This window comes from Podarcis pityusensis, assembly GCF_964106645.2.
Source record: "Podarcis pityusensis genome assembly, chromosome: 6".
Lineage (NCBI taxonomy): Eukaryota > Metazoa > Chordata > Lepidosauria > Squamata > Lacertidae > Podarcis > Podarcis pityusensis.
In genome coordinates, this window is record NC_138030.1 from 19,791,409 (window position 1) to 19,893,980 (window position 102,572).

The following is a 102,572-nucleotide window of genomic DNA, read 5'->3' on the forward strand; positions in this document are numbered from 1 at the left end:
CAACCAGAAACCCCGGGACTCCCGGCGGCAGCCGCGCCTGAGGACGCGTGGAGGGAGGTAGTGGGGCCCCGCGCAGCGGGGAATGCGAGGCATGTGAGCTGGGAGGAAACAATTCCTGTCGGGTCCCCCAGGTTGGCCCTCGCGGGAGGTCCCAGGTGGACATGCTTGTTTTTCTTTCTCAGCTGAGAAGACCAGTGAAGGGCAACGAGGCTTTGCTTACGGAGAATTGCACCCTGTGTTCCGTTCCTCTTAAAGATAGCGGGTGCAACGACCTGAATGAACTGTTTTCGGAGTCTGGAGTAGATTTAGGACGAAGAAGGAAACAAAGGTGACAGTCCAGCATTGTAAAATTTTGGTATCTGTTATTTCGCGGTTAAGTTTTGGACGAATGAAGAACCTGGATGGCAGGACTCCTTAATAAACAACCATTATTTGAGATAGGAATTATTTCTCTGGAATCCCAGTTTTGCTCTAAGCAGCACCGACGTCCTCCTTTTATTGAATTCTTAAGGCACCAACCAACAGGTCCGCAGATACGTATTGTGCTTCTTTGCATAAAGCAGGCGTGGGGACCCGGTGCCCCCCTCTCCCAGACGTTGTTGACCCATAACTCCTTTCATCCCTGATCTTTGGCCACGCTGGCTGGGGCTGATGGGAGCTGGAGTCCAAGAATACCTAGAGGGGCGGCGCTTTACCATCTCAGGCTTAAAGATTGCTTCATTCCGCGTACTCTTCCTGAATCATAAAAGTGAATACATTGCAGCGCCATAAAATCCTCTCCTTTTTGAAACTGTGGCCTGAATCATCAGATTTGACCTCCAGATCAGTAAGAGATCACTTTCGCTCTGGGAACGCAAGATTCCGGGTGGGGGGAGATAATTTTCTAATTAATTTTCTAATTAAGCTAGATCAAAAACTCTCGCACCACTCTTTCAAGCAATACAGAGTTTGCAATTGCAGCCTTATCTATGGAACGGACTGGAAGATTACAGCATTCGCTGCATGTGTTTTCTGACTCCTAGGGGTTTGTAGTGCCTCCTTTCCGTCAAGCTCCGACTAAAACTTGAGAAAGTACGTAACTGTGGGTGCTGGGTATTGTAGTCTTTTACGCAGTAGTACTGGAAGCCGCTGAGCCAAGCATGCTGCTCTATTTAAAGCAAGTCGGCCCCCCCAAGGAGCTTCCGCAAAGTGCTTATGTGGCAAATGAGTGGGCGAGAGCTTACAGGCTGCGCGCTGCCGCATGTCCTAATAGTGTTAGCTGAGAACATGATTGGCGATAGAGACTGCCGCAAAACCTGCCCCACGCATTCTAGCTGTGTTATTTCAGACATTCCTTTAAGCAGAACGGACTTTTTAGCACTGTACAGGAGTGGGAGAACTTCAGGCTTGTCAAATCTACTTTGCTGCTTTTCTCCTGGAACCCCGACCAGTCAAAACCAGGCACAAAAGACACACATTGGAATTAAAGAAGAGAGTTGCCTCTGAGCCTAGCCTAGGGATTTGTTTTTAGTACCAGAACCAACCTGAATTCAAAAGTCCTTACACACACACACACACACACACACACAGTCCACTTTCTTAGTTTTCATTTCAGCAACCTAACCTTATATAATTACTCATGTTCTTAACATTTGGTGGGAGGGGGTTCCACAGGATGGGTGCCACTACCAAGAAGGCTCTCTGCCTGGTTCCCTGTAGCTTCACTTCTCACAGTGTGGGAACCTCCAGAAGGCTCTTGGAGCTGGATCTCTGGGCTGAACGATGGGGGTGTAGACGCTCCTTCAGGTATACGAGCCCAGGCCATTTAGGGCTTTAAAGGTCAGCACCAACACTTCGAATTGTGCTCGGAAACATACTGGGAGCTAATGTAGGTCTATCAGGACCAGTGTTATATGGTCTTGGCGGCTGCTTCCAGTCACCAGTCTAGAACACCCTGCTCACAGTCTAAAATACGGCTGAATGGATACGTTTTCCTACCTAAGGTGGGGTAGCAAATGGCACCCCCCTCCCGGCCAAAAAGAGTCACAAAATTGGCTTAAAAGGAAAATTTCATATCAATAAGTATAGCAAACATCAAGACTACTTTTGCACCTGTCTTCTTTTCCCATAGGACTAAAGATTTGGCTGCCCCAAAGTACTGAGATAGAGCCAGAGAATTATATAGTTTAAGGTATATGTCCCATGGACCGCCAACATTGTTCCTTTAAGGTCTTCTCCTAGCATCCATTAAGCCTCTGACCCCCTGACTGCACTTCCTGCTCTCTTGGTCATGAAGCTGGTTACCTTTTCCTTCCCGTGAATAGAGATGGAGGAGGAAGTTCAAAGAGACACTTTTTCTGGTTTCCTCTTTCAGTTCTATCTACTTTTCCAGGCTGATTAACTATACTGGATCTGACTTGGGAAAGCAAAAGATGTGCATCCAGTCTTTCAATGGGATGGACTGATCCTCAGAGGGGGGGGGGGAGAGATGTTCAGAGTGGGGACGGGACCCAAAACTACCCCCCCAAAAAAACAACCCTAAAAAAGGTTGGTGACTATATCCTATGAACAGGCACACTGTGTTCTTCCTTCTTTTTTTGGGGGGGGGGGCGTACATTTATTAATGAATAAATTACATGTGCAACCTGATCCTATCTAGGCTCAAAAGGAAGAGTTACTGCTGTTGCCACCATCCCCAGCATCTGCTGCCTCCCCCTTTTCAAAAAATCTTTTTATTTAGTTTTAACAGTACAAAATTATATTAAAAAAATCAATTACATATCCATATGATTCCTCCGAATCTCAGGACTTCCCCCCACCCCTTCACTGGAGTCCCATTTTAATCATTTAAAACTGCATCTTCTCCAAACTCTTATTATTTCAATCCATATTTTCCATGGTAATTGTTACACTACAAATGAAATCAAAGCATCTGCTGCCTTAGGCAGGTGCCTTAGCCTAATGGTAGAGCCAGCCCTGAAAACTAAACAATGAAGATTTTTTTAAAAGGTGTAATATATTTTGCTTATGAAAGATGAGTCCCTGAAGTAGAGCTGCAGTTTAATCAACTGAAGGCTTTCCCTCTTCCTATCACTGTAGAAAAGTTATTTTCCCCCTTCTCTCTCCACATTTCAAGGTTGGTACCTGCCATCCTTTGTTCTTGGGCAGCGGAACAGGGACAGATGTTCAAAAGGTATCCCATGTGCTTGGAGGCATTGCTGCTCTGTATTGAGGAGGTGGCTTGGCGAGGAAAAAGGACAATCAGCACATGGAATATCTCCATATAAGCTGCAATTCTGCAACACTGCTTGGTTGTAAAGCCCCACTGAAATTAGTAAGCCCTCCTCAGTAGCCTGATCCAGAAACTATTAATTTCATGCTTATGCAAGTTTAATCAACCAGCATTTATTTAATCAAGTGACAGCCCTAATAAAGCAGCACATGGGCAGAGTTAGCATTACATGCAAGTGTATATTACATATGAAACCTAAAAGGTGATCTCTCTGCCTCTTATAGCATGATAACTTTGTGGACGGTTTTTGCTTAGAACCGGAGCTTGGGGCAAATAATTGGGAAATCCCTGCTTGTCATTTTGACTCAATTCTTTGCCCCCTTTGGGCTGCTAGGTTAAATGGTACAACAAAACAAATGACTGACTTCCTATCAGTCTCATGTCTGCATCTACCGCCTCCTACCTTGCCCTCCAGAACCAACACTGCCTGCCCTGCTTTCCCCTTCTGGTAGAGCAGAGCCCCAGTTCTACTTTCTCCTTGGCTTGCTTTCTTCAGCACCATGGGGTTCCATCCAATGTTATCCCTGGGGTGATGAGTAAAGGCTTCCATCAGCAGAACAGAGAGGGTAGGCTGTACCCCATTGCCTCTAGCGGTAGCATGAAGGAAAAGGCAATGAATGATGGCACCAACCAGGAACCATCTAGAGGATGAGTTAGCTGCAGGGAACTCTCGCTTCTCTTCTTGCTGCCTGAAAGAACACTCAGCTCCAGTTGACTGTTACACCCCAAGACTGCAAATGCAAGGAGAAAGAACACCCTGGCCCCATCCATCAGTCAAAGGAACAAAAACCACCAATTGCTTATTAAGAATGATCACTAGCAAAGGAAGATCAGCCTGGCCTGAACTGGATATAAACACCCTCTTAAACCTCATCACTTTGTTCTGACCTTGAATAACTTGATCTCCTTCCTCGATGTTTTCCTAGTCTGTTGTTTTTTCATGTTGTAAGCCTGATGTCAAGGGTTTCTCATTACTTACTTATTTGAGCCACTTGGGAACTACAAGTGTTTGAAAATTGTGACTGAAATACAGTAAATAGATGCTTTTGTGCAAACTTATCCTAAGTTTAAAATAGAAGGTTCTTTAGACATTGGTACATGAAAACTTATTTAAAGGCCCATTGCTACTGTCTGTGTTGCATCAGGATTCCTGGAGTTACACACACACACACACACACACACACACACACACGTCATGAGTCCATACTAAAAAAGGAAATCAGAATACATTTGACTGTCAACTTGCTTTTTAATTGGCTCGTGTCCTATTCTTGCTGCAGAAAATGGTTTGTACTTGGTTCTTAGGTAGTCACACACTCATGCAGTACTGAGGCCCAGACCTTCAGCAGTAGAACTGCATCATGTGCCTTCAAGACTGTTTTCTGGGCCTGGTGGTTAGAATATTCAAGTTGCATAGTAATTATTTTTAAGGGAGTTCAAGCTGTATACAATTGTGAAGATCACTCCTATTTATATAGCACTAAATTTGTAAAGGTCATTTCAGTCTTGTTAAACATCTGAGATAAGAGTAAGAGATAATAAATTGCCTCTTTTTATTTTCTTTATTTCTGAATATCTGTAACCTTAAGCCTCCTAGGTACTCATACCACATATTAACAGCAGTGATTACACAACCCTAGACAAAATTTCAGCAAGATGCAGTTCCTCCAGAATCATTTGTTACCTTTCACTAACCAATATTAAGACTCAGCATTTCAGTGTTTAAAATATGAAATTGAAGAATACCAGCAAGTCCCAAATGCAGCTGAACACAACTGCTTAACAAGAAGCACCTGCATGGATTAAATCTGAGACATTTATTTTCCACTATATTTCATAGCAATGCATTTCCTGAAAGATGGGTGGGATGTTCAAGTATGACTGAGACACTAAAGAGTCAGAATGCTGTGAAGGTGCCTCTCCAAATACAATTTTAATGTTTGTCATGAATAGTGTTAAGGTAAAGCTCAGGTGGAAAAGCAAATTAAGAAGTGCTGGGTATTGCTGGGACTAAGTGACAGTTTCTTTGCAGACAACTACAATTTATTCTACCATAGTAAGATATATATTGCTAGACAAATACTTTAAACAAGAGCTTATTTATTCACAATTCAGATAAATTTTTTGAGACACAAAAGAAATACAAATGACAATAAACTGGAAAAAATAAGTGACAACTTGAGTTTGCATCCAGTACTCTATACATTTTAAAATGGTACCCAAACACTGCAGATGTGGAACTTCAATCAATCCCAAATGATAAACTCCTATTACTATTCCCTTTGAAAGCAAACTGGGAATGGGAAAGTCACTTGCTTCTTTACCTATGATCACATGAACAAAGTATCATTCAGCTTCTGTATCAAGCAGTAATTCAGTGATGTGTTTTTCGAAGTAGCAACTCGTTTCACCTTGTCCGAGCTTTGTTTAGAACAGTCAATATCAGCGTTCCTTGATGCAACTTTGAAATTCTCCCATTCAAAATAAAGAGGTCAGAGCAATGTTACACTTGCAGCCTGTAAGTATCCTTGAAGAAATTTCAAAGCTTCTGCATTCAGGCTAGTACTCAGCATCGAGGGAACCTTTAAACACAAGATAGAGTGGCACTATTAATATGCATCTAAATTACAGTACTTTAACATACCAGCATGCAGGCATTCAGTAGTGTTTTAACATTTTAGTTTCTCCAAATCCTAAAGCGCTAATTGACTTGTGTGCATCTCAGCGTATGCTTTCATATTATAGCTTCGTCTTGCAGCCAGCACTTAAGCTATTGCCTGCATCTACACACTTTGGTATCGTCGCTGCAAACAATGCGCAGAGCTAGCACAGCCTGAATCTGTTTCTAGTCAATAAGGACCAAGGGCACTTGTAAAACTCCCTAGTCCCTCAAACCACGGGGGCGGGGGCAGTACCATGCTGCCAGGACTGTGGGAGGTTAACTTTGGATGCAAGGAAAGGGAAAAAGATGGAATCATGTATGTGGTTATCCAGTTAGTCCAACCAGCATGAAGCTAGGTGGAAAGTTATGAACACACCTCTTCACCTTCTACCTGGTGAGTTGGTGCTTGGAGCAATGCCACAACCAAGTAACCATCCAGTTGCTGACTAGTTTGACAAATTAAGCCATATCAGAACCAGATAATCTGAAAGTGAAGCACGCTATAGAAATCGCTCTTGCAGAAGACAGGCACCCCAGTCCCCAACACATCTACAAAATCAGCACAACTGATTTCAACAGAGTGCGATTATGAGCACGTTCATTCAAGATAGCAGTCAAAAAAGGAATCTTCCAATTTTGACACACTGCGTTTTCTAGGATAAGAGAACAGACTCAGGAGAGAGAAACGATTCCCCACATTCATAACACACACACTAGATTACAGCCACGCAATCTTACTCTGCCTGGACACGCAGTTGATAATTTGTGAAGAGACTGTGCAAGATGGATTTTAGGATTGTTCACAATTTGGCCCACTGGATCGTGTTCTTTTTTCCCAGCAAAGGCAAGCTGGGAGAATGCAGTTTGGTACCCTGGCGTGTCTTCTATATCAATGAAGTGTTCTTCGTCAGGAAGGGTATCATCTTCAGGCAACTCAAAGAGACCAATGAGGGCCTGAAGAAGGGGTGTCCTATGGAGAAAACCTTTTATTTAATGGACTTATTCGTTGCTCGCTGCAAAAGAATCTAAGCAACTTACAAAAATTAAAATCTTAAAGGCGTAGCACAAAAACAATATGTTACAGCAAACCATTTCAAACCACCACAGAAAACAGCCAATTTTCAGCAGCAGAATATTCTTTAGGCAGAGGACTACCTGGATCTAGTTATCAGAGCCAGAGCAGAAACTGGCAATGGAATGGCACAAGCATTCAGAAAAACTGGAAAAAGCCTGTCCATACTCTGGCTGTTCTTCTATTTTGGACGGTGTCCAAGGAAAACAATGTACTTGCTCTTGTTTCCATTATGCTCCATACATTTATTTGTTTTCCTTATAATTCATATTTCCTCTACAATATAACCACTGCCTTGGTATAAATGCCCCTGGAACTGTTCCTGCCAAATTCATTGATATTGTTATAATTTGGCTATTATTGGAGGAATATTGGAAAACTAATAACAACTTATTTGGAACGGTTCCTGCCGGGAACACTTCTTATTGACAGCTGCACTCCAGCTCACCTTCTGCTCACACAAGCATTCAAGCTCTAGTCACTCCTGCTCCTGACTTGGCAATGTGGATTTTATTATTATTATTGTTGTTGTTATTTGTCTTAATCTAGAACAGGAGAACTTATATCTTATTAATACTTTTGCTCCCTGACTGAGGTGCATGGGAAAACCACTTTCAAAAGAGGAATATACAACCAAACCTATTGCTTCTCAAGTGCTAGGTGGGGACAGTGAATGGTGGACACAAAACCAGCAGAGGGCTTAACTGCTGAGGTCTTCTCCACTGATACTGACCAGAAGCCCATATTAACAACACATAATGCGGTAACATATTCTGGTTACATATCATTAGTAAACTTCATTACTCTGAACTATGCTAAATTGCATGTGCTTCCTGACCTCACACACACATATTCTGCAAGATTTGTATCCTGAAAACACTGTCCCTAAACTGATCCCCTAAATTCTTTCAGACACAGCAAGATTGAATTCTCACCCCCAAGTTGGAACTCTTATCCCTAACAGCACAGCATATTTTGGCCAGCATATTTTCAAATCTTTTTTGAAATAGGAATGGAAGCAATGGAGGGAGGGAGAGGCCAACAGAGAGATTCCTTCCTTTGGCAAATATCTCTGTTGCAACTGTTTAAGCAAAAACTAGCATATTCCCTGGGTAAGATAGAAATCTTTTTTTTTAAGAGAGGAATTTCTTCTTCATCCTTAGAAGTTCTACCTTTCAATAATAAACTTTATCAAAGAAGTAACTGCACTTACCACAGCTTTGTGTATTCTGTGTCCATCATAGGAGGGCATTCTGTGAGTATTTTTGTGATACCAACGGCACAGATTTTCTTTTCTACTTGCCCAGATACTTTCTGTATTTCTGGTATTATGATTTTCTCTAAAACCATTCCAAACATCCTGTTAAGTGCCAAAAGAAACCCATTTAATCTTGCAGTATCCACCTAATGCATTTATTGGGTCAAGTACAGATAATTAGGGAGGCTAGAGATCCATTGACTCAGAAATCCGAACACAAATCAGGCAGACCACTGAGCATTACCAAGGAAATGGTGTGTTATGAGTTCCTGGCTTAATCAGTATACCATGAGAGAAGAGCATTAAGAGGACTCAACATTTCTGACTGAACAGTGACAGAGAAAAGGTGCCAAATCCAAAAAGTACCAAATTATGAGGGCATACTTAAGAGTTTGCTCCTGAGCCTTCCTTTGCCATCTTGAATTAAAGCTGCAAGTGCAAACAAAGAATCTTCCTTTGCAGCCAAAGTAGTTATATTATTATTAATTAAATTTGTATGCCACCCTATACCCGTAGATCTAAGGACAGCCTAAACAACTTTTCAAAAGGGTGTTTGCTCCTGGTTCTTCCTCTACAGTTTGCCACCTTGAATTAAAGCACATAACTGTCAGGCCTTTATTGCAAGATGACACCAAATTAATTATGAAGTCTAGCCACTTGTGAGGGGATCAGTTGATTTTGCTGCCCTAGGCTTTGCTGGGAGGAACGGTGGGATATGAATTTAATAAATAAACAAATAATATATTTTCATATTCACTTTCAGCTCCGCTGCCTTCTTCCTGGGAAACAGAATGATACCTGAAAATACAGCTATCAGTTATCCCTAGTATAGCCTGGTGCAGTCAGTGTGGTACAGTGGCTGCAGAGCTGGATTAGACCCCTGGAATACCAGGGTTCAAATCCCCATTTGGCCATGAGGCTCACTGGGAGCCAGTGTGGTGTAGTGGTTAAGAGCGGTAGTCACGTAATCTGGGGAACCGGGTTCGCGTCTCCGCTCCTCCACATGCAGCTGCTGGGTGACCTTGGGCCAGTCACACTTCTTTGAAGTCTCTCAGCCCCACTCACCTCACAGAGTGTTTGTTGTGGGGGAGGAAGGGAAAGGAGATTGTTAGCCGCTTTGAGACTCCTTAGGGTAGTGATAAAGCGGGATATCAAATCCAAACTCTTCTTCTTCTTCTTCTGGGTGGCCTTGGGCCATTCACCCCCTCCCAGCCTAACCTACTTCACAGGGTTGTTGTGAGAATAAAATGAGGAGCAGGAGAACTGAGATGAAAGGCAGGATAGAATTGTAATAGTAAGAAATAGAAAGAAAACTAAAAAAGAAAAAGATACTAACTTTGGCTGTATACTGTCAAATATTTCTTGAAGTGCTATTGCTCCGTATCTTACACAATACAAGTTGATAAAGACTAAGAAACCTATTAAAAGAAGAAGAATGAATCAGAAGCTGTAAAAGAGCACGTATAACAGTATTAATATGTGTCTCTCTCTTCTATAAAATCACAGTGAATAAGCATCTGTATCTTTCCGGCTATCTGTCGACAAAACTTCTTTGCTGGTTTCACAGGGTCTCTAGGACCCACCTGGCAAAGCTGTTATGCAGAGGGACCAACTCCATCACAAATCCCCACCAACCCAGCTCTTATACTAGGTAGGCACAAAGTTCAAGCTTCAATGAATATTCCTCTCTTTGCCTCCAAATCCTGTTACTCTGACCAATATGCCCTTTACAGTGGTACCTTCAGTTATGAATGGGATCCGTTCCGGAGTCCCGGCTGTATCCCGAAAATGTCATAACCAGAGGACCGCTTGTGCGCACGTGCGAGCGGCAAACCCACTTCTGGGTTTGCCACGGCCTTAACCTGAACGTTACGCAACACAAGGTACCACTGTATTGCCATCTTTGAAATCAAATCAAAAGACAAGTGATGATTGTTCTGATCCAAAGCATACTAAGCCCCTCAGGGCAGAGTTCTTCCCCAAATCTATCAGCCATAAAACAAATAGCTTACTTTTGATAAATTTTGTTGTTTTGGAATTCTGAAGTCTTTGGAATAACAGGATGAATATTTGTTTCCTGTACTGATCAATGGATTCACTAGAAAGACAAAAATACGTTGAAACCGGTTAATCAATCCAGTATGCCCTTTGAGTGTACTATTTCTTAACTTTCTTTTGGCATATTTTGAGTACATCCGATGGGAGATCTACAATAATGCAAGCTAATAGCAGCAAAATTACTTGAATTTGGTATGTTCATACTCACGGGGGCATATGTTCTATAATACTGTTGAGAAGGTAGAATCCTTGATGGTCATTAAGTTTAGAGGCAATAAGTTTCTGGAACACACCCAAAAGTCCAGGCTGTAAATTAAGGAAAACACAAAGTTTTGCATCGGCCTCCACAGTCACAGCAGGCACTGCAACGTTCCAACAGCTTGACCTCACCTCCAAAGGTGCACTCCTCTGTTGTCTCCCAAGACAGACAGATGCCAGCAAATTATTAACAGTAAAATGATCTGGCAGCTACAAAATCTACCCAGAATGGAATTATGATGTAACTGACTACCAGAGGAGAACAGCCAATGAGTCTGGGAACTGATTTAACTCTGCCTAGTTAAACTTGCCTAGCAATGGGGTAAAAAACTGAGTTAAGATTATTCAGGAATTTCAGATCATAGCTGGGTATTCAGCAGTGCTAGGATAGATTGAATGCACTACTGAAAAGTATTGCTTTCATGGGAAAGAAGTATCTAGCTCATCTAATAATTTTATGGCTTATGTAACTAGCTTGCATGGCTTGGAAACAACAGGGAAAATATATAGCCATTCATTCTCTGTAAGTGACAAATGCCTAGCATCAAGTGCAGATTAAGAATTTAAGTCCTGCAGGATCAGACCTAACTAGTTCCACATTCTGTTCCCTGATTGGCTACCCAGACCCCTATGGGAAGCCCATAAGAGGACATGAGCAAACCAGCACTCTCCAACAGACTGGAAGGGCTGCTTTTGGGGGCTGGCATCTTTATGAGAATTCTAAACGGAAACCCAGCCAGTAATCTCTTCAGTCTGCAAAAATCTGAAGTCAGTAAGACTTCCATTCCCAAACATAATGAAAGTGGCTCTGGGGGCTGTAGGGGAGCCTCAGGTGGATCTCATTTCCTTCTCTGAATGAAAGCAGCATTTCCATTTGTGGAGGGGCAAATCTGAATCCATTCCAACATGAAAAGAAACTTGCTCAAGATAATACATTCAAAATGTGTCATTTTCTACAATGAAGCATATGCATAGCATCTTTGAATTCTGCCTTCTAGGATCGCAGTCTGGTGCAGACTTTTCCCTTAGTGATAGCCATTAGAGTCTAATAAAGTTTTGTAACTTCACAAGCTAACTTGAATTAACAGCTTGGATTTCCAGGGTGAGTAAAAGATAATTCATTCTTTCTGATATCTACTAACACAGGAGAGGGTCTCCAACCTCTTTTTTTATGAAACACACACACACACACACACACACACACACACACTCTTTTAGAAATCAAGCAATGCAATCAGTGTATACATACAATTTTGTCAGCTGCGGCATTTGCTATCGTGCTGGCACCTCTCTCCAAGTAGGCTTGAAGGAGTCTCACCAAAGGGGGGATGTTTCCTGACCTCTCCCACAAGACTGGCTGAAGCAGGTGTGGAAATAAGGCCATATACGACGATGGGATGTCATTTTTATGCATTTCCAGAAGCAGAGACATCACTTGAAACACATATGGAATGAATTCTGTTGAAAGGGGAAGACAGTTTATAAGCGACAGGAGGGTGTATTCATGTGTGCAAATACTGATACCTACAGTATAATCCAAAGGAGCATTTTGTGATTTTGAGCTGGTTGTGAACTCTCAGTCTAACCTACCTCCTCAGAGAATGAGAAACCACCATTTATAGCACCCTGAGGTTATTGGAGTAAGGGTGGGCTAATAACATAAATAAATGAATATAGCCACACAAACTAAGATTTTTCTTCTTTTGGTTTACATAAAGATAAGAAGATATGGGTGGTCATATGTACATCTGCCAAATATAAAAAGGTGTAAATAGGTATATTTTCAATTAGATAAATAAATAATGGCTACTTGAACTGCAGACACTGCTTATACCATATTTCAAAGAAGCCAGATCATGTTTTATTTTTACCTTGCACGTCATTCTGCAGAATCTCTGTGAACACCATAAACAAAGCATCTTCAAAGCTTCCAATAGCAGTGGGGTTTGCTTTGCAAGTTATCCTTATTGACAAGCAAATTGATTCAAACATGTAATGATTAAAGTGAGGCTTGCTTGGATTCTAAAAAGGAAAAGGAAAAAAGGAAGACGTGAACACCACAAAATCACTGATAAGATTCTTACTTAAACTAAAAAGCAAGAAGTTGCTTTCAGTGCAACTATCATTACCTAAAACATGATAATTCTAGTCACACCATAGGAAAGCAAACAGTTAACCTCTGACATGAGCCTCCTCCAATCTCCAATCAGGTCAAAATCTGAAAATGGCCATATTTAGCTTGTATCTGGCTAGAATCTCCTCTTGAATTCCCAAGGCCGCCTTAGATGAATATCAACACGCTTCTGACTACCAAGTTACTTTTCACCATATAGATTAAAAGTTACAACAATTATAGGTGGACGTACAACTATATATTAAGAAAAATCACATGACAAGCTTAAATGCTTCCATGCAAGTTCCAATCACAATTTTTACTATAACTTACTAGATCCTCATTTAACTCGCATGGAAATTACATGAAAACACAGTGAAAAAATATTTTGATGTTTATTAACTATTAATTTTATTCAGCAGACACACTTGGGGGTTTTTTGGCTATGCTTTTATATGTACATTTGTTCTGTAGTATTCAGTGGAATCTCCTGATGTGCCTCTACAAAAATTCAATAGAATTCTTTTAAAAAGCGGATACAGTGATATAAGTAAGAGAAAACCTAAGGTTAAAATAAAGTTGTATTCAATAGCTCTTGTCCATAAACACAAGCCCAGAGCAGCACTGTGTGCGCAGATCCACTGTGTGCCCAGTGGATCTTGGGATCATGGTGAGTACCTCCCCCCCCCCAATAATTTGGTTCCCTAACAAGGATTCAAGCAAGCTTTATTTTTTAAATTGGCGAGGAATTACATCAACACAAGTGACAAAAAGTGAACCTCTAAATCAGGTTGAGAAAAGGGGAACAGAAGAAAGCAATAGTATCTTCTTTTTTACCTTACTGACAGCAAGCAGTTTCTGTGTGAGTTGAGTGATGAGAGAAGGGATGTAGGGAATTATGGCTTCCTGAAGTAGGGAAAAGCTTCTCATGATAGCTGGAAATTCAGAGATTTATATTACTGAATGCAGAAACAACAGCAACATTAAGCTTAACATTACCTTTTTTCCCTTGCATAAAAATACTAGATCTTGTAGGTTGCATCCAAGATAAGAACTTGTTTATTAAGTTTTATATAGGCACGTAGCACTGCATTCAAAAATACTAATGGGAGAACCTCTAAGATAGAAAAAGTGGTTTAAATTTGAGGGTAACTATTTGGACTAATAAATGTAGCCTCTTACCTTTCATAATATACTCATTTTCTGATGACCCTGGAAGTGTCAGTGCTTTGAAAAGGTTTGTTAGCAGCATTTCTGTATATGGTGCCATCTCTGCAGCCGTAATCCTGTAGAGGAAAAGAGTGTTTGATTATCACCAATGTTTTTCCAATGACTCATCAAGATCCTCTACTTTGGAGAGTCTTACCAATCCTGAATGGACACCAGAGGGAATGCAAGAACATATGAAATCCTAGAGTATGACAGTGCAAGGGACAGAGAGATGGAGAAGGCCAACTCATTTTCAAGTGCCTCTGCAGCACAGTCAACTTGGAAATCAGCTAAAAACTCTGGTTTTAGAAAATGAAAGAACTAGCATAATAAATACACATGTGTGGTTTTATCAATTTAGGATTCTACATATACAGTGAGGGATATAGCCAGAGCGGCAAGAAATCAATGAATAGATGAGTGTAACATATATATACCTGAACATAAACTTACAGTGTAGTGTTGTTAGCTCCTTTCATTGTAAATAACCTTTCAAGAGCATGGGCTGCGTAAGTATGAACTACAATGCTTTCTGCTTGAAGATGATTGATTAGGAGAGGAATAGACACCAATAGTTGTTCTTTGGGTACCTACAAAATAGACACAAGTAAAAATGCTTTAGAAGCAAGTACCAAGCAGTTTTGGAAGAATTAGGTCAGAAACAATGGACTGAAACATTCCATCTGTTATTACAATGTTTTGGTCATTGCAACTGTTATATAAGCAGACCACTGTAACTTTCCTGCATGAGGTATATATACATTGTGCAGCCATACCTGTATTAAGCTTTTTTAAAAATTACTGTGCATATTCTATTAAACCAAGGTCATGGGTCAAGTAAGAGTTCCTAGCCACAGCAATTCAATGTGGGTGGGGAAATCTGTGGGGGAAGAACTGACAGCAGCAACTGCAGACACCGTGTGTGTTGGGTGTGGGGGAGGAAAAACAAGCACAGCAGCTCTAGAGCCAGCAATTTCCCCCTCCCTTGCTGGGGAAGCAAGAGATCTTTGGAGCCTATGGACCCCAAGCCTCTCTTTCATGTGCCCCTTACATGTCCCTTTTTACCTCCTTACTGCCAAATCACTGATAGTAGAGGGACAGCCTTGGAGGCTGCTGCAGCCACAACAAAGAGGTTTCCAGGAGGCCACAGAAACTGAGGCTCATGAAATCCTATGGTCCCCAGGATGCTGTCCCATGGACCTTTGGAATGTTTTGCATATTAGAAGATTGCATAGCTGAAGATTTTAAAAGATATCACACACACGAAAACAGGAGCACTTTCTGTACCTGTTCTAAGAAACATAAAGTATGAAATTAGAGAATCTTCCCCAAATCAATTATGATCTGTTCACTGGATTCCAGGGAAAGGGTTTTGTCATCTGTATACTGTAACTTTTTCAGAATTGGAGGTTTTAAAATGGGGGGTGGGGTACCCTAAAATAATTTATGTTATTTTCCAGAAGTACTGATACCACATTGTGAAACAATTAGTACAGTTCTAGGTACACCATTTGCAGTATTTTTCCCACACAAAAAATAGTCTATCATACAATTTCAGCTGGATGTTAAGAACTCTGAATGATGATACAACTTACTTGGTTCCTGAAAATCATGATGTACTTGATACCGTCAGCCTTAAGCACAGGAAACTCATTCACTGCCAAAAAGTTAATACTAGTTACTTATGCGGTTACCATATGGACAAAATTAGATATATAATAGAAGTTCAAAGTCCCTCAAATTTCACAGCATATTCCCACAATTTATCAACAGAATAAAGATTCCCACTGACAGTCTCAAGCTTAAGGAGAGACAAGATTGCAGAATGACACACACACAAAAATGCTCTTCACTTGGCTCTCCTTTGTTCTGTCCCCATACCCATTACCCCACCCAACTTCAAAAAAATAACTCCAGCCACCCTCAATTTCTGGACCCACATTAAAAACACAGGAAGCCGTCTTCTACTATGTCAGAACACTGGTCTACCTTGACAAATATCGTCAACTCAAACAGTGGGGAACATAAGGTCCTGGCACTGTACACAAGCCACACCCCCTCCCCAACTTTTCCCTCTCCCCCTGGTTGGAATGTGCCCATGAACTCCGATAATGGCTCTTGCTTGCCTACACAGAGGACAGAGAGGAGTGTGAGACATGCATACAAACTAGTTTATTGTATAAAGGCAAAATCTGCATTCATTGCTCTGCCCACTTTTGTCGTTGGCCCTGCCCACCACTTGCATGTGGCCCCTGAAAGGTTGCTTTGATAATCTTCAGCCGATAAGGGTTCCGCACCCCAGGCCACTCTGAGTGGCAGAGGCTTTCCAGGATCTTGGACAGTTTGCCCACCGATACCAGGTGTGCATCTACAAAAATACAATATACAAGGCAATCCACTAAAACCTGGTAAGAAATTAAAGAGATCTTATGACTGTTTTAGTTATCTATGCCCATGTCTTCCCTGCATGACACAACAACACAGATCCAAAATTATTCCCATGTTTGTTTACATTTATTGGTGTTACAGATGTTTAATATAGAATTATAAGCATACCATTAGGAGACTTCAGGTCTGGTAGAATGTGATTCACAAAGAATTCCGTCAGGTTTACAAGTTCATTGGCTTGTGTTATTCCATGCTAGGATGAAGCAAGTGTGATAAAAGAATCATAAACAATATTAATTGCTGGACTGGTTTATAGAAGCTCCCATTTACACACTAATGAAGTTTGCATGTGAATGATATCTGGCAGTTTCTGTAAGTATTCATTGTATATACTTTGGCTTCAAGCATTGGATTGTGAATGGGAGAAGGAATGAGTACTCTTATATTCTACTTATAGGATACTAGGTTAGCCTATTTCAGATATCTAATATAGTTATGAAAGGTGCAAGTGAAAGGTAGGTTAACCACAATACATTTTATGCCATGTCTTCTAAAATGTAAAAAACACAACTTTGATAGAAACAGCCTATATTGCAAACATAATAATAGTCCTGAAAAAAAGCTAATTCTCCATATGCTCATGACTGTTATGTCAATTTAGGTTTTTATTGTAGAGGTGCTCTAAATCTGTGAAGTAATGTAATCAGTACTTCTAATTTCAATTGTTGGTAAAATGGAAATTCCCATTCGAGATAACAGAGCAGCACATGGCTATCCCCAAAGCACCAAAAATTATAAAGCTGGGCCACTGTTCTGAAACTTTATTTTCCATATGTCCCACCTCTTATATTTACATCAAGTGCTGAAGTCCCCACCCCAACATTCTGCCAAGCATAGAAGAGATTGTTAAACCATAGCAATCCAATCCTTGAACACTTACATTAGCATACTTCCAAGAAGGCATGCATGGGAATGCAACAAAATTGGAAGCAGTGACTGCAGAGGTTGGTCCCAGGGCAAATACCAAATTTTGCTCATGGGTTGACCTACTCTATCTAAACTATTCCAAAGTCAATTTTATATATCTAAAAGTCTGTGGGTCATAAACATGTCATTACTGTGAAGAAAGCTCTTCCACGGAGTGCTTACTATTAAATAATGGTTCTTCTCCCCAAGGAAATGGGTCTGGATGGGTATTCAACTTATGTACCCTGTGATGCAAACAAGTACCTTTTGTGTCTGAGCTTTCGATGCCAAAGATGTTACAAGGTAAATAGCAGCATCTTTATGCTTCCAGTTGACAGATGGATTCTTTGCATACTCTTGCAGCATAGAGTTAACGTAACCAGAAAAGATCCCAGTAACAGGTCCTTCAAAAAACTTGCACAACCCTCTCACAAGATCACAGGCTGCTCTGCGTCTGGTATCAATATCTGCAAGGCAGAGATAAAAACAAGATGCATTATGGGTTATATTAAAACAACGTTTCTTCATTTTGAAGCTCTGCTTGCAAAACGGCTAAATTGGATTCGCCCTGCTGTGCTTCAGGGACAGAGCAATTTGCTAAAATAGGCTTCTCTATTATTATTCATATAAATCATGCTAGTGGTATTAAGGAATGCAGAATTACAAAATCTGCCAAAATATTGATTCTCATGAATATAAATGAAAGCAAAAACTGCAGGGCCATAGCATCAAAACACAAGTAAAATAACATTCAGAAGAATTTTGGGACTATTTAAAGGATAGTTTAGGATACTATAAAACTTATCCTGACACAGTCAGCAATTTAAGATCACAAGGGGAACAAATGGTTCACTAAGAATGACTGCTCCCTGCAACATGTGCCCCTCAAAGGCTCAGAAGAAACTCTCAGTCCCAGAGTTCAATGGGTTTTAAATTCCAAGTGTGCACATATATAACTGAGACTTTTGAGTAAGAAGTATGTAAAGCACTCAACCCAAATGCATCTGCTTCTTTGGTACTCCATAGAAACAGACTATACATTAGAAGAGAGGGTGTGAAAAGCTACAAGAAGAAAATTCTGGCTGATGTAAAGAAGAACTTCATAGAGATCTGTTTGGAGTAACTCAGGAGTGGAGGCTGAGCTTTCAGTAGGAGAAGGCTGTAGGCACTCGATAAATAAAGTGCAACAACCATTTAATCTGATGTAGTGCTAGGCCTTCTAGTGTTGCAGTAATACACCAGCAACTTCTAAAAAGCAAGACAAAAACAAGTAACCCTTAAAGCAAGCAAAATTGCCTTAAGGCTTGTCAGATGAACCCCCACCCCCAATAGCCAACAAATGTGCTCATCCATGGAATCACAGGAAAAGCGCAAAAACCCACACCATTACATATTTGAATCCCAAAGGGAAGAAGTATTACGACTGCATGCCTATTCAAGGGAAGACAATTAATGCATGTACATGTCAACACTTCAGAAAACTGCATCAGTTCTCAAATGCCATTATACACCCAGTATAGAACTGCTTACCAGATCCTTCCAAATCTCTTCTGATATATTCTTCAGAATTATCTTCAAAGGCTTCTTCATCAGCAGCTGCAGAAAAGCAGTCCACAAACATGTAAAGGATCAGCCATGATATACAAACTGCATTTATTTTAATATAACATATGCTTGTAAATAAATTTAAATCACCTATTATTGGGCTCTATTTTATGAAGGTACCATGATCAAGGCAATGGGAGTTCGTGAACCATCAGTATTTTAAATGAGAGTAGTAAATAAAGTTCTCATCTAGAATACTCAGGCCAGGGTCCAAATTACATTGTGGAACTATTTTTGTAACGCCATGCACGGTGTTTACTCCTCCTTTAAATAGCAACCCTGCACCATACTGCACAGCAAATTAGTTTTGAAACAGAGAGATTTCCAGAAGCAGCAGCTTATGGTATAGCATTAGTCTTCAAAGGCAAAAAGTAAAAGATTCCATTGGCATGAGATGCTCTTTAGATCCTGATCACAACCAATGTATATCTCTGTATGACAAAATATTGAGGATAGCTTGGAGTAGCTGGGGATTTTCACCATTGGGCTGCTTCAGACATAAAGCCAAATCTTTAACAACAAACTTTGAAGCAGCCGCTTCTTAGACATGATGATTCCCTAACTTCTTTCATCATCTGAGGCAAACTATGATTTACCATTTCATCTGAACTGCCAAAATTATAGCTTGTACTTGGCCCAGCAAACTAAGACTGGAAATCAGTTTGAGATACTGAAAGATTCATTTCAGTACAAAAACTTTCTTTGGCATTACGTATGAACAACTTCATGACAGAGACAGCGGAAAATCCAATTAATGTAAAAGCAGTGTACTACACTCAGATTAAACTGAGCTAGAAACACTGGTGGAAGAGGAACTCAACTCTTCCAAACTGGTGAGTTACTTCAGTCACTCATGATGGGATGGGATACCTGTACCCCTCTGGATACTGCTGGAATCCCAACTCCCATCAGCCCCGCCCAGCGTGACCGATGGTCAGAAATAGTGGGAGTTGCAGTCCAACAACAGCTGGAGTGACAGAAGTTCCCCAACTCTGACGGACATACATATTACATATATATTAAAGGGAAGTGCAGTTCTGAGAGTGCAGAACAGAAAATGCCTCGCAAAACCATGCTGCAAACCTCTTGAACGCAAATGGCCACAAATACAGTCCATTACTTGGCTACTGTGCCAGTTCTAAAGCCCTCATTGTTAAAAACTCAATTTTTGCTTTCCTGGAAAATTTTAATCAAGATTTTAAAGAAAGGAACTATTTACCTCTAAATTCCATGTTGGGAACAATGACTTTTTCACAAATACTTGTCAGTGTATTCTGGTCTTCAAACAGGTGCTTATAATGGGGCCTCTCACAAACCGAAGCTAGAAACTGGATTGCATTACTTACCAACTGCGGGGGGGAAAACACAAAATGAGCATAATCTGAAGAAGACCTAAAAAAAGGTTCATTTATTTCAAGCTGGATGGAAGAGAGTCACTTACCAAATCATATTTAACTTCTTGCCCTGTTGTGACTAATAAATTCCAGATTGCTGTGACAAAACGGGGCAGGTAAGGCTGAAATTCTTCATCATATTTTTGGGCGTACAAAGCTGCATTGTCACAAATTTGGGATTTCAAAAGCTCTAGCAGACCAGCTTCTTCTTCATCCTAGCAACAAAAAAGAAGCACCACCAACGTATTTGGAAAATGTAGTCTCCTAGTACCCCTGACATCTGCCAAAGCAGCAAGTAAAGTAAATGAAAGGAGGGGATTTGGAGGCAGGAGGAGGGCAGGATGGTCAGGAGGCTCAGGGGATGAAAACGGGACAATAACACATGCCTAAGGGCATCATCTAGGGTAAAAGTCCCAACTGGGTTCCAAAATCAGCCAAGCTATTCCCCATGTCTTGAAAAAGTAGTTTGTGTTGCCCAAAGCCAAAATCCTAGTCTGGCTGGAGAAATGTTCCCAAACACTAACAGAAAGTGAGGTCAGATTAACTAGATGCTCATCCGAGGGCAGGCTTGGTAGCATTTCCCTCTTCCAAAGCCAATTTCTCATTGCCCAGTCATCACATATGACCATGACAAGAGAATTACTACTATCAACTTATGGACCCAGTGCTATGGTATGTTATACAAAGGGACGCAATTTTTTATTTGAGAAAATTACCATCTACCTTTAATTTTTCCTATACTGGCTCCACAATTTCCCTCCAAGAAAATGACAAAAATCAGAATTACTTGAGCTACTGCAATTTCAGTGTCCTGTTCAGAACCCAGGAAAGCTTCTTTTTTGCAGCTCAAGTGGAGTGTTGAATTCCCTTTCCCATTACACAGAAATTTTCCAAAAGATTTTATGCCAGAGAAGAGGAAACTGTGACCCTCCAAATTTTGTTGACTCCATCAAATTAAGTCAGCATAACCAACAATCAGGGATGATGAGTTTTAGTCTAGCAACATCTGGAGAGCGACAGCTTCTCTATCCCACTTTTATGTTGCTACTTACATCTGTCTGTAAGAGTTTGTTATCCAAAGTTAGAAGATTATGGAAATTCATCATCCAGGTTTCCATGTTATCTTCAAAAAATTCAGGAAGATCCTACAAAATAGAGAAGTAGATCCACATCCGTAGTTATTTTTCTATTAGGTAACTGCTTATTTAAGAAGCATACTTTCCTGTCTATTTTGGCATGCAACCTGCTCAAAGAAATACAGAATCACCACATTACTTTTTTTTAAAAAAGAGAAGGTATGAAACATAATTTTCAACTGCTAAAGGAAATCCAAAGCCCAAGAGACACAAACCAAGTCAATTTCTCTGTAGCTTTTAACGTGTGTAGCTCATCAACCTTCTCCTCAGTTTTCAATCAGCATAGCAGGAGCTGTGTAACAACCAGCTTGCTTTACGGCTTGACAGTGCTTCAAGGCAATGGAACTGCAGCCTATTGTGTCAGATCCGTTTTGCTCACCCAGGGTTCCCAGAATTAAGGGTCATTGTGGACCACATTAGTCTTATTAACAGATGCATGTAAGCCCTGCTTCTTTATTTACTGGCCTACCATTATGCCTATGAAGAGTAAAAAACAAGCACCCCCCACCTTTCCTTTGACTTAATTAAACTTAAGTAGGTTTATTACCCCTAAATTTGAGAGGTTCTGTCTGTCAACAGCTATCATTCCCTCTGTTCTTTTGTCTCCTGACACAACCTTTGATCAAATCCAGTCTTACCAAAAATAATAAGCGCTGAATCCAAATCTGAAAGCCAAGCTTCTTATACTAAAAGGTTACATGCACATTACTTTAGATTTGTTAAAGCTCTAACAAACAACTTATCCTAGCACACTTATGGAGCACTGACATTTGGCCAGATACTTGCGTTTTTAAACACTCTAGCATCTCCAAAACCCATCAAGAATTTTGGCTAGCAGCACCGAGGTTTTTAATCACGCAGTTATCCATCAGTGAAATTGCTCCTATACAGAAAGTTGCTTGCAGGATCAGAACTATCCACTAGAAGAGCATGTAAAAGATGGCTTACCTGAAAATTTAAACTGTAGAACAGCTTAGCAATCAGAATCAGAGATGAGAAGAGTACTTTCAAAGCACTGACATCATTTGCATGAGTACTACAAAGCTCAATTGTGGCCTGGAAAAGAGCAATTTTAATAGCAATCACCAACAAAATCTATTCAGACACTTGCCAATGCTGTTCCACTTCTTTGAAAGCTCACTGATGCCACAAATTCATGCCTCTCATCCAAATTCAACTAAATGTAATTTCTCTTTTCTATTAAAAGCACAATATATGTACAAAACCAGATAAGCTAAAACATCAATAAAATATAAAAGCAACAAAACAAAAAGGCACAGCCTAAAAAACAGAGGTCTGAACACCACTAGCATTGTTTTAATAAAAACATCTTAATTTAGCATCAATTATTGCAGTTATTAATAAACAGCATATTATAAGGTGCTAACACATCCTCTTTAAGAACAGACAGAGTAAGCATGGAAGATTTTAGTTCAAACTTTATCTTCTTCACCTTATATATCTGACTATCGCAGCAGCTAGGACAAAAGTAGGAACTTCATAATAGTCAACATAAAATGCTTTATGTTGGCTGTGAAGTTAAAAAAATACATTACACAGAAGGTATATAAATCAATTCCAGATTTCAAATACAACACTGTACCTTAAAGAGATTTGTCAAGGGAAGTGCGAAAGCATCAAGAACAAGTTTGATCTCTGTCCACAGTTCATTTGATTTAAACTCATGACGATACCTGACAAATGAAGGAAATCAGAGCTATTTAATTTGCGTGATCATTTTCTATGAATTTGAAAACTTGAGCCAAGCAAAAGAAAGAAGTTAGCAGTTGAAAGGCATTATTGCTAGAACAGAGTGCTTTTACTTTCAAAACAGAACTTGGAAATTCATGGCCTTCACCCACTACCTTTTGAATAAAGAATGTGCTGTACGAAGAACTCCATTAATAACATGGAAGTCTCCACTCTGAAAGCGATTCACCATCTCCGTTAGCAGATCAGGCCATTTCTGAGGGAAGTCTTCTCTACCAATTATGCTGATAGCATCACTTAACTAGGACAGAGAGAGACAGAAACGTTATGTAGATATTTGCATGGAGATAAACAACCACCTTACAGTTAACTCAAGACAGGCTTTCTACATGTTAAGTATGCAACTGCCAGTGACAAAAGCAGGTGCATGTGTACCTCCCTGATCCTCTCTGCAGTATCTAGCAGATCTTATTCATGACACCACAACTTTCCCCCCTTCCCCACCCCACTGTCAGTGGCAGCATGATGGGACAGTGGACCATGTGAAATCATGACAGTGGTACACGATACTATGGAGGGCGAATTGCATGTACAGCTACCATTTTCAGTGGCAGACTCACATTCGGTGTCCTGGCTCATTTTGCCTTAAGAATATGCCACTTTTACTCTATCCAACTAAATAGATCCACTAGGGCAAGGACCTTTGGCTGTTCAAATGAATTTCTTCTCCTTCTCTTCTCCCTGACCCCCCAACCCTTCAAATCTTTTATGGGGGTTCCCTTGACCATCTACAGCAAACTGGGGAGGTGCATGGGGGGCAAGGAGAGAGAAGTTTCAGCGCTCAAGCAGAAATTATTGCACTAGTGGGCCTATTTAGTTTTCCCCACTCACCCTGGATATCAAACTAGAACAAGACACTGCATATGGCATACTGGGGTAGTTTCACACACTGCCTAACTATTTCGTGGGTTTTAAAATCTGTCCAAATGTTATCATAGGATTCCCACCCATGGCTTCAATGGCACATCTGTAAACACATGTTTTATCTTCACCATATCAGCTACGTTTGCTACAACTGAGAAGGGAAAAACCCAACACTTCTGAAATGTTAATGCAGGTTTCATCTTATTTCCATTAAAAAACTTAATAGCAGCTTCCCTTCTTTACGTATAAGATACATATAATATGAATAGTAGGAATACATATTAATAATACCAATACAAATCGGAGCAAACTTATCCTTCAGATTTCACACTTCCCTGAATTTTGTAATACAATTCTCAACTCAAAACCAAACAACATACCAAAATGCACAAAAATCACTTATTTTAGGGTAAGATATTTAAAAACCAATTTTCATACTGATTTTTTTTTCAGGTTATAGACAGATTTGTGAACCAACATGCGTGAAATTGACACAAACCAGAAACAAAGCAACTCATCCGCCCTTAGATGTATCTATTGCTTCTCACTTTAAAACAAAATTTCATATATTAACACAATCAGTTTCCCAGCACAAAACAATTCCCTGTTGAAATAAGCAGAATTCTGTTTGTTTTCTTCACTGTCACCTCACCTGTTTTTGAATTTGTTCTGGACTGCTAAGCATTAGATGTACTATGTTGGCTTTGATGGCTATCCTGTCGGCTTCACATATTTTGTTTGGTTCATCTTCAATCTAGGAACAAAATGTTAGTTGAGCTAGTATCATAACATCTCGAGATACTTGCATTTTTGCAGCAAGTGCATTGGCTGAGTTGTAAGCTTTCAGGAAAAAGCAAACGCTACACATTTATTCTGAAATATGTTGGGCCCAATCAGACAGACAATAGACCACAACCAGTTGCATCACAACAGCTCAGCTGTAAACACTACATACTGGCATGTGGATGCATCAGGCGAGATGGGTGGAATTTGCTGACACCAGGAAGCAGAGTTCCATTTTGTGCTCTGTTTCCACTTCCATCTGAAATAAACTGGTCACTGCATCAGTGTTCTCCATCATCAAACTAAACAGCAACTGCAGGGGTTGCCATGGTGCAGCATCCACTGCCGGCTTATAGCCTCCCCACTCCACCCCCGCTGCTTCAGTTATCATCTTCACAGGTTCAAATGCTCCATGAGAAAGGAGCTACCTTCCCAATTCCTGTTTCTGTGCCAATAACTGCAGCTGTAAAAATGATACTTCTCCAAAGTTATGATTTAACTATTTATATGATGTTATTTTTCAACGTTTTAAACCCATTGCTGAGAAAGCACCTGAAGAGTAACCGAGTACAATCCCTTAAAGCAGATTCTGGAACATCCTCAAAATAATAAATATTAACCTCAAAGTGGACCATTTGATTCAGTTATGATTAAGTGTCCTAATTTCCTGTTGCAATGAATTAGTATCAATAGTTGGAAGATCTGAAGCAGATACAGTTCAAAGTTATAAAAATTAAAACACCAATTCTAATGAAAGTAACCAAATCAGAAAAGTTATAAAAATTAAAACACCAATTCTAATGAAAGTAACCAAATCAGAAAAGGGTAACATGGTAGGAAGTATAATAAATTCATTCAACAGTTCACCAGTGAGAACTATTTCTCATCTATCAAGATCACTGTACTGTCTCAAAAATCCTGACTGTGAGAGAGAAAAAATTCTTCTTTTTCTTTCCTCTACTTCTCATTTTTCTTTCCACATCTCATTTGCAGAAGATAGTAACAACAAGGCATTTGTAATGTTTTCTGCAAAAGCCAAGTTCAAGCACCATCATCCGTACCTTTCTCAAGTTATTTGTAGGTGCCACAGAACTTGGGGAAGGGAGGAGACAATGAAGGACACCAATAAAGGATTGGCTAGTAAAGCAAGTCCAAATGTGTGGATCCTTGCAACTAGCAAAGCAACCAAGGAAACTATTAACCTGGGATTTCAGATACAAAATCACTATTACCTTCAGTAAATAAGTGTACTAATAGTATGTTGTTCTGGAAGAATAGATACCTGTTTCTAAAGGCAGCCTTATGGGTAAAAGGTAAAGGTACCCCTGACCATTAGGTCCAGTCGCGGATGACTTTGGGGTTGTGGCGCTCATCTTGCTCTATAGGCCGAGGGAGCTGGCATACAGCTTCCGGGTCATGTGGCCAGCATGACTAAGCCGCTTCTGGCGAACCAGAGCAGCGCATGGAAACACCGTTTACCTTCCCACTGGAGCGGTACCCATTTATCTACTTGCACTTGACGTGCTTTCGAACTGCTAGGTGGGCAGGAGCTGGGACCGAACAACTGGAGCTCACCCCGTCGTGGGGATTCGAACCACCAACCTTCTGATCAGCAAGCCCTAGGCTCTGTGGTTTAGACCACAGCACCACCCACGTCCCTGGTATTCCCTTCAGTAGCTTACCATAATACCAAATCTGATGTCTATAATCATCCTGCAACATCTTAGTTCACAAGTGTTCCCATTACTTTATTCATAACCACTTACTTTACAAGGAAACACACTATCATAGTACAATTGTAATAAATAAAATACCTACAATTCTCCAGTTCCTTTTAATGTAATTCTTGAATGTGACAGAGGCACAGACTTTGATGACATTATCTTGGGACTTCTCCAGTAGAGTTAAAAGTAGCAGTGGGTAATTCTGGTTTCCTTCAACCGACTCAAGGAATTTTTCCGCTATAAAACATTTAAATATAATGAATTTAGCAAAAAGGTTAGCTATTCCACAGTCTAAACTCCAAACATTTAACACCATTTAATACAATACCAAGTTGGTGTTTAGAATGATACAGTGAAGAAATGGCTATTAATGGATGGTATCCTACTAAGCCACACTTAGGGTAGATCCACTGAAATCAATTTACTTTATTCACAACCAACTTGTTCAACACCGCTACTGTTACTTGACCTACACAGAGTATGACTTAGTTGGATATCACCTAATATTTCTATGACAGTACTTGCAACCCCACAATTATTAAACAGCTGCAATATGGCAACTGCAAATCATTTTTGATGCAGATCAGGAAGCTGCTCTTAAATTCTGTATCTTCACAATTTCTGAAAAGGTAGCCCAGTTTGGACTGTCATCTTAACCTAAATGTTATGACCGTGAATAACAAAGAGACAAAAAATATTAAGCCTCTCCTCTTCATTTTACTGAAAAACTTTGACTCATATAGTATTTTGAAAGTTTTCCAGAAATGCAGAATGCACAGCAAGAATTAGTACTGGAAGACCCAATTTAACTGATGGGAAGTAATTTAATGAAATAGTTCCGTATTTTGTAAAATTTAACAGTTGAACACCAATATTATACATATTTACTTATTTATATTTTGCAGTGTTAATGAACTGTTTCGGATTCAAAGAACCACATAACTAGTTCCACACAGCCAACAGATGTTTAGACTTAATGTTTCTTGTACAGAAGCTCTCCATGCTGCATGACAAGCCTGTTGTGAGAGCAGTTTCATAAGCTGTGTGAGATTTGGCCTGATCTGCTGTTAAAAGCGGGAGGGGGGAGTCAACAATTCCACTAGGCAAAAACAGCACCTCCAGTAGTGACTCTTTCTAAGAGGTCAGCACCGTGTGGACCTGACCTTCAATGCAATTCAACAGATATTTATTCAGAAGCAAATCCCAGTATATTCAATGAGGCTTACTCAAATATAAGCATGCAGAGATCACTAATTTATCTGAACAGCTAATAAATAGAGATGTGCAAAATACACATTTGCCCCTCCTCTAGTCTTTTTGAAATTAGTTTGGTTTTTCTTGAGATTTCCACAGTTACTTTGCCTAAGCAGGACCCCCTGAATTCACATTTACTATCCTGAGTGAGACTGTGGGTACAATCAAGATAAGTAAGGCATGCCTAATGAAGCTGAAGGGACATGAAGTGCTTAAACAGTTCACTTCAACTTCAAATCTGATTTCAGATTTCAATGCAACCTACTCTCTTTGCATCATGCCCAATCACCTCAAAGGCAGATTTCAGAATGGAACCATGGACAGTTAATATGACTCAGAAAGTATTCACTGATCAGTCATGCAGTTTTGACCGCAGGAAGATTAAAGACAACTTGCATTTAATAATCAGTAACGTGACTGCAATTCAAAAAGCATACAGATGGACCTTCTAAAGGTTTTTTTAAAAGAATGTATGTCCAACTGTCACATGAGGTTTCCAGGGGTCAGCCATCCCACCCACACAACTGATCTGCATTTAAAGTGACAGAAAGTAAAAAGAGGTCTCATTTTGACAAATACTGATTTCAGTCAGCCTGCTCCTTCAGATAAGAACATATTGAAAAAAATCAAGCAGTTTTCTTTTTCATTAATGAATGTTGTTCCAACAGTTTGAAAAACCATGTTCTGGGCCGTTACCATTGATTCTGAAAAACCCAGAAAATGACTAAACAGATCTTATAATGTTTTGGGTCAAACTATCACTAGACACCATTCAATGGAGGCTCAAATTTCATATTTTTAAACTGTTTACCAGGACGCCTTATGGCAGGATCAGGATCAAGTGTCTTCTTTAAGTATTCTGTCAAAGTCTGCAAATTGGCATCACTCAGTTCCATAACTGCAGAACCTAAAAATTTAACAAAAATTTCTATAAAAATCAGAAACAAGAACAAGAGTCATAAGCAAAGTTTCTGTATATTGCTACATGTTTTTGAACCACCTGTTATACTTGTTTCCATTGCCTTCTGAAAAATCTCTCTGGAAAGTCAAGGAACCCTTGGGAACAACCACTAGAAGAAAAAACCCTACAGGCATGTATGAAAACCTCTAGGTGCACACATGCAGTTCGAGAGCCAGTGTGGAGTAGTGGTTAAGAGCAGTAGACTTGTAATCTGGTGAACCAGGTTCGCTTCACCACTCCTCCACATGCAGCTGCTGGGTGACCTTGGGCCAGTCACACTTCTTTGAAGTCTCTCAGCCCCACTTACCTCACAAAGTGTTTGTTGTGGGGGAGGAAGGGAAAGGAGAATGTTAGCTGCTTTGAGACTCCTTAGGGTAATGATAAAGCGGGATATCAAATCCAAACTCCTCCTCTTCTTTAGTTTTAGATAAGTTACATACAACATACTTGACCATCACACAAAATCAGGAACCAAAGTGATCATTCACACACATGTACACACAGACAATTATTGACAACTGATTATAATACTGAGAGGCTTCTGGAAACAACAAGAATTTCCTCTCCTGCGCAACTGGGCAAGAGAAAGGTCACTATACTCTCATTCCTCTTCTGAAACTGACAGCCCCAGTTGGAACACTGAACTCTCCTCCTGAATTCTAGGCTGATCACTGATCTACTGAGAGCCATGGGACCAAGGATAAACAGTTGAGCAAAGAGGAGGGCACATCATGTGTGAATGTATGGATCTGATGGATAATGCAAGAAATTATAAACATGGCTAATTCAATACATGGCCTGTTAGAGGCATGAGGCGGTTAATAAGGCAACAAAGGGTGACCCTCCAGCTTCTCTTCCACAGATCACGCTTCTTGGTTTACTGACAAGCTTGAACACTAGTGGTAAAAAACATAGAATTTTCCGTATGGTGCAGGGGCTGTTAGACTCCACTCACTGTAACAGTTAAATTTTGCTGAAAAAGCTACTAAGGTACTGTCCAACTGGTCATAATTAGATACTGCCTATAGTAAGTAAAGGTAAAGGGACCCTTGACCATTAGTTCCAGTCGTTACTGACTCTGGGGTTGCGGCGCTCATCTTGCTTTACTGACCGAGGGAGCCGGCGTACAGCTTCCGGGTCATGTGGCCAGCATGACTAAGCCGCTTCTGGCAAACCAGAGCAGCACATGGAAATACCGTTTACCTTTCCTATAGAGGAAGTGTCAAAAGCATCCACTTGTTGCAGTTGCATGGCTCACGTTTGACCTAGTTTCCACACAGGTTGTTTGATACTGTGAAGGCCATGATGTGTGTTTTCACCCCAGACCCACCATGACAGATGAAAACTTCTAGCTACAATTACAAACATTTTCCTGGAGAAGGTCCACCCACTGTTTAAGAAACCATTGTTGTATGAGGAGGATCCAGCCGCTGTTAACCCAGTTTCACTGCTACAAAATGCTACTGCACATCTCCTAAATAATACTGAGAGATATAAACATATTCTATTTCATACCATTTACCGGTATGTCGATTACCTGTGCTGTGAGTTCAGGAAGTGGCCATTATTTTTTCTCAGCTCCTAGTTTGCAATGTGGAAATAATATGCCATGCAAAATTACCACAAACGTTTATGGAAATCCTTTGAAATGTAACGTTCCATGCAAGCACCTAAGAATCACCTCTGAACACGTGCAGAGTGGCTTTCCCTCGCCACTGAACACCCGCAAGTCTCTTCCAAGTCAGGTTAGGAAACACCCTATTTCCGCATAAGCCTAGACCCATCACATCTTTCTGGAGCTACTAGCAGCGTAGTCACTGACATGCATGCTTACTCTTAAGTCAGCCCAGCTCTATTCAGTGGGGCTCATGCCCAGGAAAAGTACGCACAGGATTGCAGCCTAAGCCTTGCTTTGCACCCGCTCATTACACCCAGGGAACCAGGAGCTACAAATCCCGCTCCCTCCGCAGCATGTGGCAGTCCCGTGGCCTCCGGGCTGAGTCCGCGAGGAGAGAGGCTTGGCCTTAATACTACGAAGGGGGAAATCGCAACGGAGAGACAGTGATTGAAAGTATATTCGGATCACACCACCTCGTTATTTCGCCCACCGGAGTGGCAGCTGCGGTGGCCAATCAACAGGGCGCTTTCGTCACGAGCTAGGCTCAAGGACCAACGGGGGGCGCGCGCAGCCCCGAAGGGGCGGGCCGAGGCAGACGCAGCATGCTCAGGTGCGCCCCCTCCCTCGGCTGGGCCCACAAGCCGAGAGCCACCCGAGGGCCGGGGAAGGCGGACCGCGGCCGCCTCCCTTCGGGGCTCCGCCGTCTCCCCCCCTGCCCGACTCAGGGCTCCGGACCCCCCCCCGCTCAGGCGCCCGGCCTCACCTGACGGACCCCTTGAGAGACCACGACTAGCAGCGACGGCGGCGACAGCAACTCCTCCGCTTCACATTCAAACCTCGGCGAGAGGGCGCGGCGGCGACGTAGTGACCGAATTACGCAGGGCGCCGAGCGGCCTCTTCCCCTCTCCCCCCCGCCGAGCACCAATCAGCGGCCGCCTTCTCGAAAGGCCCCAGCCAATCCCGAGCGCGAGCCTGCCCAGTCCGGGCGGGCCAATGGGCTTCGCCCTGCTCAGCGGTTTCCCACAAGGCAACGCGGCTTGGCTCAAGCCTGGCCCGGGAGGGTGAGAGCAGAAGGGCGGCGGCGCGCCCGGAAGCTGGATGACGGCGCTGCTGCTGTCCTTTGGCTTCGTTCTGCTGGTGCGCATCGGTCCACCCAGGCTAACCCAGGGGTGGGTGGAAGGCAGAGCGGGACGTACGGGGACACCTTGGAAAGGTTTATGATGATGTCGTCATCACATTTTGAACTTCTGCCCCTGCTCTGTACATGAATAGGGAAGCTTTTAAATGTTTTTATATATAAAACCCAGTCAGGTGGTCGGAGTACAAATAAACTAATATTATTATTTGTGTACCTTCGGCCAGGGTTGCCACCTGTCCTGTATAATACAGGATTGTCTCGCATTTCAGTATAAAAAGCGACGTCCTGTATTGATACAGTTTTGTCCTATATTTCAGGTCTTCTCTCTGCCAAGTTAGGGATCATCTCGCAACTGCATGTGTTTGAAAGGATGTGTGAAAAAGGTCATGTATTTAAGCTCTGCGTAGCCAAGCACAGACAGATTTACAAGTTCATGTATGTGCGGGGGTGGGGGTGGGTTATGTGTGTGACAGATTCCAGCTTCCTGTTAGGCTGCAATAGATGGTAATGGATTGCTTTGAAGTCACTTCAGTACCAGATCTTTTTTTTTAAAAAAAAAATGCCCTCAACCGCCCTCCCTGTACGTTGCCAGAATAAAGTTGGCAACTCTGCTTCAGACACACACATAATAGGAGCTTTTGAACGTGGATGAGGAAAGGAGATAAGTGGGAGGCTGTCGTGGGAGCGCACACGATTGACCATGACATCTAGCTCGTGTTTCCATCTGTGCTAGAAAAGCTTTGGTGTCTGTGTATCACTGCTGCCAGCTGCTGAGCGTAACTGGTATAGCACCTTCCACCCTTTCCATAGGGACCCCTCCATTCAATCCATTCAATGCACATGATTTCTGCTCATGATGCTATTGCGGCAGTTATATGCAATCCCACTTTCAATACTTCTTGTGCCAGCAGAAGTTTTGGGGTAGTCATACTGCTTCGTTTCTAGTCCCTGCATATCCTGCTGAAATAATGTAACTTCATACTGTAAATGTGTTGCGTTTTTTATTTTATTTTTTTGGTCCCACGTTAGTTGCCCTGGAGCCCCTCTGGACAGCAGTAATGTGGTAGTATTGGGGAAGCATCACAGAGTAACTAATAAAGCAGAATAAATCCACCACTAAGGCATTATTATCATTATTAGCAGTATACACCTGCAGGAAAACACCAGACCAGGATGGGCTTTTCTTTACAATGAAGCTTTCAGAAAGCTGCAATAAAGCTTTCAGAAATAGGACAATTGTACACCAATTGCTGGCCCTGGGTGGCTACTGGGTACTAGCAAAGCAAAATATTCACTATGCTTATATTCCATTCTCTTGGAAAGCTCTGAGTGCTTTATATGGATGGGGCAACCAGGGTTCTGACCAGATACTGCTCATGTGCACAAACAGCAGCTTAACTTCAACAATGCTGCAGGCGTCACATGGTCACTTTGCAGTGCTGTAGTCAGCAGACACTTTGAAAACAGGACTGAAATATTTAACTTCCGGCTACCTGCTGCACGTTGCTCCAAATTTTATACATACAAAAAGGGCACATGAACATGACATGTAGTTGCATGCAACTATTGGCCCTGGTTTATATTTATTTATTCATTCATTCATTTGATATATATATATATATATATTTAAAAACTACAGCAGCAGAGGTTGCAATCTTCCTTGGAAGAGCAGCAGCAGGGGACTGAATGGTTCTGAAAATCACAACTACTTTTTCTCTTGAAAAGGAAAAAGATGGTAGAACTGGTGCACTTTTGTCCATGGGCAAAACAGTTTACAATAAAATTATGTAAACGTAATTGTACATGTTTATACCAGGGGTATCCCTTTACAGCAGGTGTAACCAATGTGGGGTCTTCCAGATGTTGTTGAACTCCAACTCCCACCAGCCCCAGCCACCACTGGGGACATTAGGGGAGTCTGACACACTGCAAGGTGCTGGATAAGTAGATCCTTGTGTTGCAACTACTGACACCACACATAGGGAAGATCCTTGAATAGAAATCATTGCTATGAACGTATCATTCTTGACTGGATTGGGTGACGCATAGCAAGTTGTTCCATCGATCTGACGGTATTGATACACACTTTGGCTGGTTCCAGACAAGGTGTTTATTGTGGAATGAGTGGGTCTCATTCACTCAAAATTTTACAAGGGGAAGTGGACCAGACGGTATCAGGCATGTTATACCTCTGTTTTCCTCTATGGTATCACCCCATCCGACTGGATACAAATAGTTGATGTAAGCTTGAAATCATTACATTTGAAAAAGAAAGTTCATTTTTAAACTTTTATTTACCACCTGATTAAAGCATGGAATACAACAGTATTATACATAATATTTTTATGTAAAAAACTTTACATAGCTTTTCATAATTATATAATTATTCTGCTATTCTCTCAAAAATGTATACATCCATCGGGCAAGGAATGCTTTTCATTAACTTAATGATATTAAATGCACTTCATAATAGAAGATCTCTTAAGAAAAAAAGTAGCTTGTAACTAATTTTAGGCATTTATATAGGTAAAACATTTTGCACAAAGTATATTTTATTTAAAGTTGCAAAGAGATATTCTGGACAAAATGTCAAGACATTTAGGAACTGCACCTCTCACAAATTGTTTCAAGCCAAAGATCATATCATCTGATTAAATGTTAAAATAAAATTTGGGGGCAAATTTCACTGGCCATTTTACACTGGCTTACGTTATCTTCAAACACGATTGTGCTAGTGGTAAGCAAACTATCCTTATAAAATGCAACACACAAAGATTTAAGCAAACTTTATTCCATCAATTTTGCTCAAAAAATAAACCAGCTTGTGTGCAAATATGCAGGCTTAAGACATTTGAGCCTCAGTTTGAATTTATACTACAGACCTTTAACATACAGGAGCTGTACTGGACTTTTGTTCTATCTCTGGTTTAGAATTTAAATAAATAAACTTAACTTTCAGAAATGGGTGCAAAAATAATAATAATAAAGCTCCATAAGACAACCCTCGAACCCTTCAGGACATCTGTCTATGTTAACCGTTTTTCCTCACCTGTTTACTGTAGAGTGCGTCTTCCAAATATTGACTACATGTAGATTTGTACATCTTGTCAGACTGTATTCTACACATTTTACTGTGGCATAACTTACTTTCATCAGTTTAAATGTCTCCAATTGTAAGAGTGCTCTGTGGGCTACTGTAGATACAATGCTGGACAGCCACAGTTTAAAAAGAATATGAGCAGGCTTTGTGTGTTCTTATCTCCCTTCTCCAGTTCCTATTCCTGCTGCCCCATTTCCCAATTCATAGTTTAACAATGTGTCTGCATCAGGAATAACCAGGGTTAATGCTAACCAGAGCTTACATCTTAAAACTGTTTGAGAAGCAGGTCTGCAACCTCTGGTTTAAGAGGAAACCTGATGACTGTTAACCACGAATGCAGACAGTATAGTGGTAAAGCTAAACCATGGTTAATGCTGATAAGGACAGAGGGTAGGAATTCATACTAGAAATGGGAGGAAGGGGCCTGTGTTTTGCATGTGTCCATGGGTCACTCCTGATCTCTAAGTTATGGTTAACAGATGGGCAGAAATATGTACATAGGACCTTACACAAACCTCTAATCCTACATTGGATCCAAGACACAGAATTCTGCTGCTGACCTGTACCAGCTGAATCAAATTTCATGTGGATCGAAGGAAGTCTATAGGAGGTACTGTGTTTAGTCTGCAGAATCTGCTCCATGACCTGCACTCAAATGAATTGCTGTGAAAGCAGCCAGAGAGAATTCCTATCACTGTTACGATTGTCTGTGGAGTTTGGTGCTGACAAAATGGAAAGGTACACTGAAGCCCATAGCCACTGCAAGAACACATCCAGACATTACATGTACGATATCAATCTCCACAGATCTAGTACACACACACTTTCAGGAACATCTGGAGTAAGGCTATTATGGAGTCTCTCTCTCTCTCTCTCTACACACACACACACACACACACACACACACACACACACACAGATCATATGGTAATCTAGATCCCCGCCTCCGCCCCTCCAAGTGTCATTAAATTAAAGTTCAGCAATTTGAAAATGTAACTGTTGACTGCTAACAGCTTACTGAAGGAAACGAAGTCATTTAACACTAAGGCTTTAAAAGGTTCTAAGTTGTATGATCAGAATATTATCTATAAGCTAAGATCTCACATATAAAGCTTCTTCGTATTATTTTACATTGCAAAGTTCTGGAAGATACTATTACAGTCCCAAGGGTATTGCACTTCTCTTTCAGATTCTGAAGCAGCTGTAATGTTGCCATGCTCTCTTAATAAAAGACAAACAGCTACAACTTTGAACAGGTAACACTTGACAAAACGGGGTGGAGGCCAAGCTGCATTCATACAATGTATTAATAGCAGAACCATAGCAGTGGAAAAAATAAACAGCTCAATTAAAGAATATGTCCAATTAAAGAATATGTGGATGTAAATTTATATATTTATATATAAACAATAAATGACTTGGTACACAGTGAAATACATATCTATGCTGCAAACTTAAAAGTTGAAATTTCTTTCAGTTTTGAAGAAAGTCAGACTATTGTTTTTTTCACTGTGGCAAAATGCCACCACAATCTTTTAAAATAAATTACTCACATTTCTGTCAACGTACTTCATATGAGACAAATGCTGCAGCTCTTATGCAAAAAAATTCTTTGGTAGAGAAATTAAACGTCAGAAACTGTTCTTACTTATATTAATGACCAAACACAAATATAAAACGAAATTAACTTGAGATAGAGAAAGAGAGCACCAGTATTTAATAAAACAAATCCAGCCGTCAATTCTGGTTCTCCAAAAACCGCAACAACTTTGGTTGAGCTAAACAGCCAAACTCAATTTACAAAGCAAAAAGTTCCAAACACACTGAACCCCAATCACATTTCAACTCGGGCGTTATAATTTTCAATGGAACTTCAGGAACGCTTGCTTAGGATTGAAGCCAACCAACTACCATTTCCCCACCCCCAATTAAGTTAATACTTTTACCATTCTTATTTGCAGATATGGGTAAGTACAAAATATGCTTAATAATACTCTTGCGCTTGCATTTTTTAATATATATACACATTTGGACGGAAACAATTCCCTTCCTGCCCTCTTATGCAAATCTTACACTCATATCAGAGAGTTGAAATACAACTAAACAGGTTCTAGCCTGCTATACCTTACAAAACTATTTCTTCTACTAGGCCAAGAATACTAAGACATGGTCTTACAAATAAGCAAAACAACTCTACCCCGCCCCCGACCCAAAGTCAGTAGAGCCAATAGAACTGCACTGATAAAACTGCAAGTTTGCTTCCTATTGCCCCTAACAAACAGGATTTCGTCACAAGTACATGTGCACTTATATTAATAAATCAAGTGGTCCCAATAGGAACCAGACTCTTCGCCCTCATACAACTATTGACAATAAAGTACTAACCAAGCCATTAAAAACAACCGCAACTCACAATTCTGCAATAAAAATAGAAATATCTTAATGCACATTAAAGATAGACTGCTTCTACCAAAATGTTAATCTATATATTATTCAAAAGGGGAAGGGCTTGACCAACTGCTATACATTTTAATTCATTCAATGTGCAATTCAAATATTAATTCGAAAGTTTCATTTTGCCATTTCCTCCATACGAGTCAAGAATCAGAAGAATTTTCAAAGATATCAAGCTTCGTGGTGCATTCAAGGCATGAGAGATTTAGTAATGGGATTAAGAGGCTCATGTGTAATGGTTTTCTCCTGCTACATTTCTCCTGCGGGGGGTAGTATTTCCTTTGCAATACTGTATACTGCAAATTATTTTCTTGATACAGATCTAGTATCAAGGGTATTTACTTATGATGAAAAACAATGAAGGTCCAGGCCAACACGATATGCCGCAGTTCTGGGAATGATTTACCACACACATTCTGCAACATGTAAGTTGGCAGGGAGGGTGATGAAGATCAATATCTCTTTGGATTCTTGCTAGGTTGTTGGTTATACTACCGCCCAACTGCCATCTTGCTATGACGTTGCAGAATAGACAGCACCAAATCATTAAAACAAAAAAGCACCCTGTATTCACACAGAGGTTGAATCCACCCAAATGGGGGCGTGGGAGACCAGATATCCCAGCATGATTTTCGGATGAATTTATGCCCTCTCTTAAATATTTATTAATACATTTGCTAACATTACAGGCCTATATGAATATATTCGGTATTATCTCATTTTCCATTCATTCATCATTTCCAACAGATTATGGGCAATTAGCTGAAAGGCATTAAGAAGGAGCCATTGCAAACAACAGATTTGAAGACACAAGCTTTGTGATAAGAGTGACTTGACATTTACTGCATTAAATTGCAAAATGCTCAACAGCTATTCTTATAGGGAAGCCAGATTTTTTTTTTTAAAGGAGACAGTTTTCCTTTAGAAATGCTATTATTTTGATCTGTTCCAGTGGTTGTTTCATCTTCTTTGAGTACAATCTCCCTCTCTCTGCATCCATTCTTTGAACTTAGCACAACTCAAGCTTTGGGAAAGAGCAGTGATGGAGCTACCATGCAAGCGAGTGGGTCCCCGTCGTCCGCAACTGTCCTTCAGGAATCCAGATTTTGAATACTACACCTATGCGCAGGAAAAATTTCCGCAGTACCGCTCGGAGCTCTGGGATAAGGTCAAACTGCATTATCTCACACAAGTAGGGGTAATATGTTGAAGCATGTGCTTTGAACTTGGAAGACAAAAAAAGGGGGGGAGTAAGATTGTTTTTTTAAAAAGCAAATAATAATAATAATAGAAGGAACCGAGTTCTCATAGTCAGACTATGGCAGGCATCCCCAAACTCAGCCCTCCAGATGTTTTGGGACTACAATTCCCATCATCCCTGACCACTGCTCCTGTTAACTAGGGATGATGGGAGTTGTAGTCCCAAAACATCTGGAGGGCCAAGTTTGGGGATGCCTGGACTATGGGGTAAGCAACATCTAGGTTTGGAAACTGCATGCCTCTTGAGGCCGCCAGTTTCTTACCTAACCAGAACAGCCAGTCCAAGCAATTTTCTTGACTGAGTCAAAGCAGAAAATGCCACTGCCCTTCAAGTTAAGGTTTGTCTTAACTTAAGGCCAGTCAAGTTATCCCATAAGCAACTTTCCCCTGCTCCCTGGGATTTAAAATAGTATATATTAAACAGTTACCTATTCTGCTATCCCTTCATAGCTTTAGAAATCAGCTGCCTGAGGTGGCTATCTCCACTCTGCCTAATGGTAAGGCTGGCCCTCCAGCAACCAGAAATTCCCCCAGGGATCAATTTATTATAGAGGTGGCCAGTGAGCAGTGTTTCCTAAACTTGAGTCTCTAACTGTTTTTGGACTACAACTCCCATTATCCCTACCTACCAAGAACATTGGTCAGGGATGATGGGAATTGTAGTCCAAAAGCAGCTGGAGACCCAAATTTGGGAAACCCTGCTTTTCTCATTCTATGTCAACATGTAGCAATATTAATAATTTTAAAAAAATCTTCAAGTTTTAGGCTGCAATGCACTAAGCACATAACACTGAGAAAGTCCATCTAAGCCATGGGTGGCTAACCTGTGGTCCTACCTGATGTGGTTGAATTCCAGCTCCCACCAGCCCCATGCATTCTGCAACCCCAATCGCAGAGTTCCAAAACAGACACAGCCTCTTCTTTTACAGATATCCATGCCTGAGTTGGAGAAGGGCTAGCACCACCACCACATGACCTTGGGGTGTGTGGCCAGAGGCACATCCCTGAAGCCACAATTTAATTGTGATGCCCTTTCATACAATGTGTGTGTGAGAGAGAAAAGGGATACAGTTTCATGTTAAAGTGTGAAAATAATGTGCATGAAACCAAGGTGATAATCTTTTCTTACCTTTTCATCACTGACTTTTAGTGTTTTTGTTAGAAGTAACAACAGGAGATTGGTCCAGGCCTCTCGGTGGCTTTCTGAGTTCACGGTGATAAAATAGGCCAATGCCTCACTGCACACACTAGAGAAAGATTATGTACCCACTCAATACATAGAAAAAGGAATCGTAAGCAAATGGAATCAACAGGTGTTGCGGTCTACCCTCAAGCCTAGCAGTAAACGTGGAATCTTGATAGGTTTCACTTCAAATGGGAAGAGGAAAGTGACAAAACATTCAGTGGGCAGGATTCAACTAACGCAAGACGGGGCTTTTCCCTCCTCTGCTGCCACTGCACATACACCTAACCCTTGAAACTGACTTGGAGAATCACAGAGTGGCAGAAGAGGAAATGGGGAATTGTTCCATCTGCAAGCAGAAACGCTTCTACTAATTGGACCATTATCACAGTGCTATACTGAATTCCTCTCAATGTCTTTTTATTTCATTATTTGACCTTTGTGTTTTCTATTTAAAATCACCCGGCTGAAGCTGCAAGTGGGCTTGGAAGTATTGCAGTTCAATGTACAGATGGGTGATTTTCTTTATCTGGTATCCACACAGGCTGTCCAATGTCATTTATGAATAGGATTATCTTTTCACTCTCTGAACAATTTCACCTAACTAACTAGAAGCAACACTTTGCAAAAAGCACACTGAAGCCAGAGTCAAAAGCTCTTTTATCAAATGGTGTGGAAGGGAAGAATGGCCTGCTCCAGGTATCAGGTTACTTTCACAGACACATTCCAGGATGGTCTTAATGGAAGGCCCAGATTTGAACACCCATCACTTTTTATTACCTTGACTGAAATTAATAGGAAGATTAGGGGGAGGCATTCCATACAGAAACTGGAATCCTGCAGCCAAAAGCAGTCAATTGACTGGGCAGCCTAGTAACATCTTTAAAGGGTAGAAATAATGCTTACTTCAGGAGTCTCTCTTGTATAGCTTCCCAGGAGTCTCTGCGATTTTCATCAACGTACATTCGGAAGAGGATTCTCAGACAGCAAGCCAAACTGCTGGTTTCTTGTTTTAAAAGATTAGGCTTGGATTTACCCTTGAACCCTAGAAATCAAGGACAGCGATATAGCTAGATAACTATATCTGCATGTCTGCTCCAACTCCAACAGATATGCATACATACAACTTTTCTAAACTGTGAGGTCCTAAACACACATTTGGCAAGACATGTATGCCTTTGAAACCACATGCAGGTAAACACTATTGAAGGCAGAGCCATTTGGAGAAAGGAAATGTGCAGCATCACTTAAACCCTGAGACTTCTTAATGCCTCACTTGGAGCCTGACTCCACATTACACTTAAATGCCCATAGTTACCACCCAATCACTTTTAAAAGTGGGGGAAAAAATACAATTTTAGGAGTAAGTGATTAGAATAGAAAAGGGAAAGGGGTACTTAACCCTTCTATATGTATAAGGTTTACAACAACCCAAAATATGACATGCTCCCTCTGTACCATAAGGACAAAATAAATGCCATTCGCTTTGGCTTCATTTCACTGAATCTGAGCCTATCTTCTGGAATCAAATTTATGGAACTCCTACATGATGAACGGATATGAACAGCTATTGCATACTGTGATCTTCATACGAGGCAGGGATGGGAAACCTGTTGCCTTCCAGAAGTTATTAGGCTACAACTTCCATCACTCCTTTACCACTGGTATGCTGCTCGGGGCTGATGGAAGTTGTTGATTCCCCATCTTGATATAAGATCACTAGCAAGGTAGATTTCTTAATTGGATTATAATATTCCAAGTTATGCTTTTAACCTCAAAATCAAAATAATAAAATTCCATGTTATTAGATCAGGTATGGTGAATCTGTGGCCCTCTAAATATTGCTGGATTGCAGCTACCATAAGCTCCAGATAGCATGACCAAATGGCATGGATGATGGGAGTTGAAGTCTAGCAACATCTGGGGAGCCACCAGTTCCCTGAACTGGATTCATGTACTAGACCTGCAATTTTTTGCTTACACTGCTTTGAGTATATTTTTTAAAAAACCCTTTGTGCACCACACACTTGGTGTTTACCTGCTCTCCACAGGACAGTTCTTTGTTCGTAATTTGAGTTAAAAGCTTTTGAAAATGAATGGGACTCCTGCAAACAGTCCAGCAACTTGAACAGGTGTTGGGAAGACATGTATTTGTACATTCCTTGGTCTTCAGTATCAATGTGGATGTCTGTTTCTAGTGTGTCCCTCTAAAATGGAAAATCAAGTTACAAGAAACATTGACTGAAGGAATAGGTGTAATCATAATTTTTTTTTAAATCAGAGTATATCACAATTTCCAAGCGCAATAGACCAATTTTGGTATCAGTCCAGTGCACCTGGATGCATCAGTTGCTATCCCACCCCACCCCCCGCCACAGCAGAGGGCACATGCCACAGTTTCTGGTATTGGTGAAAGAAGTGTCATTATTCTATGCAGAATCACCATGAATTGATGATGCCTCCCAGTTTGTGGGAGGCAAAACCAACAAAATCACAGATGCACAGGTAGAATATGTGCCAGTTGCTCCTGGATGCAATTAGGAAATAAATGTAGTTCTGTTACTGGAAATGTAATCTAAATTTCTCTCTGGTTCACAGCAACATTTGTCCCAGTTAGTCGGCACATCGGGTCTTCTGGAGAAAAACAGGGTAGTATCAGTTTCAGGGGTATCCTTCATTTTCACTGATGACTTTGACCTATCTACAATTGTTCAGTAGCAACACTTTGTTTGCTCACTTCATGCTCTTGTCAGACAGAGGAGAATGCTAAGCCTCTTCAGCTAAATTTAAGGCACTGTTATAGCGGGACCTCGCATACAGGGCAAAAGACTGTCAGGGCACAGTTCACTCCCCGTCTTCCATACTAGCTGATAAATGTTAAACAAATGGGAAAGTCAAGATGTGACTCTGGAGAAGGATGTGAGGTTTCTTACCTGAGCGGCAGCCATATGCTCAGCATCTTCCTTCTTGCTCGTTGCTGGGTAAAATACTATGTTATCAATGGTCTGTATCAATTCGAGCTGCACAACACACTTAATAAGGAGGCTGGCAAAGAGTTTCTGGTCTAAGAGAATATCAATATGATAGGTCTTAGTTTCAAAGTAATTTGGCTGTATGCACTAAAAACTGGTGTAGCCAAATATAGGTACCCTGATGTCATTTTCCCCTGGTCCCCATCATCCAACAAGATTCCTTTCCAAGCAATATTCTGTGCAATATTCTCTAGCAACAGGGAACCATGGATTTCATGAGCTACCGTGGTGCCAGTGAAGATTACTATCATCCCTAGACTAGCACCATGCCATTGATAAAATAATACTTTAGGACTGCCCTGAGACTTCCGGGTACAGTGGTGCCCCGCAAGACGAATGCCTCGCAAGACGAAAAACTCGCTAGACGAAAGGGTTTTCCGTTTTTTGAGTCGTTCCGCAAGACGAATTTCCCTATGGGCTTGCTTCGCAAGATGAAACGTCTTGCGAGTTCTTGCGAGTTTGTTTCCTTTTTCTTAAAGCCGCTAAGCCGTTAATAGCCGCTAAGCCGCTAATAGCCGTGCTTCGCAAGACGAAAAAACCGCAAGACGAAGAGACTCGCGGAATGGATTAATTTCGTCTTGCGAGGCACCACTGTATAGGGCAGTATATAAATTCAATAAATAACATCAACAACAGAATACATTTTCCTGTGTAAGTAAGATAGCAGACTTTTGTGTCACTGCTACATGAATGCTCCTTAAATTGAGATTAACCAACCAGCATAATTTGACCTGGAAAATGGGACTGTAAACCTCTCAGAGGTTATAGATGATTATTTGGCATATGAATCCTGTTAAGAAAATGTCAAGAATCTATGAATCCCATCGACCCAAGCTCTTAAAAAACAACAACCAGCAATAGGCTGTCAATGGATGTGGGGTGCCATTTCCAAGGCTCTTGCACAATGCTACAAATCTGGAAACAAATTTGTACACAAGTTGGCAGCAACACTGTAGTTGAGGCTAAGAACTAATAATGCCTGTATGCAGATGGTGCTGAAAGCAGAAAGGAAAATCTCAGCAGCCCTTCAGCACAATGGGGTGGTGTTGCTTGCAAGGGGACTTGGCTGAGGAGTGGATAGCCTTCAAAGACAGATGATAGATAGATGAAGAGGAGATTGAAGTGCAGACTTACTTGAATAAGGGCCACCTTTCCAGCTTTCATCTGTAGGATTTGAAAACTGGCTCTGCCCCCTTTCTGAAGCATTTTTATCTATGCTGCTTAATGACTGGCGATCTAGATCCATATCCTAGAAGTAAACAGGAGCAATTCAATAATAAATAATAAATAATATATTAATAATAATAATAATAGTTTAAAACACACCCAAAGATACACATTGCTGCTACTAATATTTTTATTTGTTAATAAATTTGAGTCTAATGAATGTTCTTGCAGAAAACTCCTGTTTCCACATTAAATGTCTATAAACATGAAGCCGTCACATACATCATTTTGCGCACATTTTTTTCAGCTAAGGAATGGGTAATCAGAGCACTTACCAAGTGCTTTTCAGATGAATCATCTTCCATTCCTGCTGGTCTCCATGTCAGCAAGCTTCAAGGAAGAAAAAAAATTGATCAGAAACGTAACCTACCATATTTTCCGCCCCATAGGACGCACCGGCCCATAGGACGCACCAAGTTTTTTGGGGGGGAAATAAAGAAAAAAAAAATTATTTCCCCCCCAGGTGCTTGTGGGGCCGGCAGCGGGGAGAAGCACTCTTCTCCCCGCCGCCCGCCTGCAGACCAGGTCCGGGGACAGCGGGAAGACGCACTGCGCCTCCCAGCTGTCCCCGGAGCTTGCGGGGCAGGCAGCGGGGAGAAGCGCTCTTCTCCCCGCCGCCCGCCTGCAGACCAGGTCCGGGGACAGCGGGAAGACGCGCTGCGCCTCCCAGCTGTCCCCGGAGCTTGCGGGGCTGGCGGCAGGGAGTAGCACACGTCTCCCCGCCGTCAGCCTCCAAACCACATCGGGAGACAGCGGGATGGCGGCGTTCCGCCTCCCCGCTGTCCCCCGACCTTGTGGGGCTGGCGCTGCGGCTCTCCTGAAGCCTGGAGAGCGAGGGGGGTCGGTGCGCACCGACCCCTCTTGCTTTCCAGGCTTCAGCGAAAGCCTGCATTCGCCCCATAGGACGCACACACATTTTCCCTTCATTTTTGGAGGGGAAAAAGTACGTCCTATAGGGCGAAAAATACGGTAATTTGAAACCGCTTTAAATATTCTGCATTTAGAATTATACTCACACATGAGGAATTGTAGTTTTGAAGATCTCTAGCATACAATTGCAAGTTTGGTCCCAGACTTCGTGACTGAATTTCTGCCCATTTAATATTACCAGGCTTTCTAGGCAGTTGGTACCCGATCGAGCCAGCTGTTCATTATCTGCAGAAAATGAAGAACCAGCTTAAAAAAACAACAACAATTCTCATCTACGCAAAATTAAAGAACATTCACAGTGACTACAGACACACAGTGTCAGAGATCAATGGTATTTATAAACCACCTAACAAGAATGACTTGCAGTCGTTTAGCGCTTATTCTTACTGGGAAGTAGTAAGTCAAGGCAACACTGCAAAATGAGACAATGAGATGGAGCAAATGTAACATTATACGTATATTGTATTCTTTTCTTATCTTCCCCTCCCCAGAATATTTCCTCCCCACCCATGATTCCCTCCTATATGCAGTGATGTAAAACCATGGTTAACATTAATCATGACTCTTAAAAACCAAAGCTTGAAGGCTATTTTAAACCACAGTTTTAACGCCTGGTAAAAAGGTAAAGGCACCCCTGACCATTAGGTCCAGTCGTGGCTGACTCTGGGGTTGCCGCGCTCATCTCGTTTTATTGGCCAAGGGAGCCGGCGTACAGCTTCCGAGTCATGTGGCCAGCATGACTAAGCCGCTTCTGGCGAACCAGAGCAGCACACGGAAACACCGTTTACCTTCCCACCGGAGCGGTACTTATTTATCTACTTGCACTTTGACATGCTTTCGAACTGCTAGGTTGGCAGGAGCAGGGACAGCGGATAGCTGCCTGAAGCCCCCGGAGCACAGCGGGAGTTCCCTGCGCCCCGGGGGCTTCAGGCGGCTTCAGTGAAAGCAACGCGAAGCCTCCGGAGTGCGGGGGGGAGCTCTCCCTCTGCGCTTCGGAGGCTTTGCGTTGCTATCGCTGAAGCCAAGGAGCCTGCATTCGCTCCATAGGACGCACACACATTTCCCCTTCATTTTTGGAGGGGAAAAAGTGCTTCCTATAGAGCGAAAAATATGGTACCTATTCAGGTTGACTAATTTAATATCTTAAGTAATGATATAATAAGAATAGGAAAGGAAGTGAAATGCAAAAAAGTAAAATTTAATTTTGTAAACCATTAGGAGGGAGGGAGGGAAGTCGTTTAGGCTCGGTTGAGCCAAGAGACTTAATAAGAGGACACGATGTTACGTATTGTGATTATATGTAAAATTAATAAAAATTATTTTAAAAAAACAAAAATGAATTTTACTAGGTAAAAACTGCAAGCTGATGCTTAAGTGGGACAAACTGAATTTAGAAGATTTGAAAAATTAGAAATTGAGAGAATGTGACCAATTCATCCACCCAGAGAATAAAGTGACATGTATGTAAATAAGCTACCTTGTTTTACACACCAGTGTAACTGTGCAAATATGTCAGCAAGAAGAATCTCATTCAAAGCTTCATAGAACTGAGTGAATACATCACAGATTGCATAAAGTGCATGATTACATGTAGTAGTCATCCATTCAGATTTCTGTCAAGAGAAAAAGCAGGCCTTGTATTTTTTTGGGAAAATACTGCTAACTGGGAAAAGTTCTGATTGAATATTGAAAAGCACAATAAAGCTTATAAATTTAAAGGCTGCCTCCATGTGTTCCCTCTTTCTCATTGTAAAAAGGTAAGACTGCAAGCTCCTAAGGATAGTAACTTGCCATTTTTTGTTTATGCTAACCCAAGAAGCACCATATACTGTACGTAGCAAGAACTAGACTGCCTACTGAAGCACAGAGTGGCCCAATGTTCTTGCTCAACTTGGGCAAGGCACAAGGACAACATGGAACATAAACCTTTGCCCTTGTAGCATGCTACCTCAGGTAGAAAAGCCTCAGGCTCTACAATTCCAATCCCCCCCCCCAAAAAAGGAATAACAACATCCCACTAGATCAAACTTTGACTTCAATTTCTGTTTTTAATATTGTTTGCTTCTATAAAATGGCTTCCAGTACCTCTGTCTGCTGCTCTGGAAGCTTCATGTTATCAAATATCCTAAACACAATTCGAAACAGATCTTGCCACCAGTGTTGTTCAAAGGTATGGCCATAGCTCTTCATGATTTCAAACATAACCGTTAGGCCTCTACAACATGGAAGGGAAAGCAGTAATAAGACAATACAAGTTAACAGGGAAAAACATTAATAACTGGGCAGAACAAAACAAAAAAAAAGATGTTTCATTACCTCGTCCGCACATCTAGCTTGCACCGATTGATGATACAAGAAAGTTCAAATAAAATGGGGAACCAGCCTCTAACCCAAACTCTGTCCCCAGGGGCCACATTCATGTCGTCACTTGTGTACTCTCTCAAAACCTGTGAATAGACAAGAGCTGGTAGCTCAGTACAAACACTTAAGCCACTCAATCAGGTCTTGTTAAAGAATAGAGAAATGCAAAGAAAAATAGCAAGACAAAACACACTTTAAAAATGTTTCGCGCACAAGCAAATCGCTCCGTAACCTCACAAAAAAAATAATATCCCTCCTAGTGGGACATTTTTCTGCCCAAGCCACTAGGCAAAAATGGTAGATTCCCCATTCATATTTAATTTGAGATGTGGGAGGAGGAAGGAACTAAGATTTGATAGAGAGAGTTGCTGGAATATAATGGGTGCCATCCAACAAAATCATTCTCAGAGTAGGTCTGTTAAAATCAATAGGCTGATGTCAATCATAATGTTATTCTGAGTATGATTTAGGAAGCTGCTACCCAATCATAACCAGTGCAGGCTTAATTTAAAGCAGGTCTGTGGTATGTTTGTTATTACTAAAATCATTTATAAAATCATTTGATACAAATTGGTCTTTCAGTTGTTTTTAAAAAAACAACTACAAAATTGGAACACTTTGTAAAATCAATAAAATCCAATAGCACAAAACGGTAAAAAAGAATCAAACAGTGGTCATAAAAAAGCAGTCAGCATATCCAAAAGGCTTGCTGGAATAGGGTCGCCTTGCCTTGTTGCCTAATGGTCTTTAGGGAATGAGGAAGGTAGACATGCCTGGGAGTGAGTTCCTACTGAAAATGTTTTTAGGCCTCTGAAAAAGCACAGAAATACAAATGAGAGGAGGAAAGTACCTGAGGTCTTTCTGAAACGTATTTTGCACAGTAACGAATAAGTCTAATTGCTTCCATACTGGTGTCTGGAAAGGCAGCATTACAGGCAAACTCTGATAAACATTTTACGGCATCCTGGAATGAATCTATTGCTGCAGGAAAATGCTGTTGAAAAATATTGGCTGTGGAGGGAAATGTGAAATAAAAACAAATCACTATTTTTGTATTTCTGCTCTGCTTTAGAATACAATTGGTATACAAGTACATAAGCAGACCAGGTCAACAGGGCTTGGAGTTACATTGCGATACAAACATTTGCCCTTCTATATAATAAATGCTGATTGCAAGATGGTTGCAATTCTAGGAGGTGACCCATCGCACCAGGCCTGCACAACTTGCATGAGTTATAGCCCATCACAAAGTCCAGCAGCTATTTATGGTGGTCCAGTGAGGTAAGAAGGTGTGTTGAAATTTATTGCAATTGCAGCGGATTTCTTTTGTCAGCAACCTTCCACTGCTAATCCAATCAGTCTTAAAAGGGAGGAAAGCCATCCAGCAGAGCCCAGGAACCCATACAAATCTGTGGGCAAGGCAGGGATTTCACCTAAGGGTAAGCGGAGATTTATAGCAAGCCTCGCTGTACCAGAGCTGGTGTCACACAATGTGGGCAGTTTCTGAAAGTGAACTTGTTTGACACAACTACATCATACAATGCTTTCAGTGAGCCTACAGCTGCAGAAATTTCAAAGTTGTGGGCTGCTGGATTCTTTGTTCTCATAAAGAGCTTTTCAATCCCTTCTTAAAATGTGTTTTCCTTAACAGCAAAATCAAGGAGCACCCCCCACCCAGCATTTTCTAGAAGGTAAAGAGAGGGAGAAATATTATTTGAAGTACATGTGAGAAATAGAAATACTACAAGTCATTGTTTCAAAATTTTGAGGTTGGTCTCTACCATCATCATTTGGCACATTAGTCTTGCTGAAATTTACTTACTAACTATATGTCCCGTTGACTGGAATGCCAGCTCCACAATATTCCCATCATGATCAGAAGCCGCTTGATGAAATACTGCGAAGATATTTTTCCACCCTGAGCGAATATTAGCAGCTTGAGAATTTACCATCTGAGCAATGCAGCGTATTACCATATCTCGAATTGTAGGAGACCTGAATAAAAAAATAATTACTGACTTATTTGTGGTATCGTGTATGATGAGGCCAGAGGAATCTGCACTGGCATAAAAGAACACATTTACATTTCAAGTTATTAGGACGAACCTGTTTTTCTTCATGATATGCTCAAATGGCCTCAGAAAGTCTTTCTGAAATCGAAAGTTGGCTAACTCTCCCTTCTCAAGGAACTTCATTGACAGCTGTCTCAATGAATCAACCGCAAAGATGGCCACGTCTTCATTAGGATTGCAACCAACCTATTAAAAAGAGAAATGGGCATTCTGTCAGAAGAAGTGCATATCCAGTGAAAATTGGACTACAGTGGTACCTCAGGTTAAGTACTTAAATCATTCTGGAGGTCTGTTCTTAATCTGAAACTGTTCTTAACCTTAAGCACCACTTTAGCTAATGGAGCCTCTTGCTGCCACCGCTGCACGATTTCTGTTCTCATCCTGAAGCAAAGTTCTTAACCCGAGGTAATATTTCTGGGTTAGCGGAGTCTGTAACCTGAAACGTATGTAACCTGAAGCGAATGTAACCTGGGGTACCACTGTATACAAATACAGCCCTGCAACCTGATTGGTCCATAGAACAACGACTGGCATGATGCCGCTAACAAGACAGTCAGAAACAGCCTGGGGCAGGACTGGGGAACCTCAGGCCCTCTGGGTCTCTCTATTCAGCCACTGGAACTCTTCCTAAGCTATGCCACACTTCCCAGGCAACCTCTCCTTCACAGACCATCCCTACTCAGTGGCCCTGCTCTAGACCCTCCTTGAGTACTTTTGCCAGGATGGAATGCAACCCACTACGAAAAGGTGTAACTCATGCCCACTGCCCCAGCCCCTTTTGCCTCTGCCCATAGCTGGCATGTGCCCCCTAAAGATTGGCCGTGGGCAGAAACAGGCCCCCCACTCCCACCCCGATCAAGGTATTCTCAAAATACATCAGTCCCAAATCTTTGCAGAGTATCAAAATGAGCTTGGCAGTAAATATCATCAATCGGAATAGTGTTTGTTTCCCTGTAATTTTGTTTATGATCAAGACATAAATCCAGAAACTTTGAGCACAATTATGACAAGCCAGTCATTAAGGAAAGACACGTGGTAATATAAAAGGCTATATATTTTAAAAAGAAGGAAAAAAGAAATGCAGACTCTGTATCGCACCCAGCCTGTTTGCGCTGACAAGGAGCAGTAAGGGAGAAAGCTAACTGTCCATGCTTGAAAACAGGAAGTCCAACCACACCCTAAAGGGCTTTCAACTTCTTAAACTTCTTGTTTCTTCTTACAGGCTTAACACATTTTCTTAACACTGTTCCAATTTCATATTTGGGATCATCTAAATTCCAAGGCTGTGTGACTCATGAGGTCTGGCCAAGAAATAAGTCATGTCCAACATAAATTGGTGTCTATGCTAAAAATGGTCTGTAGTTTTGCCCAAGTGCTGCACGTCACCTCCAGGCCCCTTGGAGCTTCCTAATAACAAAGGGTGTGCCTTTGCAGAATTGCAGTTTTGCCAGTCAAGCTTTATATAGGACCTGCCAGCAATATTTTTCTACCTAGTAGTGTGGGCAGAATGGATTCCAAGTCCATCTTGTTCAATCTAAGTCTATATTTCATTTTATGCCATCAGAGATTGCCATGTAAATTTGATGGGTCTTGAAATGAAGCAGTTGTGTGCATGCTAACCTTGGTGTTTGAACCAGAAAGGGAAACAGGTTTCAAATGCTGAAATACCTTATTGAAATGATCTCCAATGACGTGCCATATCCTGGACCACTGCAGCCTAATTCTGTTCATGTTGTAATAGGAGATCTCAACAATCTTCTGCAAGCTGAACATGCGTGGATGGTGAGGGGAAGCTAACTCATCCATGGAAACAGCACACAACCACCGAACGAAGTCCACTGAAAATTTTGAGACCAAACATGTCAATAAGCCTGAAATGGTACAAAGCAATTATTATTTGCCTTAGGGTATTCCCCCCCCCCCCAACATACATACCTATTGCATTTCCATCCAGTCTGGTTGAACCTGTAAATATTCTATGGGATAAATTGAGATATAGAGTTAATTTTCAAGATGCAGAACATTTGGGAAAGCCCATTACTGTACATATTATCGTAAATTTATGTGATGCTAGAATGAAGAAACTGTTTTTCCTGATGGGGCTCAAGGCAGCATACAGAAAAAATAGGAACTGTTAAAAGCATAGAAGAAACAATAATTAAAAACAATTAAACATTGATAGAATTTAAAACTATATGTATATGTGTAAATGTATATATGTGTGTATATAAAAATCATTCCAATAACTGCAATAGGAAAGTCTTCACTTCATGCAACTCCAAACTAATTATGGAAGGGAAAAATGTGCCGTGCTGTTTTTAAGAGGGGCAGGCCAGGAGCATCCAACAATAGCAAAGGCAATTTCTCTGCTCTCAAGTCCCAACTTCTGATCCCCATTCAATCCCTTTCTTTCATATCTTTAACTACTCTGCATCAGAGACCAGGAAACTGCTAATTTTATAAGCTTGAGTTAAAATTATGGTTTTATCTAAAAACCTGTGCCACAGCCTGTTGTGATAATAGTGATAGTAAGCCTTTCAATATTTCTTTTTTTTTTTAAAGGTCACTGTAATACCTGTCTACTGCCACCACCACACTTTGCGAACTGGTTTCTCCCACAGATTCCTGAATACTGGCTATTTGCCTTCTATCAACACCTCCGCCAACGAAGTTACCTAGTTAGAAAGAAACCAACAATAATTGTTAAATCTAACATGAAATATATTACCAATACCAGCTGAATTATAGACTATAAAAGCAAAGGAACAGGCTCAAAGAATAACAGCATCTAGCGGTCTGAGAATTCACCCACCAAAGTGGTCCTCTTATAAAATACTGTATTGTATGTGATACAATAGTTAAGGAAAGCTTTATTTCCTGTTCTCAAAATGACATGAATATATATATCACCCCGCATGAGCTATATATGACTAATCATCTACCTTTGTTTCTTATTTCCAAACCAGCAATTCAATAAGCCACTGTCATTAATTACTTTAAACAGGGGGTCTTGAAGTTTAAAGCAGTCTGAAATCAAGAAACAGGTAATTTGTTATGATGACAAATGCCTTTATTTCATTAACCTGGATCCTTAGGCATGAGAACAGACAGAGTCAAGGCTAATCTTCTCACCTAGTCCAAGACCCATGAACTCTTCTCCTCCAGATGTGAAGCCTTTGAGGCTCCCTTCTCTTTCGCGCCCAGATCCAGACAGGTAGCGTGTTTTAACCCCAGTCCCTATGAGCTGTGCTAGTTCCAGCTGGCTGATACATTTCAAGATCTAATGAAAACAAATGCGCATTTCAGTAATGAAGTCAGCAACTACAGATTGCAGAACCAAGAAAATACCTCCAATGCAAATGCCACACTCCACATCGTCAGACACATCCCATTCACTTCTAATGCTAAGGAATTGCTGTGCATGCACTTCCACTGCTCCACTTCAAAAACTGCAGTTCTGACATATGTATGCAATCCAGGCGAGATTGTCCAATAAGCCAATTCCTGTCTACTATGGATGGCTGCAGCTCTTTGGGTTCTCAGCCAAAGGAGTTTCCTACCCGATCATTTTAATTGGAAATCCCTTCTTCCCCAAAGCCACAATCCCTTCTTCCCCAAAATATAGCTCTTGGCACATTGGCCCAATAAAGTCATGGGGCAGCAGGATTAAATTTGCAATGCTATTTCAGGACCAGGTAGATTAAACCCATGGAATTACAATCCACCTAATATATAGTTGGGCAGGTAGAGAGGATTTGATACTTCATTGTGGGTCCTCTGTCTAGCAGACAGAGCCAATTAGCACTTTAAGGAAACAGATAAGCCACTTTGAAAAGTGGAAGGCAGTTATGGAGAAATAAATGTTTGGTTTCTTTTGACAAGCCTATCTCAAGGAACCTCAAACCCCCATATCCCAGAAAAGTTGATGCTGTCTTGAAATTCACTTTTCCTAGGCTTGGCAATGAGAAGGGCATGTTCACAGAATTGCTTTGTGTATTTTAGCAGTGGAGAACGTCTAGCTCTCCTTAGGCCCAGCGAGACTGTTTTCCCCAAGCCACGCCCACCCCATACATGTTGTCATACATTATGTCAAGTGTGCGGCAGAGAAAGACACAGCTTCAAAGGAACCATCTAGAATATCAGAATGCAATTCCAATTGCTCTTTGGCAAGCAGGACTCTTATTTGGCACTGTTAAAATTTGGTGCCAAATGCAAGCCCCACTGGGATTGGTTCCTCATATAAATGCAATGAGAGGTTTTCTGCATCAATTCTGAGACTACAGAAATGCATGAATACGTAGAACCTGTATCAGCAGATCAGTCAGATACAGCAACACTTCTTCAAAATTGACAGCACACAGCAAAGGCGCACGTGCTTTCTTACCTCATGCCAGGAATTTCCAAGGTAGTTGCCATCAGTGTGGGCCACTGTAATGAGGGTCTTAATTGTATCTATGTTTTTCTGCTTCATTTCTGTGATGCTGGAGCTGGCAGTCAACAAGGAAAAGCGGGCAAGTGCCTGCACATAAGCATCTCGTTCAAGCTAAAATGTAAGAAGGAAAATTCAGAAGCAGAAATAAACCATGGTAAAAGACAGGCATGTTGCATTCCTCACCCCCACTAAAAACATGTATCTCAGGAAATAAGCACATGGAGTGAAGATGGCATGTTACTCAGTGATGGCATGTGACTAACTTGGATATGGCTCCAGACAAGAAAGAGTTCTGTGGATGGAATAATCTTTTAAAGCAGGTGAAAAGGGAATAGGGTGGATATTCTGCAGTGTTTTCTAAACATCAAAATCTCTGAAGCACCCTGAAGATTTCTAGTTCAGTGCATTTTGGAGAGATCTTGCTTTGGCTCAAACAAGCCCCAAATCTGACAGAAGGCTTTGGTTCCTGGGTTGAGGATTCATACAGCTCTTTTTGCACACCCCTACTACATACAGCAGGGACGCGGGTGGCGCTGTGGGTTAAACCACAGAGCCTAGGACTTGCCGATCAGAAGGTCGGTGGTTCAAATCCCCGCGATGGGGTGAGCTCCCATTGCTCGGTCCCTGCTCCTGCCAACCTAGCAGTTTGAAAGCACATCAAAGTGCAAGTAGATAAATAGGTACCACTCTGGTGGGAAGGTAAATGGCGTTTCTGTGCGCTGCTCTGGTTCACCAGAAGCGGCTTAGTCATGCTGGCCACATGACCCAGAAGCTGTACGCCGGCTCCCTCGGCCAATAAAGCGAGATGAGCACTGCAACCCCAGAGTCGGCCATGACTGGACCCAATGGTCAGAGGTCCCTTTACCTTTACTACATACAGCAAGCCTACTCTATACCAACCTGCATGCCAAAAATGCAGGCTATTCGGATGGCACAGCGTATTCCTTCCAAGCATAATGATGCAACTTCAGTGTCATCACAGTTCTGAAGACCCACGCTATAAGCAGCCAGTAATGGAGTCCACACAAGCTATTAAAAAACGGATGGGGAGAGGAAGAAGGGGGAGGCTTTAGTCAATTTGGCTTTTTTAACCCAACTATATTTTGCCCCAGAAAGTTATTTAATGTAGACATAACTCAAGTAAAAAAGGAACTGTTGTACATCATGTGACATAGACCAGGAACATTACAATATTTTCGACATTCTTGACTATCTTCTGACTGTACCTTCTCCCCTCTGTTATTTCACACATGTTAAGTCTATCACTGCACAGCCCCGCAAACCCGCTGTTTCTTAAATGAATGCTGTGCAAATATGGTCCCAAGACAGAAGGATGCTTAGGAAGTCTGACTTCTGGTCTCCATAACTTCAGTTCCATACTCACTTTGAACATGGGCCTGACATGATCCAGGTGAGTTGCACTAGTAAAAGGTGCCTTTGCATGGCTCACTGCCTCCATTAGAGCTTTAGCTGTCTTTGCCATTTGCTCCATCTCCAGGTTGTACAACAACCTTCGCTGCTTCTCACTGGCTACATCTAAAAAAAACAAAACCCAAACCCCCCACAAAGCTGCGTTAAGTATCTTTTGGCACACCTACGCCACATTCCAGACAAATCAAGAGTATGTAGTCTTTAAAAAACAAATCCTTCTTCCCATATTAAATACTAAGGATATAATAAATCCATTTTCATTATTATACCGAGGATATAATAAATTCATTTTCATTAAGTTTCTGCTTCACTTCCCAGAAAAGACCAATCTAAATCATACATTTCATACTCAGACCGTATCATTCCTTCAGAACCTCTCAGTTTCAGTTAAACATTTTAACAATTATACTGTTACTCCTTGATGAAGTCATGATGTTTACCAGTGCTGATTCAACCTTATCTGCCATTTTAGAAGTGGCAAATGACCCACTATTCAAGTTGTGTTACTCTGGCTGGCCCCAAGCAGGTGTAGCAAGAAAAGAAGGCTTTTGGTGCTGCTTCATTTTGACCTTTTTTACCCTGTTGCAGAAGTGGGGAAAAGAACTGACACAATTGCTTTGTTCCCTCAGGTAAATGTGAAGAAATCCTGCAGGGTTTGAGTGAGCAACGGTTGCTGTCAGTGTTGTTCTGCTGCCACAGCTCCCAGTACAGCTTTTTGAAGGAGGTAACAGAGGACTGTTACCAATGTTCACTTAGACCCAGCCATACGTAATATGCTTTACTGTTACTACCATTACTGCTTTATCTGGGTCGTGATGGGAGGAGGGGGTGCAGAAAAAGACATCCCCAAGGGAACGGAGACACTTGATGGGGTATTTTGTGGAAAGTTTTGTTGGGAGTTTTTGCCTTTATTGTTATTTTTTGTATCTTAATTTTTATGTGGAAATTGTTCAGTTTGGTTATGTAGTTTTGATGTGTTTTATTTATTTTTATGACTATTTTGCTATGTTTGTAACTATGTAAATCTTTTCATATTTTAGCCGCCTTGAGCATTGTTTTAACTGTGGAAAGGCGGCATACAAATAAAATGATGATGATGATGATGATGATGTGGGAAGAATGACCACTCGGTGACTACAGTTTTCTTAAGCCCAGCCCTTAGGAATCACTTCACCCAGCAGGGTGGGCAGCTTAACATGCCAGTGAAGCTTTCCTCTGAGGCAGCCACAAGAATCTCATTCCCCTCATCTGAGCCTCCTCAACTGAGCTTTGCATTAAGAAGAGATCATCTGTTTTAAGCAGCTATATTCCTGTACTTTCTCTTTCCTGTGGCAGTGGTTTGACTTTTAGGCTGCAATCCTACATACATGCACCTGGGAGCAAGTCCTCTTGGACTCAGTGGGACTTACTACTGAGTAGATAAGTACAGGAGCATGCTGTTTATCTCATTTCAATCTTCTACAGACAGCATGAAGTAAAAGGACTTTATATGTCAGCTTGAAACAATCTCCCACCTAACTCCACCAGGTAAACAGAGGTGTGCTGGGGAACATTCAGCGAACACAGAATCATAGGCCTGGAACAAGCCTGGTGTCCTCCAGATGTTTGGAACAACAACTGCAACCAGCCCCAGTCAGGATGGTCAATAGGCATGGTGGGATGATGGGAGTTGTAGTCCAAAATTTTTGAAGGGGAATTTGGGGCAGGAAAGGAAGCCTGCAAAGTCTAAAGAACCTGCTCCAATGCAAGGTCAGCCAGACCAGCAACAGACTATTTCCCTCTTGTTTCCACAACATCTGGAACCAGCTCCTCCTCCAAGAAGCCCAGACTGGCAGCATATGAGTTAAGACTATTTCACCCTCACAACAACTTTCTGAGGCAGCTGTGGCTAAAAGATACACTGGCCCAAAGTGAGCTGAGTGATGACAGAGCAAGGATCTGAAACCAGGCTTCCTTAGGCCATATCCTCTGTCCACCATACCGCCTTGGTTATTCTAAGTATCTTCTGCGCCAACAATAGGAAGTTAGCAAGTTGAACAATGAAAACATACTAAACCAAAAGCCTAGGATTATTGAGGGTTCAGGGTTAAAACATCATACTTGGCTTAGTAGATTTTGGTGTGATTGCATATTCTTTCGCGTCCTTCATTGCAATTTTCTTCCCTTCTATTTCATCATAGATAGTAGATAAATACTCTTCTGGAAGGTCTTTGCTGTCATTGATTCCACGATTCATTTTTATATATTGCTCTTTTGTCATCTTATTCTTCACCTGTTATGGCAAAACAGTCAAAAGCTGGTAAAGAAGTTTTGAGTTACGTAGAAGCCCATTTGCAACCATTCTGTATCATTATATAGATACACACATACCTGGGGACTGTGCAAGTCTGTTGTCAACATTATAATAGAATATGCTAGAACGTAAGCTGTGTCGGCACTAGCAAACAGAATTTGACTGGAAAAGAAAGAAAATCAGGTTTTTAGAATCCTAGGGTATTGTTATTATCATCTCTTCATGTGTGCATTTTCAAAACACCATTAGAAACTCTATTATAGCATTTCCTACTGAAATGTAGACGCTGTTCATTGAGCTGTGACTATAGACTGCTCTGGAGTCCATAACAATTTGGCAAAATATCAACAGGGAACTGCCAAGTAGGACAATTATCACTATGTTCATCCAGAAAATAGCTATGCTTGCAGAATATCTAGCACTGGGAACCAGCAGCCAGATTCTTCCTGAGCTCTTCCAAATCCACTGCCTCCCCAGTGATCAAGGGTCAAACCAGATGTAGTGCCATTAAGGCAATTACTGATTGTATGAATGGCTTTTTTTAAAAAAGAAGATAATTCAGGTGCGGTACCCCTTACCAGTTTTCCATCAGAAAAAATGGTCATTGTCCTGACCTTACAGAAATGAGAGCAAGGAACATGATTTGTCTGTCTCTGAATTTTGTGTTTCAGCATTCTCTGTGCACCCTTGCCCTGTCTGAGGCCTAATCACTGACCTTGATTGTTCTGAAACACTGGAAATAATGTCAGTCAGGAAAAAATGAGTACCTTGAGGCGAGGCAGGCAGAAAAGAAACAATTAGTTTTAAATTTATTTTTAGGCCTAGAGTTTTGAGGATGGAGAAAAAAATGCTTTGTTTTTATGATATTCAATTATCTTATTGCACAAATTCCCAGTAAGAGTGTGGGAATCGGAGAAAATGCTTTAAATCTACTATATTTTTCTACTGTTTTTAATATCATTTTTTACTGGAACTGAAACATAATGTTCATGATGTAAGTGTATGTGTGTAAATAATAAAGAGCCTTAAACATTCCTACTGGATACGTGACTTAAGCTATGTCAGGAAGAAGTGAACTTATTCTGTGTAAGGTGGTCCTGTCTGAAGTATTCATCAAATCCGGCTTCCGGTTGGTTTCTTTCAAAGTTGCTGCCAAGTTCTAATTGATTGGGGAGGGGGGAAATTCTCATATATAATAAAAACAAGGTGTTGAGGATGCTAAAAGTTAGGAGTCCCCCAAGCCCCGATGCAATGCCTGGAATATACGGCCACTAACCCCAGAATAGCAACATCAGCTTATGAATCAGTTCTCCCTTAGGTACAGATACACTTCCCTAATTTTTTTAGGATTCTATGGTCTGGCAACAGAAAGGTTTTGCTTTTATAATATGTCAGCCATATCCTATTTTTTAATAATATGGTATTCTATGCATGGTATTCTACAAATTGCTTTTGCTTGATGAGCTGGATGAGTAAGGCTACCTGGCTCGTCTTACTAAACTATATCTTCTCCCAACCGCTGCTTCCAAAAATGCACTCATTTCTATTATGATTTGCCAATATCTTTCAAGTTACCCTTGGTTGCATTCAATATATCTAGCAGCAAACTTTTCCATTAGTCTATCAATCTTCTGAGCTTCACCAGGTAACCGAAATCCTTCCAGAAATATGCGTAAAGCAGAGACAAAGTCTTTTCCGCAGAAATCAAGTAGGTCTACGTAGGCGTACATCACCTCCTTGTTAAACTTGTTACTGTCCCCCAGAAAGTCTCCCACCTGGCTCTAACAGAAAACAAAGCAAAGAAAGAAAGAAAGAAAGAAAGAAAGAAAGAAAGAAAGAAAGAAAGAAAGAGAAATGTATGAAATATTGTAAAGGTGGCGACTTTGATAATTTCCCCTCTTACAATCCAAATATATTACATTACAAAATCATCATGTTTCACCATCACGTTCACTTTATGTTGTGAACTGCCCTGTGATCTCTGAATGAAAGGCATATACAAATTTAATTAATTATAATGAAGTGATTAAGGACATTTGTCACTCTATTAAGTAGCATTAGCTGTCAATCTGCTTATCAATGCCTGGTCCCGAAACGCCGCCAAAAGCCTCATTAGTGTGATATTTACACACTCACGTCCCCACACGGAAACAGCTGTGAAAAGCATGTATGTGTATAGCATTAACAAAAGCGTGTAATTTTTGAACAATGTAATATTCAGCCTTACAGAACTCAGGCGCTCTTCTTGGTGCAGAAACTGTGCTATGTCTTCTGCTGTTACTCCAAGCATTCCCTGTTCCTGCAAATACTGCAGTCCTCTCTTGGACTTTTTATTAAACCTATAGTTTAGAGACAGGACAAGGAGGAAAAGGATATATCAATCTGATGCAGAAAAACAGCCTCCTGGACTCTCAAACACTGACAGAAAATATCAGAAAACAATTAGGTTTAGCATAATTGTTATTAGTTTTATTATATTTTGACTTCCCTTGCAGCCCTAGCAGGCCCCTTTCTAAAATGTACAGTTAAAAACTTATGAACTACAAACCAGAGTTAAACCTGAACTGGCAATCCCAGAACTTCATACAGAAATATACTGACAGCACTGTATAATTTTAAGGGATATTAATGGCTAATGTAGCCACAAAAAACCAGAAAGCAGGTGTTCCTTTTAAAGGGAGTTTTACAAGTTGTAAGAATGGACAAAACAATTGGGAAGGAGTTACTGATTTTAACATATTGCTCAGTTGGATGGAATTGGCTCAGTAGGCACAGAAGTGTTAAATCAACCAAACAGAAATGTTTAACAATCTTTGTTGAACATTTATATATTTCCTAAAATGTATGCACTGCTTCATTTTGTAAGCCGCTCCAGGGTTTTTTCAAATATAAAATCATAAAATCTGGAAAAAAATTACAGTACATTAAAAGATACAAGAAGTTAAAATACTAAAACGGATTAAAATTCACATTTGCATTCTTACGTATTCTGAAAAATGGGAAATTTACTGAATGAACACAAATGCCAAACACTCAATGCAATAAATTATTTGGCATCAATCTGAAGTTCAACTCTTGTCGATTGCTTGGTACCAGCTTACTTTTAATATGCACAGCAAATAAAGCAGTAAAAAGTTAAAAAGTTCAATTAGAAAAGCCATTTTAAAGCTATTTTAGCAATGGGTTCAACTCACAGTTCAATCCCGTGCTCAATTATCTCTTTTTGTTGCTTGATCACCTCAAATTGTTCAGGATCATCAGGGACAGCAGTCTGGGTGCCAACACTTCCAACTCCAGAGGAGACTGTTGAATCTAAGGAGCTTGCACTACTTCTTCTTCCCCCAATATCTAAACATTTGACTTCCCCCATTTCATGTTCTGAAGGCTTGTCTGGACCTGCATGTAAGAAAAGGGACGTAAACACATATTCCAAAATAATGCGTAAGTAAAAGCAAATGGACGGACACTCACACCAGCCTTGTGGTCTTAGACACAGCTCAAGAGGTCAGCCAATACACCCAGCCACTATCTTCCAAGTTTCCTACCAGTTCAGAAGTTGTCTTCCTGCAGGGAGTATTGAGGTACTCTGAATCTGACCCAGAGACCATTCTGGGCAAAGCATGCCCACCTGTCAGTCAGCTGACGTCATATGACATCATGCATGGACACCTGTGATCTCCAATCCAAGCATTACGTGCCAAGACTGGAGATAAGTGATCTCAATCCTAGGCACCACAGTGCAAAGATTGGAGATAAAACACAGTAGCCCCACGGCACTAGGATCAGATATAGACCTCTACCAGTTGCCAGGGGCTGAGATTCGTACTACCTGAAGTTGTATGATTGACATGGGTTGCCATGCCCATCTGTCAAAAATGGCCCACAGGGGGCAGGCCAGTTTCCCACCTCTGATCTAGATAAAGAGCCACAGTTGCTCAAGCACAAAGGGATCTTTCATCTTGATAATCCATGAGAGCAAGTGGGGAGGGTGCTATTGCGTTCAGGGCTGCTTGTGGGCTTCCAATAAGCAGCTGGTGGGAATGGGATGCTGGATTTTGGCCTGATCAAGGAGGGCTCTTCTTATGTTCTTAATTATTCACTGGCAATCCCCCGATATTAAAAAGTCACAAAACTTGCACCAGCAAATTCTAATTCTCTGATAATACAAGGTCTAAAATAAGAAGCCGGCTTTAGGTAACATGTACGAAGCCACAAATCATTTCACTCCGGCTTCCAGCTATTTTAAGTAGGGTTTTGGATACAGAAAAGGATTGATTTCTCACCAACGCTGGCCTGATGGTTGGGGTTCACATATAGGTCTTTGCTCCATTCTACCATGCACTTTAATATAGAGACCAAACATTCAAGACCTTTCTTCCGTAGGCTTAGTTCCTGTGCGCAAAATATGTGGAGAAAGAACAATTACGATGTAAACAGGTCGAGATCTTTGGAACCTCAGAATATTAAAAACAAAAAACAAAAAAAAGCCATAGCCTTTCAGCTATTTGGGGCCTAAGTTGTTTTTGCCTTTAAATGCTACTGCAAAGACTTGGAATTTGGTTTGGGAACCAACCAATAACTCAGGCTTCCTCAAACTCGGCCCTCCAGATGTTTTGAGACTACAATTCCCATCATCCCTGACCACTGGCCCTGCTAGCTAGGGATCATGGGAGTTGTAGGCCAAAAACATCTGGAGGGCCGAGTTAGAGGAAGCTTGCGATAACCGATGCAGCTTTTTAAAAATTGAGATTATGCGAGCTCTAAATGGAAACCCAACCAGTAATCTGGCTGCTGCATTTTGGACCAGTTTCTGAGTTATCTTCAAGGGCATTGCTTTACACTTCTACTCAAGTTTGGCTCCATGTTCGATTGTCATGAAACTAAGTGCACTCCTAAACTCTTTGCGAGCAAATGGACAAGTGGATGGAATACATACAAGATACTAATACAAGGCTGCCAATATACTTAACTGAACACAGTGGGAATTGCACGGATGGGTCTTACCTGCAGCGGTGTCATGCCTAACTCATGTCCACTCCTTCCCTGGGCAATTTTAGATAAGTCATTTACTAGCCGTTCAAAAATATTAGCAGCATTCAAATCACAGTCATAGTTCACATATATGTCCACCACACACTGAGCATCTAAAACAAAACAAAACAAAAATTAGATTATGAAAATTGAGTTGTCTGGGAAGAATGTATGCAGACAACAGACTATTGTGACAGGATTCCCCCCCCCCCCCATTTAATACCTATGAAACGAACTGGGGAAAAGGGTGAGGAAGGGATAATGCAAGCCATTGTTTGCATTATTATATCAGAACTGGATTACATTTTCTGAACTATTTCCCCCACATCAAAAAAGGCCCGCACTAGTAGCAAAAAGCAAGACTAGGGCTGTGCATATGCACTGGTGGGAGAGCCAGGCTTGCTCCGATGGTGCATCGGTGCAACTCTGACCTTGTCACACAATGCCCCATGCCTGCCACATCCAGCAATTTTGGAGTCAGGAAGGAAGCTCCACCCCACCCCACCAGCCACTGCTGGAAGGCAGGAAATACTCAGTTGGCATCCAAACCCCTTGAAGACCCCTTTTTCCACCACTTCTTTGTCTCTATATTCCAAACGTCTCCAGTGTCTGCCCTTTGGCTAAACTGGACATGAGAGAGTCCCTGCATAGCCAGAAAGCACAGTGGATTGATTACCTTGAACCAGTCACCACCAGTGTTTAGCAGACTTCCCACTAGTTACGGGGATAAATACTGCAAAACACTTAGCACAGTGAAAGACACTACATTAGCTGCTTTTATTCCCTCCTGCTCCACCTGACATTTTCACAGGGCTACTGTACTTCTCATTCCCTCTTGTTTCTCCTGGGCTCCACCAACCTCATAGTGTCTTAGCAACTACGTTTGTGAAATACTTCAGGTACACACTCTGGGGTCACATTCCAACGATTCCAACAAAAAAGTGCCCAGACTAATATTTTTAGTGTGTATGGTGTTTGTGGATGTGTTGCCTCATGGCACTCTAGATATATTTATTTTGTTATTACTTCTATACAGTATGCCTATACTTACTTCTTCTATTCATTCTTGATATTCTAAACAAGCAGAAAAGGAAAATTTCTTGATGATGTTATAAAATTACCTGCAGAAATTCTAGTCAAGGTCTGAATTACCATCCATTTGTGCTCAAAGGAACTGGAAGAGGTTTCTAAAATGTTCAAGAAGATCTCTTTGAAAAATACCTGTTGAATACAAATAGGAAAAGTAGGAGCAAGGTCTGTAACCCAGGCGTACATTCAAGGATATCGTTAAAAATTCTGAACACACACCCACACATTCAAATACAGAACATACCGGGTTGATTCGTGATCCATATACAAGACAGTTTCATATTACTACTGAACTGAACTTAAGGAGAGTATCAAGCATTTGAAGCAAGAGGAAAAAACAAAACCTTCTTACCTCAATCTGCATTTTCAAATGGGTCTTAAAGTTTGAGAGAAGGGTGAGGAAGATGGCAAGGGAGAGCTCGAAGACGTCAGGAACGGAGGATACTCCATTTTTAGATAATGCTACACAGAGGTATTGCTTGATTGCATTTATAAACATTTCATGTGTCCTGAAGACCGGACCAGCATTTTGCAAAACTGAAAGCAACAGCTGGAGAGACACTATTTTAGAGCGTAGTTCATGGGATCTAAAAATAGTAAGCAGAAGAACAGAGTCAAAACAATATCTTGTTATAAGCTCTTCGTATGTTATAAGAGTAAAAGTTGCCCTACATGATGTCCTCCAGATCTCACGGACTCCAATTCCAGTCAGACCTAACCAACATAGCCAAGGGTCAGGAGTGATGTTAGTGGCAGTGCATAGAATCGGGCCGGGTGTATGTGTGTAGAGGATGCAACATTGACTATAGAGCTTGTCTGATGTACTAAAACATTTGATTGTCTTTCAATGTTCACGAGAGAGTAGTTTTAAGATGATTTCACCACACTTAACAAAGAAGCTAACCTTTAACCTTTCCTTTCCTTTGTAATAAAACACACACTCACACACCCTGGACAGCATTGCATGCTAACAATGCTTGAGGGTCACTTAGTTCCACTAAAGGCATCAAACTTTATCATGCCCTTTACAGATCCTGAATCCCTTTGAACCTTCATTCATTTCCCAGCAGAAGAAATACAGCAATTTCTGTCAGCCAGAATCATATCACAGCCCTGAGCCTTCTGGCATCTCTACAACTTACATTTCACTCTCTCTCTCAGACACACACAAATCTTAATTGACAGCAAATGTACAAATCAAGTAGTGAACCTATACCAAAGTTAGTATCCCCCTGCTGCAGAGGAGAGAATAATATGTTTTGTGTCTCTTTGAAGTCAAGGCATGCAGCTGTTCCCTTGGGCATGTCTCAGAATTCAGACGTGGTCCAGCAATCATGGATCACTTTAGAAAAACATGACTTAGCAGTTTCATAAATGAGGAAGGTTTACACCCAAGATAAGTAATGCTACAATATACTATACACCAAAGCAACCATACATGCAGCTTGATAGCTAATTAAATTATGAATGCATTTTGAACTGTGTTACTTCAGGTCTCATTCTGGATAGTGTACAAATCAATAAATGTAATATTTTCTTTTTTACTTGGGATCTGGAGGCCCATCACCAAGCGGTTTCATCGAAAGCTTGCACAATGACCGAAACACAAGGAAGGCATCCTTCTGAAGGATATGGGAGAATCTGGCAGCTGCCTGAGGTCCAGGTACATCAGTTTCCTAGACAAAGAAACAAAAGAATTAGTTTTGATTCAGCCACAAACACATATGAACAAGTAGCATTTGAATTACACTTATGTTTTGTTGAGATCAATTTTAAAAAGGAAATAAAAGTCTTGCTCAGATGTAATGCTGCACCATGATTATGGGATCAAGCCTGTGTAAGCCTTGGGCTTGTGCACTCCCCTCTGGCATGGGTGCAAGTCTTGAGTTCTGAGGCATGCACTTCAAATTAAGCACAGCTTATTATGATGTCTGGACTCAGACAAACACTGATAAATCTTAATTATGGTTTCTTGAAACACAGCTACCTTCAAACCATAGTTTATGAAGCTGTTTCCCCCCAACTATTAACTAACTCTTCTAAAAAGAAGAAGCAGATGCTTCTGATCGTATTGCCATGCCAAAAGAGGAAAGAGGTGCATAAGTCCATGGCTCACGCAGGCTCAGTCTCATAATATTCAACCAAGGTCTAGCGTTACATTCAAATGCAGTTGTTCGAATAGAAGGAAAACTGTGTATAATGTCAGATTTGGTTACATTCAGCACAACAGCCCCCTGCAAAATAAACTGCACGTAGAAAACAATTAAGCCTTTACCATTCCACTACAGAAGGGCTACAGCTCAGTAGAACACATGGTCTGCTTGCAGAAGGTCGTATGTTCAACCCCTGGCTTCTCCAGATAGGCCTGGAAAGTTGCTATTTGTCACTGCACATAAAACTGAGGTAGATTGACTAAAGGTCCTACTTTGTCTCAAGCAGCTTTTTTTTATTTTGCAGCCCTGTTATAAAGTAAGGCTTTGCTTTCAAGAACAAGACTGAATAAGGATTGTCATATAAGTGTCATATTATATTAAGCTTCATACTATACTTAATGATGATATGTACCCAAATCACATTTCTATGGAAAATCTATTAAAGTACAGTGGTACCTCGGGTTACATACGCTTCAGGTTACATACGCTTCAGGTTACAGACTCCGCTAACCCAGAAATATTGCTTCAGGTTAAGAACTTTGCTTCAGGATGAGAACAGAAATTGTGCTCTGGCGGCGTGGCAGCAGCAGGAGGCCCCATTAGCTAAAGTGGTGCTTCAGGTTAAGAACAGTTTCAGGTTAAGTACGGACCTCCGGAACGAATTAAGTACTTAACCCGAGGTACCACTGTAGTGGGGATATGTCCTTTCACACATTTTGGTATGTGAGTATCCTGTGGTCCAACTGATCTCCTACCAAATACTCTCAGAATGTTAGGAGCTTTGCATTACGTTTACTGTACACTTAAATCTCTTACCAGATTATCCGTGGAGGAGACAGACTGTCTATCATCGGGAATTCCATTTGCTTGTGTGTTTTCATTAATACCACCAGGAGAGGCAGGAACTGCACTTGCCAAGTCAGATAAAATCCTAACCGATTCAGGAAGAGACGGCTTTTTCATTTCTTCTTCTAAAGAAGCTGCAGGAGGGGAGGAAATGCAGTATTTTTTTTATAAACAGCATCCTCGATATATAATCTCATTCACACCAGCTAAAAGAAAGGGGGGAAAGTATTGCTAAATGATTAGATAGTACTTATCCTATCTTATATATGGGAGATTAGTAGATATAGAATCCTATCGGTGGCAAGTCACTAACGCTACTCCTGCACAGAACTCTAATATACTTTTCTCGGGATTTGTAGTCTTGGAGGAAAGGTTTTAAGAATGAGTCAATCTCTTAGTGAAGGGATGAAGAAAGACAGAGACTTCCCCAAAGAAATTTTACCTCTAACTGCAGATGTCACCACATCCTCCAAGATTCCTTTAACAATTTCTTTGCCTTCATCAGTTTCTTCTTCTGATAAAACATATATCAATAAGTCATTTGAAAAATGTTGCGATTTAGCCTTCTCTTTTAAAAGATGGTTTCAACAATTTACATAAGATCAGAGATTAGGTTTAGTGTGTGTGTGTGTGTGTGTGTGTGTGTGTACACATACACACACAGAGAGCACAAGCCCTGGTTAGGAAAAGCTGATTAGAGATATTTAGACTTATTTCACACAGGAGCCTAAAGCTGTTTGACATTTACAGCAAGCTTGCTATGGGAACGTATGGACAGAACTATAGAGTTTCCAATGGGAAACTCTACACAGCAGCCGATTCCAGCAGGTCTGTTGTCACCACCAATTAACTGATTGGCACTGACAGCAAGCTTGACTTGCCAAGGAACTATCAAAAGCATTTTAAGGCTTCCAAATGTTCCTTGCAAATGCATCTTCACCTGGACACAGGACATCAGGTGGCTGTGGGGAAAACTGCCTCATGGGCCAAACTGAGACCTGAGCCAGGCCTTGACAGAGCCTCTCTACATAGCAGGAAGTCAGTTCACTAGATAAGCATGTTATATTTTGAGCTAGATCTTAGGGGGAAATTGATTCTGCTCTGTGCTCCTCTTTTAAGGATGGCTAAGCTCCAGTGGTTCTTAGCTATTATGGAAGTCACCTGAAAAACCATTTTGATCAAGCTGTTCACAAGGCTGAAGAATCAAGTAACACAGTATGGTAACATTGCTATGTTAGAGAATGCTTTGTGGAACACCAAGGCACTTGGACTCACCTGGTGTCAGTTTCAAAGGCTAAAACTGTGTTTGTATCAGTAAAATAGGGCTACAATGGCTATTAAACAAGTCCCACCACTGTAGAATTTTTACTTCCCAATGAAAGACACATGGGAACAAATATTTGGGATTCAGAGTACTTACTTCAGTCATCCTAGAAAAAAATATCAGTTTTGGTGCAGTCAATTATTAAATTGGGCCAATATGTCAATCATTTCCTAGAATATCTGTCAAATGGATGATATCTGAAAGAACTTATATTTGATGCCAAACACAATACTTTCTGCTATATACACTTTTTAAAATAAATGTTGGCAATTAGAATCCAATAAAAAAAGAGATAACGTTCAAGATTTTGAGCTAGGAAGTGAGATCTATTAGCAGATGACAAACTACTTATTATACTTCAGCCAACAAGAAATAGGAATCAAAATAGAAGATTTTACATTTTAATAGAGAGATTATCAGGATTAATATTACCGATATGTGAAAATATTGTTTTTATCTTAACACAATTAGCTTGGTCTCATAATTAACATTTATTCTCTCTCTTTTTTCTGATGCTGCAATCTGTAGAGTAGTCTTCAACAAATAGAGTCCTATTTAGGAACAGTACTTGAGGTTCAGCATCTGGATGGCCACAAGTCAGCCACACCTGCCCTATAGCTACACAAATGCTTTTAGCTATCTTGACAAATCATGGCATCCAATAAGCTGGAAAATCTAGCAGTTGTTTATTGTGATTGATTCTTTTTTTAAAAAAATGCCTTGCATGGTTTTTTGTCAACCATTCACCTATCCAACATACTTTTTAACGATGCCCAATTCCATTAGACTAACATTTGGCACAAAAAGCTGCAATTTGATAGAGATACCTACAGATAAATTACACTGCTCAGAGCTGCAAGGCTTTGAGAAATAGCCAGCCTGCTGCTGAAAGCTTTGATGAAGCAACAAGTACTACAGTTTGAGATCAGAGGCAATTTGAATCATTTTTTGGCAAGTGTAAAGGTAAAGGGACCCCTGACTGTTAGGTCCAGTCGCGGACGACTCTGGGGTTGCGGGGCTCATCTCGCTTTACTGGCCAAGGGAACCGGTGTTTGTCCGCAGACAGCTTCCGGCTCATGTGGCCAGCATGACTAAGCCGCTTCTGGTGAACCAGAGCAGCACACGGAAATGCCGTTTACCTTCCCGCCAGAGCGGTACCTATTTATCTACTTGCATTTTGATGTGTTTTCGAACTGCTAACTTGGCAGGAGCAGGGACCAAGCAACAGGAGCTAACACCGTTGGGGGGATTCAAACCGCCGACCTTCTGATCGGCAAGTCCTAGGCTCTGTGGTTTAACCCATAGCGCCACCCACGCAAGTGATAAAGGCAATAAAAGGAAAGTGACTGCATAACCATTTTAAAAGGAAATATCATAAAATGGGGCAAGACTCATGATCCCATCAGCGCTAACCCAAATGGTCGATGGTAAGAGAATACAGATGTTAGGATCCAACAACGTCTAAAGGACCCATAGCTTCCCCATCCCTGCTGTAACAGCTCTCAGTTATATGTGAGTATCTTAAGAGGAAGTGTAAATCAGCATTATCCTTGTAGACAAATCACTTTACTTTGTAAAGCCTTGGAAGATTGTTTGAATGCTGCCAAACCATAGCTCCCCTATCTTCCCATCCCATCCCAGATTCAACAGAAAAGCCCTGCCTTGCATTAAGCTGGAGCTCTCTGCTGCATCTGAACCAGAGAACCCAGGCTCAGTGCCAGATCCTGACTTATTTTCCTGATCCGTTACCTAATATTATGCCAGAGTTCCCTGGATGTAACGCAACGGTCCAGCTTAAGCTAAACCAGGATCTTTGTGCTGAAACTGGCACATAACAAACTTGGGCACGACTTCATAAAACTATGGCTGATAACCTAAGTCAGCCCCAATACAGGAAGTTTTCTTACCGAATACAGGTGGTGTCAAACTGTCCTCTGGTTTCTGGTCTCCATTTTCTTTTCTTTCAGGCTCGCCATTAGTCAAGTCTGTTTTGACAGGAGTCGAGGGTCTGCTTCCATGCTGGCTGTATTTCAATCGGCCAAATTTGGGAGACCCTGAAGCACTATGAATCATCGGAGACTGGGGTTTTTGTTGATTTGATTTTTCCAGGTCTCTTCCCTCTTGTACCTAAACAACCAAGATAGAAACATACTGTATTCATCAGGTATATAACAAAGTAATAGTCAATAGGGGGCAGAACCAAATAATGCAGCATGCTTCAAAAACCACACACCTTCCTATTGCATCAGCTCAATTCAGGGGCCTTCAGTTTTAACATTTAGGTAAGACAGTAAGGGTTATTTTCCAAGATGACTTTGGAGTTCCATCATACAGAAAATTTAAGTCTACAAGGTACAGACTATAAATATTTAATTAAAACAGATTTTAAGGAATCCAAGTTGTCTTTGCTAGCAAAGTTCCTTATATTTGGAGAGGAATCACAGCACAGCAAAACCACAGTACAGCAAAGAAGTAGTTGGGCACATATAATGTTCATGATAAAAGATCACCTGTGAGCTCACAACACAGCAGAGGCCTTATTCTCTAAGCCAAGGATGGGAAAAGAGTAGTTCTCCAAATGTTGTTGGACGACATCATCCCTGACCACTGGCCATACTGGCTGGGGTGTTGGGAGTCCAACAACATTTAGAGGACCACAGGTTCTCCATCCCTACTCTAAATCACAGCTTGGAGGAGCAGAATGTAACATCAAAATTGAGAAAGAGTCCTTCCTCTTCTTTCTGATTTGCTTTTTCCTTTGATGTCTGAACAAGGTCTAGTATGGTTAGCACAAATTAGGAATTGCCTCCAAATTATGGATGTGAAATCATGGCTTGAAGTGAGTTTTGCAAACCATGGTTTAGCAGGAATTCCTGGTTGATGCTAACTATGGTCTACCTGATTGAGACGTCATGGTGAACTATGGTTAAGACAAACCAGAAAAGAGAGGAGATAACTGGCATGCAAGTGGGGAAGAGGGAGCTTGTAAGCCTGCAACATGCTTACAAATATGAATCAGATGACAATAGCTCAGAGGAGAAGGAGCAGTAATATAACAATTAAATGATGTACATAAAAGTCAGATTGATAAACATTTACTACATACAGCTTGGTTTTCCATCCGGGTGAAAATGACATTCAGCATCTGAGTGAGAGTAGCCTTGGCAGTTGTTTGATTAATGAGATTTTTACTGGCTAGATAAATGTTGTAACAAGTTCTAACAGTCTGAAGGATTGTTCCTTCGTGAATTTCAATATACGGGGATGTGACAGCAGTGAGAAGAGCCTGGAGGGGGAAACACAACATACACTACAATAAAGACATCTAAGCAAATGGGAACAAAACTTATTTAAATATAGTGCTCTGAACAACAACAAGTCATAAGGTCAGCATGGCTCTTGCCTTCCCATAGTCCCATAAGTTAAAATTAATAAAATGTGTTATAGTAGCAGTACTGGCAATTTATAGCACTACTGAGAAAAAACAATCTTTGACCAAAGTTTAAGGGAAACATTCACAATGTTTTTGGCAACAAATGAACCCCACATCCTCCTTTCTAAAAGTATGAGGATCAGGAGAGGGGGACACTATGGGCAGGCATGACCTCTTGCTAGGGATAGCACAAGTTTCTACTCAAAAACTATTTTAGGCTGTATTTTTGTCAAAGATGACATACTGTTACTTTGCTTTGGAGTTCATGATGCTTACAAGCAGAAGACACAACCTTCACATTTTCCTCTTCAAATGTTCTGCTTCTTTAAGCCCCCAAGTAGATTTCAAAACACACTACCGACATGTAGTTCAACTTCCATATTTGTTGTTCAAAACTGAACCCCACTGTTTTGCTTTTATTGTCTGAGAATGTCTCCTCTGCACAACTCCTAAAACCTGCTTTCCCCTGCATTCTAAGATGGCACCTTACACACCTGACAACATCAGGAAGAACCTTCTGACAGTAAGAGCTGTTTGACAGTGGAACAGACTCCCTTGGGAGGTTAGGAAGAGAGTTTGGAGGTTTTAAAGCAGAGGCTGGATGGCCATCTGTCATGGATGCTTTAGCTGAGATTCCTGCATTGCAGCGGGTTGGACTAGATGATGCGTGAGATCCCTTCCAACTCTAGAATTCCATGATTTACCTGGGAGTAATTCTCATTGCATTCAAAAGTGACTGTATAGACATGCATATCCTTGTGCTGTAAGAATCTCTTTGCTAATAGTTGTTACAGAATCTGGAAGTTTACACACGAGCCCAAGGAATATCCAAGATGCCAGAACATGTGACACACAGTCATGTGTATGTCTCATTCATGAGGAGTTTCTCTCTTTTAAATCAAAAGCAGCTGCAGAAGAATGAATGTGATAGAACAGGAGGGGGAGCTGTTTGCTCCTGCTCCAGCCATTTTTCCTCTTAGCGCTCCCAGGTGTTTTCCTCACACATAAAAATGCATACAACTGCATGTTATATCTAGTTCAGGCCTCATGTGTTAAGTGTTTAAAACTAATTTTTACTGCAGTACATCATCCTGGCAATTTAAAAGACAGAGGGATTTGAAATCAATTGACTTTTTACTGTAAAAACTTTTATTGTCAATAAGTTTTGGAGAGACCTCACATTGCTACAATCAGCAAAAAGAATGTTTGCAAAATGTAAGTGCTGTATCCTATGCTGTAGGCCCTATACACCTGAAGGAGAACCAGCACTCCCATCATTCAGCCTGGTCACTGAAGCCCAGTTCCAAGGACCTTCTGGTGGTTCCCTCACTGCAAGACGTGAAGTTACAGGGAACCACATAGAGGGCCTTCTCTGTAGTTGTGCCCACCCTGTGCGACGCCCTCCCATTAGATGTCAAAGAGATAAACAATCATATAACTTTTCATAGACATCTGAAGGCAGCCCGGTTTTGGGAAGCTTTTAATCTTTGATGTTTTGCTGTGTTTCACTATATTTTGTTGAAAGCCACCCATAGTGGCTGAGTTAACCCAGTCAGATGGGAGGGGTACAATGAATGAATGAATGAATGAATGAATGAATGAATATTTGCTGCTGCTGCCACTACTAGTACAATCAAATGCAATACAAATTTACTTACAAACTAAGCCCTGTCAGTCAATAGCCATGAGTTATTAAGAAAATTAGATCTCAAATGAGAAATAAGGTACTGGAGCTTCAGAAAATAATCTTTAGCTAGTACACAACATGCAATTTGCAGAAAGCTAAGTCGGGTGAAGGAGAGGGAGAAATGGGCAGCATATGGCAGAAAAACATTTCAAATCCATTAACAGAGCTCTGTGGTCTAGGAAGAAATGGCTACTTAAATAAGATATGAGTTCGTATTTACCAAGAGGTAGTTAATTTAATTTTCATAGTATGGTGCAGGAAGGGGTAAATTGTACAGCCTTTTAAAATTAGATTTGGGGATTCTCTAACTGGAAGATAAAAGGAAGAGCCTCCTCCATTTAGAAAGCATAGACTAAGCAAAAGTCTTATTAGCAAACAGCCTTTCTAAAATATAAATCAAAATAAAATACCTTTATAATTTGTAACTGCACTCCCTCGTCAGTCTGAGGACCCTGAAAGCAATTGCAGATTGTTTCAACAATGCGGTCAATCAGGCGTTTTCCAGGAGCTCCACTGTCTGGAGCATTGCCAGTGATATGTCCATATGCAATAAGTTTCTACAGAGAGAGAGAAAAAAATGTATTATAATCACTTTCACACATGAAACACTTTCCATGTCATTTAGAGGATTCAAAATGCAGGACAGCTTCATTAGCAGGTTCCAAAGAGGCTGATGGTGTGTGTATGTGTGTAAGTGTAAGGAATGTCTTAAAATATGTCAAAGCTGAGGGAAGGGTGAGCGTGGAACAATTACTAATAAAACCTGTAACAGATGTTTTAAAGAACTTTGGAGGCAGGGAAAGGAAGACAAAATAAAGAAAGTAGCTTCTCAATTCTGTTTGCGGTCTAACAATATATACATACATGCACCTGCTTCAACATAAAATTTAGAGGACACTGTCAAACACAGCCAAGGTTGATAAATACTGAATTTAAAAAGGATACCTGCAAGCAGTCCAATGAGGTGCTGACAATCCGTGGGGACTTCGACTGGCAGGCCAACTCAAATGGGAGGAAATATTTATCGGCTTCAATGAAGTTTGCTTTTGGAGTGGTTTCATTGCCTTGGCTAGTTGGAAAAATTGAAAACAACAAAATCACTCAGTGTTATGAACTGAGCAATGTGTTTCGTATTAATTTCCTATCCACGTAGAACATACAACATAAAAGCCATTGATACATTCCTTTCTAAGGCATGGAAAGCAATGCAGGTCCTATCTCCAAACATATATAACTATTTCCAACTCAGAGTAGTTGGCCTTGCTGCACACCTCTTACAACAAGATGACAAGGGCTAATATCCACCATACCTAACTGGCAGCAAGTTTGTCAGCAAGCACGTGAAGTATTGAAATCTAGGACCACAGTCTCCAATGTCCATGCTTGTCAAAAATCAGCACACAATTATCTACATGCAGACACGCTCTCTCTATAGTCTCACTGTTAACAGCAACTTGGTTTAACTCCTCCCTCAAGTACAAAACCACTTTATTTTTCGGTTGATGAAAGACTATTGAGGAAGTCATTCTTGCATGCATGTACTTCAAGATCACAGCCTAAAGAATTGGAAAAACAACATCCAATTGCACTGCATGAATGGATGTGTCAAGAAGTAGAAGCTAATAAAATTAAGTACGGTACCAGTGTGGAAATTTTTGAGCATGAGTTGTTTTCTCATGGATTCATTCCCTTTTGGCTTAAAAGTTAAAATGAAGGAAGGGAGATAAAAACAAGAACAATTTGAAAGATTATGGTCTCCTTTTATGACCTAAATGGAGCAAAATTAAAAGATTCAATAATTTAATGCTTTTTCAGCACCAAGATAAAATATAGCTTATAAGGAATGAAATTTAATCTGTAATAGGACATATGTAACATAGGTATGACATATTTGTATGTATGTTTTTGTATAATTTTTTTTATAAAAAAATGTGTATAAAAAGTTAAGATAGCTTTATATTTAAGTATTTTTAACGACTGGGTTCAAGATTATTAAGTTTCAAGAGGCAGAAAATGTCAATGTATCCTGCTACTACAAGGCCAACCATCAAAACTTGCTAAGAGCTACTTCTCACAGTATGTTTAAGAAGCACTGGAATATTCCCACATAGCATGCAGTGTCTAAGCTTCTTTTGAAACATAAGGAGGGAATGGTTAGCACACATATCTACCTAGAGAAATATAGTGAAAATGCTTATTAATGTTTTTCTGCAGAATAAAAGATGATGAAAGTCATGTCAAGCTACCTCCAAAAACAGTACAGTGGTACCTCAGTTTGCAAACTTAATCCATTCTGGAAGTCCGTTCTTAAACCGAAACTGTTCTTAAACCGAGGTGCACTTTCCCTAATGAGGCCTCCCACCACCAGTGCCCTTCCACCTTTCAGATTTCATTCTTAGACCAAGGTAAAGTTCTCAAACCGGGACACTATTTCCAGTTTTGCGTGGTTAGTAAATGGAATCATTCTTAAACAGGGTTGTTCTTAAACCGAGGTACCAGTGTAACTACTTCCTTTGGCGACAGGTACATGACTCAACATTGAATTTCCAGATTGTGTTGGGGTAAGATAAACAGAAGCCCCCACCCCAGCCTATATCACAACACAAATCCAAGTGTGGAAAATGACCAACAGTGGCTTGGAAAACCAACACAGAACAATAGAAGAAAATCATTAGGATTCTTCTCAAAGTATAATGAACTTGTGTTTGCACCAGGCACAGCATGCCACTGAAGAAACAGAGATCAAGAAAACAGAACTACAGTAATTTTCTAATCCGATAACATCAGAGAGACAGCTGAACACCAACAGATTAGAGCTGGGTTTCATTAATCATGCAGATTGGTATCTCTGACCAAGCTAATTACACGCATACATTATGGAACATATGCAAAAGAGATCTAAAGAGAGGAAGTGGAGGTTCTGTTAGCAGAGAACTGCCATGTCATAAGCAATGAAAGAAAAATCCAGTTGAGAAGAAAGGAAGTGGTAAAAACATATCTTTGGGAAGTCGTTACTTGCAACTGAAATACAATTAATTCTACTTAGGCCACTCATAGCCACAGGGAGTACCTAAACTTGTTCATTTTCTTCCAAATTCCCCATTTTTTTCCTAGAGACACAGTTGCAAATAACTGTACTGAGGGCAGCTTCAGAAGGTCTTACCACATCCAAAGCCACTTATTTTTTTGTCCATGCCACTCAACTCCTGCCTAGAAGCGAGCCTGAAACATGTTCATCCAAAAGAAAATGTTCTACTGCTAGAGGGACATTTGTTGTGTTGCTGTGATGTGTTACCTTAAAGACTGTTACCTGAAGCACTTCAGCCAGATAAATTATACATACACCTGCATATTAGGTGTTTTTATATTGTACGTGTTGTCACCAGCACTTACTCACCTTTGCTTTTCTAATTCTGCTTTTATTTCATCTGGGGAGAAAAACAGAACAAATGGTTTATGTTGCAGACTTATACCATACACAGATGCCAATATAAGACAAAAGCCAATAACTTGGTAAAAAAGTGGATGATATCACCAATGATATATGTATTACCAATCTATCTCAAAACACATTTTAATGTCATGTATAATACAGTGGTGCCTCACAAGACAAAATTAATCCGTTGCGCGAGTCTCTTCGTCTTGCGGTTTTCTCGTCTTGCGAAGCACGGCTATTAGCGCCTTAGCGGCTTAGCAGCTATTAACAGCTTAGCGGCTTTAAGAAAAAGGAAACAAACTCGCAAGAACTCGCAAGACGTTTCGTCTTGCGAAGCAAGCCCATAGGGAAATTCGTCTTGCGGAACGACTCAAAAAACGGAAAACTCTTTCGTCTAGCGAGTTTTTCGTCTTGCGGGGCACCACTGTAGACAATTTTTGCCAGATGCACTTTTGAGAATCAATAACAAAGTACTATTTATACTAAACGGATATCTGACTTTACTTCTCTCATTAACTTTGCCAATGCGGAGAGCCAATGTGGTGGTCTCCAGATGTTGCAGACTATAACAGCCATCAGCCCCAGCCAGCATGGCCCAATGCTCAGGCATAATGGGAGTTGTAGTCCAAAATATGTGGAGAGAGCCAAGTTTACTAGCACTTATCCTGCCACACTGCCCTTATATTCCTTATGGCAAAACTAATGACAGTTACTGCAGAAACAGCGAGTTAAAAAACTAAATGTTTTGTATTTTCCTCTTGAAACAAAATATTGGTTAGAATAGTATCTGCTCCAAATACATTTTATTTTTTATAAACCACTTATGTCACTTAAATGAAAGCTTAGCAAATATTCCCCTACTGTTGTGATTCAGTGCCCATGTTTACCCAAAATAATTTTCCTTTCCAATTTATGTTGTAATTTAAATACTGTTCCAGACATGCAGATAACACAACCCAAAAACTATTTAATTGTTGGGAATTTCAAAACTTTATTTGCAAAAGTTTTCTTAAACAAGTAGTACTGCTGGCTACATCAACTTTTACTGAATTTTTCTGCTGTTGTTCACCTCAAAAATGATATAGTAGTGCTAATTGTCACCCTCCAGAACTGAACTCTGGATGATTAATTGTAGGTACAGAGGAGGCACATGATTGCTGACCAGTATATTTAAATGTTTCGTTCACCCAAGACTTTATAGACCCTTTATACTCAATAATCACAAAAGTCACGGGTGGAGAATACTGTACTTCTATTTTTACATATCTTTATTGTTCTGCAAAGGGAATCGTATGCATTAGTACTTTATTATCCCTTTGGAGCTGTGTTGTATCTTTGTACTTTTGTCCTTCCAGGTTGCAATGCTTTACAAAAATGGACTTTGTTTTCTTTCTTTTTGTTAAGCTTGCACCTTTTTTTTTTTTGCTAACAAATCAATAAAATATAATTTTGATGAGGGGCAGGGGAAGACTACATTGAAAGTCCAGTATGAAATCTCTGAGCAAACTACAGTACTTTGCAAGAGATAACACAGTAACATTTAAGTCAGAACTGAAGCTAAGAAACCTGAGATATCAGCAGCTTGGGGAAAAACGTATCTGCCATAATGGGGAAAGCATTGCACAAGATTCCCTTTACTAAATGTTTGTTTCCTCCAGGCTTCAACAGTTTTATTCACACACGCTCACACTCCATCCAGTTGTGCAAGGTAGTTAATATTAATGCAGACAAGAAACTACAAACGCCTTGTCTTCTCCTGCTAGTTTCTACTCCCACAAGAAAAAAGTTATAAATTATATCAAAATCCCTCCTCTAACAGACAGGCCAGTTTAGCAGGTCAGACTGCTCTCCAAACTTTTAACTTGTGGAGAGGTCAATTTGTTTGGAACAGCTGGGCGTGATTTAATTACTTCCCTCCTTTTTCCTGATCAAAACCCCATACACATGCCCCAATTTATCAAAGCCCCAATGAAGGAAATCCTACAACAAAAGAAGGGGAAGAAAGAAAATTCAGAAACATTTTTCTTCCACCTGTTTTCTATTCCGCTCAATGCCCACATGTCATGGTATTATTAGACGCTCACAATTAAGTGTTATCAGAAACAACCCCTTTTAGACATACAACTTGGCTATGAAGAAGAGATTGCTATAGCCCACTTCTATATGCAGCCGTTTTATTAAATACCATGTGATATTTGCAAGGAAAGGATGGGAGACGAAAAGGAAGAAAAACTGTGGAGATCTATAGGAAGCAGTTGGGAATCTTTTTTCAGACTGAGGCCTCCTTGACAACTTCCTGGGGAATACCTGCTGCTGGTGGGCAGAGTCAAGAGTAGGAGGAGAGGCAGATGAGACTGTACAGGAGGGTATTCCAGACATGCAAAACTCAGCAGTTTCTACACACTGACCTGCGTCTCTTCATCCTCCATAGAGGGAAGCAAGGGGCATTAGCATCACTCAAGGGCACAATCCAACCCAGGAAAAGCACTCAGGCAGAGTGTAGAGCAGAACTAGTGAGGGATATGACTTGAAGGGCTGAATGGCCCCCAGGTCTGATATTCCCCAGCCCTGTTACAGGGAAAGGAACAGGAAGCTAATTATACATTGTCAAACGCTTGTAAATTTACTAGGTTGGGTTACAGGCCACAATAAACAGGCCTTTGCAGAAATAATTATTATATCCAGTAGCAACTGTTAATTGGCAAAATTAGAGGTTCTACATAATGACTGCTTCTAAATGAGAGCAAAACCTCCTGTTCCTTATGAAATAAAGATCTGTGAGGCAACTGACAAATTTTAAAAATAAGACACAAACTTTTTTTGTGGCCCCGGGTCCAATAGTTCTAAATCAGGATTTACTTCGGGACAAGCATTTTTATCCCTTCCTGCCCCTGATTCAATTCCAGTTGCTACTGGGAAACTGTGGAGCTTCTACAGTGTACAGTGGTACCTCGGGTTACATACGCTTCAGGTTACAGACTCCACTAACCCAGAAATAGTACCTCAAGTTAAGAACTTTGCTTCAGGATGAGAACAGAAATTGTGCGGTGGCAGTGGGAGGCCACATTAGCTAAAGTGGTGCTTCAGGTTAAGAACAGTTTCAGGTTAAGAATGGACCTCCGGAAAGAATTAAGTACTTAACCAGAGATACCAGTGTAAGAAGAATGAATACACAGAAAAGTATTTCATGAGGAAAGAATGATGAACTGCAAAGAAGGAAAAAGTTACTACAACAACAAACTTAAGCAAAACTCCCTAAAATCTTCCTTCCCTGAATCTGCGGAACTGTATATAAGAAAATTGCAATCTCAGCTACAACTAATTCCTTAGCCAGGAGTGATCTGCCATAGCCATAGTACAGGATAACATTACGTGGCAGTGTTTGGGGTAAGCAATTTTAAATACAGCATATGCCGTCAAAACAAATTGTAAAGAGCAATTCTTTTCAAGGAACACCCATAGCCAAGTAAGGAGTTAATTGCACAATTTGTTATTTGAAAAACCTATAACAATTACAGCGGTAATCCCTAGTAGCTATATCCTTTAACATAATAAAATAAAAAGTTTAAAGTGGCTATGACTGAAAGCTATATGTTATATGAAAATGCCATTCAGTGACTGTGAACTAGCTAGCATTTTTTGGTACATTTTAAAAGACATTTTAAAGGTTCCAGTAAAGGTTCCAGTAAGTAAAAACAAATATTTAGGAAAAATATGTTGAAATATGTAACTGTGTGCTTTTGCAATATTTTGTTTAAGTTGTATATTGTTGCTTCAGTTTTTGTATATCATTTATATATTAAGCAGTACAAAATAAAATCAATAATAAATCAACCTACAGCATAAAGTGTACAGTGCAGCTAATGTGGGAAACTTTATGACTGACTTCTTAAATGTTGGTGATAATTATTTACTGGAAATGAGTCTTGCCCTGCTACATATTCTGGACAATCAGTATACTATTCTTCAGTGTAATGAGCAGAGGTTATTAACATATAAAGTTGTTATGCTCCCTTTCTTTATATAATAGGCTAGATATTAGAGTATCTTTAAACTTATATTAATTTAAAATGATTCAGTGGTCAGTTTTCTGTCCCTCCCAGTAGCTTTCTGCCAAGACCTTGATGGCTTCCAGGCTGTACAAAATACTTCTACTTTTGGCTTAATTCTAAGTCACTATAAATTAATTTTTGTATGTATTCAATAAACCTGAAACAAATACCTATCAAAAAGGCACCTGCCCGTATCTAGTCACCTCCTCATCAGTGTAAAAAAATAAAAATAAAAATGGACTGCTGTATCACAACCATGCAAATAACCCTTCAGATGTTTTCTTATTAATTTCCTGGCAAATACATGTATGTTTCAGGTCAGACAAACCAGTTGATCAGGTCGAACGGGGGTAGACAGACAGGCTTGTTGGATCCACTTTGTTTTTTTACTAGAACCAACCAGAAGGTTGTGAAATAAGCATAGAGTTAGAATTAAAGAACATGATGCTCTGAGCATTCTGAGTCCACAACATTGTTTTCAGTAAGAGAATGGAACTGACTCCACAGTACTTTAGCACCAAAGTCCACACCTGGTTAGCTTTCTTCATTTCATCTTAATTTAGGTGGCAAGAGTCATTCTGTTGCTGCTATTTTTAAACAATTAGAGCTTGGAAACACTTGCCAAGCTACTGCAAAATGTGCACAAATCTGCCAGTAGATACTGACCTATCTTTTGCCCACACCCCAATGCAGAATTTGTATTCAGTCACTCTTATACCCTTAAACTTTTATAATCCACATCTTTCTCCCTTCCTGCACTAAACCAGAGTTTAAGCCTCTTGTCACTAGTATCTTAGAATGTTCTACTAAATTGTGCCCCAGCAACTTTCTTGCCTCTTACGATACCTATTTTGCCAATATGTTAAATGTTAGACCTTCACTATGGTGATTTTATGCCTTATTTTGTTCTGCCTCTTACCCACAGTGAAATCTGCCTGGGCTTACAGATCCATTTTCAGCTCAGGTCTCATTTTCACCCCCTTACGACAAAATTCTACTATCAGGTCAATAGAGGGCTCTGTCAGTTAAGTTTGTTTATAACGTTCCTGTATGGTACCGGTATATCCCAGTCTATATATCATCACAATGAATATAAGCTCTGTATAGCAGAGGCTTTCAATTAAAAATGTACAAGGAACATTGAGGAGGCTACAGTAAACAACAGAAGCATGCTGTGCTGTGGTACATACATTCCTGCCATTATCATATTCATTTCCCCTTTCCATTTTTCTCCTTTTGATAATCTGGATACCTCTTATACAGTATGGAAATACAGATTGTCTCCCTTCTGACCACCAACCACATAAAGAACAAAACGAAGTATTATACTTAACATTTATACATGAGCTGAATTGTTGCATGAATGAAATGAACACAGGAATTATGTTGTATATTATATCATAATATAATTATTTTTCAGATGATGCTTTTGTTTTTGGCTGAATATCAGATTCATTTTATTCTTTGAAAGCTGGGAGCTGTGAAAGTATTTCATGTGGTATTGTTAGAATTCACGTTGTACTGTAAGAATGGTTAAGGCTGCGATCTCTCATCTGCTTGCCTTGTTGTCAGTCCCTAAACCTAAAAATAATTATTTCTTAGTAGATCTCCATAGGGCTGAAGTGTTAAGTACTTCATCACTGGTGGACTGAGCATACAGAATGCTTTGTAATACACTTCTTGATCCTCATATTAGACCAAAATAATGTCTATTTTACAAATGGGCCACTTAAATTCAGACAGTGATATGCCAAAGACCATTCCTATGTCTACTCAAGAAATAAGTCTCATCAAATTCAGTGGGACTTACTCCTAAAGGTAAAGGTATTAGGTCCAGTCGTGGCCGACTCTGGGGATGCGGCGCTCATCTCGCTTTATTGGCCGAGGGAGCCAGTGTACAACTTCCGGGTCATGTGGCCAACATAACTAAGCCGCTTCTGGTAAACCAGAGCAGTGCATGGAAATGCCGTTTACCTTCCCACCAGAGTGGTACCTATTTATCTACTTGCACTTTGACGTGCTTTCGAACTGCTAGGTTGGCAGGAGCAGGGACCGAGCAATGGGAGCTCACCCTGTCATGGGGATTCGAACTGCTGACCTTCTGATCGGCAAATCCCAGGCTCTGTGGTTTAACCCACAGCGCCACCTGTGTCCCTGGGACTTACTCCTAGGTAAGGGTTATAGGATTATAGTCTTAATTCCATCTCAGACTACTTAAAAACATCTAAATTTTTGCCAAGAAAAAACAGACACAAGTCCCAATGTCCTATTTGCATAGAACATGCAGTTAAGACACTAACAGAGAAGGCAGCTGTCAAACTGTTTTTCCCCCCATTTGGACTTACTGGCACAGAAAAAAAGTATAGAGCCAAAATGAAACTGTCTCTGCTTGTAATGCAATTTGATGTTTCTTAACTTTTCTTTTAAAGAAAGGTCACATTCATTAGATATGTCTAAGAAACATTTATCTAATTTCTTTCATCCTGTAAAAACTATTCGGTAAGGCAGTATTGATCTATTTTGTACTTAAGTCTCACAACTAATTTCATTATTTACCAATGATAAACAATTCAAGAAAATATTATAGAAAAGTGTTTCACATGCACACAATATGCCCATCTGATAAGTAAAAAGGCTTGCAAATTGCTCAAAGAAATACACAGCAATTAGTACTGCATGTTACAATCAGATAAGCAAAGTGAACCTTGTTCTCTCTTCCTGAATGAAAGGAACCTCCCTCTTTCCCTTGACAACCAAACTTGACCACAAAATTTATTGTGACACTTCCTGTTAGAAGATCTGGAGCGTGGTCACCTGTTCACAAGCAGGGGAGTATCCAACGTGGCAAATTAATCTACTGAGCATATCTGATGCCAAGTCCTATCACCAACTACACTCATGTGTGTAGAAAGTCATTCATTAGACACTTCCCAGAAATACTTTTTCTAATTTCTTTCATCATGTAAAAAATCTAGAGAGGCTTTAAAAACAGAAAGTCATCGGCTAGGGAAGACAGATAGGAGTCCCCAGGAGATCTGACAGGAGTGTCCCATAAGCATTGGATCCCCATCACAGCCTAAAAGGAGGGGAGATGAAGAAACACAGAGAGCCTAGATCCCAGATCACACTTCATTCAGGGAAGGATCCCAGATCACACTTCATTCAGGGAAACCCCCCCCCCCACTAACAGGAAGGAAGGAAGAGAATTTTTAACCCAGATCCTAGGCTGCAATCAGAGGAATCTGACTGCTTTTCACACAGCTGTGTAATCACAGAGGGCAGGCTCAATGGGAGCCAACTCCGCTGGACTCACTGGAACTAGCAAGCATGTAATAAGATCAAGGGTTCAAGCTTGAGAGAAGCTGGTAGGCTCCCAAATGCACGTGGCAAAACATTTTAGAGAAAACAGCTCATTTGACCGGGGGCGGGGGGAGTAGAGAAAGAACCCAACTTTTATATCCGAGAAGAGGGGTTCGTATTTGTGTGTGTCCCCCCCCACCTCATCTCCATGTGGGCAGAAGACGCGGGGCTTTAAACCGCCTGGGAGACGGTGGGATATAAACACTCCGAAGCAGCCCTCTCGGCGACCTTCGGCAGTTTCCCCCTCGGCGGCATAATGCGCGGGGCGGAATTTACGCAGGAGGATAGCGAAGCTCCGGGCGAGGCGGCAGGGCTGGGAGCGCCAGCGGCCCTGGGCTCCGCCGCCCGGGGATTTTGACAGGGCTCCCTTGAGCTGCGCCTCTGTGAGGCGAGGGCCCCGAGCTTCGTAGCCGGGCGCCTGCGGGGGCCTCTGCACTCACCGAGCGCCACTTGGCAGGCCCTCCGCAGCTGCCCGTGAGGGGGCCGCTTCGCCTCCTTCTCGGAGAGGATCTTCTCCAGGGCCCGGGAGACGAACATGCTCTTGGTGCGGGTGTCTTCCTCGCGGGCCGGAGGCTGCATGGCCGCCGCGAGGCTTGAAGGCTCTCCCGTCGCCGTCTATCCCAAGCGGGGCGGGAAGCGGCGCTCACGGGGCTCGGCCGCAGCTGGGCTCCACGATCCGGAAGAGACGCGGCTCCCTCAGAGGTAACGCTGGCGGTGGTGGTGATGGACAGCGGCACGGCGCCGCCATATTGGAACCGTCACGTGACCTAGCCCCCCCTTCTCTCTCACGGCCACCTTGTGGAACGGCTCTCGCTGCCCTGTCAGAGGCGGTGACGCGAGAGGGCGGGGCTTAACTTCGAGGAGGTGATGGGCGGAGCCAGGGATCCCAGCCGATGATGTGTCGCACTTCGCGTTGCCTTTTAACTCTCAGCTCGCGAGATTACAGGGTGAAGGCTTGTTAAATAAACACCTTGGACGTGTTTTGAAATGTTCGTTTTTTAAAAACATTTCCGTACGAGTTCCATTCAGTTCCAAGATTTCCAGGATTCCGAAAAAGCGATTAAATTAATAAAACGCAATAAAGGAAGAAAGATTTAAAATGGCATCAAAAGTTCCCAGAGAGGTTTTGCTGAGGACTAGTGGCATGAAACGCCCGAAGATGTGGGTTCGGATTCTGAACCAGAGAGATACAGACCTATGAAACTGCCTGGCGCTGCTGGTACATTATATCTCATAAGGAAAGCTCAATGCACACCTTTTTAATAAACAAAAATTTAAATAATGCCGGGAGACTATGAGAGAGCAGCAGTTAGCCATAAGCATTGGGCCCTTCACATATTTCTGTACTACAATTCCCATCATCCATAACCATTGGCCTTTCTGGCTGGAGTTCTAAAAACATCTGGAGGTCACCAGTTTTGCTACTGCTGTGCTAAGAGGTTTATAAAATGTACAGCGTGGAAAAGGTGTAAGGTTGTGCCAAAGCATTTTGCTGCCTGAGGAAGACAACATGGCGCGGCCCCCACCTCCCGCCCCTGGAAAATACAGGTGCTCATCATCCTGGCAGTTGAATCATATTTCAACATCAATGATGGGGCCATAAGTTCCTGAGGGCAGCAGTCTAGCTTAGGGGGTGCAAGGCCTGCATGGCCTACATTGCTCTATCCTCCAACATCACACCAACTTCTCCCCCCTTTTCTCATCTGGCATCTCTGCCTAATAGTAAGGCTTGCCTGGAGCAATCAAAATAGAAAGAGCTCTTATTCCGCTGCTCACATAATGTTAGAATTAAAGAGTCTTCTGGTGAAACTGATTGGCATGGGAAGAATTACAGCAAAGCACTTCTTTACACAATTTATTTATGGAATTCAATTCACTGCCACAGGATGTGAATGATAGCCGCTGGTTTAGGTGGCTTTTAAAGTAGAATGTAGGCCAATGGGTCATGTGGCTAAATTGAAAGTTTATGGTCAGAACCACTATAGTCAGAAGACTACTGAGTACCTGTTGCTGCAGGGCAATAATTGCCTTCCACCCCTGTTTGAGGACTTCCTAGAATCTGTCTTAGCACTGGGGAAAACAGGATGCTTGACTAGCAGTGTGATCTGTTGTTGTTGTTGTTTAGTCATTTAGTCGTGTCCGACTCTTCGTGACCCCATGGACCAGAGCACGCCAGGCACTCCTGTCTTCCACTACCTCCCGCAGTTTGGTCAAACTCATGCTGGTAGCTTCAAGAACGCTGTCCAACCATCTCGTCCTCTGTCGTCCCCTTCTCCTTGTGCCCTCCATCTTTCCCGACATCAGGGTCTTTTCCAGGGAGTCTTCTCTTCTCATGAGGTGGCCAAAGTATTGGAGCCTCAGCTTCACGATCTGTCCTTCCAGTGTGATCTACTCAGAAGTAATTCCACAAGATTGACTCCCAAGTGTTTATAACTGCAGTCTAAGGGGACTTTAGCTCTGATCCAGCAGGGCTCTCCTTATGTTTTCTCCTGACTCTGGTACCTGATGATATCCTTTAGTTAAAGATGATGATTAAAAGCATTTTTAACCCAAAACAGGGCCCTAGAGCAGCTTACAAATAGTAATGATTTGTAACACAAACCCTGCCCTCTGGCTCACAATCTGAGAGACACAACACAAAAGAAAAAGAAACAAAAGAAAAAAAAAAGAGGGAGAAGGGGAAAAAGTAAGCTCAGATATTAGTCCTTGTAGGGACTGGCTAGGATGAAGAGATTTGGAGATGAAGGGCCAAATGTTCCTGCTGGTCTCTCAGCAGAGCTGATGAGAAGATTCTGCAGTCCCCAAATAATAAGAGGACATTCCCAAACCTCAATATTTTTTTTCATGCCTGATGTAGACATGCAACCCAACACATCTGAAGAGATTACCATCATGCATGGAAATTACATGTTGGTCACATGTTAATTACTATATGGAACAAACTTTTGTAATGTGAGTTTCTGTGTTGCGAAAAGGGAATACTGGTGATCATCCCAAGTGTTGGTCTAAAGAACATAACAAGGAATGTAATGCATGCTATATGCTAAACATGTTTTGACAATAACAACTTCTTAATAAGACTAGGGTCAGGTGTGTATGTGACCAAATTAAGCAAACCCTTTCTTTTTTTGCCTGATAGATTAGCATGTTATAATGTACAAAATGTCTACTATAGGTTGCAAGTTCATTGAAACTGTTCTTGAACTTGTAGAGCAGGATTTGATCTTTCTTTACAAGTAGTGGAAAGAGATTAGAATAGAGATTTTGGGGGCAGCAGCATTTTAGGGATGCTCTTGTGATGCCAAAACCCAATGAAATGTTAACAACTTGGACATAAATTGTCCTGACAGTCACAGCTTTGTATAATTAACCTTTATTGGCTTGCCAGAATCATGCCTGTCAGTTTAATGCCAATCAAATGCCGAGGACCAACATCCCTGACCTGTCATCTTGCTGTGAAATCTGATGTACTGGAAGACACCCAACTTTTCCCTCTTGGTGACACACAAAAGCCAAATCTGCGCAAACCTTTTCTTGCAGCTTTGCCTCAAAGAGGGGACCAACCAGTAGATGTTTTCATGTGGAACCCCATGAGAGGCAGAATAGGAGCCCAAAGGGAAGCAAGGATGCAACCCAGTGTGACAGTAGGAGTAGGAAACCTCTACAATGTGGGCCAAATGAAGCTCTCCAGTTCCTCATACCATTTTCCTAAACAGACTTATTCCACACACTTCTGAGGTACTTTTGTCTGTTTTCCGTGAACTGCGATGGTGCTTCTTGCTTAACTGGGTTGAGAGAGATGGGTGGGAGCATAGAAAACTATGGCTTCTGCACAGCCATATGGAGCCCACGGTACGAAGATAAGAGTCACACTTGCTGTTCCACTTCCCTATGCCTCTGACCCTGCTCTACACTAGCATGCAACTCCTGGAAGGTTCCCTACAAGAGAATGCAGATCTTGTGCTGGAGAACACCCTCTACAACTGTTTGTGATGTTTCCCCACCCATTGTATAGAGGGCTATTTTTCAAACAACAACAACACTCATTTAAATCACTGCTGTGGTCCACTTACCATTATGAGGTCTGAATAGATAACTATGATGTCTCTGCAGCTGTTGCCATTGGCTGCAAACTGCTTGTGATGTCACAAGGAGAGGAAGAGATGAAGACAAAGAGGGGGGCTGGGATCTATAGTTTGTTAAGAGTCCTTAGAGTTGTTAGGAGACCCTTATTCCCCTCACAGATTGATTGTCAAACCACTCTAAGAATTGTAGCTCTGTGCAGGGAATAAGGGTCCCCTAACAACTCTCAACACCATTAAAGTGTCTAAGATTCTTTGTGGGAAGCCATGACTGTTAAAATGGTATAACGGTGCTTAAAAATGTATGATGTGGATTTGGTGTCTGAATTTTTGGAGAGATTCTAGCTGTGCTTGAAATGGCTTTTCTCCACTTGAGGGCACCATTGATCTAGTTAAATATGTTAAAGTGAGGCATGTCGCTGCTTCTGCTTTATGCAACTGAGCTTTAAGTGCTTTAACCCATAAATTTCCACTGACCTCAGTAGTTTGTAAAGAGTGATCACCCATTCAAGAATAAATAGTGCAATAAAAACCCACTAACAGCAGCAGGATTACATTCTTAAGTAAAATGCGCTTAAGATTTCAACATGCATTCTTGTGTCTGCGCAAATACCAAGCCTACTATGATCTGAGCAATAAACAAATAACAATAATTTGCAATTGCAGATAACAAGAAGTATCTCCTGTGAAATTGTGTATCTTCTTAGAAAACAAAGGAGCACATTCTGCTTTAGAAGTTATACAGGTACAATATGTACTGCAAATTCTTCCATAATGCTATATGCACCCAGTGCCATCTATCGTGTGTGAACAGCAGGAAGTCAAGGAGCAGCACTGGATGAAGTTGTAGATGCATAGGGTGGGTGGGGAGGTAAACAGGATGTATATCAGATTTACCCTTCAAAATTTCAGTCTGCAAATGCACCCTAAGACTTGATGGTGCAAGAGGCTTTTGTTTTTGCAGCTGCAAATTAAAATGGCTTGTCTGGAATTTGTCTTTAGCCTTCGTTTCCGCAGGTATTTCCACAAAGGTCTTTGAACAGAGGCATGATTTAGCAGCCTTTTGTAAGTATTGGACAACCACTTCTTTCATCTCTCTTCACAGCTGCATGGAAGACACATAGCTAAATCCAATTCACGGACACGACAGGCAACTGAGTGTTCGTTTGATGTCATATACAAGGGAATTTTACACAAATCTAATCTGTTTTGCCATGTTGCTTTAATGCAGTGGTTTTGTTTTCCCACAGCATGTTTGAAACGCATGATGGGTTCGAATGCCCATTTGTTAAGAACATAGGGATCTACATTATAGTGAGTCAGAACATCCTTCCATTTAGCTTAGTAGTGTCTACACCAGCCATGCCCAAAGTCCGTCTTGGGGGCCTAATCCGGCCTGCAGGTCATTTTAATCTGGCCCCTGTGAAAGTTTATTTCCCGGGGTAAAATTCTAAAAAAACCCCAAAGGTTGGCCTTTGGTCGGCCCTCACGGCCCTTCACTTCATCACATCTGGCCCTCCTTGAAAAAAGTTTGGACACCACTGGTCTACACAATAACTGGCTGTGGCTTTCCAGGGTTTCAGGCAGAGAGTCTTTTCCCAACCCTACCAGGAGATGCTGGAGTTTGAGCATGGGATGTTCTGCATGCAAAGCTGATGTCCTGTCACTAGGGATGGTGAGGAAATTCAATTTTGTCTGGATTTTGGTGAGAAACTACCCAATTTTCACTTACTGAACTAAGCGAACTGAAACAGCGATCTTTTGAAATTCACACTTCTCTGAATTTTGCAATGCAGTTCTTCAACCAGTATGTATAAAAATGCATTATAATAGGGAAATGTAAAAATGCATATATTGATGGAAATAACATACAAGAATGCATTATATTTGAGAAAATTCCTTGCAAAAATATGTTTATTAGGACATATGAGGACATTAGCGCAAAATGCTGATGAATTTTCAGGAGGATTTAAAAAAAATAAATCACAAATTGCTACAGAGAATTAAATTTAATACTTGAAAAATGAGAAACTAAGGGAGACTGAAATTGACAGACAGATTTGCCCATTCTTATCTATTGCCCTTTTTACTGGACACGATAGTCTGCCACACCTACATTATGTTTGAAACATACATTAACAAACAATTCCTTGTTGATTCCATAAAATTTATATACCACTTGATTGTTAAAAAAAATAAGAAGTTCAAAGCCGTTGTTCTTCCTCTCTCTTAAATCTTGCAGAACAAAGCCACTTAAATAACAATATAACCAGATATTTACGAACAAGAAAATCATATCAAAGCTGATAACTGGGGGGTGGGGGGAGGGGAGTCCAACCTTTTTTGTGCCAAAAGCGAAGTCCATAAGTAGAAGGCAGTGTCACTCTGTTCCACATGCAGCTTCCCTCCCCCCCCCCCGATGTGCTGCCATGGACTTCTGTCAGGTCTATAAGATGGGCATCAGGCATCAGTTGAGCACCACAGAGCCTGACATTGTGCCTAAATCAGGTCCAGGGATCTTCCTTCTTGTCCTGGTGTGCCTGAAACCACGGATAGCCATGCTGCATTTTCTGTCAACTTAGTAGGGGCCAAAGCTGTAATTCACCACCTTCATGACCGCCCTGAGCCCGGTCTCAGCTGGGGAGGGCGGGGTATAAATAAAAATGTATTATTATTATTATTATTTTAATGCTTCCGGACGTTCTTTTCTCTCTGATAACTTTTTGTAGCTCATTCATGCAGCTTAGCAGACTTTGCCTTTCCTTCTCCCCAAAAGACTCTCAGTTTTATTCTGCAAAGTTGACATTAGTTGCCAGAAGCCTCTCACCGCTTTGTCAGTATGGCCTGGATTGTGAGGAAGTGATCTTTTTATTTCGAGTTTGCAGAGATGAGCCCATTTCTGCTTTTTTACTTCCTCTGGGTGCTTATGTCTTAATCCAAGACATTACTTGAATGGCGAATTCTCTTTCGCATATATGCCAGAATCTTTACACTGGCCCCAATTGCATAACCAGCTCTGCATGCCCAGTGGTGCTTTTAAACTTGTATTTTTCCTTCAGACATCAGCACACTTGATGCTGCATGGAAAGCTGGTTATGAAATTTGGGGAAGTTTCAAATCCGTTTTTTGTTGTTGATGTATGGGAAGCTACTGCTGAATTAAAAAAAAAAATGGTTTTCAGACATGATAAGGGTTTTGTTTTTTTAAAACAGTGCTGAAACAAAAGTGCTGTATTTTATTTTTTTAAGGAAGCACGAACGCTACTGGTACCAGATTTATTTTTAAAAAGGAAAAGAAATTGTAGAAAGAAAAATGAAAGTATGCATTCCTTTCTACAGCTGACACCCAACAAGATGAAGGCATGCTGGCTATCCTAGCCAGGAAAGAGGTTTTAATATGAGGGGTTTGATTTGTTTTTCTGTAGTTGAGTTTGTGGCATCACACCCCATGCTGGTTGCTAAAGCTGCCCTGAATTACTTCCAGTATTGCAAGACAAAATGTGCTGGGCAGTTTCACAAAAAAGTAGAACCCTCCTACATCACACAGGAAAGTGTTTTCTTGCCCCACAACTTTTACAGCACAGCATGCTCCCTTTTCCCCAACAGCTGATCTAAGAAGGCCTTGTAATTTGCATTCTCCGCGTTTCGCTTCAGCTCAAGTAAATCTCCCTGCTTATGTGCTTCCTGTGAAGAAATCAGCTGTAGGCTGAAACGTAAGGCATTGAACAGGAGGGATTCTGGCATATGACGCTCCTCACATTTGTCAAGTGTGCTTGGGTTGTCTCTCCCCTCCTCTCCATTCTGTTTAATCTGGAAGAACCATCATATTGTGCTTTTTCTGCTATTTGAAAACAGACAGAACTATTAGGACAGATAAGAATGTAAGAAGACCCTGGTTGGATCAGGCTAAAGGCCCATCATAGTCCAACATCTCATTCTCACAATCAACAGCAGTCTCCCCACTTGTAATGCCAGCAACTGGTTTTCAGAGGCTTCTTCTTCTTCTTCTTCTTCTTCTTCTTTGATCACTCATAGCCAAGTAAGATTGTCTTCCATGAACATGGTTTTAACAGGGAGTCCGTAAGTGACTGTGGAGGCCAATTCTGGATCCACGTCCTTCCACATTGGGGACATAGGTTTCTGTGTGGGAGCTGATCACTGTGAGGGTTTGCCAAGCGTTCCTTCCTCTTAGCACGTTTCTCCCTTTGGTCCTGAGTTCGAGTGCCTTCAAAACCCATGACACCTTTGGTAAAGGCTGTTCTCCAACTGGAGCACTCACAGGCCAGTGTTTCCCAGTTGTTGGTGTTTACACTACATTTTTAAATATTTGCCTTGAGAGAGTCTTTAAACCTTTAAACCTTTTTTAAAGGCCGGGACCACATAACACCGGTTCTGAGAGATCTGCATTGGCTCCCAGTACGTTTCCGAGCACGATTCAAAGTGTTGGTGCTGACCTTTAAAGCCCTAAACGGCCTCGGTCCTGTATACCTGAAGGAGCGTCTCCACCCCCATCGTTCAGCCCGGACACTGAGATCCAGCGCCGAGGGCCTTCTGGCGGTTCCCTCATTGCGAGAGGTGAGGCTACAGGGAACCAGACAGAGGGCCTTCTCGGTAGTGGTGCCTGCCCTGTGGAACGCCCTCCCATCAGATGTCAAAGAGATAAACAATTACCTGACATTCAGAAGACGTCTTAAGGCAGCCCTGTTCAGGGAAGTTTTTTATATGTAACACTGTATTGTTTTTAACACTTGATTGGGAGCCGCCCAGAGTGGCTGGGGAAACTATTATTATTATTATTATTATTATTATTATTATTATTTGTTGACCACCAGTATTATGCTTTCCATTTTAAAGTTCAGAATAGAGTAGTTGCTTTGGAAGACGATCATCAGGCATCTGCACAACATGACCAGTCCAATGAAGTTGATGTTGAAGAATCATTGCTTTGACACTGGTGACCTTTGCTTCTTTCAGTACACTGGCATTAGTTCGCCTGCCTTCCCAAGTGATATGTAAAATTTTTCGGAGACACCGTTGATGGAATCTTTTATGAGGTGTTGGAGATGGCATTTATAAGTGGTCCATGTTTCACAAGCAATATAGTAAGGTTGGTAGTACAGTAGCTTTGTAAACAAGCATTTTGGTTTCCCTGTGAATGTCCTGGTCCTCAAACACTCTGCACTTCATTTGGGAGAAAGCTGCACTTGTGGAGCTCAGTCAATGGTGGATTTCGGCTTCAATATTGGCCCTTGTGGAAAGATAACTGCCCAGGTTGGAGAAGCGATCAACACTTTCCAACGTTACCCCATTGAGTTTGATTTGTGGCACTGCAGAGGGGTTGTTTTGTGCTTGTTGGTGCAGCACTTTGTTTTTTTTTTGGATGTTGAGTGATAGGCCAAGCTTTTTGCAAGCTTCTGCAAAGATATTTAGGAGATCATCCTCTGAGTGTGCACACACTACATTGTCATCAGCATATTGAAGCTCTATGATGGAAGTTACAGTAACCTTATTCTTTACTTTCAGACTACTCAGATTGAAGAGCTTTATTCAGAGGCATAATGGATCCAACAGTGACTAGTAGCCATGTTTAGCCTTATCCTCCATTCTCTCTCTCTCTCTCTCTCTCTCTCTCTTTCTCTCTGTGTGTGTATAAACAAACAAGCAAGCAAGCAAGCAAGCAAGCAAGCAAGCAAGCAATGTGGTGGCCACCACTGCCTGTTGTGGAAGTGAATTCCATAGTTTACTATGTTCTATGTGATGAAGTACTTGCCTGTCCTAAATTCTTCAGTTTTATTGGATGTCCCTGTTGGTGGCCACACAAACTGCAGGGTGTCAACAGCCTCACATTCTTATGTATATAGGAAGATATGTGTAAATTAGTATTGGGAGAGTATTTGTATTGTTGATGTGAGTTGGCAGTGTTTATTCTTTTTTTCATTTTTGTTACATTTGTAACAAAATACATATTTTTAAAAAGTAATTTTTCTTCATGCGCTCATATAGAGAAGCCAGGTGAAAGCACAGTGGATCCCTACCTTCACTCATTTAATACCTTTGCTCTTAGATAAGAAAACAGGAAACACCTTTAATCTGAAGTGTTCGGGAAGTCAATATGATGTCAGGACTGCCCAACGAGAGAAGAACATCCCTATTATAATTCCCCATGTATGGCATACTTAGCAAAAGCTTTTTTTATCATCCTATCAAAAAGGAAATGTATTCTATTTTAGCCATAGGCAACCACCAGGTGCAAAATCTTCTTCTTCTTTTTGTAGCTATTGTTTTCCAAAGGAAAACTAATTAAGTAAACGACAGCAACCATTAATAAAAAAAAATGCAGAGGAAGCATCCTGTCATCAAAAACTCCCCCTCCATGCAACAGCTTTTACAGGAAGGATGGAGAAACCCTTTCTTCTGCATGAGTGCTTGGAAGGGGAAACGTCAGCGTCATGTGATCAGAGGTAATTGTATTAAGACACCGGCCTTCAGCTAGTTGTTGAGATCCTAGAAAGAGGAACAGAAGAAGGTGTCCATCTAGCTTAGTATCATCCACACTTACTGGTGTGAGGTTTCTAATGGGACCTCTACCAGCTCTGCCTTGAGACACTGGCCTTGAACCAGAGACCTCCTGCATGAAAAACAGGTGCTCTGCCACTGATCTGGGTTGGCATATGTGAGTGGTGCCACCAGGATTTGAGAAATAATATTGTAAGACAGAGAGAGAGAGAGCAATAAAATGCAGAGGAGGACAGAACTCATTTCCAGTGCAAGTAGATAAATAGGTACCATTGTGGCGGGAAGGTAAACAACATTTCTGTGCACTCTGGTTTCCATCACAGTGTTTGGTTGTGCCAGAAGTGGTTTTGTCATGCTGGCCACATGACCCGGAGAGCTGTCTGCAGACAAACACCAGCTTCCTCGGCCTGAAAAGCGAGATGAGCGCCCCAACCCCATAGTCACCTTTGACTGGACTTAACCATCCAGGGGTCCTTTACCTTACTTCACTTAGTAATAGTTGTAAAGAACAGAGAAATTATTGGTGGTAAGATCGATTTGACAATAAAGCCAAGCACCTAGAGGCAGAGGCTTGCAGGAAGGACTTTGCTTTTTATTAGAACACCAAGATCCACCAACCAGAGCCTAGTGTGAAAGGGAAACAATTTGAATCGAAGAATTCTGAGCCAAGGAACTTGTTTTGAGCACCAGGAGTGAACTGAGTCCACCATCCTTCCACAAAGAATGAAACCAAGGTGACCTAAAAGTCCCCGTCCAAGTCTTATGAGTTGGAGGCACAATCTTCTACACCAGCCTGACAGACTGCACCTGCCTAAATTCCCAGTACGGAAGATGGCAATCCTGCCTCCATGGTAATATAAAGTGTGCTGCAAATAAATAAATATTTGCACAATATACTTTTTTTAAATGGAAAAGCTCACTATGCGCACGAAAGCAAGTTGTTTCATACATATTCAGTACCTGGAGTGAAACTTGCTCAATTGGTAGGCAGAGCCCTTGCTCAGCATGTGAGCTGTGTTGCGTGTGTTCACTAAACGTATTTTTTTGGTCATTTTCGGTGTCTGTGTGGTCACCCTAAAATGCTGAGTCGTAGCTTGAAATGGGACTGATGGAACTTCCAAGTTGGCAGTTAAATAAGTGTACTAATAGTATGTTGTTCTGGAAGAATAGATACCTGTTTCTAAAGGTAGCCTTATGAGTAAAAGGTAAAGGGACCTCTGACCGTTAGGTCCAGTTGCGGACGACTCTGGGGTTGCGGCGCTCATCTCGCTTTATTGGCCGAGGGAGGCGGTGTACAGCTTCCGGGTTATGTGGCCAGCATGACTAAGCCGCTTCTGGCGAACCAGAGCAGCGCACGGAAACGCCGTTTACCTTTCTGCTTGAGCAGTACCTTCTGATCGGCAAGCCCTAGGCTCTGTGGTTTAACCCACAGCGCCACCCGCGTCCCTCATGGGAGAGAGGCACAAAATGCAGAACACAGGAGACCAAGGAAAACAGGTAGCTCCAGATATGAGAGACCAACAAGAGGAGCATCAACTTACTTTGCATTCCTTCCTGCTTCCGAAGAGGGTGATAATGAGATTTTCTGGCAAATACTTGACAGACCCTCATGCCTTTGATTATCAACCACCCACTTGTCTTAACATGTGCATTTTAGAAAAGATTGGTTTTGTTTCATCTTTTCTTTTCTCCTCTCATACACATATTTTACATGTCAGAATATTTATATACAGCATTCCCCCCCCTTAATTTTTTACATTAAATTTTCATAATTCAAAATGGTGATAATGATGTCGGTGATGTTTACTTAATTAATCCAGCCCCATCCAGAGGGCCAGAATTGCAGGAAGGTGTAAATTCCTAATGGATGTGTATTCTCTTTTCATTTGCAGACTTCTGGACCAGGGTAGCCATTAATATTCATGTGTCCCAGGGCTTGTTTCTTATGTTATGCTTCTGTCTCCACAGAAAAGGCACTTATGTGTAAGTGTGATAATTGAATGTGGACAGTCTCAACTTGAAAAGCTATGGCCAGTTGCTTTCTCTGTGCTCGGAAAGGGTCGGTTGTGAAGGGACTTTAAAGGTACAAAAGTGATGGAGATTTTCTGGATGAGAGGATGACATGCAGTTCTGCAAGTTAGGCGAGCGGCAAAGTCAGAAGCAAGCAAAGCTAGACGACTATCAACATATGGAAGGGAGTCTTTAGGTAAAGAAACCCCCCCACAAAACAATCATGAGGTTGAGAGGGAGGGGAAAGTTTCATTGGAAACAATGATGTCCCTTGCAGTGCCCATTTAGATCCTTCAGACACATCTTACCAGAGGTATAATGGCTTATAAACCACTTATAAACGCTATCTCCAACTCCTCGAAAGATTCCATCAATGGTGTCTCTGAAAAATTTTATACATCACTTGGGAAGACAGGCAAACTAATATCAGTGTACTGGAAGAAGCAAAGATCACCAGTGTCAAAGCAATGATTCTTCAACATCAACATCATTGGACTGGTCATGTTGTGTGGATGCCTGACGATCGTCTTCCAAAGCAACTACTCTATTCCAAACTTTAAACTGGAAGGCGTAATGCTGGTGGTCAACAGAAGAGGTTTAAAGACTGTCTCAAGGCAAATCTAAAAAAATGTAGTATAAACACTGACAACTGGGAAACACTGGCCTGTGAGCACTCCAGTTGGAGAACAGCCTTTACCAAAGGTGTCATGGGCTTTGAAGACACTTGAACTCAGGACGCTAGGGAGAAACATGCTAAGAGGAAGGCACGCTTGGCAAATCCACACTGTGATCAACTCCCACCCAGAAACCAATGTCCCCACTGTGGAAGAACGTGTGGACCCAGAATGGCCTCCACAGTCACTTACGGACTCATTGTTAAAACCGTGTTTATGGAAGACAATCTTACTTGGCTACAAGTGATTGCCAAAGAAAGACGATGGCTGTGCGTTTACACCATATATTTGAAATCTGAAGCACATTTCTCCCCCCCCCCCAAGATTCTTGAAAACTGTAGTTTGCTAAGGGTGCTGGGAAATGCAGCTCTGCAAGTACATTTCCCAGAAATTGAGCTTTAACTGTATGGTGCTTATGTAGCCAATGTGTGTAGCCATAGGGAAGCGGCTGCCATAGCACTGCCAGGAAGTGTGAATCAGCTCTGAAATCTAAAGAGTCCCAGGAAGTTGATTTAATGTTTCAGTGCACTAACACAGGTTGGCTGAAAGGCAGGCACAGCCTCAGGATGCTGTTGCCACATGAGGGCAAGGAAGGAAGGAAAGTGGTCGGTTCAAGAGTCTCCTTGACTTTCTGCTGTGGCTCAATTGCAATTCAGTGACGTAATGGAGAGCGGAGTGAAGTGCAGCACAGTGCTGGGACTTTTTTCAGAGCGTGAATGATGACATCATCTGCCAGAGAGCCAAGGCAATTTGTGGTTGCTCCTTGCTGGGGCAAGTGAACAAGGTGATAAGGAGGCTTTCAGGTTTGTGACATATTAGAGTAGAAGATTTCAGAGAATGAGAAAACAATAAACCAGGGTCTGGATACGTCTTTCCTTTGATGAGGTTCCTATTTCATGCTAGCAGTTTAAATGGCAACACTTCTTTGCAATATTGTTTGCATTATTATCTTTTATTTATTTATTTATTTATTTATATGCTGCCTCTTCCTAAAGAGATTGATAGTGTTAAGTTGTGGGTGAACATTTCAGACGACACAGCGATTCTTCAAACAGCTCTTGTTTATTCACAGGCCAGAACAGAACTGAACTGAAGGGTTCAGCCAGCCTGCTTAAATAGAGCTCCACTACAACGCAACAGCAACCACTTTCTGTAACTATCCAATCACTGAACGTCACTTTCAACCCCTTATTTGCATATGTGGACCTGAGTGAAAACTATCTACAGTATCCCCTGCTGGCCCAGAGTGAGAACTTCAGTACATAACAGATAGGATGTTTTTAGGATGTTTTTACTGCTTATTATTTGCTGCCCTGGGCCTTTGGGAGGAAGGACAATATATGTATTTTAATAATAATAATGAAGAAGAAACTAACTAAAGGTTGCATTTCAGCTGGTTAAAGATCCTTTTATTAAAGCTCAGTGTGTTTTACAAGTCAAACTAATGCCTTCAGAAGTAAGAACTACTGAATTGTGCTTACTCCCAAGAAACTATGCATCCTAATAAACTAGGTATTTACACTATGCATTGCTCTGGTCTTTCTGTGCGTATAACAACTGTAGATCACCAGAACTGACTCTCTTGGGGACATGGCAATCTGGGTTGTCCTGATCATATATTAGACTGGAATTCGGTGTAGTGCTAAGTGGGGTACAGTGGTACCTCGGGTTAAGTACTTAATTCGTTCCGGAGGTCCGTTCTCAACCTGAAACTATTCTTAACCTGAAGCACCACTTTAGCTAATGGGGCTTCCTGCTGCTGCCGCGCCGCCGGAGCATGATTTCTGTTCTCATCCTGAAGCAAAGTTCTTAACCTGAAGCAATATTTCTGGGTTAGCGGAGTCTGTAACCTGAAGCGTATGTAACCTGAAGCGTATGTAACCCGAGGTACCACTGTACTTTAATAGATTTTCCATAGATTTTTTAACATGTGATTGAATCCAACCCAGAAATAATGACAGTCTGGAAGTGCCTGGACAGTCTAATACACGGAGTATGAACTTGCATGAAACACTCAATTATTTGAGGGCAGCAGCCTTCTTTGAACTATGCTGGAGAAGCATCTAGCACAGATGAAGGTAGGGCCTTTATGCAGTACAGTGGTACCTCGGGTTAAGAACTTAATTCGTTCCAGAGGTCTGTTCTTAACCTGAAGCACCACTTTAGCTAATGGAGCCTCCTGCTGCTGCCATGCCGCCGAAGCACGATTTCTGTTCTCATCCTGAAGCAAAGTTCTTAACCCGAGGTACTATTTCTGGGTTAGTGGAGTCTGTAACCTGAAGCGTCTGTAACCTGAAGCGTATGTAACCCAAGGCACCACTGTATCTGGAAGCAGAATGAGTTCTGCCCGTGCAGCAGGACTTTTCCTCCCACTCCCCGCTCCTCCTTCCAACCCTCCGGAACAGATTTAGGGGGCAACTGGGGAAAGAAGGGAGGAAAGTCCCATTGCACAAGCGGATCTTAGTTGAATCCCAGCCCCTAAACTTGATCACTTATCACTTGCACTACTTGGTCCATTTCTAGCCTCATAGGTAGCAGCACGAGACACTTGGTTCGCATAGGCTTTGGGATAATTTTTTAAAATTAGGGCTTACACCTAAACAAAGAGCTGCAAAATGACGGCACATGTGTTATGCTTGCTTTGGGAAGGCTGCTGTAAATAGCATTTTTCTGGGAGTGCTGAAGTCCGTGGCTATAATATATATGGCACTATTCACCACATGTGAAGTCCCCGCATACTGGTAGACACCAGAAATGCTCAGAGAATGTGGAGGCTGACTGTTGGGGGTAGCCAGTGTGTGGTGCCCTCCAGATTTGTTGAACTCTAACCCCAGCTCCCATTGCTTGGTCCCTGCTCCTGCCAGCCTAGCAGTTCGAAAGCACGTCAAAGTGCAAGTAGATAAATAGGTACCACTCTGTGGGGGAAGGTAAACGGGGTTTCCGTGCGCGGCTCTGGTTCGCCAGAAGCGGTTTAGTCATGCTTGCCACATGACCCGGAAGCTGTACGCTGGCTCCCTCGGCCAATAAACCGAGATGAGCGCCGCAACCCTAGAGTCGGTCACGACTGGACCTAATGGTCAGGGGTCCCTTTACCTTACCTTTAACCCCCATCAGCCCTAGGCAGCATAGTACCATGCTGGCTGGGAATGAATGGAGGGCATCCCGTTGGTTATTCCTGCTCTACATAATGGTGTTTTTCCATGACCACATAGCTTTTAGCAGTACCACGATGCAAGAGAAAGAGTTCTGCTTTCCTTATTTGCTTAAGAAACCTGAATGAACTCGAAGAGAAAATCTCTTCCGTGCTGCTGGGATCAAAACCCTACTCTCAGAGGGTGGGTCTGCTTATCTGATGTATCTGCTTATCAGTAGTACAGAGCAGTATCTACAGCTGAGTTTGAATGCAGCTATTACACCTTGGGCTGACTCCTGTAGTAGGGCAAGGGTTGCGCAAACCTCTTATGCAAGTGTCACTATCACGCATGTGAGCAGCGGTTGTGCAATCCGACGAAAATAAACATCCTGAAAATGGCGCCAACTCATCTTCAGCTTCTTATGTGATCATGTTCACCTAACACCACGTTCAGCTATTGGAGTGAGATTATGCCTGATCAAGATGGGACAGATTTAAGTTTTAAGATTAGGGACAACAGAAAGAGACAGACAGGTGGTCCAGTTTTGACACAGCAAAGTGGGTTTGGTGTCAGATTCTCTCCAGGAGAGTCCTGATTAGCGTGAATAAGGTGATAGCTCACACTGATTTCGGCCGATGAGAGGAAATGCTTACATCCTGAATGCCACCAGTGAAAACATCCTGCTTTATTTTCACCTTCAGAAAACCATACAAAAATATTATATTTTTGGTTTGAATATCTCTTGAATTTGCCAGAAAGCAGGAAACTTTCGCCCTAAGAAAACCTTATGAAAATGAATGTTTTCATTTATAAAAGGAAGACCTATTACATTTATTTTTTACTTATTTTGTTAACAAATTTTATAACAGTAAAATCAAGAAAGAGTTGTCACAACCATACTTTGAAACATAGAAAAGTTAAAATAGATTTAAATTATTTCAACTTTTTTAGCAAATGATCAATCTGATTGTTGGGGAGTGAGTGGTTCGCATTGCCATCAGGATTATTTTTGCTGCTGATAAAACCAGTGGGGAGTTGGGGGAAGGCAGGAAAATTTGCTAGGTGGGGAATGAATTGGCCCCTCTGAGGACTAGGCACCCCTTCATTATAGATATGCATTATGCAGGGGTGCCTAGTCCTCAGGGGGACTTGCAAAAAGCTTTAAGAATGACAGATCTGCTATGCTTTATTCCTTATACTGTTTAACAATATCTAATAACCTGTTTTGCTCGGTATGTGTTTATATGCTTCCTTCTGTGGAAGATTTTCCAAGCCTCCTGTACACGATTTAATTTATTATCTGTGACTTATCTTGTTAAGGCTTGTGTGACATTTAAGAGCACGACAGGTTTGATAAAGCTTTGTCGTGTTCTGAGTGATATCGTAAATTTAACAGCATTGCTTTCATTTTTCCGAAGGGCAATATCTGCAGAAGGAAAGTTGGAAATCAGTTAATTAGGCAGAATGCCTTATTAGACTGCCTCTTGTGAGGTTGGCAAATGGTTCAAGTAAATGTTTTTCATAGGGAAAATGTGCCGAGTTCAAAGCAACAGATTTCAGGATTAAATCAAATACATTCACGCAGCTAGATTAAAATGTATGGATTTACTTTCCAATATCAAGGTCTCCGTTAAAAGGGTGTGGCTACGGAAGAGGACAATGAAGCTGTATGTGGAAGAGCCCAAGAAAAATAGTATGCTCCCTTCATGCATTGAAAGTAGCTCGCCTTGGCTGGTGCAGCAGATAGTCAGTGTAAATGGCAAATGTCTGGTACATACAGTTCTGATATAATGGCTGTCCACAGCAAGCAACCTATAGCAAGTTCACACAGTATGCTTGAATATAAATCTCTGTAAAAAGTTCTCACACTGGGTTGTATATCTGGAGTTAGCCATACTTAGAGCAGAACATCTGAAATGAATATCTTTTTGTCCAAAACTCATACCAAGTACAGTGGTACCTCGGGTTAAGAACTTAATTCGTTCTAGAGGTCCGTTCTTAACCTGAAACTGTTCTTAACCTGAGGTACCACTTTAGCTAATGGGGCCTCCCACTGCCGCCACACGATTCTTGTTCTCACCCTGAAGCAAAGTTCTTAACCTGTCTGCAACCTGAAGCGTTTGTAACCTGAAGCGTCTGTAACCCAAAGTACCACTGTAACAGATTTATCCTCTAATTTTTCAGATGTGCTGAGTTATTGAATGGAATCTCCATGGCCTTGGAAATATTTTTCTTCAGTGTGGTACATCTGAAATGGATGTAGTTTCTGTAAACTGTAAACTGATTGATTTTCATCACTAAATGTAGATGGGCCACTGACACAACTCTTCTGTGGATTGGTTGGGATGACTGGCATGGCTTTTCTGTAGTATGGTTGGTCGAGCTGCTTTAAGTTCTACAACCACTTCATCTGCCGGTTTCTCATACTTCTTTACTAGTGTGCTAAAAAGGTCTCTTCACTAGCTTCTA

At 41.2% G+C, this 102,572-nt stretch overlaps 2 protein-coding genes across 6 annotated transcripts; both read right to left on the reverse strand.

Moving 5' to 3' along the window:
• Positions 1-5,351: 5,351 nt before the first annotated feature.
• Positions 5,352-31,277, reverse strand: CSE1L (chromosome segregation 1 like). Of its 2 annotated transcripts, none has more exons than XM_081011079.1 (25): positions 31,128-31,277; positions 28,597-28,692; positions 26,626-26,768; positions 24,677-24,778; positions 23,256-23,401; positions 22,994-23,084; positions 22,339-22,446; positions 21,307-21,399; positions 20,302-20,469; positions 20,080-20,209; positions 18,786-18,851; positions 17,520-17,722; positions 16,458-16,542; positions 15,497-15,558; positions 14,355-14,491; positions 13,875-13,978; positions 13,530-13,627; positions 12,451-12,601; positions 11,829-12,037; positions 10,530-10,627; positions 10,276-10,361; positions 9,600-9,681; positions 8,219-8,365; positions 6,672-6,903; positions 5,352-5,853 (listed from the first exon to the last, which is right to left on the reverse strand). In XM_081011079.1, the coding sequence occupies exons 2-25, from the start codon at positions 28,679-28,681 to the stop codon at positions 5,764-5,766; spliced, it is 2,916 nt and encodes a 971-aa protein (XP_080867205.1). In that variant the 5' UTR covers positions 28,682-28,692; positions 31,128-31,277; the 3' UTR covers positions 5,352-5,763. The 2 variants fall into 2 exon arrangements, with proteins under 2 accessions (XP_080867205.1, XP_080867206.1); XM_081011080.1 differs by having other exon boundaries at positions 31,137-31,256.
• A 2,500-nt stretch (positions 31,278-33,777) lies between these two features.
• Positions 33,778-84,522, reverse strand: ARFGEF2 (ARF guanine nucleotide exchange factor 2). 4 transcript variants are annotated; one of them, XR_013987909.1, is made up of 40 exons: positions 84,129-84,513; positions 76,238-76,268; positions 73,786-73,909; positions 73,251-73,397; positions 70,827-71,006; positions 69,628-69,847; positions 66,839-66,910; positions 66,367-66,530; positions 64,943-65,073; positions 63,750-63,984; positions 63,430-63,529; positions 62,282-62,421; positions 61,561-61,669; positions 60,472-60,673; positions 59,505-59,616; positions 58,853-59,058; positions 57,355-57,439; positions 57,085-57,256; positions 54,938-55,089; positions 54,454-54,582; positions 53,506-53,664; positions 52,254-52,401; positions 51,697-51,796; positions 51,057-51,097; positions 50,790-50,959; positions 49,156-49,307; positions 48,872-49,044; positions 47,900-48,060; positions 47,005-47,135; positions 46,774-46,903; positions 46,166-46,301; positions 44,775-44,913; positions 44,034-44,088; positions 43,666-43,780; positions 42,433-42,563; positions 41,538-41,706; positions 40,406-40,544; positions 39,446-39,563; positions 35,508-38,281; positions 33,778-35,475 (listed from the first exon to the last, which is right to left on the reverse strand). XR_013987909.1 is itself a non-coding variant. In XM_081010981.1 (39 exons), exons 1-39 carry the CDS (start codon positions 84,265-84,267, stop codon positions 38,105-38,107), a joined length of 5,394 nt encoding a protein of 1,797 aa, XP_080867107.1. In that variant the 5' UTR covers positions 84,268-84,513; the 3' UTR covers positions 33,778-38,104. The 4 variants fall into 4 exon arrangements, 3 of the variants coding, with proteins under 3 accessions (XP_080867107.1, XP_080867108.1, XP_080867109.1); XM_081010981.1 differs by having other exon boundaries at positions 33,778-38,281; XM_081010982.1 differs by lacking the exon at positions 66,839-66,910 and having other exon boundaries at positions 33,778-38,281.
• Between the last annotated feature and the right edge of the window lie 18,050 nt (positions 84,523-102,572).

What these genes read in the sequence shown, in the direction of transcription:
- ARFGEF2 (XM_081010981.1), bottom strand. Translation starts at nt 84,267, where the DNA reads ATGCAGCCTCCGGCCCGCGAGGAAGACACCCGCACCAAGAGCATGTTC. An exon ending in TTGGAAATTCCTGGCATGAG is followed by an intron (nt 52,402 to 53,505) that starts GTAAGAAAGCAC and finishes TGTTTTCATTAG; the next exon opens with ATCTTGAAATGTATCAGCCA. An exon ending in ACACTGGTGTGTAAAACAAG is followed by an intron (nt 44,914 to 46,165) that starts GTAGCTTATTTA and finishes CATTTTCTGCAG; the next exon opens with ATAATGAACAGCTGGCTCGA.
- CSE1L (XM_081011079.1), bottom strand. Translation starts at nt 28,681, where the DNA reads ATGGAACTGAGTGATGCCAATTTGCAGACTTTGACAGAATACTTAAAG. An exon ending in AAATGAGTATATTATGAAAG is followed by an intron (nt 13,628 to 13,874) that starts GTAAGAGGCTAC and finishes CTGAATTTCCAG; the next exon opens with CTATCATGAGAAGCTTTTCC. An exon ending in ACAGAATACACAAAGCTGTG is followed by an intron (nt 6,904 to 8,218) that starts GTAAGTGCAGTT and finishes TTTTCTCCATAG; the next exon opens with GACACCCCTTCTTCAGGCCC.